Here is a 144,179-nt window from a genome sequence, read left to right as displayed (position 1 = left end):
GAGCGATGTGTTCCTGGGGCGTTGTGGACCAGATAATTACATCGTCAACGTATACTCGCACCCCTTCGATGCCCTCCATCATCTGCTCCATGATGCGGTGAAATAATTCGGAGGCAGATATGATCCCAAAAGGCATCCAGTTGGAGCAGAAGCAACCGAACGGGGTGTTGAACGTGCACAACTTGCGACTGGACACACCCAGCTGTATTTGCCAAAAACCCTTGGAGGCGTCCAGCTTAGTAAAGATTTTGGCATGAGCCATCTCACTGGTCAACTCTTCACGTTTTGGTATCGGGTAATGCTTCCGCATGATGTTGCTGTTTAGATCCTTAGGGTCAATGCAAATGCGAAGCTCCCCTGACGACTTCTTTATGCAGACCCATGGAGCTGACCCAATCTGTTTGCTCTGTGACCTTCGATATGATGCCCTGGTCTTGGAGGTCCTGTAATTGCTTCTTCAGACGATCCTTGAGGGGTGCCGGCACCCGGCGTGGTGCATGAATTACCGGGGTGCCGTTCGGCTTGAGCAGGATTTTATATTGGTATGGGAACGTGCCCATTCCATCAAATACACTGTGGTACTGCGTGATAATGTCATCTATGTCGGCTTGCAAGTTTCCATCAGGCGAGGCCGTCGCCGGTGATGATGACATGGTGTGGACTCACTGAACCAAGTTCAGGAGCTTGCGGGCACGAGCACCGAGCAGGGACGCTCTGTCAGGCCCGACGATTTCAAACCGCAGTGTTGCCTTGTTGGATACCCCTAGTTGACAGGAGTCACTGGCAGCTATGGCATTGCCATTGTAATCAAGGAGCTGGCAGGCCGGTGGAAGAATGCTTGGTCTGGTGTCGAGGTTGGATTTTGAGATGAGGTTCGCTGATGTGTGGTGTCGTTTAAATCGGATGCGAGCCTTGTTAACTGTGAGGACAGCACACCACTCGTCGTCGGGATCCACACTGAGGATCGAGAGGCGTTTCGCCGTTGTGGTGGAAGGCAGCGCATGTGTAGTTATGATGCCCACCTGGTATGGGCATCAGGGTCTGTTGGGCTGTCGGGATCGGAATCTGGCATGCCTTGTTGTATTGAGCGGACACTTCTGCGCCGCAGCTGGGATCGCTGGCTGCTGAGCAATGGAGCAGATCTGCAAAGGGCTGCGTAGTGGCCAAGCTTTCCACAGTGTAGACACCGGCATCCTTTTGCCGGACATTGCCGCTTTAAATGGGCGGAGCCACAATTCTGACATGTCATGACGCCGACGTCAGCGTGTTCCGTGCACCATCGCGCATGCGCAGTGCGGTCGGTCGACGTACGCACCTGCGCAGTCGGTTATCGGCCTCGTCATCCACTCAGTCGTGACGCGCATGCGCAGGGACCCGTGAAAAGCGCGCGAAACGGCAACTCTCCTCAATGCTCAGACCGTGCATTTATGCAATGGCCTGCATCTGTTCCGCCTTGTGGGAGGCCAGCTTTTGCAGTTTCTGCCGCCCTGATGTGGGAGTAACGATTCTTAGAATGCTCATGGGCAACGCACGTCTCGATAGCGACAGAGAGGGTCAACTGTTTCACTTTCAGGAGCTGCTGCCGAAGGGAGTCGGAGTGGACCCCGAAAACGATCTGATCCCGGATCATGGAATCAGCCATCGAGTCACAGTTACATGACTGCGCTAGGACGCAGAGATGGGTGACAAAGGACTGAAAAGGTTCATCCTTACCCTGAAGCCTCTGCTGGAAAACGTACCGTTCAAAACTCTCATTCACCTCAATGTTGCAGTGGCTGTCAAACTTCAGCAGGATTGTTTTGAATTTTGTTTTGTCTTCGCCGATGCGAACGTAAGGGAGTTGTAGATGTGGATGGCGTGGTCCCCCGCGGTGGAGAGAAATAGCGCGATCTTCCAATGCTGCTTCGAGGTCGGAGGCCTCGATGTACAAGAGGAACTTTTGCTTGAAGATCTTCCAATTGGCGCCGAGGTTGCCAGAGATGCGGAGCTGCGGAGGAGGCTGGATGATTTCCATTTCACCGGATGGCTGCTTGCTGGTCAATGCTGATTCACTCGAGGTAGGTCCGTCAAGATCAGTATCACTCCGGTACCATGATGTGTTCGGCAGGTAGGTTCGATGTGGACTGCACTTGATGCAGGGAAGCTAGAAACAGACGTCTAACATTGGAGAAGATCCAACACTGTTTATTCAACAATAGAACTAATATACATATTCAGCTGTGGGTCGACACTATACTGAACTGACTGGAGACCTTGTAGTAGCCTGACCAGACTTACTAGCTACCGCATGGTGTTTGTGCTTGCTAGCTCGTGGACTCTGACTGTCTCAGTGGCTGGGTCCAGAGAGAGAGCGGGAAACCTAGTGCCCTCTGGCTTTATAGTGGGAGTGTCCTGTCTGGTGATTGGCTGCACTGTGTTGTGTGCTTACTGGTCATCCTGTGTGTCAATCACTGCCTGTCTGCATCTCATTATATACATGAGTGGATATTATGACAAACCCTACCCAAATCCACACCTCCACCCTATCCCCACACCGTCACCCTATCCCTGTAACCCCACCTAACCTTTTTGCAGACACGCAGGGCAATTTATCATGGCCAATCTACCTAACCTGCTCATCTTTGGACAGTGGGAGAAAACCGGGGCACCCGGAGGAAACCCATGCAGACACGGGGAGAACATGCAGATTCCGCACAGTTACCCAAGCCAGGAATCGAACCTGGGACCCTGGAGCTGTGAAGCAATTGTGCTAACCACTGTACTACCGTGATGCCAGGAATATAACTACGCCGATGGATAGAACTTCAAGACTCTTCTAATCATTATATTGCACAACATCACATGTAAAATATCACTATGTCACTGATCATTGATGTCAGGTCTTTATTATTTATTCTTTATGTAATGGATAATGGTAATTCTTCATGTTTGGTTCACTATAATTTAGCGTTCCTGTTAGTTAAATCGAGGTCTTATGTTGCTGTGGGGGACATCTCTGTCCTTGAGACCAAACTCTGTGTTCAGGACTTGGTGGCCAAGGAAGGCGCATTCACAACGTGGCTAAACAGGTTCAGTATCAACCTGTAAATCCTTCCAACACACTCCAAGGGCAGGCAGCAAGAGTGGGAGAGATTCCTGGCCAGCCGTGTGATGGATCCACTTTCATGTGATGGAGAGAAGGTTGGAACCTCCACCATCACTATCCATATCCTCAGACAATAACACACATGCAAAGGTTGACACAGCATCTCAGACTCCCGGAATGAATTGGAACACATGACCACAACCAGTTAGTTAAAGAGATAAATAAAATACTGCGGACGCTGAAAATCTGAAATTTAAAAAAAAGAGAAAAGCTGGGGAAAATCCTCAGCACGACTGGCATCAGCTGTGGAGAGAGAAGAGAGAAGCAGAGTTAATGTTTTAACCCCAATATGATCCATAAAATTATAGAATTCCTACAGTGCAGAAGGAGGCCATTCGACCCATCAGGTCTGCACCGACCCACTGAAAAAGCTCTACCCAGGCCCCCCCCTCCCCCACCCTATCCAACCCTCACATCTTTGGACACTTGGGGGCAATTTAGCACGGCGGCCAATCCACCTAACCTGCACATCATTGGAGTAACTGGAGCACCTGGATGAAACACATGCAGACACGGGGAGAATGTGCAAACTCCACACAGACAGTCACCCTAGGCCAGAATTTAACCTTGGTCCCTGGTACCATGAGACAGCAGTGCTTACCACCGCGCCACCGTGTTGCCCCTTCTTTGGACTGGAAACCTTAACTCTCTTTCTATCTCCACAGATGCTGCCAGGCCTGCTGAGTTCTTCCAGTTAACCTCCCTTTGCTTCAGTGTATTTGCAATTGCAGCTTTCTATCTGGTTTGGCCTGTTCTCGTTGGAGTTTAGAAGAATGAGAGGTGGTCTTATTTCAGCACAGCCAATCCTGAGGGGAGTTGATTGGGTGGATGCTGGGAGGAAGTTTCCACAGTGTGGGGGACAGTTTAAATTAGGAAGCCTCCCTCTGAAGATGGGAATGAGGAAAATGTTTATTTTCTTTCTCAGATGGTCATTAGTGCAAGGAATTCTCTTCCCAAGAAAACAGTCTCTAATCTGCTCCTCCCGAATTGAGTGACTGAACCCCAGCCTGAGTTGAACTTATTTGTGTTTCTCACATACAAGTCCTCTCCGGTGTATCCAAAGCACTGAAGACCCTGGTAATTCTTGGCTGTCTGAGCATTCACCTCCAATATCTCCCTCGGAGGTAAGGCCACCAGGTTCACGTTTATGTTAACCTGTTGTAAATGACGCCAGCGTGACGTCACACCAGCACCCGGTGAATATTCAGTGAGGGGGGGGGGGAGCTCAAAATCACCTCCATTACTTTTGGAGAGCGTGCACCATAGATTTACCAGCTCAATACCTGGATTCCAAGAGATAAATTAACCTTTTTTGGACACTAATGGCAATTTAGCATGGCCAATCCACCTAACCCGCACATCTTTGGACTGTGGGAGGAACCTGGAGCACACGGAGGAAACCCACGCACACACTGGGAGAACATGCAGACTCCGCACAGACAGTGACCGAAGCCGGGAATCGAACCTGGGACCCTGGAGCTGTGAAGCAACTGTGCTAACCACTATGCTGCTGTGCTGCCCAAATGTTGGCAGAAGTTTAGAACCCACCTCCACAAATGATAATTGATGCTCTATCAATTATTAGTCTTAAAACTGATATTAATAAATGTGTTGAAGTATTAAGGGATTATGGGGCACAGGTGGATATAGGGAGGTTGGCCACAGATTAGCCATGATTTTGCAGAATTGTGGAACAGGCTCAACAAGCTAACCAGCTTATTCTTGTTCCTATGGTGACTGTACTGTATTACAACTACTTGTTAAATAATTTTGCAGTACTTATTTTTAAACTCTCCAATAGCATTTCCAGGGACATGTAAAATGTCGCTTAACTCGCTGACCGTTATTAAAACTCCACATTAAGTGTCACGCAGTAATGTCCTGCTGGGTATATGTTGCATGACCTTTTGTTGCTGTAATATAGGAACTGCCATGCCCTACTTTAAATCTCCACTAAGCTCAGTCAATCATATTTTAAAAGGCTAAAATAAGGCAAAATGTTGACCTTCAGTTGATTTAAATAATATGGGAATACGTTATTGTGTTCAATACCATCCTTCATCCAAAAGGTCGGAAAGAGCTTTGAAAACAAATCTCTGGTTATCCTGTTTTCTAACAGTGTTTCAGCCTTGGCTCAGGAGTCAAACTTGGATCATGGGTAACTCTTGGATCATGGGTAGAACTTGACTCATGGGTAGCTTTTGTTTTATGGGTAGCAATGGACTCATGGGTAGATCTTGGCTGATGGGTAGCACTTGGATCATGGGAAGCACTTGGCTCATGGGTAGCACTTGGTTCATGGGTAGCAGCTGTCCCTTGGGTGGCTCTTGGCTCATGGATAGAACTTGGCTCATGGGTAGCTGTTGTCTCATGGATAGCTCGTGTCTCATGGATAGCTCTTGGCTCATGGGTAGAACTTGGCTCATGGGTAGAAATTGGCTCATGGGTAGAACTTGACTCATGGGTAGCTGTTGTCATGGGTATCTCTTGGCTCATGGGTTGCAGTTGGCTCATGGATACCTCTTGGATCATGGGCAACTCTTGGATCATGGGTAACTTGGATCATGGTAACTCTTGGCTCATGGGTAACTCTTGAATCATGGGTAACTCTTGGCTCATGGGTAGCATTTGGCTCATGGGTAATATTTTGCTCGTGGGTAGCAGTCGGGCCATTATGATCACAAGTAGGCTTTCATTAACACTGCAATGAAGTTACTGTGAAAATCCCCTAGTCAAAACACTCCGGTGCTTGTTCATAGGTAGCTCTCAGCTCATGGGTTGCTGTTGGCTCATGGGTAGCTCTTGGATCATTGGTAGCAGTTGTCTCAGAGGTAGCACTTGGCTCATGGGTCGCACTTGGCTCATGGGTAGCACTTGGCTCATGGGTAGCACTTGGATCATGGCTAGCACTTGGATCATGGCTAGCACTTGGCTCATGGGTAGCAGTTTACTCATGGGTAGCTCTTGGCTCATGGGTAGCACTTGGATCATGGGTAGCACTTGGCTCATGGGTAGCAGTTGTCTCTTGGGTAGCTCTTGGCTCATGGGCAGAACTTGGCCCATGAGTAGCAGTTGTCATGGATAGCTCTTGGCTCATAGGTTGCAGTTGGCTCATGAGTAGCTCTTGGCTTATGGGTAGCTCTTGGATCATGGGTAACTCTTGGCTCATGGGTAACTCTTGGATCATGGGTAGCACTTGGCCCATGGGTAGAACTTGGCTCATGGGTAACTGTTGTCTCAGGATAGCTCTTGTCTCATGGATAGCTCTTGGCTCATGGGTAGAACTTGGCTCATGGATAGAACTTGGCTCATGGGTAGCAGTTGTCATGGATATCCCTTGGCTCATGGGTAGAACTTGGCTCATGGGTAGAACTTGGCTCATGGGTAGCTCTTGTCTCATGGATAGCTCTTGTCTCATGGATAGCTCTTGGCTCATGGGTAGAACCTGGCTCCTGGGTATAACTTGGCTCATGGGTAGCAGTTGTCATGGATATCCCTTGGCTCATGGGTAGAACTTGGCTCATGGGTAGCTGTTGTCCCATGGATAGCTGTTGTCTCATCGATAGCTCTTGGCTCATGGGTAGAACTTGGCTCATGGGTAGAAATTGGCTCATGGGTAGAACTTGAATCATGGGTAGCTGTTGTCATGGGTATCTCTTGGCTCATGGGTTGCAGTTGGCTCATGGATACCTCTTGGATCATGGGCAACCTTGGATCATGGGTAACTTGGATCATGGTAACTCTTGGCTCATGGGTAACTCTTGAATCATGGGTAACTCTTGGCTCATGGGTAGCATTTGGCTCCTGGGTAGTAGTCAGGCCATAATAATAATCTTTATTATGATCACAAGTAGGCTTTCATTAACACTGCAATGAAGTTACTGTGAAAATCCCCTAGTCGAAACACTCCGGTGCTTGTTCATAGATAGCTCTCGGCTCATGGATTGCTGTTGGCTCATAGGTAGCTCTTGTATCATTGGTAGCAGTTGTCTCATAGGTAGCACTTGGCTCATGGGTCGCACTTGGCTCATGGGTAGCACTTGGATCATGGCTAGCACTTGGATCATGGCTAGCACTTGAATCATGTGTAGCACTTGGATCATGGGTAGCTCATGGCTCATGGGTAGCACTTGAATCATGGGTAACACTTGGGTCATGGGGAGCACTTGGATCATGGGTAGCTCTTGGGTCATGGGTAGAAGTTGTCTCATGGGTAGTATTTGACTCATAGGTAGCACTGGGATCATGGGTAGCACTCCCATCTCTGAATCAGTCATTTGTGCGATCATTAAGCACTTCAAAGACTTGAAAGCACTTATACTAGACTGACAGTTCAGGGAAAAATTGAAGGACTGTGGCAGCGTTGGAGGGGCTCCCTTGTGAATGAAGCACTAAACTGAGATGTCAGCTGCCCATTCAAAGAAGAACAGAAAGCTGCTGACAAATCTTGGTCAACATTTGTCCTTCTAAAAGCAAAATGTGAATCATTTTAGTCTTGTGCGTCATTGACTGCTGCATTTGCATCCCAAATATTGGTCAGTGTATTTAAAAGTAATTAATTGGCTGTGATACTTTGAGACATCCCGTGGGCTTGATAAGGCATTATATAAATGTGTGATTTATCACAAAAGTTGAAAAACATTTCCCTTGATAAACATTGGCACTCTCTATAAAAGGTTAAATAGCGTGACGGGCTACTTGCTGCATTAAAATATTTTAAATCATTCTATTTATAATATACACAAAAGCTAATATTCTAAGAATTGTTTAATGTGCATCATTTTTAAATACAACAAAAGTGTCAGTTGTCCACACAATGGCATTGCACAGGGTGTAGGAATGCTTGCAGCTCTTATCTTCCTTTATTCATTCAGTTATTTTTCCTTTAAACCTGCCCAATTGAAACTGTAGTAAATTAGAATCATCCATATTTGGAGTAACAGTTTTACAAAAACATGAACGTACCTTATTTACTTTGGCACTGGCAAAATCTGATAAAAGACAAATCAATTATATTCATCTTTGTGACAGCCTGTTATTGCATTCCACTTCAATTTCTCCCTTCCATTACTGTAATCCTTCATTTTGTTTCGATTTTCTTTTGGAGTGGCTTCGAAGGATTGGCTTCTATTAAGTCTAAATCCAGAAAGTCACCAGTCCATAAAACCTGATCATCAAATTCAACACTGTGCTTCCCTGGAGCAATAACGTACCATTTATTGAAAGCACTATTTGTTCTGTCCCTTTTTAATATGTTTTGTTTTCTCCTATTCTCTCTGCCTCCCCGTTGGCTGCACGCTATTCCTTCTGAAAAAGTGGCCAGGCAACAGACTCCGAAGGTTTTACTTATAATGAAATTGACTTTGTTAGTGAAGCAAAAATAGACCAGCATGATTGGTCTGGTAATTTTCTATCTATCATGTTAAGTTAAATACATGGGGCTGGACTCTCCGTACCCCGACGCCGAAATTGCGTCCGGCGCCACGGCGGAGAATCCAGTTCCACGGATGGAATCAGGACCGGCGCCGGTTCCTCGATTCTCCGGCCCCCGAAAAGTGGTGCACTCGGGGAGTACGCCGCACCGCGTGTCCCCCACCTGCAGCCATTGCCAGAGGCCCGTCACGCTATTATCCAACCCCAACCGGCCAAAGTCCTGATGGCGTGGATCTAATCTGGGTCTGCCGTTCGGGATGCTCGCATGGCGGCTGCGGACTCAGTCCGCGGCCGCCATGGTCGGGGGCGGGCCTCATACAGGAACGGGGTATTTGTGAGCGGGCGGTCCAGGTTGGGCGCACGGCCGATATTTCCTCCTTGGGGCACGGCGCAGATGCCGGAGGCCGCCGCCATGCGCCTGCGCGGCCTCCGACCCGGAGGTGCGGGGGGCCGTACCTGCAGCTGGAGCTGCGAGCTTCATGACGGCGTCCTGCTAGCCCCCTGCAGGACTGTGAATATGTGGCCTTTTGACGCCAGTTTTTCTGAAAGGCCACAGTTTTCAGTTCACCATGTGGACATAGTCCCTGAAACGGAGAATCCAGCCCATGATCTCCATTTGGTAAATTCCATTGGTGGTTAAGGTGTGTTCGGATAATGGGCCAGGCCCCAACATTCACTAGGATACCAGACAAGAGCTCCAGACATTTTTTTAAAATTTGTAAAACTGTGAGGAAAGGATACTTCACTCTAGGAGTGATTACTCTAATCAATGCGTATCTTTTATGTTAAAACAAACTTTAATTTAAATTAACCACATTAACATTAACCAGAATTATCCACATTAACATTAAAGATAGCTTTAGAATTATCAGTTAAACAGTTCTTGAACACTAGGAACTTACTATGTATACCTGCTACTCACTCCAATTAAGCAACCCAATACAGTTAAAATGCCACTTATAAATAAAGTTAACAGCCAGATTACTTGCTTAGTTGTGTAGAGATGTTTGGAGAGAGAGACCAATTAAGGAGCAGAACAAATACACTTCTGTTCAACCTATCAGCACTTGGCAAAATTGTTGTTCAGCTAAAAATCTTCTGTCTTGTCGGATTCAAATCCCATGGCCATCTGCAAAACTACAGACAGACCTGGCTCCTCCCATTAATTACATCAGCATTATCCCACTAAGATGTCACATGTCATGCTTAGCTAGTACTAAATACAATCTCTCATAAATTATCTACGCTCCAGAGAATTTCCATAAATTATACTAATCGATATGTAAACAGGTAAATGGTTAAAATCAATCATGACTTCACGTTTACAGCTTCTTAATTACAGCTTTAGCCGGCACATAGTCTGAATGCCTTAACATAGGTTTTTTAATAATATTACAGTGACAGATATAAAATACAATATATATACCAATTTCTTACATTTATGACACGCAATATTAAGAAATCAAAGTTGAGTGCTTCATATAACAGGAACATTCATCTACCTTAGTCCTTTACCATATATGTTTTGGTATGTGTGCCATGTCTGAAGATAGGTCTTTGGACCATTGAGTGCTGATGCTTCATCATTTGGAGCAAAGGTGTGCTGTGCTACTCAATTTAAATATTTTGATTATGCACTTGAATTGGTCCATGAGCCACGAGCCAAACACTACCCATGAATCAACTGCTATTCGTAGAATTACCTCAATAAAATGACAGTGGACAACCCATTTGATTTTCAATCACCAAATTTGGTTTGAAGTCTGGAGGTGAGGAATTTCTTCAGTCACTCCATCGAGTGAAATCGTAAGCTGTACCGTGATTGTTCCAATAAAATATTGGGCAGGATTTCCGATTGGTCTCCCACTACAGAAGATAGAATCATTCCTGGTCTGCGCTGACACTAGGAGCGATGCCTAGGAGCGATTCACTTTCCTTGCCATGCAAATTTATACTTTCAATGAAGTAACAGCAGCTGCTTTCTACACTTCTGTCTGAAGCAGTAGGTGTAAGGGAAGGTAAGTGGAAAAGCAGTGATTTTTCACTGGACTGATCTTTAGCTTCCAGGCAAGGATTACTGATGAGGGGTCTCTTGAAGATACGGACTGGGACTGGGGATGTGGTGTCGGAGCCGGGGAAGATAAATGAGGCATTTAGGGAGTAGTACCAGGGACTTTATGAGGCAGACCCGGGGGGGAGAGGAGGGGGACATGGGGCAGTTTCTGGATGAGCTGGAATTTCCCGAGGTGGGGGAAGCAAAGAGGCAGGCTTTGGGGGAGCTCCTGGGACTGAGGGAGGTGCTGGATAGTATCAGGGGTATGAAGTCGGGGAGGCCCCAGGGCGGATGGGTACCTGGCAGAATTTTCTAAGGAATTTGCGACGGACCTGGCACCACATCTGTTGGGGGAGATTAATGAGGCACTGGAGAAGGAGGAGTTGCTGGAGACGATGACGCAGGCAGTAATCACACTAATCCTGAAAAAGGGGAAGGACCCAGTGGAATGTGGTCATATAGACCCATATCACTATTGAACACGGACGTGAAAGCATTGGCTAAGTTGTTGGCAGAGAAGATGGAGGAGTGTATCCCGGTGTGGTGGCAGAAGATCAAACAGGCTTCGTGAAGGGCAGGCACTCGCGAGTAATATAAGACGGATGTTGAATGTGGTGATGAATCTGTCGGGTGCTCTGGTACAGGAGGTGCTGGTGACCATGGGCACGGAGAAGGCATTTGATCGGATGGAGTGGCAGTACTTGTTCGAGGTTTTGAGAAGGTGTGGGTCTGGGCCGCGATTTGTATGGGTACGGCTGCTGTATGTGGCACCAAGGGCGAGGGTGAGGACGAATGATGTGAGCTCACAAAGTTTTGACTTACACAGGGGTACAATGCAGGGGTGTCCACTGTTGCCGCTGCTGCTTGCACTGGCCATAGAGCCATTGGCGATGCTCTCAGGGGGTTGGCAGAGTGGCGAGGGATTATGAGGGGACAGAAGTAGCATCGGTTGTCGCTTAATGCCGATGACCTCTTGCTGTATGTTTCGGATCCGTTGGAGAGTATGGGAAGGATTCTGAGCATGCTGGGGAGGTTTGGAAGGTCGTCGGGGTACAAGCTGAATGTAGGGAAAGCGAGGTATTCCCAGTAAATGAGCTGGGACAGCGGGCTAATTTAGGGGAGATGCCATTTATGGTAGAGAGGGATAGGTTTAGGTATTTGGGGATTCAGGTAGCAAGGGAATAGACGGGGCTCCATAAGCGGAACTTAATGAAGCTGGTGGAGGAGGCCAGGGAGGATCTTAAGAGGCGGGATACACTGCACTTAACGTTGGCGGGGAGGGTCCAAGTGGTGAAAATGAATATTCTGCCGAGGCTCTTGTTTATCTTTCAAGCTGTCCCGATCTTTACACCAAAGGCCTTTTTTTGGAAAGTGGACACGATCATTTATGACTTTGTATGGGGGGGGCAGGTGCCCATGGTGGGGAGGACCCTGCTACAGAGGCAGAAACAGCAGGGGGGGGTTGGCGTTGCCGAACTTGCTTCATTATTATTGGGCAGCGAATGTGGAAAAGGTGCGGCGGTGGTGGGAAAGAGAAGGGGGAGAGTGGGTTAGGATGGAGGAGGAATCTAAAAAGGGGTCTATTTTGAGGGCTATGGTGATGGCAGCGCTGCCAATGACTCCGAGTAGGTATTCAAGGAGACTGGTAGTGCATTCCACGATGAAGATATGGGGCGAAATTCTCCGTTATCGGCGGAAAGTCCGCCGATCGGCGCAAAAAACGGCGCAAATCCGACTTGCGTCACGTCGGAAAAATGGGTCGATAGTCTCCGGCCCGAAATGGGCTAGCAGCGACGTAACGGGATCCGCGCTTGCGCAGTGGTTCACGCCGTGCAGCGTCAGGCGCGCTGCACGGCGTGACGGCTCATAAGGCCGCGCTGCTTCCCCCCACCCGACCGCAACACCCGACCGCAACACCCGACTGGATGGCTGGCCGTCGCTCAGCCCCGAGGTTCGAGTCACGCGATGTGGAGGCGCTCCTGGACGCAGTGGAGCAGAGGAGGGGCGCCCTGTATCCCGGGCACGGCCGCAGAGTTGCCCCACGCCACAGCCGGCGTCTGTGGAGGGAAGTGGCAGAGGCCGTCACCGCTGTGGCCCTGACACCACGGACAGGAACCCAGTGCCACAAGAAGGTGAACGTCCTCGTCAGAGCAGGCAGTGTGAGCCTCCCCCATATCCCCCTCCCCATATCCCCCCTCCCCCATATCCCCCCTCCCCCATATCCCCCTCCCCCATATCCCCCCTCCCCATATCCCCCCTCCCCCATATCCCCCCCTCCCCCATATCCCCCCCTCCCCCATATCCCCCTCCCCCATATCCCCCCTCCCCCATATCCCCCCTCCCCCATATCCCCCCTGCCCCATATCCCCCCTCCCCATATCCCCCCCTCCCCCATATCCCCCCTCCCCCATATCCCGCCCTCCCCATATCCTCCCCTCCCCCATATCCCCCCTCCCCCATATCCCCCTCCCCCATATCCCCCCTCCCCCATATCCCCCATATCCCCCCTCCCCCATATCCCCCTCCCCATATCCCCCCTCCCCCATATCCCCCATATCCCCCCTCCCCCATATCCCCCCCTCCCCCATATCCCCCATATCCCCCCTCCCCCATATCCCCCCCTCCCCCATATCCCCCATATCCCCAAGTGAATCCAGCCCTAACCTTAACGTCTGCAATGCACGCGCAACCGATGGCGTGCATTCATATACCTGCCGAACACTGTTGCCTTTTACCCCTGCCCCCCCCCACAAGAGAAGCGCGCACACAACAATAGGGAGCATGTGAGGACTGGAGGAGGGCCCGCTGATGAGAGGCCACTGACCGTACACGAGGAAAGGGCCCTGGAACTGGCTGGCGGACCTGAGGACCGGGAGGTTGCTGATGCAGAGGTCGGGGGCGTACTAGCGAGTGAGCCACCGACAGCCCGTCCCCATATTCCCCCCTCCCCTATATCCCCCTCCCCCGTATCACCTGATCACTGCCTGATGTCTAACCATGCATGCTTCATTGTGTATCGCAGGACCAAACGTCCAGGCACCCATGCCCGCAGATGCAGACCGCCCGCAGGATGCCCCTCGGAGACCACAGGCGACGGAGAGACCCGCACCCTCCAGCATGCAACGCCCGCAGGATGCCCCTCGGAGACCACGGGAGACGGAGAGACCCGGACCCTCCAGCATGCGACGCCCGCAGGATGCCCCTCGGAGACCACAGGAGATGGAGAGACCCGCACCCTCCAGCATGCGACGCCCGCAGGATGCCCCTCGGAGACCACGGGAGACGGAGAGACCTGGAGCAACAGGGCGACGACACCCCCGTCACGTGCGGGAGCGACCACACAGCGACGAGGGGGGCAGCCACAGGCCCCCGTCACATCCGAGCCAGGACACCACTACCCAGGACACCACTACCCAGGACACCACTACCCAGGACACCACTACCCAGGACACCCCTACCCGGGACAGCACTACCCAGGAAGACGAAATACCGGACAGTGACTCAGAGTGGATGGGTGGAGACGAACCCCCACCCCAAAGTGCCATGGACTCAGAGTGGGACGAAGAGCACGACACAACGCCACTGCTGTCACCAACACCCTCCACCATCGCAGAAACACTCACCACGGTTGGGCACTTTAGTGATGAGGCGTCTGGTACACTCACTGGTGCGCACAACACAGCTGTCCCGGTACAGCTTGTGGAGGTAGGAGCAGCAGAGGGACCGGGCGGTCGGAGGGCAGCCCAGCCCAAGCGAACATCTGCCGCCCAGATCGATCCCGGGTTCCTGCAGTTACCACACCCACACATAGATCCGATGCAACCACCGACCCGGAGACGAGCGAAGAGGGTGACGGGCGGCTTGCGGCGGCTGCGGTCGCAGGTGGAGGAGTCCACCCGCGTCCAGGAGCTGGGAGTGGTGCCGGTCATGCGTGCCACCGAGGCCGACACCGCACGGGTGGCGTCCGCGGTGGAAGCAATGGGTGTGGCGGTGTCAGACATGGGGAACGGTTTGCGAGGCCTGGGGCCTTCCGTGTAGGCGGCGTCTGTGGCCCAGGAAATGGCTGCCCTCTCACAGGAGGCCATGAGCCAGTGCCAGCGCCAGATGGCAGAGGCGCTCAACGCCATAGCCCAGTCTCAGCAGGCCATGGCCCAGTCTCTGCAGGCCATGGCCCAGTCTCAGCAGGCCATGGCCCAGTCTCTGCAGGCCATCGCTGAGGGCATCGGCGCCAGTGGCCATGTGCGAGCCAGCGTCGCACTGTCACAGACAGGGTTTGCCAACCCCCTGGGCTCCATGGCTGCAAACCTGCAGACCCCTGTCGATACCAGCACTGGCCTCCAGGTGTCGGGGGGCGTCGGATGGCCAGTCCGTTCGCATCCCCCACCCATGTAGAGGCCTGGGGGCCATCGGGCACCCCAAGGGAGGAGGAGGTGGTGTGGTCCGTCCCGGCTCCCTCTGTAGGGGATATCCCGGTACACCGCGACACCTCGGACTCCCCCCCGCTTCCGTCCCAGGTGCATCGGGTGGGCAACGGGCAGGACAGGCTGGCAGCTCGCCATCCCAGTCGCCCGGGCCGCAGCCTGGCCCATCTAGGCCAGGACGCCCCAGGAAACGGCCGCCAAAGGGATCCAGTGTCAGAGGGCAGGAATCACAGGAGTCCACCTCCAGTTCTGCTGTACCGTCTGGGGAACCACGTAGACGTAGTCAAAGGGCCCGTAAGGCCAAACAATTAGACACTGAGTAAGTTGGCACGGGTGCAGGGCACAGATGAGTTTTAGGGGCTAGGGCACGTGCATGAACTCCTTTGGTTATTAAAGTCAATGTTACACCTACCGAAGCTGCCTTTGTGCTCTGTCCAAAGTGTGCGGGGGTGTCATGTACGTTGAGCGCAAGTGTGTGTGTGAGGGGTGGTCTTACCTCAGCCCCAGGTGAGTCTGCCCCCTTCCCCCTGGGCCGCCATCAACATCCCCCGGGCAGAGGACGGGACCGTGCGCTGCAGTGTCACAGCCGCATGCAGGGATGGTCCGGGTGGATGGTGGTACTGTGGCCATGGATCAGACATAGTCCAACGATGTAGAGCCAGGAGCTCATCGCAGGGCGGGTTGTCATCATCCTCCATGGCCTGCGATAGACACGCGTCCACCTGCAACTGTGTGAGCCCGGCCCGTTGTGCCGCAGGTGGATCGGCAATGGGGGGGGGGGGTGTGCATGCGGGTGGGGTGGGTGGGGTTGGGGAGGGGGGGTGAGGGTGCTGGGTGGGTGGATGGGTGGGGGGTGTGGGTGGTCGGCTGTTGCCATGGTGTGCGGTCTGTGGCCATACTACACGATTCCCACGCCCATCTAGTCAGTGAAGCGGGCGTCTATCAGTCTGTCCCGTGCCCGCTGGGCCAGCCGGTAACGGTGGATAGCCACCCGCCTGTGTCTACCCCGTCTGCCCTGACCATTGCCCCCATCCCCCTCATCTGGGGAGGACTGGGCCTCTTCCTGCTGCTCCTCCACTCCGCCCTCCTCTGCCTGCGGCACATCGCCCCTCTGCTGGGCTATGTTGTGCAGGACGCAGCACACCACAATGATGCGGCCGACCCTATCTGACCGATACTGGAGGGCACCCCCAGAGAGGTCCAGGCACCTGAAATGCATCTTCAGCACGCCAAAGCACCTCTCGATCACTCCCCTTGTCGCTACATGGGCATCATTGTAGCGGTTCTCCGCCTCATTGCGTGGCCTCCGTATAGGCGTCATCAGCCACGATCGCAATGGGTAGCCCCTGTCGCCCAGCAACCAGCCCCTCAGCCGGGGATGGCGTCCCTCGTACATGCCGGGGATGGATGACCGCGACAACACGAATGAGTCGTGTACACTGCCTGGGTGACGGGCGCAGACGTGCAGGATCACCATGCGGTGGTCGCAGACCACCTGTACGTTCATCGAATAGGTCCCCTTCCTATTAGTGAACACGGCCCTGTTATCTGCAGGTGGCCGCACGGCGACGTGCATCCCATCGATCGCGCCCTGGACCATGGGGAACCCGGCCACGGCAGAGAAGCCCACGGCCCGGGCATCTTGGCTGGCCCGGTCCACGGGGAAGCGGATGTAGCGGTGCGCCATGGCATATAGGGCATCTGTCACTGCCCGGATGCACCGGTGCACCGATGTCTGCGATATGCCGGACAGGTCCCCACTCGGTGCCTGGAATGACCCCATTGCATAAAGGTTCAGGGCCACCGTAACCTTGACGGACACGGGGAGAGGGTGTCCCCCGCCAGTGCCACGCGGTGACAGGTGTGCCAGCAGGTGGCAGATGTGTGCCACGGTTTCCCGGCTCATCCGGAGTCTCCTCCTGCATTCCCGGTCCGTGAGGTCCTGGTATGACTGCCGGGGCCGGTACACACGGGGCGCCCTCGGGTGCCTCCGTTGCCGTGGGGCCGCGACGTCCTCCTCCCCCTCCTCGTCCTGTCGGTCAGGTGTCCCTCCAGCCTGGGCGGCTGCCGCCTGCCCCTCTGCGGCAGCCTGCGCCGCCTCTCTGGCACTCTCCTCCTCCTCCTCCTCCTCATCCAGGGCAACATAGACATGAGCGGCTGCCACCACGGCGGCCAACATCGCTGGATGATCTGAAAACATGACGGCCTGGTGGGGGGGAGGGGAACGACGACATGTCATCATTGCCCATATCCCCTCCTCCCCCCAGCCAAGTGGCATGGACCGCATGGGTCCAACTGTTGGAGGCTGGCACCTGGCCAGGTGGACCAACTCACTTGCCCTCCCATCCCCCTCCTCGGCATGGACCCCCCCCCCCAACCCCCAACCTCCACCCCGGCACGGCACGGACCCCCCCCCAACCTCCACCCCAGCACGGACCCCCCCCCCCAACCTCCACCCCAGCACGGACCCCCCCAACCCCCAACCTCCACCCCGGCACGGCACGGACCCCCCCCCAACCTCCACCACGGCACGGACCCCCCCCCAACCTCCACCCCAGCACGGACCCCCCCCCAACCTCCACCCCGGCACGGACCCCCCCCCCCCAACCTCCACCCCAGCACGGACCCCCCCCCAACCTCCACCCCAGCACGGACCCCCCCCCAACCTCCACCCCAGCACGGACCCAACCCCCAACCTCCACCCCGGCACGGCACGGACCCCCCCCCCAACCTCCACCCCAGCACGGACCCCCCCCCAACCTCCACCCCGGCACGGACCCACCCCCCCAACCTCCACCCCAGCACGGACCCCCCCCCAACCTCCACCCCAGCACGGACCCCCCCCAACCTCCACCCCAGCACGGACCCCCCCCAACCCCCAACCTCCACCCCAGCACGGACCCCCCCCCAACCTCCACTCCAGCACGGACCCCCCCCAACCCCCAACCTCCACCCCGGCACGGCATGGACCCCCCCCAACCTCCACCCCAGCACGGACCCCCCCCCAACCTCCACCCCGGCACGGCACGGACCCCCTCCCAACCTCCACCCCAGCACGGACCCCCCCCAACCTCCACCCCAGCACGGACCCCCCCCCAGCCCCCAATCTCCACCCCGGCACGGACCCCCTCCCGGCACTCCCCCAGAGCCCAGCCTACTCTAACCACCCACCCCCCCCCGCCCCCCGCCGCACACACACACACACAACCCGAGACACAGCTCTCCTCACGCAATCAGACTGCGGCCACGCCATTGCCTGCCCAGAGCCAACCCCCCAGGCCGTCACTCACCTCCACGCTGGTCGGCGTGAGCCTGGAGCACCGGGTCACGCCGATGAAAAGGAGGTTTGATTCACGTCGACGTGAACGGTCATCACGTCGACGGGACTTCGGCCCATCCGGAAGGGAGAATATCGGCAGGCCGAAAATCGGCTGCCTTGCGCAGACCCGTGACATTCTCCGCGGCAGCGGCGCCATTAACGCCCCGCCGACTTTTCTCCCTTCGGAGACTTTGGCAACCGGCGGGGGCGGGATTCACGGCGGCCAACGGCCATTCTCCGACCCTCTGGGGGGTCGGAGAATGCTGCCCATGGAATCAGTTGAGGAGGCATTTTAGGGTGGAAGGGATGTCGGTGCTAACGTCGCTGTGCGAGTATCATGGGTTTAGCCGGGGAGGGGATGGATAGTGTACACAGGAGATGAAGGGAAGTGGGGCTGGTCAGGCTGAGGGATCGGTATTTGGAGGAAGGGTTCGCCAGTCTGGAGGAGCTACGGGAGAGGATAGAGCTGCCGAGGGGGAGTGAGTACAGGTATCTGCAGGTTCGGGGCTTTGCACAAAAGGTCTGGAGGGGGTTCCCTAGATTGCCGGGATACACCCTGCTGGAGCGACTGCTGCTTCCAGATGTGGAAGGGGAGGGAAGAATTGGGGATACATATAAGTAGCTGGGGGAGCAGGGAGGCAAGCAGGTGGTGAAGATTAAGGAGAAATGGGAAGTGGAGTTGGGAGGAGAGATCAATTGGGGAGTATGGAGTGAGGCACAGTGTAGGATAAACGGGACCTCCTCTTGTGCAAGGATGAGCCTGATACAGTTTAAGGTGGTGCACAGGGTGCATACGACTTGGGCCAGAATGAGTGGGTTCTTTCAGGGGGTAGCAGATGAGTGTGAGAGGTGTGGGCGGGGGCCAGCGAACCACGCGCACATGTTTTGGGGTTGCAAAAATTTGGGAAGATTCTGGACGGGAGTGTTCGCAGTCTTAGCCAGGACAGTGGAGGAGGAGGTGGACCCAGACCCAGTGGTGGTGATATTTGGGGTTTCATGGAGCTCATGGAGAGGAGGAAGGCCGATGTTGTGGCCTTCGCCTCTCTGATTGCACAGCGACAAATTTTGCTGGAGTGACGGTCGGCATCGCCACCAGGGGTAGCAGCATGGTTGGGTGACCTGTCCGGCTCCCTGCGGTTATGAAAATAAAGTGTGAGTTAAGGGGCTCTTTAGGGGGGTTTGAGGAATTGTGGGGGATGTTTGTGACCGTGTTTGTGGGGCTGTTCGTCGGGGGAGGGGGGAAGTGGGGGAGGGTGAAAAAGGGGGAAAATTTGTACAGACTGTATAGTTGATTGCTGGGAAGTATGTTTCCCGGGGTGTTTATTCACTGGAACCTGTTTTGATACTGTGGCGCACAAAGACTCCGTGAGACGAATAGAGTGAAGTCGATGAGGTTTTATTAAGCGTGTCTGTTCCCCAGCAGCCCGATAAGAAACTGGCCTGCGGGGGAAGGCACCGGCTTCTTATACTTCGCCTTCAGGGCGGAGTATGAGGTCAACGGCCAACCAGGACCCGGGATCTGTCAGCCAATGACATTAGGGCTTCCAGTCCCACATGACCCCCAATACATACTACCACAGATACATGTTTGTTGTAAAGTACATTTTTATTAAAAGATCCCTGGCACCGCTTTTGTGCATCTATTCAAGACAAAATCTCTGATGCCTTCTTAAAATGTGGCTTGCAGAACTGGACGTAATATCCTAAGTCAGACCAGTGCTTTATACACGTTTAACATAACTTCTATGCTTCTGTGCTCTATGGCCATATTGATAAAGCCAAGGATACTGTAACCACTCTGTTCAATCTGCATATACCATCCAGGTCCCTCTGCTCTTTCATCCCCTTTACAATTGCAGCCTTTGTTTTATATTGGGCAGAATCATCCCAGAATTGCACTAAGTAGCAGATGGGGGAAATATAGATTTACCCACCCAACCTAATATCAGCTTTCCGTGCCGTATCGTTCTCTTACCTACATGAGCCGCCTCATTAAATTAATAATGTATTTGTGGTAAAGTTGCCAGCGGATTGGCTCGGAGTTTGCCGCCTCAGATCTTCCTCGCTCTCGCTGCCAAGTTTGAAGCGCACCAGGTGAAGCCTCCTTCACGTGTACAGACCAGAGGCCTGCTCCAGGTGACTGGCGCACCCAGAAGCAGAGTCACCAAGCTGGCCTGGGAGTTGGTGGCAGCAGCAGGCATTCATAAACTGAGACTATAATCACTGTCACTGCCTAGCGTGTGAAGCTGTCTAGCGCGATTCAGCGATCGCGTGGCACCCGGCACGGAGGGCAAAATCGAGATTCGTGCCTGGCAGGAATCATTTTGTGATTCTCGCGACCCACTCCCAATGGCATGTTCCGGATCGCGCCCAAAAGTGGCGAGAATCTCATTCATCCCTAATTTGCACTCATCTCAGTCTCATTAGCAAGATTTAAGTCGAATGCAGCAGCCTCCCAAGAATGACCCAACTCCCCAGTGAGAAGTCACGAGGGCAGAACCTCGATTTTGCCCTCCATGCCGAGCGCCACACGGTCACTGAATCGCGCCCGACAACTTCACACGAGCCTCCTGCAGGCATTCCTGGGTGTTCATCTGTCACATTTATCTCACTGTCCCCCAGCATTTCCAATGTGACCTGTTGGGCTTCTCTTCAGGTTGCCCATCTTAACGGATCCACATTTCCCCCCCACCCACTCACATGCAGGAACTTTGTCCACATCCAACACCTGACCCCGCTCACTTTCGATTTCAGAAAGATGGTCGTCATCACGTACAGCATCAGCTCTCTCCTCCTTTCCCCTCTTCCCATCACTGTTATACTCCCCTTGACATCACCTTCAAACTCCCCACTCTTACCTTTTCGCTTCAACCCATCGCCTTGACCAATTTCCAGGTGAAGGTGCATGTTCCTTACCTTCCCAAACTTCCCACTCCCATCCACATTGACTTTCCCGACATCCTTCCTAGCCATATCCATATCTGCCTCCATTTCCCCACCAACCACCCTCTCCACCCCTCCTACCGCGACCACCATCCCTTCCCCTCCTTTATCTACCACGGCAACAGAATGTCATAAGTTGGGCCTGTAACCAGGTTAACTGAGGACAACTGTGTGGATCTCTTCAATTGGGATTGAATCAGACTCACTGAAGGCAATAAGCTCAGCAGCTTCAGCAGTGAAGAACATGAACAAGGTCCGGAGTCAAAAGAATATTTTTTAAATTCCCTCAAAAAACCCGTGTCTTTCTGATACTCTTGTCTGGAACTGGAACATGCATGTGCAAAAAGCATTGGATGTACATAGTCAGAGGCAGCTGCTGGCAATTTGATGATTCAACTCAACATTGTACTTTTTTATAAATAATATTTTGTGAAGGTATTTGAAATTTTTTATAACAGTAACATAAACAATGACATCAACATGGGAAAATAAACATTTCTCCCCCCCCCCAGCCCAATCTTCACACACCTCAACCATACAACAACAATCCGCTCCGCACCGCCCCCCCCCCCCCCCCGCCCTTGGAATACTGCATCTGCTGACATTCTAATACTCCCCGAGAAAGTCGACGAACGGCTGCCACCTCCAGATGAACCCGACCATTGACCTTCTTAAGGCGAACTTTATTTTCTCGAGACTGAGAAACCCAGCCATGTCACTAACCCAGGTCTCTGCACTCGGGGGCTTCGAGTCCCTCCACATTAACAAGATCCGTCTCCGGGCTACCAGGGAGGCAAAGGCCAAAACGTCGTCCTCTTTCGCCCCCTGAACTCCCAGATCTTCCGACACTCCAAAGATCGCTACCTCTGGATTCGGCACCACCCGTGTTTTTAGCACCGTGGACTTTGCCTGAGCAAAATCCTGCCAAAACCCTCTAAGCTTCGTCATGCCCATGTGGACATGATTTGCTGGGCTTCCCACGCACCTCACACACCTGTCCTCTACCCCAAAAAACTTACTCATCCTAACCACTGTCATGTGTGCCCGGTGGACGACCTTAAATTATATCAGGCTAAGCCTGGTGCATGATGAGGAGGTATTAACCCTGGTTAAGGCATCCGCCCATAGCCCCACCTCTATCTCTCCTCCTAGCTCGTTCTCCCACTTGCCCTTAAGCTCCTCCACTGGAGTTTCCTCCGCCTCCGAAAGCTCCTGGTAAATATCCGATACCTTTCCCTCTCCCACCCAGGTACTGGAGACTACTCGATCCTGTATCCCCCGTGGCAGCAGCAGCAGAAAGGACGGCACCTGTATTCTCAGGATGTCTCGCACCTGCAAATACCTAAAACCCATTCCCTGCTGGCAATTTAAATTTATCCTCCAAAGCTTTCAAGCTGGGAAAGCTCCCGTCTATAAATAGATCCCCCATCCTTCTAATTCCTGTCCTCTGCCAACTCCGGAATCTGCCATCTAGCCTACCCGGTACAAACCTGTGGTTATTATAAATCGGGGTCCAAATTGATGCTCCCTCCACTCTCTTATATCTCTTCCATTGCCTCCAGATCCACAGAGCCGCCACTACCACCGGACTTGTGTAGTATCGGGCCAGCGAGAACAGCAGGGGCCTTTACCAATGATCCCAGACTGGTGTCTTTGCATGACGCTGCCTCCATCTGCTCCCATGCCGACCCCTCCCCCACAACCCACTTCCTGATCATGTCTATATTAGCCGCCCAGTAGTAATTGCAGAAGTTCGGCAGCGCCAACCCACCCTCTCCCCGACTGCGCTCCAGCAACACTTTCTTCACTCGCGGGGTTTTACTCGCCCACACAAAGCCCAAAATAATCTTATTCACCAGCTTTAAAAAGGCCTTAGGGATGAAGATGGGGAGGCACAGAAAGACAAACAGAAATCTGTGGAGGACCGTCATTTTCACAGTCTGTACCCTCCCCGCCAGTGATAGCGGGAGCATGTCCCATCTCTTAAAGTCCCCTTCCATTTGTTCTACCAACCGGGATAGAACATAGAACATAGAACATAGAAAATACAGCACAGAACAGGCCCTTCGGCCCACGATGTTGTGCCGAACCTTTGTCCTAGATTAATCATAGATTATCATTGAATTTACAGTGCAGAAGGAGGCCATTCGGCCCTTTGAGTCTGCACCGGCTCTTGGAAAGAGCACCCTACCCAAACTCAACACCTCCACCCAACACCAAGGGCAATTTGGACATTAAGGGCAATTTATCATTGGCCAATTCACCTAACCCGCACATCTTTGGACTGTGGGAGGAAACCAGAGCACCCGGAGGAAACCCACGCAGACACGGGGAGGACGTGCAGACTCCGCACAGACAATGACCCAAGCCGGAATCGAACCTGGGACCATGGAGCTGTGAAGCAATTGTGCTATGCACAATGCTACCGTGCTGCCCTTAAGAACAAATAAATCTACACTATATCATTTTACCGTAATCCATGTACCTATCCAATAGCTGCTTGAAGGTCCCTAATGTTTCCGACTCAACTACTTCCACAGGCAGTGCATTCCATGCCCCCACTACTCTCTGGGTAAAGAACCTACCTCTGATATCCCTCCCATATCTTCCACCTTTCACCTTAAATTTATGTCCCCTTGTAATGGTGTGTTCCACCCGGGGAAAAAGTCTCTGACTGTCTACTCTATCTATTCCCCTGATCATCTTATAAACCTCTATCAAGTCGCCCCTCATCCTTCTCCGCTCTAATGAGAAAAGGCCTAGCACCCTCAACCTTTCCTCGTAAGACCTACTCTCCATTCCAGGCAACATCCTGGTAAATCTTCTTTGCACCTTTTCCAGAGCTTCCACATCCTTCTTAAAATGAGGCGACCAGAACTGTACACAGTACTCCAAATGTGGCCTTACCAAAGTTTTGTACAGCTGCATCATCACCTCACGGCTCTTGAATTCAATCCCTCTGTTAATGAACGCGAGCACACCATAGGCCTTCTTCACAGCTCTATCCACTTGAGTGGCAACTTTCAAAGATGTATGAACATAGACCCCAAGATCTCTCTGCTCCTCCACATTGCCAAGAACTCTACCGTTAACCCTGTATTCCGCATTCATATTTGTCCTTCCAAAATGGACAACCTCACACTTTTCAGGGTTAAACTCCATCTGCCACTTCTCAGCCCAGCTCTGCATCCTATCTATGTCTCTTTGCAGCCGACAACAGCCCTCCTTACTGTCCACAACTCCACCAATCTTTGGATCGTCTGCAAATTTACTGACCCACCCTTCAACTCCCGCATCCAAGTCATTAATGAAAATCACAAACAGCAGAGGACAGAGGATAGGTTTAACTTGTGTAGTACCTCCCATCCTCGGGCCACCTGGATTCCCAGATATCGAAAGCTCTTCCCTACCATTCCAAGCGTCAGTTCTCCCAGTCTCTTCTCCTGTCCTCTTGCCTGGATCACAGACATCTCGCTTTACCCCATGTTCAATTTATACCCCGAAGAAATTGCTAAATTCCCCCAAGATTCGCATTACTTCCCCCATCCCCTCCAACGGGTCTGAAATACACAAGAGCAGGTCATCTGCATAGAGCGAGACCCAGTGCTCCACCCCTCGCCCCCCCCCCCGCCCCCCCCCCCCCCCCCCCCACCCCGAACCAGCCCTTTCCAGTTCCTGGAGGCTCTTAACGCCATGGCCAATGGCTCTATGGCCAGAGCAAACAATAACGGGTAGAGGGGGCACCCTTGCCTCGTCGCTCAGTGTAGTTTACGCTCGGTGTAGTTTAAAATACCCCGACCTCAGCCGGTTCGTATGCACACTCGCTGGGTGCCTGATAGAGCAACCGGGCCCAGTCAATAAAGCCCTCACCAAAGCTAAACCTTCCCAGCGCCACCCACAGGTGACTCCACTCCACCCGATCAAAAGCCTTCTCCGCATCCATCGCGGCCACCACCTCCACCACCACCTCCGCTTCCTCTCCTTCTGAGGCATCATAATAACATTTAGAAGCCTTTGAACATTGGCCTTGAGTTGCCTGCCCTTAACAAATCCCGTCTGGTCTGCCCCTATCACCCCTGGGGCACAGTCCTCTATCCTTGTGGCCAGTATCTTAGCCAGCAGTTTGGCATCCATATTCAGTAGAGAAATTGACCTGGATGACCCGCATTGCTCTGGATCCTTCTCCCGTTTCAGGATCAATGAAATCGAGGCCTGCAACATTTTTGGGGGGAGGACTCTCTTCTCTCTTGCTTTGTTAAATGGCCTCGCCCGCAGTGGGCTCTATACCTCTGAAAACTTCTTATAGAATTCCACCGGGTAGCCGTCAGGCCCCGGGGCCTTGCTCGACTGCATGCCCTCCAGCCCCTTGATTATTTCCGCAATTTCAATTGGGGCACCCTGCCCCTCCACCAGGTTCACCTCCATCCTCGGGAACCTCAACTGATCCAGAAATTGCCTCATCCCCTCCACCCCAGCCGGGGGTTCCGACTCATATAATTTACTGTAAAAGTCCTTAAACACCTCATTCACCCCCGCTGGGTCAGTGAACAGGGCAGTATTCCCATCTCTACTCTTTACTTTACCTATCTCCCTGGCCGCCTCTCTTTTCCTGAGCTGGTGCGCTAACATTCTGCTTGCCTTTTCCCCGTACTCATTGATCCCCCCCCCCCCTTGCCTTCCTCAACTGTTCCACTGCTTTCCCTGTGGTCAACAGCCCAAACTCTACCTGTAACCGCTCCCTCAGTAGCCCCGTGTCCGGGGCCTCCGAGTATCTCCTGTCCACCTGGCATATCTCCTCCACTAATCCATCCCTCTCAGCCCGTTCCACCTTTTCTCTGTGGGCCCGTATCGAGATTAATTCCCCTCTGACTACTGCCTTCAAAGCTTCCCAGACCGTCGTTGCAGAGACCTCCCCCGTATCATTTGTTTCCAGGTCGTTCTGGATGGACTTGTTAACCCCCCACAGATCGCTTCATCCGTGAGCAACCCCACATCCAGTCTCCAGAGCGGGCATTGCCCTCTCTCCACACTAACCCGTAGATCCACCCAGTGCGGGGCATGATCCGGCACTGCAATTGCCGAATACTCAGGTATTAGCGCCCTGCTCAGAACAAAAAAGCCGATGCAAGAGTATACCTTGAGGACATGCGAAAAAAAGGAAAACTCCTTCGTCCTCGGCCGTGCAAACCTCCATGGGTCCACTCCCCCCATCTGTTCCATAAAACCCTTCAATTCCTTTGCCGCAGCCGGCCTCCTCCCTGTCCTGGATTTTGACCGGTCCAATTCCGGACCAATGACTGTGTTGAAGTCCCCTCCCATGATCAGGTTATGTGACTCTACACCTGGGATCTTACCGAACACCCGCCTCATAAATTCCACGTTGTCCCAATTCAGAGCATATATGTTCACAAGTACCACTCGCACCCCCTCCAGCTTCCCACTCACCATTATGTACCTACCCCCCCCCTTGTCTGACACGATTCTCCCTGCCTCGAATGCCACTCGTTTGCTGATCAAGATCCTGAGTGGAACACTTGGTTAACCCACCCCTTCCTCAATCTTGTCTGCCTGTAACCTTAAGGTGTCGATTTCAGCGGGAGCGGTGCGCAAGTGATTTCTGGGAGGTAAGTTTATCCTTTAAAAACACTTACCTTCACAGGTACAGGCCAGTCGATTTCAGCGGGAGCGGTGCGCAAGTGATTTCTGGGAGGTAAGTTTATCCTTTAAAAACACTTACCTTCACAGGAACAGGCCAGTCGATTTCAGCGGGAGTGGTGCGCAAGTGATTCTGGGAGGTAAGTTTATCCTTTAAAAACACTTACCTTCACAGGAGCAGGCCAGTCGATTTCAGCGGGAGCGGTGCGCACGTGATTTCTGGGAGGTAAGTTTATCCTTTAAAAACACTTACCTTCACAGGAGCAGGCCAGTCGATTTCAGCGGGAGCGGGGCACAAGTGATTTCTGGGAGGTAAGTTTATCCTTTAAAAACACTTACCTTCACAGGTACAGGCTAGTCGATTTCAGCGGGAGCGGTGCGCAAGTGATTTCTGGGAGGTAAGTTTATCCTTTAAAAACACTTACATTCACAGGAACAGGCCAGTCGATTTCAGCGGGAGCGGTGCGCAAGTTATTTCTGGGAGGTAAGTTTATCCTTTAAAAACACTTACCTTCACAGGAACAGGCCAGTCGATTTCAGCGGGAGTGGTGCGCAAGTGATTTCTGGGAGGTAAGTTTATCCTTTAAAAACACTTACCTTCACAGGAACAGGCCAGTCGATTTCAGCGGGAGCGGTGCGCAAGTGATTTGTGGGAGGTAAGTTTATCCTTTTAAAAAAACACTTCCTTTCTGTTTTTTTTTTTTCGACCCGCGGACTTCTGGGAAGAACCCCCCCCCCCCCCCCCCCGCCCCCAACCAATAAATTCTGGTGGAGAGGAAACCCGAGACACTACATGTGTAGTGTCTCCCACCCGCCCTCCTCCCTAACCTAATAATAAGACCCATTGGTGTGAGGTAAGTGCCATATTATATGATTATTATATTATATTATTAGCATTGTGCAGGTCAAGGTTCGGAGGTGGAGGAGCAGTCTCTGTCAGGGAGAGAACCTGAGAACATCTAAGACACTCAGAAGGTAAGAAGGTAAGTAAGTGATTTTTACACATTTTTACTTTTATACCTTTTTCAAATTGTGTGTGTCGGGGGGAAACTGAAGTGACATCACAGAAAAGTTGTGGCCTGAGTGGCTGGTTGGGAATCTACACTAAATTTTAAAAATTAAGCATTGGTAACTAATTAAACATAATTACTTAATTATAATTTAGAGGGGTATCTGAGCCAGAAATCGGAGAGTACTATATTTAGCTTTCACATTTCTATTAGAAATCTAGTGCTAGGAAACAGATAGTTAACAGTAACTTTGAAATTTTTTTAAAAATATATATATTTTTTTAAATTTTAATTTAAATTTTAATTAATTGATGCAATGTCAGTTAGAGGGGTGCAGTGCTCTGACTGTGAGATGTGGCAGGTCCGGGAGGCTTCCAGCGTCCCGGATGGCTTCATCTGCAGAAAGTGCACCCAACTGGAGCTCCTCACAGACCGCATGGTTCGGTTGGAGCAGCAATTGGATGCACTTAGGAGCATACAGGTGGCGGAAAGCGTCATAGATCACAGTTATGTAAATGTGGTCACACCCAAGGTGCAGGCAGAGAAATGGGTGACCACCAGAAAGGGCAGGCAGTCAGTGCAGGAATCCCCTGTGGTTGTCCCCCTCTCGAACAGGTATACCCCTTTAGATACTGTCGGGGGGGATAGCCTATCAGGGGAAAACAGCAGCAGCCAGAGCAGTGGCACCACGGCTGGCTCTGATGTTCAGAAGGGAGGGTCAAAGCGCAGAAGAGCAATAGTAATAGGGGACTCTATAGTCAGGGGCACAGATAGGCGCTTCTGTGGACGTGAAAGAGACTCCAGGATGGTATGTTGCCTCCCTGGTGCCAGGGTCCAGGATGTCTCCGAACGGGTAGAGGGCATCCTGAAGGGGGAGGGCAAACAGGCAGAGGTCGTTGTACATATTGGTACTAATGACATAGGCAGGAAGGGGCATGAGGTCCAGCAGCAGGAGTTCAGGGAGCTAGGCAGAAAGTTAAAAGACAGGACCTCTAGGGTTGTAATCTCGGGATTACTCCCTGTGCCACGTGCCAGTGAGGCTAGAAATAGGAAGATAGAGCAGCTAAACACGTGGCTAAACAGCTGGTGTAGGAGGGAGGGTTTCCATTATCTGGACCACTGGGAGCTCTTCCGGGGCAGGTGTGACCTATATAAGAAGGACGGGTTGCATCTAAACCGGAGAGGCATAAATATACTGGCCGCAAGGTTTGCTAGTGTCACACGGGAGGGTTTAAACTAGTATGGCAGGGGGGTGGGCACGGGAGCAATAGGTCAGAAGGTGAGAGCATTGAGGGAGAACTAGGGAATAGGGACAGTGGGGCTCTGAGGCAGAGCAGACAGGGAGAAGTTGCTGAACACAGCGGGTCTGGTGGCCTGAAGTGCATATGTTTTAATGCAAGGAGCATTACGGGTAGGGCAGGTGAACTTAGAGCTTGGATTAGTACTTGGAACTATGATGTTGTTGCCATTACAGAGACCTGGTTGAGGGAAGGGCAGGACAGGCAGCTAAACGTTCCAGGATTTAGATGTTTCAGGCGGGATAGAGGGGGATGTAAAAGGGGATGCGGAGTTGCGCTACTGGTTCGGGAGAATATCACAGCTGTACTGCGAGAGGACACCTCAGAGGGCAGTGAAGCTATATGGGTAGAGATCAGGAATAAGAAGGGTGCAGTCACAATGTTGGGGGTTTACTACAGGCCTCCCAACAGCCAGCGGGAGATAGAGGAGCAGATAGGTAGACAGATTTTGGAAAAGAGTAAAAACAACAGGGTTGTGGTGGTGGGAAACTTCAACTTCCCCAATATTGACTGGGACTCACTTTAGAGAGGGTGCAGAAGAGATTTACCAGAATGTTGCCTGGTATGGAGGGCATTAGCTATGAGGAGCGGTTGAATAAACTCGGTTTGTTCTCACTGGAACGAAGGAGGCTGAGGGGAGACCTGATAGAGGTCTACAAAATTATGAGGGGCATAGACAGAGTGGATAGTCAGAGGCTTTTCCCCAGGGTAGAGGGGTCAATTACTAGGGGGCATAGGTTTAAGGTGAGAGGGGCAAGGTTTAGAGTAGATGTACGAGGCAAGTTTTTTACGCAGAGGGTAGTGGGTGTCTGGAACTCGCTACCGGAGGAGGTGGTGGAAGCAGGGACGATAGTGACATTTAAGGGGCATCTTGACAAATACATGAATAGGATGGGAATAGAGGGATACGGACCCAGGAAGTGTAGAAGATTGTAGTTTAGTCGGGCATCATGGTCGGCACGGGCTTGGAGGGCCGAAGGGCCTGTTCTTGTGCTGTACATTTCTTTGTTCTTTGTTGTGTGTCTCTTGTAGCATTGTCACATCCGCCTTCAGTTCCCTCAAATGCGCGAACACAGGAGCCCTCTTGACCGGCCCATTCAGTTCTGTCATGTTCCATGTGATCAGCCTAGACAGGGGGGCTTACATCCCCCCCACCCCCCCCCCCCCCCCACCCTGCCCCCTGCTGACTAGCCCCTTTTTAGGCCAGCCTCGAGCTCGCGTCCTCCACTTCCTCGAGTTCCCGCTCGGGCTGTCTCCGTTCCCGACCTCCCATTTGTCTCCTAATAACAGTTCCTTCCCTGTCAGCAAAGCAGCTCCTCCCCCCCCCCCCCACCCCCACCCCCCCCTAGCAACAGCACTAGAAACCCAATCCCCCAAGTCAAGCTACAGCTTAACACCTGCCAACCACCACCACGCTTCCGAGAGTCAGCTGACCCATGCTGACTCGATAGCTCCCGCCCCTGGCACTATGAAGTCTGTCTCCCTATTGTACCCTCCTCTCCCCACCACATGAATAAACATTTTAAAAGCATCACATTCCCCAGTAAACAAACAACAGTAGAAACAGTGAAGAAACAGTAAATTTAGAAAAATAGTCACCCAAAAAGCAGAACTAAATTCGAAGCCCATCCCCCCCCAACAAGGTCCCTGCAAGACAGATCAACCTTTAACCATCCACAAAGCCCATTATTTCACATAGAGCTACTTAAATTTATACAATCCAGCACCACAAATCGCTGCCACAGTACTTCTCCAAGGCTTAAGTGTCTTTTAATTCGCCTCCAGCTTAATTTCTTTAATAAAAGTCCATACTTCGTCTGGCGTTTCAAAGCAGAAGCCCCGTCCCTCATGTGTGACCCACAGACGGGCTGGGCACAGCATCCCGAACTTCACCCCCTTCTTAAAGAGGGTTGTTTTTGCCCGATTGAACCCAGCTCGCCTCTTGGCCAAATCCGCTCCCAGGTCCTGATAGATGCGCAACTCACTGTTCTCCCACTTGCTGCTCCGTTCTTTCTTGGCCCACCGCAAAACGTGTTCCTTGTCCATGTAACGGTGAAAACGTACCACCATGGCCCTCGGCGGCTCATTCGCTCTGGACTTCCTCGCGAGGGCTCTGTGCACTCTGTCCAATTCCAGGGCCGCGGAAACGCCACAGCCATCAACTTCTCCAACATGTCCGTCACATAGGCCCTCGCATCCGATCCCTCACTGCCTTCAGGGAGGTCAACAATTCTGAGATTCTGCCTCCTGGACCTATTCTCCAGGTCCTCCAGCTTCTCCTGCATTCTTTTCTGGCGGTCGTTCATCATCCCCACCTTGCTTTCCAGCACAGTGATATACTCCTCGTGCTCGGACAACTTTTGTTCGACTCCTGGATCACTCTCCCGTGGGTTTCCTGATTCTGGACCACTTGATCAATCGAAGCCTTAATCAGGTCCAGCGTGTCCTTCTTCAGCTTGGCGAAGCAATCCTCAAAAAACTTCACCAGCTGCTCCGTCGACCACTGTGCTGTTTCCCCACGTGCTGCCCTTGCCCTCCGCCATGCTGTCCGTGTTACCAGCTCTGCTTGCGTTTCCCTTATAGGACTTTGTCTTCTCACACGGCCACTTCTGGTCCAATTCTCCATTCACCGGAGGGGGATTTCTCCTTACTGTCTCACTCTTCACTGATTTATCCCATAAAATCCAAACAAAAGGGGGAAAAAGTTCCAGAAGACCGTTACAGGCGGGAGCTATCAAATGTGCGACCTACTCCTCCATGGCCGCCACCGGAAGTCTCAACATTGTACTCTAACAATGGAGATCAGTCATGAATAGATTGAAGCCATCAGTCATTATTGCTGTTAGGCGCCCTTTGGATGTGTCACCTCAGAGTCTAAGCCCCTGTCAACGGGCCACTGACGGTCAGAATTGAGACGAAAAGGGGACTCTGACCTTCTCCAGATTGAAGAGGTCCACGCAGTTGTCCTTAGTTAACCTGGTTACAAACTCTTTTGAATAGAACAAATGATCAATAAAATAAACAAATTGAAGAGGGTGACAAAAACTGCAACAAAAACTTAGAAGGAAACTTAACTGACTGAACCAAAAGGTCATTTCCAGGACACGAGGACAGGCACTAGGAATAGAGTCTTACACTGTGGCCAGGAATTACATCCTTCATCGGGCTGAGCATCATTGCCGTCTCGCTCACATTCTTGCATAATCTTTATGTGTTTTCTTGCCCCTTTCTCTCTTCGGGAGGTGGAGGTTTGTGCCGGTCTAGGATTCCATAGACAAAGGGCGGAATCCTCCGTTGCCCAACCCTGATATCGTAATCGGCGATCGGGCGGAGAATCCCTGTTTACAACCGAGTCGGGGACGGCGCCTGTTTTCGGATGCTCCGCCCCCTCCAAAACGGCATCACCGGGAAGTACGCCGCAGGCCGTTGGGACGGCCTCAGGCCGTTACCTGAAGGCCTCCCCCCCCCCATGCTCCGCCCCCGATGGGCCGAGTTCCCGACGGCGCGGGACACGTGTGCTGTTAATTTTCATGACCCCGGCGTGGCGGCTGCGAACTGTGTCCAGCGCCACCACAGGCAGGGCGGGGGGGCAGCCATGCTGCTGGCCAGGGGGGCTTCGGCGAGGGCTGGGGGGACTGGTGGGGGTGGCCCGGGGGTGGCGAGAGGGTGTCCAGGTCGGGTCCACGCGCGGCCGGCGCCATGTTGTACGCCGTGACCGCTGCAGGTTGTCGCCGTGCGCGGCCACTGACCCGGCAATTCTCCAGACGTTTATATCGGGAAGGTCGTGCGTTTTACGTTGCACCGCTGCTAGCCCCTCACTGGTCGGAGGATCGGTTCTGGGGCCTCGCCGATTTTTGCGTCGTAAAACCAGACACTTCCTCCGGACATAGCCTCAAAATGGGAGAATCCAGCCCAACATCTTTTCACCAGCTCCCCAAGTGGTCATTTGTGCATTTAGGTACTGGGATCTGGTGGGTTAATTCAATTCGGTCACATTTACAATTGAGGCTGATCATGTCCTCGGCCAGCTTCTGTTCATGTCTTTCCCAGCAAAGGCCATTGGACAGTAATCAAGAGTGGGATCTTCAGATTCTTATTTGTCTCTCTAGGCGGAAACCAGTTATTTGCAACCCTATCATCAGGCCAGCTGAGGTTAGCCTACAGAACATACCGTGCAGGAACCAAACTTTCCCAGTCTGAAAAGGTCAGTTGTAGATTGGAGGTATTTTGAAGTTAAAACCAGTTGAAGACATTCCATAAACTTTAGTCCTCCAATGCCATCTGTAAAGTTTGAGCGTTTAGTTTCATAATAATATATTTTAAAGTCCTTGCTTTTATAATACTTCCTAAAAACACATTTAGGACTGAGATGTGAACAGAAAGTGCTGGAAATTCTCAGGATGTCAGGAACATAGCTCTGAGAACGAAGGTCATCATTCGGAAACACTGGTCGGAATGTAACCAGCGCGCTGCATGTTCCGATGTCAGAACCAATGGTGAGTCCTGGGCTGTACGGGCAGACAACAGGGTTGCGGTGGCAATTTTACCGGCAGTGACCATTAAAGAGGCTGCAGCCAGGTTGATTGGCCAATTAAGGATGATGCTCTGCCTCTCCGAGCTGTCACCCAATCAGAAGACCGGCAGCGCTGCAGCCTTGATAATGCCACTGGTAACGGTAGCTGCTGCTGAGACTGCAAGTGGAAACCCTCATGCTCAGACACTCTCAAAGGACTGGTCAGAAATGTGGTGATATATCTGAGCCAGGCAGGCAATTGAACAGGTGAATTCGCCAGCGGCAGCGTCAGAGCTACAGGGGTAACATCGCCACCAGAGGCTCTGCATGGCACATTGATGCCCTGGAAAGGATGGCCTCCACCTCCGTGCCACCGCCCCCACCCCCACCCCCACTCCCCGGGATGCAGTTAGCAGAATCCATAAGACATAGGAACAGAATTCAGCCATTCAGCCCATCGAGTCTGCTCTGCCATTAAATCATGGCTGATATGTTTCCCATTCTCATTCTCCTGCCTTCTCCCCCTATCCCCGTGTCCCCTTATTAATCAAGAACCTATCTATCTCTGTCTTAAAGACACTCGGTGACTTGGCCTCCACAGCCTTCTGCGGCAAAAAGTTCCACAGATTCACCTCCGTCTGGCTGAAGAAATCCCTCCTCATCTCAGTTTTAAAGGATCGTCCCTTTAGTCTGAGGCTGTGCCCTCGGGTCCTAGTTTCTCCTACGAGTGGAAACATCTTCTCCATGTGCACTCTATCTAGGCCTCTCTGTATTCTGTAATGTATTCAATGAGATTCTCTTCCCCCCCCCCCCCCCCCCCCCCGCCCCCCCCCCCCCCCACACTCATCCTTCTAAACTCCATCGAGTACAGACCCAGAGTCCTCAATTGCTTCAGGAGCTGGTTTAGCACATCGGGCTAAATCGCTGGCTTTTAAAGCAGGCCAGCAGCACGGTTCAATTCCTGTACCAGCCTCCCTGAACAGGCGCCGGAATGTGGCGACTAGGGGCTTTTCACAGTAACTTCATTGAAGCCTACTTGTGACAACAAACGATTTTCATTTTCATTTCGCATGACAAACCCTTCATTCCCGGGATCATTCTTGTGAACCTCCTCTGGACCCCCTGAAATGCAATACATTGCATTTGCCCTCCAATACTGCAGTGGCCCTTTGCTGGAATATTTGGGCTGCCTGATGAAGTGATTGTCAATGGGTCAATTCATTAGATTAATTGGTCAGCCCCTTTCTTACCTTTGATAATATCTCCCCAGTGGCAGAAATACATCAGACGTCCCTCCCCATGGCTTTTGCCACCATTGTCCCACCCATCTCACCACCCGGGTCATCTCCAAAGGGCCGATAAAATTCTAGCTGTTAATTATTTCTCCACAGACGCTGCCGTATATGCTGCTGTTTTCAGCCTTTTCTGTTTTTATTGTAGCCTAGGACCGAGATCTTTTGGTGCAAACGGCATCAGCCTGGATACGTCAATACTACACTTTAATCAGCTGCGTAGACATCTTTGTGCATTATTTTGTTTCATCTAAGTTCATTTCTCATATATATGGCTCGCCACTTTCCAGCTTGAACTACTTTAGGAATTTTTTTAAAGCCTGCATTTACCCCATTCATCTTCCCAGAGTGGCTACGCCTGTTATGAATTAGGCATTCCCTGTGAACAATAAACATTATGTGGTTTGCTTTTAAGACACTGAGAGTCGTTTCTGCATATTTGTGGAATGGACACTAAGTTGAATAAGTTTTAGTCTGTCAAGTGTCATAAAATGCTGCAAAAGTGGATAAATCCTAAAACCAAACCTATTTCACACAAAATAGACTTGATGACAGAGAAACCATGGGCAGAATTATACATGCCCCCACCGGCGGAGCTGCAGGCAGAGAAAGCCCATAAAATTCCTCAGAAGGCCTTCTGCGATTTTACTGTGGGGCGGGCGAGGACTAGGCCAGTCCTTGCCCCAGCTGAGGCCTTTAGTGGCCAACTTGTAACATCTCAAGGCCCATTGCCCACCCGGCCTCAAGTTTCAGGCTGATTTGTAGAGTTCAGGGGTGGAGCCGGGAAAGCGATCCTTCTCAGGCCTCAGGCAGGTAATAGGGACGGGGACTTCCATCAACAGCCCCTCGCCTCTCCGCCCCCCCCCCCCCCCCCCCAAAGGCATTTCCCAGGTATTCCCTTCCACCTGGTCTCTCCTCCAGCACCCCCACCCTGCTCACACTTTGGGCCTCACCCCCAGTCTCCGATCTGACCTGGCCCTGGATTCTGTCTCCAGGGTGTCAGGCTAGCAGTGCCAGGGTGCCCAGGTGGCACTAGCAGTGCCAGGTGCCACCTTGCCCCAGGGCAAGCACCTGGGGGCCACCCATCCTGGGAGACCCCCACGAGTGTCATTCCATCTGGTCCCCCTTTGTGATGACCAGCACTGAACAGCACTCGCCCGAGATCTCCAAGGCCTGAGGTAGATCATGGGGGAGCATACTTGGGTGAGACTAGCTGTCTCACTCTAATATGTAGGTTTGCAAATTAGTGATCCCGTCCACAATAGGCGGGATTCAGATCGCAATGTCTTGCGGGATTGCGCTAGATTTGGAGTTGGTCTTGGATTCATTATTACATGTACCGAGGTACAGTGAGAAGTATTGTTCTGCCTCCAGTCCAGGCAGATCGTTCCGTACATGAAAAACATAGGACATACGATAAATACACAATTTAAATACAGAGACACAGACAGCGGGTGAAGCATACGGAGTGTAGTACTACTCACTAGAGAAGATGTGTGGAAAGATCTGTTCAGTTCACTCCATAAGAGGGTCATTCAGGAGCCTGGTAACAGTGGGGAAGAAGCTGTTTTTGAATCTCGAAAGGCGGGGCGGGGCGGGTAGATCGTGGAAGAGGAATCTCCCAGCCACACCGCGCTGCCTTCCAGGCACAACGTGGCTGGTAGATCGTGGAAGAGGAATCTCCCAGCCACACCGCGCTGCCTTCCAGGCACAACGTGGCTGGTAGATCGTGCCCATAATCTACAGCATAAACAAAGCATTTAAATAGTTCAAAGAAAAAATATGAATTCTATTCGCTGCAGGGAATATAAAGAGTGAATAAGCTATACTTCGAAAATTAATAAAAGCAAAATACTGCAGGTGCTGTAGATCTGAAATAAAAACAGAAAGTTCTGGAAAAACCCAGAGTTCGTGTTTCAAGTCCAATATTTGCTCTCTGGTTTAGCACAGGGTTAAATCGCTGGCTTTGAAAGCAGTCCAAGGCAGGCCAGCAGCACGGTTCAATTCCTGTACCAGCCTCCCCGAACAGGCGCCGGAATGTGGCGACTAGGGGCTTTTTACAGTAACTTCATTTGAAGCCTACTTGTGACAATAAGCCATTTTCATTTCTAAGGAACTTGTCTGTAAGCAATTGAATGTCTGCTGCCTGATTGTGCTGATGGTAAATTCTACACATGGGGCTTTTGTATAAACCAGACTGTAGCAGATGAAAAGCGAGGCAAGAAATGAAAGAAGAAGTGACAGATGAATGAAATGCAATTTATTGGTTCATGGAAAGTATAGAAGCTGGCAGGATATAAGTCAGGCAGCCCGTGCAATGCTGCCTCTTCTCCACAGGGACAGGTTAGATTGAAACGGTCCCCGACGAGTTGTGTGCGAAAATGGCATGAGCGTATTTGTGCAGCTCACTGAGGTGAGGGGAGCGTGACTGCCCTCGACATCATTTGGGCGGGATTTGACCAAGTGCGACGCCAGCAGCCGAGTAAAATGGATGTTGTCAATAGGGGTGAGAGCAAAAGCCTGTCATGGCTGAAATCTTACCTGGAACAAAAAAGATGCTTGTCATTGTTCTCTGACATCCTTCAGCTGTAATCCCTGTGGGTGCACCGGCCATCTTGGACGGTGGGATTGTGCAGTTAGCCCTCACGTGTGACAGTCAGACAGGTGAATTAATTTATTTGATCATTTAAAAGGTCAAAAGACTGTTGATGCCTGTGAATGCCTGCGTGTCAGGATTCGACAATACCTTCAGCATTATTGCTGTTTTCTATCCTGCCACTGCTGGCTTTATTTATTCATTTGTTTAACAGGATGTGGATGTCATTGACTAGGCCAGAATTTGTTGCCCAATCCTAGTTGCCCTTGAGAAGGTGGTGGCGTGCTGCCTTATTAAACCGCTGCAGTCCCTGAGATGTAGGTACACCCACAGCGCTATTAGGGAGGGAATTCCAGGATTTTGTCCCAGTGACAGTGAAGGGACGGCGATATATTTACAATTCAGGATGGTGAGTGACTTGGAGGGGAACCTCCTGGTGGTGGTGTTTCCATGTATCTGCTGCCCTTGTCCTTATAGATGGTAGTGGTCATGGGTTTGGAAGATGCTGTCTGAGGAACTTTGGTGAGTTACTGCACTGCATCTTGTAGATGGTATACATGGCTGCTACTGTGCATCAGTGGCAGAGGGACTGAATGCTTTGTGGAAGGAATGCCAATCAAACAGGTTGCTTTGTCCTGGATGGTGTCGAGCTTCTTGTGTGTTGTTGAAGCTGCATTCACCCAGGCACGTAGGGAGTATTCCATCACACTCGTGAGTTATGCCTTGTAGGTGGTGGACAAGCTTTGGAGAGTCAGGAGGTGAGTTATTTGCCACAGGATTCCTAGACTTTGACCTGCTCTGGTAGCCACAGTATTTATAGGGCTAGTTAAACTCAGTTAGTGGTCAATGGTAACCACCAGAATGTTGATAGTATGAGGATTCAGTGATGGTAATGCCATTGAATGTCAAGGGGCGATCTTAGTGGATATGGTCATTGGCTGGCACTTGTGTGGTGCGAATGTTACTTGCCACTTGTCAGCCCAAGCCTGGATAATGTCCAGGTCTTTCTGCATTTGAACAAGAACTGCCTGAAGAGTCGCGAATGGTGCTGAGCATTGTGCAATTATCAGCGAACATCCCCACATCTCACCTTATGGAAGGAAGGTCATTGATGAAGCAGCTGAATATAGTTAGGCCGAAGACACTTCCCCGAGGAACGCCTGCAGTGATGACCTGGAACTGAGATGATTGACCTCCAACCACCACAACCATCTTCCTTTGTGCCTGGTTTGAATCCAACCAGTGGAGAGATTTCCCCCTGATTCCCATTGACTCCAGTTTTGCTAGGTTGATGCCATACACGATCAAATGCTGCCTTGATGTCAAGGGCAGTCACTCTCACCTCACCTCTGGAGTTCAGCTCTTTTGTCCATGTTTGAAGCAAGGCTGTAATGAGGTCAGGAGCTGTGTGACCCTGAGCGTCAGTGAGCAGGTAATTGCTAAGTAAGTGCCTCTTGATAACTGTTGATGACCCCTTCCATCACTGTACCGATGATCGAGAGTAGACTGATGGGGACAGTAATTGGCCGGGTTGGATTTGTCCTGCTTTTTGTGTACAGGACATACTTGGGCAATTTTCCACATTGTTGTAGCTGTCCCACATTGTTGCCAGTGTTGTCGCTTTACCGGCTCGGGATACAGAACGTTCTGGAGCACAAGTCTTGGGGTACTTGTGGTAAACCACGTTATTGTGTTTATTGTATTATATTCACTGTGCTGCATTGTACATGCCTGGGCTTGTCCAGGCTGGCTCCGCCTCTGGCTCCTCCCCTCGGGGCTTCTGTGTTCCGGCTCGGGGGGCAGAACGTTCTGGAGCACAAGTCTTGGGATACTATTGCCAGAATATTTTTGATTTGCCCCCAGCATTTAACCCTCATTATTCTAATGTGTCCAGAATAGTTCATCCAATTCAACCACAACTTGGATTCAGATCTTTCTTCTACTATCCCCACCAAATACACCTGAACTGCACTTTGGCTGAATCCTACGATTCCAAACAACTGTTTTTTTAAGAAAACTGACATTTTAAATGTAAACGTCACTATTTATTATAGTCAGTGTTGATTTAGTGCCACCTTGACAAGATAATTTTACTTGTAAGAAAATAGATCTTCCAGTGTTGATTTGACGTTGTTTGGTTGCTAACATCTTCTCTGGGGCTGACAACTCATGTATTCCCAATCCCCAAATCTTAATTTTTGATATGTCAGCACCATCTAGTGGAAATAAGCTTTCATTACAACCTCAACGATTCGACAAGGTTGCCTGAACACCACTTAAGGTGAGCGCATGCGTCACGTATCTGGACACTCTGAATGAATGCCGTAGCAATTTTAATTGCTCAATTCACGAGATTAACCCTGCAGCATTGCGAGACCGCCAATCAATGGCCCATAACTTCCAATCTCTGGGGCACCGTACCTGAGGGATGACCCAAAGATATGCTTGGGGGACCCCCTTCCCCTGGACGGATTGCATCGCACGGCCATCACCAAAGGGTGGGGGGGGAGGGGGGGGGGGGGTTCAGACTTCCACTGAGCACTGGGATCCATCTGACACTATGATGGTTCCGACGGTCTTACTTACACAGAAAAAGTTAGAAATAAAAATACTTCTAAGTCCTGGGTGGGTAACGCAGTACTGATCATCCCCCCCACACCCCGGCTTCTCCCAATATCCTGACATCCCATGAGACTGCCAAATTATCTCAAACCTCCCTCCTGAGTGCCCTCACCACTCTCCAACTACCCCCTAATCCCTGACTACACTCACCGAGCACCCCATCTACTGTTCATTCCCGTCTACTGACCACCCTGCTCCACCCACTGGCCAACCCTCCCCCTCATTAACCACCCTCCGCTGTCAAAACGACCCTGCCCACCGACCTACCCCAATTGACCCCTGACACCCACTCTCCTCTTCTTACCCACTTACATAACACACTTCCCCTCTCCTTGGCGACTCAAAGCTGGACCTCTAAACCTACCTGTCTTACAGCAGCTAATGCCAAAGGGACACGTCTTCCTTCACTCTCACCCCCCCCCCCCCCCCCCCCCCCCCCCGCCCCCCATCTCTGCACTCAACATGCCTCGGGAATCCACCGCACTGCATCTTTCTCACCAGCCCGAGTCAGAATGTCAAGTGGGAACAATGCAACTTAATTTCCTTGTTAGCAATTAGGGGCCGGGGGTGGAGGGGAGGGGGGGGGGGGTTGCCATGCGGCTGTGTTTACCAGTCTACCGCGGTTATGGCCCAATAGCATTAGGTAGCTGAGCAAGTAGGTAGGTAGGTTGGTTAGTTGGCAGGCAATCAGAAATTATTAATAATGCCAGCAGCATGATTAAGATAAAAGAAAAAGATGAAAGTAAATACGTTTGTTCTCACTACTGCCCCCTCCTCCCTCCTCCCCACCACATGCGACACAATCAGAAAACGTCACATTCTGTGCGGGATTTAGTGCAGCTTGCCGGGACTGGCATGCTGGCAAGTGGCGCCAGGAGAATCAGACTGGAGTATCCGTGCCCAATTCCCAGCATCAGGAAAACTGTAGCCAATTAAGTTGGGGGGGGTAGCAGAGCCCCCACGAGAGATGCCCGGCAGCAGACTACTGCCAATTAGGTTTATTAATGACCACTCAATTATCCCCGAGCCCACCAGAGGTGGCTCCGAGATTTACCGGGACTCACAGATGTCTCTCATGGCTTCCAAAGGATTCCCAGCAAACACTGTCAGGTTTGGCTGCAGCCTCACAGCGGGGTTCCCTTCATGGCAGGCACCTGCGTGCCTGATCAGGGGCCAAGGTGTCGGGAAGAGTGCGCCGCTGAAAGCCACACCCTGCCCTTGCCCCTCCCATCCTTCATCCCCCTCCATCAACCCATCCCTCTAATCCCCATCTTGCCCCACTCAACTGTGTCCAGAAATCAAGTGGGAATCATCTGAGTAGTCCTCAAGTGTTACAATCTCAAAGACTACAGTCTTTCCAGTAGTCTTATTATTGAACTGAATGTAAAATGGCTGACTGCAGGGCATAGGTCAGGTGACTACAGTACGCCAGATAGGACAGTCGTACATCTTCTATTTCCAAACCCAGATACCTCTTTTTCATAATGAAAGAACGGCACAAACGCCACCCTTTTCATAATGCTGCGACACATTGTAAATCTCTGTTGGCATGTTAAGTGTGGAAGTATTGGGTTCCAATAACTGGCAACCAGGGACTAGCAACAATAGATGTTTACTAACAGTAACTATGCAGCTCTTGCATGCTGTGTCTCTGCCCGCGGAACTCCACACTCCCGGTACGTGACCCCTCTTGTGTCTGTATCATGCCAACATCCATGTGACCACCCGATCTACACCTTCCCCTTTTAAGTTGGGTCACCGGTAGTACTGCGATGTAACAGTGCAGGAGAACACTCACACTGTTTAAACTATTTGCACATGTAAAATTAAGCAGGGCTAACAATACATAACCTTTTCGAAAGTGCAAATACTGATTGGGCTATGACCCGTGATTCATTGGTGCCAGGGTCCAGGATGTCTCCGAACGGGTAGAGGGAATCCTCAAGGGGGAGGGCAAACAGGCAGAGGTCGTTGTACATATTGGTACTAATGACATAGGCAGGAAGGGGCATGAGGTCCAGCAGCAGGAGTTCAGGGAGCTAGGCAGAAAGTTAAAAGACAGGACCTCGAGGGTTGTAATCTCGGGATTACTCCCTGTGCCACGTGCCAGTGAGGCTAGAAATAGGAAGATAGAGCAGATAAACACGTGGCTAAACAGCTGGTGTAGGAGGGAGGGTTTCCATTATCTGGACCACTGGGAGCTCTTCCGGGGCAGGTGTGACCTGTATAAGAAGGACGGGTTGCATCTAAACCGGAGAGGCATAAATATCCTGGCCGCGAGGTTTGCTAGTGTCACACGGGAGGGTTTAAACTAGTATGGCAGGGGGGTGGGCACGGCAGCAATAGGTCAGAAGGTGAGAGCATTGAGGGAGAACTAGGGAATAGCGACAGTGTGGCTCTGAGGCAGAGCAGACGGGGAGAAGTTGCTGAACACAGCGGGTCTGGTGGCCTGAAGTGCATATGTTTTAATGCAAGGAGCATTACGGGTAAGGCAGATGAACTTAGAGCTTGGATTATTACTTGGAACTATGATGTTGTTGCCATTACAGAGACCTGGTTGAGGGAAGGGCAGGATTGGCAGCTAAACGTTCCAGGATTTAGATGTTTCAGGCGGGATAGAGGGGGATGTAAAAGGGGAGGTGGAGTTGCGCTACTTGTTCGGGAGAATATCACAGCTATACTGCGAGAGGACACCTCAGAGGGCAGTGAGGCTATATGGGTAGAGATCAGGAATAAGAAGGGTGCAGTCACAATGTTGGGGGTATACTACAGGCCTCCCAACAGCCAGCGGGAGATAGAGGAGCAGATAGGTAGACAGATTTTGGAAAAGAGTAAAAACAACAGGGTTGTGGTGATGGGAGACTTCAACTTCCCCAATATTGACTGGGACTCACTTAGTGCCAGGGGCTTAGACGGGGCGGAGTTTGTAAGGAGCATCCAGGAGGGCTTCTTAAAACAATATGTAAACAGTCCAACTAGGGAAGGGGCGGTACTGGACCTGGTATTGGGGAATGAGCCCGGCCAGGTGGTAGATGTTTCAGTAGGGGAGCATTTCGGGTACAGTGACCACAATTCAGTAAGTTTTAAAGTACTGGTGGACAAGGATAAGAGTGGTCCGAGGATGAATGTGCTAAGTTGGGGGAAGGCTAATTATAACAATATTAGGCGGGAACTGAAGAACATAGATTGGGGGCGGATGTTTGAGGGCAAATCAACATCTGACATGTGGGAGGCTTTCAAGTGTCAGTTGAAAGGAATACAGGACCGGCATGTTCCTGTGAGGAAGAAAGATAAATACGGCAATTTTCGGGAACCTTGGATGACGAGTGATATTGTAGGCCTCGTCAAAAAGAAAAAGGAGGCATTTGTCAGGGCTAAAAGGCTGGGAACAGACAAAGCCTGTGTGGCATATAAGGAAAGTAGGAAGGAACTTAAGCAAGGAGTCAGGAGGGCTAGAAGGGGTCACAAAAAGTCATTAGCAAATAGGGTTAAGGAAAATCCCAAGGCTTTTTACACGTACATAAAAAGCAAGAGGGTAGCCAGGGAAAGGGTTGGCCCACTGAAGGATAGGCAAGGGAATCTATGTGTGGAGCCAGAGGAAATGGGCGAGGTACTAAATGAATACTTTGCATCAGTATTCACCAAAGAGAAGGAATTGGTAGATGTTGAGTCTGGAGAAGGGGGTGTAGATAGCCTAGGTCACATTGTGATCCAAAAAGACGAGGTGTTGGGTGTCTTAAAAAATATTAAGGTAGATAAGTCCCCAGGGCCTGATTGGATCTACCCCAGAATACTGAAGGAGGCTGGAGAGGAAATTGCTGAGGCCTTGACAGAAATCTTTGGATCCTCGCTGTCTTCAGGGGATGTCCCGGAGGACTGGAGAATAGCCAATGTTGTTCCTCTGTTTAAGAAGGGTAGCAAGGATAATCCCGGGAACTACAGGCCGGTGAGCCTTACGTCAGTGGTAGGGAAATTACTGGAGAGAATTCTTAGAGACAGGATCTACTCCCATTTGGAAGCAAATGGACGTATTAGTGAGAGGCAGCACGGTTTTGTGAAGGGGAGGTCGTGTCTCACTAACTTGATAGAGTTTTTCGAGGAGGTCACTAAGATGATTGATGCAGGTAGGGCAGTAGATGTTGTCTATATGGACTTCAGCAAGGCCTTTGACAAGGTCCCTCATGGTAGACTAGTACAAATGGTGAAGTCACACGGGATCAGGGGTGAACTAGCAAGGTGGATACAGAACTGGCTAGGCCATAGAAGGCAGAGGGTAGCAATGGAGGGATGCTTTTCTAATTGGAGGGCTGTGACCAGTGGTGTTCCACAGGGATCAGTGCTGGGACCTTTGCTCTTTGTAGTATATATAAATGATTTGGAGGAAAATGTAACTGGTCTGATTAGTAAGTTTGCAGACGACACAAAGGTTGGTGGAATTGCGGATAGCGATGAGGACTGTCTGAGGATACAGCAGGATTTAGATTGTCTGGAGACTTGGGCGGAGAGATGGCAGATGGAGTTTAATCCGGACAAATGTGAGGTAATGCATTTTGGAAGGTCTAATGCAGGTAGGGAATATACACTGAATGGTAGAACCCTCAAGAGTATTGAAAGTCAAAGAGATCTAGGAGTACAGGTCCACAGGTCATTGAAAGGGGCAACACAGGTGGAGAAGGTAGTCAAGAAGGCATACGGCATGCTTGCCTTCATTGGCCGGGGCATTGAGTATCAGAATTGGCAAGTCATGTTGCAGCTGTATAGAACCTTAGTTAGGCCACACTTGGAGTATAGTGTTCAATTCTGGTCGCCACACTACCAGAAGGATGTGGAGGCTTTAGAGAGGGTGCAGAAGAGATTTACCAGAATGTTGCCTGGTATGGAGGGCATAAGCTATGAGGAGCGGTTGAATAAACTCGGTTTGTTCTCACTGGAACGAAGGAGGTTGAGGGGCGACCTGATAGAGGTATACAAAATTATGAGGGGCATAGACAGAGTGGATAGTCAGAGACTTTTCCCCAGGGTAGAGGGGTCAATTACTAGGGGGCATAGGTTTAACGTGAGAGGGGCAAGGTTTAGAGTAGATATACGAGGCAAGTTTTTTACGCAGAGGGTAGTGGGTACCTGGAACTCGCTACCGGAGGAGGTAGTGGAAGCAGGGACGATAGGGACATTTAAGGGGCATCTTGACAAATATATGAATAGGATGGGAATAGAAGGATACGGACCCAGGAAGTGTAGAAGATTGTAGTTTAGTCAGGCAGTATGGTCGGCACGGGCTTGGAGGGCCGAAGGGCCTGTTCCTGTGCTGTACATTTCTTTGTTCTTTGTTTTTGTTCTTTGCCTCCCGCTGTTGAGAACACTCCGTTCTCAGACGTAACAGACGTAAAATCCCCCTACATGTTAGATTAAGAGTGACATTTTATTTTATGCTGGATTTAAATGCAATTTATGTAGAGTGGCTTAAACCTCTGCTTAACATAAATTGTATTCACTGGAAATTTCCTCACGCAGTATGTCCAGTGTTTCTGCTGGTGAGTCAGAGAGCACCCCGAGGGAATTCCCAGTGATTACATTTTGACATCGTGCAGGTCCGATATCATTCGAGACACATTGCACTGTATTTCACGAGCCCCCGGCAGACGGGTTTCCTGCAAGACAGGGCAAATGAAAGAGGGTGTGAGCCCATCCTCCCACCTTCCCCCACCGCCCCACCTTCCCTCCCATGCTCAGCTCACTGTAATAATAGTTGTACCTTGATGATGGTCTTTCCAGAGCCTTCCGACTCACCAGTGTCCAGGCAGATTATGAGGAAGACATTGACATCATGGCCATACAGGTCCTCTCATCTCATTGAATCGAGGAAACTAAGGATGCCTTACAAGTAAATCTCATATGCAGGCAACTCCACAACATCATTATGAAAGGTTGCATCAAGTCCTCTAAGGAGCTTCCCCACGAGCTCCGCACATTCTTCTCCATGCGTGAGGATCTAACCGTACAAGACGGGTTGATACTGCGTGGTCAGCGATTCATCACCCCTACGTCATTGGAGAGGTACTACACCCAGCAACTCCAACAGGATTGGAGGCAGCCAGGTACAGGGCAAAGGAATCCCTATACTAGTCATTGATGTATGTAAACATGGAGAGAGAAGTATTTAGGTGTGCGGCATGCAATGCACTCAATCCGAAATGGCATCAAACCAAGAAAGCACTGCACCTACATGAAGTCCCAGATCTCCCATGGTCATTCACGATGGCTGATACTTTCAAATGGAGCAGTAAGCAGCACTTAGAACATGGAACAGAGAAAAATACAGCACAGAACAGGCCCTTTGGCCCACGATGTTGTACCAAACCTTTGTCCTAGATTAATCATAGTATTTATAGTGCAGAAGGAGGCCATTCGGCCCATTGAGTCTGCACCGGCTCTTGGAAAGAGCACCCTACCCAAGGTCAACACCTCCACCCAACACTAAGGGCAATTTTGGACACTAAGGGCAATTTAGCATGGCCGATCCACCTAACCCGCACATCTTTGGGCTGTGGGAGGAAACCAGAGCACCCGGAGGAAACCCACGAACACACGGGGAGAACATGCAGACTCCGCACAGACAGTGACCCAAGCCGGGAATCGAACCTGGGACCCTGGAGCTGTGAAGCAACTGTGCTAACCACTATGCTACCGTGCTGGGATAGCGGTGCTATGACTGAAATTCTCACACATTTGCCCTCTAGAACCTGCTCAACTGGTCAGGATCCTGACCACATGTGGCCACGACAAATTGGCAGCGGTACATGGCTATGCCCCACAGCCAAACAGCTATGTGATCTTCTCGGACAATGCCCAGTGTGTACGAACCTGGCGTCACCTGCTGCAGGTAACTGAACCACCACCATCAGTCAACACTATAACCCATGCATCCAGCCTGCAATCTAGGCCCACCACATCAATGGAAATGGAGGCCCCTCTTGGTGTATCCCAGGGGCGGTGAAGGAGACAGGATGAGCAATGAACAAAAGAACAAAGAACAAAGAAAGAACAAAGAAATGTACAGCACAGGAACAGGCCCTTCAGCCCTCCAAGCCCGTGCCGACCATACTGCCCGACTAAACTACAATCTTCTACACTTCCTGGGTCCGTATCCTTCTATTCCCATCCTATTCATATATTTGTCAAGATGCCCCTTAAATGTCCCTATCGTCCCTGCTTCCACTACCTCCTCCGGTAGCGAGTTCCAGGTACCCACTACCCTCTGCGTAAAAAACTTGCCTCGTATATCTACTCTAAACCTTGCCCCTCTCACCTTAAACCTATGCCCCCTAGTAATTGACCCCTCTACCTGGGGAAAAGCCTCTGACTATCCACTCTGTCTATGCCCCTCATAATTTTGTATACCTCTATCAGGTCGCCCCTCAACCTCCTTCGTTCCAGTGAGAACAAACCGAGTTTATTCAACCGCTCCTCATAGCTTATGCCCTCCATACCAGGCAACATTCTGGTAAATCTCTTCTGCACCCTCTCTAAAGCCTCCACATCCTTCTGGTAGTGTGGCGACCAGAATTGAACACTATACTCCAAGTGTGGCCTAACTAAGGTTCTATACAGCTGCGACATGACTTGCCAATTCTTATACTCAATGCCCCGGCCAATGAAGGCAAGCATGCCGTATGCCTTCTTGACTACCTTCTCCACCTGTGTTGCCCCTTACAATGACCTGTGGACCTGTACTCCTAGATCTCTTTGACTTTCAATACTCTTGAGGGTTCTACCATTCAGTGTATATTCCCTACCTGCATTAGACCTTCCAAAATGCATTACCTCACATTTGTCCGGATTAAACTCCATCTGCCATCTCTCCGCCCAAGTCTCCAGACAATCTAAATCCTGCTGTATCCTCAGACAGTCCTCATCGCTATCCGCAATTCCACCAACCTTTGTGTCGTCTGCAAACTTACTAATCAGACCAGTTACATTTTCCTCCAAATCATTTATATATACTACAAAGAGCAAAGGTCCCAGCACTGATTCCTGTGGAACACCACTGGTCACAGCCCTCCAATTAGAAAAGCATCCCTCCATTGCTACCCTCTGCCTTCTATGGCCTAGCCAGTTCTGTATCCACCTTGCCAGTTCACCCCTGATCCCGTGTAACTTCACCTTTTGTACTAGTCTACCATGAGGGACCTTGTCAAAGGCCTTGCTGAAGTCCATATAGACAACATCTACTGCCCTACCTGCATCAATCATCTTAGTGACCTCCTCGAAAAACTCTATCAAGTTAGTGAGACACGACCTCCCCTTCACAAAACCGTGCTGCCTCTCACTAATACGTCCATTTGCTTCCAAATGGGAGTAGATCCTGTCTCTAAGAATTCTCTCCAGTAATTTCCCTACCACTGACGTAAGGCTCACCGGCCTGTAGTTCCCGGGATTATCCTTGCTACCCTTCTTAAACAGAGGAACAACATTGGCTATTCTCCAGTCCTCCGGGACATCCCCTGAAGACAGCGAGGATCCAAAGATTTCTGTCAAGGCCTCAGCAATTTCCTCTCCAGCCTCCTTCAGTATTCTGGGGTAGATCCCATCAGGCCCTGGGGACCTATCTACCTTAATATTTTTTAAGACACCCAACACCTCGTCTTTTTGGATCACAATGTGACCCAGGCTATCTACACCCCCTTCTCCAGACTCAACATCTACCAATTCCTTCTCTTTGGTGAATACTGATGCAAAGTATTCATTTAGTACCTCGCCCATTTCCTCTGGCTCCACACATAGATTCCCTTGCCTATCCTTCAGTGGGCCAACCCTTTCCCTGGCTACCCTCTTGCTTTTTATGTACGTGTAAAAAGCCTTGGGATTTTCCTTAACCCTATTTGCAAATGACTTTTTGTGACCCCTTCTAGCCCTCCTGACTCCTTGCTTAAGTTCCTTCCTACTTTCCTTATATGCCACACAGGCTTTGTCTGTTCCCAGCCTTTTAGCCCTGACAAATGCCTCCTTTGTCTTTTTGACGAGGCCTACAATATCACTCGTCATCCAAGGTTCCCGAAAATTGCCGTATTTATCTTTCTTCCTCACAGGAACATGCCGGTCCTGTATTCCTTTCAACTGACACTTGAAAGCCTCCCACATGTCAGATGTTGATTTGCCCTCAAACATCCGCCCCCAATCTATGTTCTTCAGTTCCCGCCTAATATTGTTATAATTAGCCTTCCCCCAACTTAGCACATTCATCCTCGGACCACTCTTATCCTTGTCCACCAGTACTTTAAAACTTACTGAATTGTGGTCACTGTACCCGAAATGCTCCCCTACTGAAACATCTACCACCTGGCCGGGCTCATTCCCCAATACAAGGTCCAGTACCGCCCCTTCCCTAGTTGGACTGTTTACATATTGTTTTAAGAAGCCCTCCTGGATGCTCCTTACAAACTCCGCCCCGTCTAAGCCCCTGGCACTAAGTGAGTCCCAGTCAATATTGGGGAAGTTGAAGTCTCCCATCACCACAACCCTGTTGTTTTTACTCTTTTCCAAAATCTGTCTACCTATCTGCTCCTCTATCTCCCGCTGGCTGTTGGGAGGCCTGTAGTATACCCCCAACATTGTGACTGCACCCTTCTTATTCCTGATCTCTACCCATATAGCCTCACTGCCCTCTGAGGTGTCCTCTCGCAGTATAGCTGTGATATTCTCCCGAACAAGTAGCGCAACTCCACCTCCCCTTTTACATCCCCCTCTATCCCGCCTGAAACATCTAAATCCTGGAACGTTTAGCTGCCAATCCTGCCCTTCCCTCAACCAGGTCTCTGTAATGGCAACAACATCATAGTTCCAAGTAGTAATCCAAGCTCTAAGTTCATCTGCCTTACCCGTATTGCTCCTTGCATTAAAACATATGCACTTCAGGCCACCAGACCCGCTGTGTTCAGCAACTTCTCCCCGTCTGCTCTGCCTCAGAGCCACACTGTCCCTATTCCCTAGTTCTCCCTCAATGCTCTCACCTTCTGACCTATTGCTCCCGTGCCCACCCCCCATAAAATCTTTTTATTGTCACAAGTAGACTTACATTAACACTGCAATGAAGTTACTGTGAAAAGCCCCAAGTCGCCACATTTCGGCCCACCGTTGGCTGGTGCGGGATCTTATGGTCACGCCGCTGGCAATGGGATTTCCCATTGAATCTACCCCACGCCTCCGAGAAACCTCAGGCGGGGGTGCACCATTGGCAGGGCGGGAAGATCTCACTGGTCAGAACAGCTGGAAAATCCCCCCTACAGATTATCAAATTTATCTTATTATGGAATTTACCCCATATCATTAACACAGAATAAAGTTGAGGAGGGGGAAAGGCTATTTAGGCCATTGAAGGACAGAACTACAGGGCAGGCAGTGGTGTAGTAGCATTGTCACTGGCCTAGTAATCCGAAGAGCCAGGGTAATTATCAGTGGATCCCGGTTCGAATCCCACTATGGCAGATGATGATATTTGAATTCAATAAAAAAAACTGGAATCAAAAGTCTAATAAACCATTGTTAATTATTGTAAAAACTCATCTGGTTTGGCACTCTAATGTCCTTCACTAATAACTTCCCACCATCATGTGGGCTGGTCTACCTATGCCTCCAGACACAAAACCATGCCCTCTGAAATAGCCTAACAAGGCCAATTAGGGATGGGCAACAAATGCTGGCTTTACCAGCGACATCCACAGCCCATCAAATATAGATTTTTAAATGTACAATCACAGGGGTACGGCCGACAAAAATAAACCAACCGGGCAGGGCTCTGATTGTTGCCCTTTTATAAACCAATCAGGCAGGGCTCCGATTGTTAATGCCCCTTTATAAACCAATCAGGCAGGGCTCCGATTGTTAATGCCCCTTTATAAACCAATCAGGCAGGGCTCCGATTGTTAATGCCCCTTTATAAACCAATCAGGCAGGGCTCCGATTGTTAATGCCCCTTTATAAACCAATCAGGCAGGGCTCCGATTGTTAATGCCCCTTTATAAACCAATCAGGCAGGGCTCCGATTGTTAATGCGCCTTTATAAACCAATCAGGCAGGGCTCCGATTGTTAATGCCCCGTTATAAACCAATCAGGCAGGGCTCCGATTGTTAATGCCCTTTATAAACCAATCAGGCAGGGCTCCGATTGTTAATGCCCCTTTATAAACCAATCAGGCAGGGCTCCGATTGTTAATGCCCCTTTATAAACCAATCAGGCAGGGCTCCGATTGTTAATGCCCCTTTATAAACCAATCAGGCAGGGCTCCGATTGTTAATGCGCCTTTATAAACCAATCAGGCAGGGCTCCGATTGTTAATGCCCCGTTATAAACCAATCAGGCAGGGCTCCGATTGTTAATGCCCTTTATAAACCAATCAGGCAGGGCTCCGATTGTTAATGCCCCTTTATAAACCAATCAGGCAGGGCTCTGATTGTTAATGCCCCTTTATAAACCAATCAGGCAGGGCCCCGATTGTTAATGCCCCTTTATAAACCAATCAGGCAGGGCTCCGATTGTTAATGCCCCTTTATAAACCAATCAGGCAGGGCTCTGATTGTTAATGCCCCTTTATAAACCAATCAGGCAGGGCTCCGATTGTTAATGCCCCTTTATAAACCAATCAGGCAGGGCTCCGATTCTTAATACCCTTTATAAACCAATCAGGCAGGGCTCCGATTGTTAATGCCCCTTTATAAACCAATCAGGCAGGGCTCCGATTGTTAATACCCTTTTTCCTGCTCGCCGAACAGAAAAATAAAATTGAGCAAAATAACCATAAGCGGATGTGTAACTTATCAGAAATCGATCTCTCTATAATCTCTTTAAACATGTTTGCTTTCGTATGGGCAGGATGATATCATTAGGACACAATGTCTCCAATTGTGTGTCAAAGGAAACTGATATCCATAAGTTTTAAGAAAATAGCCTTGGGACTGGTTTGACAGTTTTAGAAATATCTTAAGTGATAACATTGATGTGATGCAAGGGAAACAAAGAGAAGTTTCAGTTCGAGCAAGATAACCAATTGTCACGTGATAGTGATAGGAGAAGGTATTAAAGATGATATTTAGATAAGGAACTTGAATTCAGTCTTGAAACAGGGACTCCTCACAGCAACTTTCTCATTCCTCAGGCTGAACTTTGACTCTGGCATTGCTTTAGATTTAGATTTAATTGTGACGTGTACCGAGATACCAGTGAAAAGTATTTGACAAAGAGTCATCGGACTCGAAGCTGTGGTGTTGGGTAGTGAATATCATGACAGAAGCTTTAGCTCTTTTCTCTCCCTACAGATGCTGCCAGACCTGCTGAGATTTTCCAGCATTTTCTCTTTCGTTTCAGATTCCAGCATCCGCAGTAATTTGCTTTTACCTAGGATCATTCAGGAGTCTGGTAACAGCAGGGAAGAAGCTGTTTTTGAATCTGTTGGTGCGTGTTCTCAGACTTTTCTATATTCTGCCCGATGGAAGAGGTTGGAAGAGAGAATAACCCGGGTGGGAGGGGTCTTTGATTATGCTGCCCGCTTTCCCAAGGCAGCAGGAGGTGTAGACAGAATCAATGGATGGGAGGCGGGGTCGCGTGATGGACTGAGCGGTGTTCACGACTCTCTATAGTTCCTTACGATCTTGGGCAAAGCAGCTTCCATACCAAACTGTGATGCAGCCATGTAGGATGCTTTTCTATGGTGCACCTGTAAAAGTTGGTAAGAGTCAATGTGAACATGCCGAATTTCCTTAGTTTCCTGAGGAAGTATAGGCACTTTTGTGCTTTCTTGGTCGTAGCGCCAAAGTGGGTGGACCAGGACAGATTATTGGTGATGTGCACACCTAGGAATTTGAAGCTGTCAACCATCTCCACCTCGGCACCACTGATGCAGACAGGGGCGTGGACAATACTTTGCTCCTTGAAGTCAATAACCAGCTCTTAGTTTTGCTGACATTGAGGTTGAGATTGTTGTCGTTGCACCATGCCACGAGGTTCTCCATCTCCCTCTTGTACTCTGACTCATCAATAACCTATATCTCTGTGAATACATTTGTTTTTGGAGATCTTGAATTACCAAGGAATGAAAGGCCATTTCTGCAACAAACCTTGCATATCTGACATGCTTGGTAGATTCTGCGAGATGTTTAGTACCCTTAAATAAAATAATATTTTTGATTTACAGTTAGCACAATTGCGAGTGTATGGTTCAGTGTATGAGAACAGTTTTGGTTTGTTTCCCATTAGAGTTGAGGTATACTTGGGACCTGCCTTTCTATGGTTCACCAATCCTGGCAGCTTGAGCACTGCCTGTTTTAATCATTCCATTCTTGGTGAATTTGCTTACAGCTGCCAAGACCCGAAGCGTTTGGAATTTCTACACTCCTCGACCTTTCTTTCTTCCTTTAAGCCACTTCTTAAAACCTATCTATTTGACCAACATTTTAGTCACTGTCGTGTTGGGTGTTCCGATACACAAACGAACCAACACGGTTGTGGATGGCACAACTCTGTTTTATTATTCTGTACAATAATAACTATTAACTTCTGGCTGTGGTTCGTACTTCACCAGCTAACCTGTGGACCCAGCCCTAGCACTATCTTTGTGAGGCACTCAGCACATGGTGTATGTCTGAGTGGCACGCTGTGAGCTATGTGCTCTGAGTTATCACCTGGCAGAATGAGCGGGAACTGTGGTGGTCCCTGTTTTATAGTGCATGTGCTCTCAGTGGTGATTGGCTGTGATGTGTGTGTGTTGGTTGGTCCATCTACCTGTCCATCAGTGTGTGTGTGTGATTGCACCATGATATGTTAAGATGCATATCATGACATCCCCCCTTTACACAAAGATATGTGCCTACATGGTAATAAATATTGGTGTGTACTGAGTGCATCTGAGTATGTGTGTGCAATATTTACAACATGTACATAAGGTTAAACTATATACATAGGAAGGTGTCAGGTGCAACAGAGAAACGAGGTTGTACCATAAACAAAACAAGTGCAATCATCAAATATCGAAAGAGAACTCCTGGAACGACAAGAAAGAAACACGTTAATATTATTGCACAACAAGTCAGTGAGTCCAATGTGCAAACAGGCTCATAAGTTCAGTCTATTAGGTAGGCGACGTATTCGGGTTGACCGTTAGGGTGGCACACCATTCATCACCCGGATTAATGCTGTGCACCGGCATCGGCTGGTGGGTCCTACTTGGGGACATCCGGTTCCTGTCTATTACCGCAACGCGGAAGGGTTCCCGGTGGCCGGTATCACCGGTCTGCACGCGTCAGGGTATGACTCGGTGTATGGGGGCTGAATGGCCCGCATGTCCCTGTGAGGCTGGCGGAATTGCGAAGAGTTGGCAGGTTGAGCTGCTCGACAGCAGGCAGCGTAGTGTCCCATCCTGCCGCAGCGGAGGCATTGTCACATTTTGGCTGGACATTGCCGCTTTAAGTGTCCGGATCCACAGTTGCCGCACGTCGTGACGTCATGGCGTTCGTTGCGCCACTGCGCATGCACGGTGCGGTCCTGCATATAGCGCGTCTGCGCATCACGTCCCTCTGCGTCGACGTCCCCTCTTTTGGCGCGTACAAGCGCGGGACGCCTCAAAAAGCGCGCGAAATGGCCGCCCTCGTCCGGGCCACGGGCCAGGAGGAACTCAATCGACTGGACCCGTTCGGCCTCATAGGGCCCCTGCCGTGCCGATTCGGCCGCCTGGAATTGGGAGTACCGGCTGGTCGCGTTTTTGTGGAGGACGCAGGTTTCGATGGCAGTGGCTAGGGTGAGGCGCTTTATTTTGAGGAGCTGCTGGCGTAGGGTGTCTGAGGTGACCCCAAAAACTATCTGATCCCGAATCATGGAGTAGGAGGTGGCCTCATAGCCGCAGGACTGCGCGAGGATACGGAGGTGTGTCAAATAAGATTGAAAAGGCTCATCCTTACCCTGCAGGCGCTGCTGGAAGAGGTACCTCTCAAAACTCTCATTAACTTCCACGCTGAAGTGTTCCTCAAATTCTAGAAGGACCGTCTTGTACTTTGTCTTGTCCTCGCCTTCCGCGAATGCCAGGGAGTTGTAGATGTGGATGGCGTGTTGCCCCGCCGTGGAGAGGAGGAGGGCGATCTTCCTGGAGTCCGATGCATTCTCCCTGTCTGTGGCTTCTCGGAAGAGCTGGAAGCGCTGTTTAAACAGCTTCCAGTTGACGCCGAGATTTCCAGCGATTTGGAGCGGCTGCGGCGGGCTGATGGTGTCCATGGCGCAGGATGGCGGATCTCTGAAGAGGTGCAGGCGAGTTTCCAGTCCTGGTATCATGTCCTGTTGGGTGTTCCGATACACAAATGAACCAACACGGTTGTAGATGGTACAACTCTGTTTTATTGTTCTGTACAATAATAACTATTAACTTCTGGCTGTGGTTCGTACTTCACCAACTAACCTGTGGACCCAGCCCTAGCACTATCTTGGTGAGGTACTCAGCACATGGTGCATGTCTGAGTGGCACGCTGTGAGCTCTGTGCTCTGAGCTATCTCCTGGTAGAATGAGCGGGAACTGTGGTGTTCCCTGTTTTATAGTGCGTGTGCTCTCACTGGTGATTGGCTGTGATGTGTGTGTGTTGGTTGGTCCATCTACGTGTCCATCAGTGTGTGTGTGTGATTGCACCATGATATGTTAATATGGATATCATGACAGTCACTTGACCTGTTGTATATTCAGTAGGCTCATAAAGAGGTTCTGAGTCTTGTATGGGTGAACAGTATTTATTGATAACACATAACTATGTACTGATATACAAAATATAGCCCAAGCTAGGGGCTAACTCCATGCTGACTTCTACACAGGTCTCCGTCCAGTCCACAACTGTCTCTAGTCTTAGTCATGTGCCTCTTTACATCACCCTGTGGGAGGTGCTATGCACAGTCTCACATTAACCCTTTCTATTCCAGAAGCCCTTATACCACATGATCTAATGCCACTTTTAACCCATCTAAGACACACCCACTGATGCTATTATTTGGTAACGTTTGCAAAACACCTTGGGGTATTTTATTACAGTTAAAATCACAATGTAAATGCACATTGTCCTTGTTGCTCTCTATACCTGAAGGGCTTGACCAATATTATATCCAATTTGTCAACTGTGGTTTTGACAGTGTATTATAAAGTCTAAACATAGCATTTGTTGATTTATACTTTTATTAAGGCCAAATATCTCAATGTTCCATTTTCCATTTTAACCCATATTGTCTGACATTGAAAATAAGAATGCTGTTGTTACTCCCAAGTGCCGGTCTAAATCTTCCGAGGCTAATTATATTTTCTATATTGTACACTGGTATTGCCAATTCCTAATTTAATACTTGAAAGTCACCCATATTGAATTTCATTTCCCATTTGCCTGCCGCGTTTCATATCTGGGATATTCTTTATGCCAGTGCTTATTTCAGTGCTACCCACACATTGAACAAGTTTACAAATATTTCTGCGCCTGAAATGGTTTCCTCAATGCTATCTTCCATTCTGCCATTACACTCCCTGAAGTGCATTATCCAGTTATTATTCAACTTCTTTTCCCCAATTCGATCCTTGATGTTGATGGTCATTCAAAACGAGGGATGTGAGTCTATCGTGGGTGGTGACCCAAAGCGGGCAAGAGCGGATCGAAAGATTCTTTCGCACCACGGCCAATTGCTTTTCCCAATTGTATTGCGCAGAGTGTAAAACTGTTGGCTGATATACTATTGCCTCTTTTGCATGATGGCCCAGTTCAGATCTCACCCCAAGAATGAGCAAGAATCTTTCTCTCAATTCAGTTCTAACAGCAAATTACTCGCTTGACACACCTTTCTCAAATGTTTTTTCATTCTTTCGCGGAATGTTAGTTTCATGGCTAGGTCAGTAATTTGATACTCACCCTGATTGTCCTTGAGAAGGTGGTAGTGAGCTGCCCTCTGGAGCCGCTGCTGTCCATCTGCCGTAGGTACACCCAATGTGACTTTTCTGTAGCCGTTTGGCACAAATGAGTGGCAATCGTTAGGCCATTTCAGAGGGTGGTTAAGAGTAAACCAAGTTTGCTGTGGAATCACATGTAAACCAGGCCAGGTAAGGACAGCAACGTTTCCACGAAGGACATTTGTGAACCAAATTTTCATTTGATGAAAATCCTATCGTTTCATGGGCCTGCGTTTGCCACGAGCGCATCCGCCGATGTGGGTGCAAAATATTGGAAAATGGGAATCTCGCCAGCAAGACCTGATTTTCCAATTCTCCCTGCCCTCGCTAGTGATGTGGGAAGGTCGCAAACTTCATTTCCATCCATTAACATATAATCAGCGGGTTCGCCGTCTTATCGTGGCCCACATTTGGAATTCCCCCCTCGTCACCATGACGTCACGGTGGTGAACTTTACAATTGCTTTCTAAAAACGTGAAACAGGCGAAGGGTGCCTGCAGGGGGCGCCAAAGTAAGTCTAGCCCCTGGGAGAGAGGGACATGCCGGGGCAGTGCCCTGGCTCTATCCTAGGGCTGCCCCCAGCACCCTGGCACTGCCCCTGGCATCTTGACACTGCCCCCTGACATTGCTCCGGCAGTGATCATGGCAGTACCTCCGGCACTGTGATAGTGCCGGATAGTGCCAAGGGTGCCCTCTGGCGAGCTCCATGGGTGGGGGGCCCCCTTATTAGTTGAGGGGTGCATCTGGGAGGGTTTCCCCTTGTGCGTGTGTGTGTGGGGGGGGGGGGGATGTTTCCGTATCTGCATGGGGGGGGGGAGGGTCTCCTTATGCATGTGGGTGGGGGGTTTCCTGCTTTTTCTATTGGAGATCGGGATGTCCTTTGAAAACGGCAGCCCGATCTGAAATTCCAGCTGCCGGCTTTTCCCAGCGTCGCCCTGCCAGTGTGACAGCGGCACATACCCCAGACAGCTATCCACAGATATTTATGAGGCTGAAGCCATTTAAGCACATGGGACACGATGTTTGTTTTGTGAGCAATGAGAATTTAATGGTGACAACAATCACATAACACAGTATCCAGCTGGATAATCAACAGAAAATGCTGAGAGGGAAATAAATCCAACCATCAGTTGACTTTCATTAACATTTTCAGATGCTACGTCTATTTTCCCCCCACCCCCACCCTCACTGTTAGTGGCATGAGAGGCTGACATGATGCCATGTTGGCGCAGCTGACCTTGGCCAAAAGTCAAGGTTGACGGGGCCTGAGCAGGCTCCACCTTGGAGGGTGCACCCAGCGTCTTAGCTGGGCCTCCTCAGTCGCCGCAAGCACGGAGGATGGCGCGGTGATTGTCAGAGATGCAGAGGAGATGCTGCCATCGTCTAGGGCACTGTGCGATGAAACCGCAGAGATGACAGCCAGTTCATCTGTCATTGTGAAGTGTGTCTGGATGTTCCTGCTCGCCAATGAAAGATGGACACCTATCAGAGAAATTGGGTGCTGCACCGTTCTCTCACAAGAGCAGTAACATCCTGAGGTCAGTGCTGTGTGAGGGCTTGTAGATCCGAAGGCAACCCCTGGAATGCCTCATTCCAAACCTGGAGCTATGTCTCCATGAAAGTTGTCACTCTCTCAATTGATGAGGCTGTACGCATGGAGCTAAGGGTCAATGCCATGCTCGTGCTCTTCAGGCACACCTCCATGACAGAGAACATGTACTCAAACCCTCAGGAATCTCCCATCAGATCTCGCCAAGCATCCCGCTCGATTTCCAAGATTTGCTGCCTTATTGACGACTCCAGAGGCTAATTATCTTCCTCAGGCACAGCAGAGTCCGGATCTAAAACAGTCCTCCGACTGCCAACGCCCTGGACACTCCCTTCGTCCACAATCTGCACAAACGAGTGTGATGCGCACTCACTGCTGTGCATTACCAACATCCCCAAAATGGTCATGCCCTCCAATGTGCCAGTATCTGTGTGGGTGCTGGGTGCTGAGAGAGGCTCTGTGTGCCATAGGTCTGTCCAGCGAGCTGTCACAGTCCGGTGTGGCCCAATATGGCCGCGATCCACACCGGCTGCCACTTAAGTGGCCAGCTGGCATAATATCACAATTCTCAATTGACCTCAGGCAGGATTGGAAATGGTGGCTGCTTCCAGTTCTGCCTGCCGATTGCGCAAATCACACATGAAATTCTGCCCTTTGTGTGTTTAGTATTTTTGCCACAATAAAAGGAATGCCTTCTTTTCAGGGTCAAAAAAGATAATTGCTTAAATAGAATTTTTTTTGAAATGTGTTACGCATTTAGAAAACAAAAAGTAGACAAATCTCTTGAAAATTTAGAAGACTCGTGCTCACCCTTAGTGATGGCAATAGTTACTTTGCTATTATACTTTTTATTGCATCAAACAAATCAATTGTTTCCGATAATCCAAACCTTCTGGGGCATAAGACTGGCGTTTGGATTACAAATGATTTTATCAACATCTTGCACTTTTGATATTTGGCAAAGATTTCACCCTCATAAAATTGTCATTTGGCATCAAAGTATATTAATGGGCTATCTTGTCTAGTGTCTGGATCTGGGAAGCAAGAGAACTCCAGATCTAACTTTGCCCCAGGGCTAAGGAAGGTTTGGGAAAATGCAATGACCCATTCACATTCAACTGACAGGATTTACTGTGGATAATAATGTGTTTATACTGTTTCCATAGTTCCCACAGAAACAAAACAAAGCCCAGAGCAACTAATGCTGTAAGCTCGCTCAGAATTGGCTTTGTTTTCTTCTCGAGACATCAAACAAAAAAAAAGGTGATTTTTATCTGTCTGGCCATTTTATTTTTAAAGTTCTGATAGTTAAAGCATTTCTATTTACCGTATTGCATGCAGAGTTGGAGAGTCTTATTATAGGAAGGACATTACAATCATGTAAAGGGTACAAAGTGATTCATGAGCCCTTGTCTCAGGTGGGACCTTCCGGTCCCGCCGATGGCACAGCCCGTCGGCAGAGGTTGCAGGGTACGCAAAACGCCGTCGACATAAGAGGGGCCGGAAAATTCCACCGCCTCCATTACCAGCAGAAGTGCCACAGTGAGGAGTGTAAAATTCCACCCAACGTCAAAGTTTATCAACCCTCCCCGCTGGCGGGATCTTTTGGTCCTGTCAATGCCGACCCCCGCGCATTCCCCAAAAGCAGTACACAAAACCGAAGGCATTGGAGGGACCGGAAGATCCGCTTCTGTCGCCGGAAAAAATGTCATGGTGGGGGGCGGGGGGGGGCGGGGGGGGGGGGGGGGGGCTTTGTGGGGAGGAGGAGTTCTGCCCTCATTACTCCAGAAATTTACACTTGAATCCCAATGACAAAATTGAATGCAATAACTGTTCTCAACATTCGGAAATAGTTTTGAGGGTAAACAGCGGAGACTGTTTCAGCTGGCTGGAAAATCGGTAACAGGAAGGTATAGATTTTAGATCATCATCAGAATAATGAAAAGGGAAGTCAAATTATTTCTTTTCAGCCAGAGGGTTATTAAAGTTTGGGAGGCTATGGTTAATGAGGTAGAGACTGTAATATCACTTCAATAATGGGGTCTGGTTTAGCACACTGGGCTAAATCGCTGGCTTTTAAAGCAGACCAAGGCAGGCCAGCAGCACGGTTCGATTCCTGTACCAGCCTCCCCGAACAGGTGCCGGAATGTGGCGACTAGGGGCTTTTCACAGTAACTTCATTTGTAGCCTACTTGTGACAATAAGCGATTTTCATTTCATTTCATTTCATTTTTCATTTCATTTTCATTTCATTTTTCAATAATAATAATGTTTATTAGTGTCACATGTCGGCTTGCATGAGGCAGTGAAGTGAAAATCCCCAAGTCGTCACTCCGGTGCCTGTTCGTGTAAATGGAGGGAGAATTCAGAATGTCCAATTCACCTAACAAGCACGTCTTTCGGGACTTGTGGGAGGAAACCAGAGCACCTGACGGAAACCCACACAGACACGGGGAGAACGTGCAGACTCTGCACAGGCAGTGACCCAAGTGGGAATCGAACTTAGGACCCTGGAGCTGTGAAGCAACAGTGCGAACCACCGTGCTACCGTGAAGCTGGTTAAATGTTTGTAGAGGCAGAATATATACTAATAATATAATAATCATTATTGTCACAAGTAGGCTTACATTAACACTGCAATGAAGTCATAAAAATGAGACGGAAAGAGTAAGGAAGTGGGACTGGAGTGGAAAGCTCCAGTTGAAGGAAAGAGCTTCCACAGACATAATGGTCTGCTCTCTTCCTGTGCTGTATGTTCCATGATCTCCTGGTCTTCTGGTATTACAGAACTTCTCTGTGTAATGTTCCTGTAAGTGTGGTGAATGTATTATGCCAATAATCCACCATTGTATCTGTATCTGTGCTATGCTGTTGCCCTTGTGGGCTCCTCCTATGGGCCATTGTATGGCATTATCCATAGGGGAACATGTTGGGGCCTGTATGGGCTCCGCCCATGGCACCTCCCTTTGAAGAGAGGTATAAAGAGCAGTCGACCTGTAGGCGGTTCTCAGTATTGGATCAGTCGCAGCCAGGCACTGTTCTAAGTTGATTAAAGCCACGGTTTACTTCTACTCTTGTCACGAGTGAATTGATGGTCGCATCAGTAAGTTTTCTATCCTTCCACCTTTTTTTGGAAAGAGGATCATGTTCTTAAGCAAATAAACCTATTACTGCCGTGTTCTAGGAGGCTCATCTTTCTGCCAAATCCCTTCATGGCAGAGCCGCTAGTGAACTTAGGCAGGATAATTAACATTGCCAATAGCTGAATGTGCGAAGATACATGCAAAATGCTACATGTTCATTTTGAATGTAGAGTAAATCCTTTTCTTGCTGAATAAAATGGAACTGCATTTAACAGATGGATTAAACTCTGTTTCAATCACAGAGAGTAAATGTATTTCTATACAAATGAAAAGGAGATTATTGTGCACATGTTAAGCCCAGTAAGGTGTGCTGCACACTAAATAAATGACAGAATTTGTTGTTATGCAACAAATTCAATAGAATATGTGCTGTTCTATTTCCTCTTAATGAACCTACATTAAAATCTTATGGCCCAATACATTGGAACTCTGTTCATGAAAAGAGATACAACTTAAACGTTTTTACTTACACAACACCTTTGATCAAATGTCCCAAGACACATCCACAGAAACATTCAGAAGCAAAATCAAAGTGATTTGCAGGAGATATGCTAACAGATGACCAAATGGGCGGGCAAAAAGAGAAGTTTAAAGGAGCTTGTTAGAGCAGGGGTGACGGGTAAGAGAGATGGTGAGGTTCAAAGGGAAAATTCCCGAGTTGGGAGCCTCAGCAGATGAGGGCAAGTCAGCCAATGGTGGAGCAAATGAAATCAGAGACGCTCAAGTTAGGCCAGAATTAAGGGAGCACAGATAACCCAAAAACTCACGGAGCTGGAGCAGATTACAGAGGCAGGAAATGGTGAGGTCATGGAGGGATTTGAAAACAGGGATGAGAATTCTAAAATCTGGCTATTCCTTAACTGGGAGACGATGTAGGTGAGCGATCATCGGGGCTGCAGGGGAAGAGGACTTGGTGTGAGTTAAGACATGGGCAGCAGAGTTTTTGATGCCATTTATGGAGGGGTAGTCTGTGGGAAGCCAGCTAGGGACGCGCTGGAACAGTCTGGAGGTAATAAAAGCATGAATGAGGGCTTGGGCAGCAGATGAGTGGATGCAGGGGTGGAGCTGGAAAGTGGAAATAGGAGGTGAAAATCGGCAATCTCAGTGATGGTGCAGATATGTGGTCAAGTGTGGGAGTAAGGCTGTGAACAGACTGGTTCGGCCTCTGCAAAGTGTCAGCTAGAGGTATGGAGTGAGTGGCTAGGAAATGGAGACTACACATGGGGAGAAGACAATCGCTTCAGTCTTCCCAATATTAATTGGAGGAGCTTTCTGCTCATCCAGTACTAGATATGGATAAGCAGTTCCACAATTTAGATACTGTGTCATAGAATGATAAAGAACAGAAGCAGGTCCTTCAGCCTGTCATGATATGCAGGCACACACACACACATGATGATATACAGGCAAGCAGCTAATGGACACAGAGAACAGGACATGACCAATAAGCAGGCAGGACACTCAGGGGTGGGATCTGACTGTAAAAGACACGAGGCACTCACACTCCGCCTCTTTCCACTGATGAACATCTAGAGAGTCAGTCAAGGGTGTTGTTACAATCTCACACCTCCACCACGTGGCTAAGAGCTAGTCTGGTTCAGTCAGAGTAACAACACTTAAGTTAGCAGAGAGTCGAACTCACAGAGAACTGTGCTAACTGTGCTATTAGCTCAAAAAAACCTGATTGAACTAACCTCAAGGTCTGGAGTATCTTTCTGATCTAAGCTGCATCCTGTTGCAGCCAGTGTTAGAACAGTGTACATAACACGACACAGCCCACCATATCAGTGCTGACCATCAAATACCAATTTCATTTACCAGCACTTGGTCCATGGCCTACTAAGCCTTGGCGATTTAAGTGCTAGTCCAGATGCTTCTTGAATGTTGTGAGAGTTCCTGCCTCCACCGCCCTCTCAGGCAGCGAGCTCAATATTTCCACCACCCTCGGGGTGATAAAACGTTTCCTCAGGTTCCCTCCAAACCCCTCACCTTAAACCTATGCCCTCCGGTCTTTGCAGAGGTCAGGAGAGATGGTGCTGAGGTGGAGCTGGGTATCACGGTAGCATTGCGGATAGCACAATTGCTTCACAGCTCCAGGGTCCCAGGTTCGATTCCGGCTTGGGTCACTGTCTGTGTGGAGTCTGCACATCCTCCCCGTGTGTGCGTGGGTTTCCTCCGGGTGCTCCGGTTTCCTCCCACAGTCCAAAGATGTGCAGGTTAGGTGGACTGGCCATGATAAATTGCCCTTAGTGTCCAAAATTGCCCGTAGTGTTGGGTGGGCTTGCTGGGTTATGGGGAGAGGGTGGAGGTGTTGACCTTGGGTAGGGTGCTCTTTCCAGGAGCTGGTGCAGACTCGATGGGCCGAATGGCCTACATCTGCACTGTAAATTCTATGATATCTATATCATCAGCATGCATGTGGAAACTGATGTCGCTGAGGGGCAGCATGTGGTGGAAAAATTAGAGGAGGCCAAGAATACATCCTTGGAGTCCTTTTGGGTGATTTGAAGGCTTTAATTATGATGATCTTCGATGAGGAACACCATTTGGCCAACCATACCTACCCTGAACATATTGTCCAACTGTTTTCAGATGATTCCAGAAGCTGTTTTTCCATGACCTCACCCAGCTATCCAGGCCATTCATTGATTCTTCCTGACCCAGTCTGAAATTTGACTTTCAGCAGTTTGAACTTTTGCCTTCTTGTCTTTTTCTGTCATGACAGTGCTCCAGATTACCTCCTTCTATGCAGTTGACTATATCTAACATGATCTCTCAATTCCCTCCTTTCGACCAATTACTCCGTTTGTAGCCCCCTAACCAGAAGGTTGTGGTGTCAAGCATCACGCTGGAACCTAGAGGATGAAATCTAGCTTGACACTCCAGTACCCCCTCCCTCTTGACACACCCCCTCCCTCTTCTCGCTTTTGTTAATTGTCCAATGCTTTTGCAATTTTCCTCGTAAATTTGAGTCGACCACTTGACTAGCAATTTCAGGGGCCCACTGGCATTGATTAAAAACAAACTGAAAAGTAAGTGGTGGACTAACTTTGAGCGGGAGGCAAGCTCTGAGGTATCTTTCAAATCCGATTTATTTAACCAATGGACAAATACTGGCAATCATTTCATTTAGATTCAGACTTGTTTATCTGCAAAGATTAATTCTGACACATAGAAGCAATTTCTAAATTTTGACTACTTTGCAAATGTCCAATGGAACTTGGGCATTGCACAGCCTTTCCATTGGCTGAGCTATAATTTCCTCTGTTCACCAGTGGAATTCATGAATTTTGTTGCCTGGTGTTGTGTTGCCATAATCCTCCATGTGGATTTTGTGGGCCCCTTCCAAGGGGAAATGTACCTACTGATAGCAGATGCACATACTAAATGGTTGGATGTACACAGAATGAGGACGACCACGTCACGTGCCACCACTGACTGACTCCTGCAGACCATTAGGGTTCATGGACTCCAGGAGGTCTTAGTGCCGGACTACGGCACTGCCTTCACTAGTTCAGAGTTTGTGGATTTTAAGAAGCAAAATGGAGTCCATCATGTCTGCACTGCGTCCTATCACCCGTCCTTGAATGGATTGGCAGAACATGCCGCACAGACTTTCAAACTGGGGATGAGAAAAGAGACCACGCGCTCACCAGAAACCCACCTCGTCCGCTTCCTGTTCTACCACAGGACCACGCTACACCGGGGTGACTCCAGCAGAGCTCTTGGTGGGTCGCCACTTGCGCACACAGTTGAGCCTCATTTGGCCGGACATCAGGAATAAGGGGCGTCATTCTCCGACCCCCCGCCGGGTCAGAGAATGGCCGTTGGCCGCCGTGAATCCCGCCCCCGCCGAAGTCTCCGGTAACGGAGATTGGGGGCGCGGGTATCGGGCCGCGCCGGTTGGCGGGACCCCCCGCTCAATTCTCCGGCCCGGATGGGCGAAGTCCCGCCCAGAAATTGCCTGTTCCGCCGGCGTAAATCAAACCTGGTATTTACCGGCGGGACCAGGCGGCGTGCGCGGGCTCCGGGGTCCTGGGGGGGCGCGGGGCGATCTGACCCCGGGGGGTGCCCCCACGGTGGCCTGGCCCGTGATCGGGGCCCACCGATCCGCGGGCGGGCCTGTGCCGTGGGGGCACTCTTTCCCTTCCACCTCCGCCACGGCCTCCACCATGGCGGAGGCGGAAGAGACTCTCCCCACTGCGCATGCGCGGAAAACTGTCGGCGCCCGCTGACGCTCCCGCGCATGCGCCGGGAAACTGTCAGCGGCCGCTGACGCTCCCGCGCATGCGCCGCATTTCCGCGCCAGCTGGCGGGGCGGAAATCCCTCCGGCGTCGGCCTAGCCCCTCAGTGTTGGGGCTAGGCCACCAAAGATGCGGAGCATTCCGCACCTTTGGGCCGGCGCGATGCCCGTCTGGCGCCGTTTTTGGCATCAGTCAGCGGACATCGCGCCGTTTGGGGAGAATTTCGCCCAAGGCCCGTGACCAGCAGGAACAGACTGAAGCACAGCGAGCCAGGCCCGTGAGAGAATTTGCCGCTGGTGACTCAGAATTTTACCGTCAGGGCGTTATGGATTCCATAACAGTCTTACAACACAACGGGCCGGTCTCATATTCGGCTCGGGAAAGACTCAAATCGGCAAGTGGACCATCTCCGGTGCCGGGTGGAACAGATACCTGAGGCCCGACCACGGATCACGAGACCGGTGGTGTCCCTCCTTCCGGAGCAGTTACCGGTGGTACCCAGAAAAGCGGCTGGGCTCGGTGACTCGGAAATGCGGGAGATCAACTAGTCCAGCCAGGACATGGAGTTTTTGCCGACGGACATCGACGCACGTCCAGGGGTGACCACTGCACGACAGGCAGTAGAACCTCCCACCGATCAACCAGGAAGCGACGCTCCCCAGTCAGTTATATTCATCCGGGCCCGGATTTCCCTCCATCAACAAGGACGACGTTTTGGACTTGGTGGGGGGTGGGGGGGATGTTGTAACCCGACAAGAGACCCTGGCATCTGCAACATCAGAGTGTCTGTGGCCTCTCTTGAATATGATCTAGCCAGCTGAGGGAGTGGTAGGTTAGCCGCTCTGTTCAAAGGACTGCTGGGTACCCCGGCCCAGGTGCAGAGACCTTTTGGGGAGTAGGAGGACCGTATAATAACCTGAATAAAACCAAATTCTTGCTGCAGACATTGCTTCCCAGGGGTCTCCTGCTTGAGACTTTACAGATATTCAAACCAAGAGCTTAGACTCAGAGGCAGGGATACTGCCCACTGAGCTATAAGACCTCCCCATTAGCCCCATCACAGCTCCAAGAATAGATTACGTAGACTGTGATTTAGGATATGATGTAATTCAGCTCACAAAGCTAAGGCTTGAATTTTCACGCAGATGGGTACAAGGGAAGGACTCACACTCTCTTGTCACGATTCTCCGGCCTCGTTGCGCTCTCACTCAAACAAAACGAGTCCAGTGAATAGCGGGTGAGGCCAAAACCGAGGACCGCGCTAGGCGCAAACTAGTTTGCGATGCAACAGGCCCACTTACTTGGAAAAAAATCGAGATCTCGTCGTAGCGTGGCGAGAAACCAATTATCACCATTTAATCCCTATTTCCATACAATTAACAGGAGCCACCCCATAATCCAACTGCCTCCCATCATTTATTGGCCTCCCCAGCAAGTGCTCACCCTGGCGCCGATTAGTACTCCCTTTTTAAAAACGTGAACCTGGCGGAAGGGCTTCTGTGGGGCGCCGAGGACGTGAGTAGCCATCTTTGCTCACAGCCAGAGCCCAAGGGTTTGCTGCCCATGTGCTCGATGGGCGGCGGGGGTGAGACCCTCCGCAGGGGTGGGTTGCCATGGAAGGGTGGGAGGGGATGCACTGGGGGGTCAACCGGAGGGGCAACCACTTGCAGCACCACCATGCCAATCCCTGGATCGCATGTACCCATTCCAGGGGCAACCTTTGTCCCTGATTGATTGGCCTACCGACCACCCATAACCCCCCTGACTGCCTAGGCCTCTGGCAATGTGGCTGAAGGCTATCGTGAACAAGGAATTGGCATCGTGGTTAAGTGAGCACTTCACACATCCCAAGTTGATCTCCATGGGTGGACAGGCCATGTAGCATGTGAGGCTCATTGCCTAGCATCCAATCACACCTTGATGCATGGACACCGTGCTTGGGCACTGCGGGAGGCAGCACCACCCAACATTCGAACACTCAGGGGATGGGACACAGCTCCGGGTTCATGTCCACGGCCGGAGGGTGGGTGGGTGCCACGGTGAGGGGGAGATGCTTGGAGAGATGAACTAACGGTGCAGAGGATAGCCTGCATTGCGGAAGAAAGTGACAGTTGTCATAATGGGTGTGCACAGGTGTGTTTAATGTGTAAGACAATTCCCCACTCTCCCGATGGTGCCGTCCCCACCCTCCCACCCACCCTCCTCTCATCCCCTACCTACACCCTGTACCCCCTCCCCCGGTGCCCTCAGTGTTCCTCGATGTGCTTGGCCTTCGTAACTCTACCGCTATGTCTAGGTGTGACCCAGGATGCACATCAGAGATTGAGACAGCCAGCTGCTTACCGCGTCCCGAGGCCTTTGATGCCCCAGGTGGGCTTCCTCTGGGGGGGGGGGGGAGGGTCTGAGGCCAGAGGGCCCTGGCGCACTTGTCAGTGGGACATGCACAGCCGTGCCACCCTGCCCCGTGTGGTGACTGTGAGACGTGACCTCATCAGAAGGATGGAGCTTGGGGGAGCTGATGGCCACCATCCCTCCATGGGGCGGGTGCGGGTTGGCATTCAGCACCCCCTCCTCCCGGTTGGTGCCCATTGGGACTGGGGCACACTGGATGGCCCTTTGAAAGAGCCAGCATAGACTTACTTGGCAGAATAGCTGCCTGCTGTATTGTACAATTCTGTGATCTTACGACTTCACGTCGTTGCACAGCCACCTAATTAAAAGGTTGGCCAGTCAAATTGAAAGAATTTAACATAAAATGCTAATCATACGTGAAATAACACTGCTGACACAAAGGGCAGGATTCTCAGGTCCCCCAGGTCAATTCCCACTGCAGGCAGGACCAGGAAGATCCCACCCGAAGTTCTGGATAATGAAGTATCTATTGAACTTTACTTTTGTTACTCAACAGATGAAACCTCCGAAAGCACTTTGGAGATAAAAGTCAAGATGAGTCATTGTAGTTATGCCGGGTGTTGGGTGTAACCCACACATGATGTTACGGAGCTCCTCACTTGCCGCTGCCATATGGTATTTACTGCCATGAAAGGCAGGTGTGGGCGGAGGTATGAGGCATTTGTGGGTTGTATAATTTCATTCCAGTTTGGGGAAGTTGAGCTGATGTTCATCAGCCATCCTTTTAAGCGGATCTTCACACCCACACTGTTTATCCCATTGGGAATAGTGGGGAAGTGGTGGAAGGATTCTAGAGCTCATTATAAGACCATTAAAGAGTCACAGACTTTTTACAGCACAAACCGTGTCATGAGCACTCCTCCCATATACAGCAGGGTCTGCCTTTGAACTTAAACCTGGAGCATCTGGTCCCGAGGTTCGGGGTGCTACCACAGTGCCAAAGACCTCCACGTGACCCATGGTGACAATTGGTGACCCTTGAAAACTGCAAAGCACCAAGATGGACAGCAGAAGAATAAATGAATACATTTCAAGGCCGAGAAGCCTATGCAATAGGTTACAGGGTAAGCGAAGAGGGAATTATGCCTGAGCGATCTCCAGCTTCTCCTGCTGATATGCAAGCATCTTTCGTTTCAAGGACAAACCAGATGGAGAGCGCAAATAGGATAAAAATACATGTGCTCAAAGAGCTCTATTCATAGAATTTACAGTGCAGAAGGAGGCCATTCGGCCCATCGAGTCTGCACCGGCTCTTGGAAAGAGCACCCTATCCAAGGTCAACACCTCCACCCTATCCCTTTAACCCAGTAACCCCACCCAATACTAAGGACAATTTTGGACACTAAGGGCAATTTATCACGGTCAATCCACCTAACCTGCACATCTTTGGACTGTGGGAGGAAACCGGAGCACCCGGAGGAAACCCACGCACACACGGGGAGGATGTGCAGACTCCGCACAGACAGTGACCCAAGCCGGAATCGAACCTGGGACCCTGGAGCTGTGAAGCAATTGTGCTATCCACAATGCTACCGTGCTGCCCTAAGTTTGCCCTCTATTTAAGTTTGAACAAAGCTCTTTAGAAACAAACACAACCACCAAAATAAAGCACACAAATGTAGTCCCAAGCATCATCACTGGGTGTTTAATTTCACATTAAATAAAACAAAGGACTACAGATCTCCAGAAGAACTCAATATCCTAAACCTTCCTCTGCAGGAAAAGTAAAGTGGTCCCTTTACTACAAGGAAACCAACTTAACAAAATTAACGAAGAATTTCATCAAAGGCCTTATCAGTGCTGAAAAAAGCTTTTTTTTGCATCAAAATGTTCAAACAAATCCAGACAAATATACATATTTACACTTTGCAATATGCAATATAAATATATAGCTTGTTCACTAGATATTCTAAACCACAATAAATATCTAAAATAATTAGGCACCAAATTAACTGTATTGATCAGTTTGATAACAGAGTCAGTTCTGACTCTTGAAAATAGGACTTTACCTCTTCAAATTAATAGCAAACACTTTACACAAAATATACAGCCAGTTTAAAAATTACAGCTCCCTCTAGCTATCTGTAGCTCATGCCAGCCACTCACTTGTGGTCACACAGCAGAGAAGCACATAATCTCCATGTTACATACAACTGTTAAAGGGTAGATGCTGTTATCAGTTTTTCGAGGGGGAAATTCCTCTCCTCAGAAAAAAATCAATGGGTGGATGGATGCCTGCTTTTCATCAGAATTAACACACCAACTAAAATAAATTATGGCCATGCATGGTAATGACACATGTAACTTTTGAGAATATTTTGTTCTGTCACCAATTATGAAGCATTAGAGGAATTCTTAGGAAAAAATTCCATGATTCTGTCCCTCCCCAACAAGAGGCTGCAAAGTGGATGGCCCAGAAATCTGACCTCCCCAAATACTGGACCGTGAGCCGCGTTGGAACAGGTGTCTGACAAAGTGTAGTGAATGACTAGGATGCTGCTATAGTGCTCGTGACAAGTGGGTCCAGAGGCATGGGACGGGGGGGGGGGGGGGGGGGGGGTCCCAAATCTGGCTGGGATAGGTGCTGGAACATAGGGACAAGGATTTCAGCCTGGACTGGTGACAATGTTGGGGATTGTGGCTGAGTGTCTGGATTGAGAGTAGTGATGATTTGTAGAGAAGGGAGGGGTTCATTATAATGAAGCCTGCTCCTACCAACTCCACAATCAAGCTGCTCTACTTACACTCTTTGCTGCAGACAATTCCCTCGGACTGGTTTCCCCCAGTGCAGCCCGCAGTGTCGTGGCTGACTCAGAATAAACCGATCTTGGAAAGCTGACCTCAATAGGTGCTGAGAGGCCTTTTGCAGCCAAAAGCTCCAGCGCCTGTTTCTTAATCATTTGTGGGATGTCAGCATCCTTTGTGAAATCAGCATTTATTGCCCATTCCTAATAGTACTTAAGAAAGTGATGGTGACCTGTCACCTTGAATTTCTGCAGCTCATGTGGGGTAGGCACACCCCCAGTGCTGTCAGGAAGGCAGACACCTCTTGAAAATCCTTCACCAGTCCAGCAGCCAAAATAAACTGCACATGCTTGCTGCCCACCAAACTGGGCTTTCGCGGTCCGAGTGACAGCCAAAAATGGGAGCTGCATGGATTAATTGCTGGGCTTATAGTGTCCGAGAATTGGGATCAGTATACTGTAGTCAAAAAGACACAAGTCTGCCTTAGTGCCTCACGAGGTGCAGGAAGAGAATTGGAATGGAATACTGTAGTATCAGTACTCGTCCATGCCCCCTGTGAATAGGACTGAGAAATTACCCCTAACATGGGGCAAAAGTGTTCCCGCTAAGTGGCCTTTCTTTTTTTCATTAAAATTCTGAAAACGCACTGTGGTTTGATAAGCTACTAAATAATTTAGGATAATATCAGTTTGTATATTGATTCCGTGTTCAAACCCATTTTAAATATTTGCATAAGTTACAGAAAACTGGAGGAATGAGAAACTCAAATTGACTAATCTCAGTGACATGGTAAGAAAGAATACTCTCTGATCAGGAAGCAAATCGGAAACAACAATTTTTTTCCTCAGAGGATCACTGAATAAAATGTGTCGTCAGATGCAGAAAAGCATAATGTTCAGTTTTGCTCACAGCTACTTATAGGCAACAGTATTTCAGACAGTATCATTAATATGGAAAAATATAGTCTATCTACAGGATATACATGATACATGTGCCACGTTAGTACTTTGCGTGCTTTTAAGTGGCAATTCTGCTCAATGTAGCAACATACATATAGACGGGAGAAGCTTGCTCATAAGCTACAAGTCTGATTCAGGCATGTCAGCCATTAAGTACCCAATGCCATAACGGCCATTTGGAGCAGTATCTGCTTCTGGAGTGGGCGATCCATTTTGTTTTCGGTAGATGCTTTTTCCAGCCACTGGGGAGTGCATCTCACTTGGGGTCTTGCTGTGTAGAAGGCTGGTGTCGTCTTCCTCCAGGTTGGAGTTCTCCTTCAGAATCCGCCCTTTCTTGTATGAGACCGAGGCCAGAGAGTTGGAGCCATCATCGATTATGTTAAAGTAGCGGATGATAAAGACGATTGGGACAGGCAGGATTGCCACTAACACGAGGCAGATACAGACAGCCATGCCCCACGGTGGGTAACGCAGAAACCTTTCATCACCCTAGGAAAATGGAGAGAAGAATTCTGTCACAGAGTCACTTGAATAATCTGTAATTTGCTTCTATTGAGGGTTCAGCCATTCCTGGGCCCGAATTTTACCCTCCCTGTCAGCGGGTTATGAGGCGAGGGGGTGGGGGTAGCGTGAAATTGCATGGAGGGGATTCTGGTAGTGATTTTACATTTGGTCGGCAGGGCCTCAGATGAGAAGCCTGCCCTTGCCCCTGTTAAGGCCCTTTAGTGACCACTTAATAAGAGCTTTTCCTTCCGAACCTCAATTATTAGGGTTGTGGGTGGATGACAGCTCACGGCAGGAAATCCATAATTCCAGGGTTGGAATTGGGAAGACACTTCCATCAGAAGCCAACCTTCTGACTGTGGGCGCCTTTCCTTTAGTGTCCAGTGATCCCCGGACCTCCCTAACCTCCCCGCACCCCCCCCCCCCTTACCCAAGCCGATCCGCATGACTCTGATTGCCACCCTCCAATGCACTCCCAGTCGGACTTCCATCTACCCCCTCCATTATCTTAACGTCCTCCAAAACTGCAGTCTGAATCCGAACTTGTATCAAGTCCCATTCACCCAATACCCCCAGTGCTTGCTGACCTAACTTATGTCCGGGAGGGGCAATGCATAGATTTTTAAAATGCTCATTCTTGTTTTCAAATCAGTCTATGACTTGCTCCTACAGTCATCCAAAATATCTGTGCTCCTCCAGTTCTGCCCCATTGCGCATCCCCGATTTTAATCACCACCAGTAGCTGGGCCTACGGCAGTCAAGGATCCAAGAATTCCTTCCCTACGGCTCTTCACTTTTCTACCTCCCTTTCTTTCTTTAAGACACTCATTAAAACCTACCTCAGAACAAGCTTTTGTCACCTACTTGGGACGTTTTACTGTCTTAAAGACACTATACAAATACAAGTTGTTGGTTATTACGGAGAGTAAGCCACTCGCTGAAAGCTTTAAAAGAGATGCGTATCCTGAACACCATTGTTTTCCAAGTTTTTTATATCAATCTGGTGCCCTCTCCTGCTTAAATTCAAACTATTTTTGCTTCATGTTGGAATATTATGAATTGATGCGACAGGTAAATGTACTTCTCTAAAACCCTATTCAAATAATTGGATGAAATTAATTGAATCCTGATTTTAATGCAGAGAGGGAAGAGAGTAGAAAACCACAGGTGAGCATACTGTACCCCCGCCCATTTTAATGCCTGAGCCTTATCGGTTGCCTCGGCATTGACTTCTTTTTTTTAAGTTAATATACTCAATTCTTTATTTTTCTAATTAAAGCGCAATTTAGCGTGGCCAAGGCACCTACCCCACACATCTTTTTGGGTTGAGGGGTGAGACCCACGCAGACACGGGGAGAACGTGCAAACTCCACACGGACAGTGACTCGGGGCCGGGTTCGAACTCGGGTCCTTGGTGCCATCAGGCAGCAGTGCTAACCACGGCACCACCATGCTGCCGGCCCCCGCATTGGCTTCTGATAGAGACGCTGGCCACGATGTCAGGCAGAAGTAGAAATTTTCAGAGAGTCCAGCTGCCACTGAGGACCCGCAGAAACAATTTCCAAGAGGACATGGGCATGAGGGGGGAAATGAACATGGAGAGTTTAGGGGTGGGGCAAAGACAGAGGCAAGGGAGGCCACTTCTGGGGTTAAAAGCAGAGTTCCTGCTCCACTTGGCCAAAAGGGGATCTGCAAAAAGCCAAAAGGATAAATTTGCCTGGGCATCCTGCGGCCAGGATCTTGCCTGTTGCCAGCTTTAGTTCACAGGTCAGAGACCGCGACCCTTGCTCAGCCTAGAGTTAAGCTGGTGTAAGTGGCCTGGTGACATCATCAAGATGCAATTTTCCCATTTTCAATTCAGCGATGCTCCTTTATGGCAGGTTGATTTCAGACAAATTCGGAATGTGGGGGTGATGTGGGAGCACATTTCCAAAATTGGTATATTAATACCTGCTCAGTTTTCCCACTTAAGCATTCCTTTTGAATTCCAACTTTGAGCACAAATACAGTATTTCCTTTGTAGATCTATAACTAGCTGTCATTTCTTTAATGCTATGACCCTGGGAGGAATACACTCAAATTGACGAAGGGCACGATCTTCGCAAAAGGTAACAAATGCCCAAGCGAGCACGTTTAGCCGTGTGTTTTCCGGCACTCACAGTGCCGAGAACACATGACTTTCAATACGATTTGCTTTGACTAAGGGGCCTAAATGGGAAACGCACGGCCGCCGCTGCACATAGGGAACTGCTCATTTTAGCGAGAGATTGGGATGCCATTTTTAAATGCCGTCCCAATCTCCGAGGCCCACAAAAAAATCCCCGCCCTACCCCCAGCCTGAACGCAACATGGGAGGATCCCTGGCATCCCTTCCCCCCCCGCCCCAACACCCACGCTGGGCAAACCGGCCGATCACGCTTGAGCACAAAATGCCAGCTTGGTACTTTGGTAGTGCCAACCTGGCACCCAGACAGCACCCCTGTCAGTTGGCAGTGCCACCTTGGCACTGCCAGGCTGGTACCCAGGTGGCACTGCCAGGATGGCAGGCAGTCAGTGCCAGGGTGCCAGAAAGGGCATGCAGCTGGAGGATCCAGTTCCCTTGGAGACCCCCATGAGTACCGTTCCATCTGGTCCCCGTTTGTGGGGACCAGCACCAAGCGACGTTCGTCCGAGGTCCCCTAGGCAAAGGGATTGAATCCCAAAGCCTCAGGTATCTTGGGAATCTGCACATTAGAGTAAGGCTTACTGCCTCGCTCTAATATGCTCATTTGCCGAAACTGATCCCGCCCATTATTGGTGGGATTCCCCTTGCAATGTTTTGCAAGATTGGTTTAATCTCGCTAGGCGTTGCAAGCCAGGTAGAACCCGGAGCAGAGTCTCCCAGCTTTTCCCGCGCAGCATGGCCTCAAGAGTGCGCCCTAAGTGTTATTTCGGTGCAAATCATGTCGGCTGTTCCGGGGATCCTGCACTTAGTAATTTCTTTGGAGGGGGGCGTGATTTACACCAGCACAGAGAGGGACAAGATCTAAATACACCAGTAAGCCTGCCTTCATAAAAATCTGGGCGCTATTTCTAAAGGGCACCGCAATCTTTCTCAAAGTGGCAGTAAAGGCACCCCCTCCCTCCACCCAGCCCCCCAACATCACCGGCATCAGGGCTTCAGTGCCCCCCCCCCCTCCCACACCATCCTCACTGGCATCAACCACCGTCCAAAACATCACTGGCATCGGGGGCTTCCCAATTGATCTCCCTTCAGACACCCCCCACCAGCATCAGGCGCTCCCGCCAATCAGCGGTACCAGCCAGTATCCCCCCCCCCAATCCAGATGAGCGACACCACGCTATGCGGTTGCGAAATAACCCTCCCTCAGGCCCCAACCTGTGGCAGTGCCAACCTTACACTGCCCCTGGCACCATCAACCTGGCATTGCCCTCTGACACCCTGGCAGTATCAATCTCGCCAGAGTTCCAGGGTCATGCCCCCCACCGCCCGGCGGCTCCAATGTTCTTGGCGCCTCCCGGTGTGGTCATCCCATCTGGTCTCCGGTGGTGGAGACCAGTCGTGATTCCCACCGGCTTCACGCTGCTCTGGCTGGGAGAAGAACGCTGGGAACGAGGGGAATTCGGCTTCAAATGGAGATTTAAATATGCTAATCTGGCTCAAGCCCAGCGACGGTGTGAAGCAGATTACCTCAGCTGCAGCAGGCTGGGAGCATCGCACACTGTTCGCCGCCCGGTGCAAACCCTGTTTAGGGGTTCTCCCGCTATTCTCCCGACATAGTGAGATTTGCGCCAGGCGTAAGGCAACCTGAGAATCGTCCCCCATTGTCAATGTTGTTCCATATCTGCATGTATAAAACCCAAGAACAAACCCATCCTGACAGATTTTCCTCCTGCAATGATAAGTTCTGAAGTGTTGGGAGCGCAGAAGGCTAAACAATAGTTATGACTGGGATTCAAATTTATTGCTTTTGGAGATCCCTATCATTAGCAAACAAGGTTAGAACCCTGAATAGCACATCTGCATGTGTACGCCCACACAATTCTCCCCTGGACTCACAGGCAGAATTACAATGCAACAGAAGATTATGAATGGGTTTAAACAGAACTCACCAATTCACTAATCCAGGCTTGGTAGCCTGGTGGACTCAAACACATCTGGACAATGCTTGCCCCAAGCAAAGCAATCAAAATAAATGGGGAAACGTATTTCCATGTGTAATAGTAATATCGGAAAGGAGTGAATCCAAGCATATCCTTCAAGTCCTCCATGAACCTAAGAAATGTCAACACAAAATCAAATGGTGCTTTTATTTGGTTACTCTTAGCAGCCTATGAGAAAATGTTCCCAAAGGTAGGGAATCTTATTGTGTTAATTTGTTGTGGCATATTCATTTGTGATGTAATTCTCCACAGGGCGAGATGGGATGATTTGTAAAATGCTGAGTGGAGATAAAATTCTTCCCTTCAAGAGGGGGGTGATGTAAATCTGAGAATGGGTTCACCAAGGCAATTCATGTCCAGCGCCTAGCAACAATCTAGAAAATGAAATTGTCAGTGATGCTGCCAGGACAAATGTATTTGTATAAAGTGGAACAATAGAATAAGCAATAGCTAAATTTTGATGGGTCTAAAAATTGATTTGTTCAGGTTGCTCTAATGATGTGGCCTTTGTTGTGATATTTCTTTAAGGGCAAGCAGCATGACATCACTGGAAGGGAAGTGTGTCACGTAATTCAATCTTAGTTTCCCTTTGGCTGTGCGCAGGACACCTCTCTGCTGCCGACTTTGTCAAGCTTTCCGTCCATGTATATCTGTTCTCATGTGTGTAGTCTAAATAAATGAACCCACAACGTGTTTACACAATCCGTTATGAGTGATTTGCACTTTTAATATCATTAACACAACATGGCATGACACATGTTCCTTCTACTGATGTCATGCCGCTCTCCCTTAAAGGGATGTTGCAATGGCCTTGAGCTTGAATTCAGAAAGACCAAGCATAAGTATTAGTCTTCCCTCTGATGAACTCCAAGTTGTCCTATAAGAGTGACTGTTACTGGTTCTAGATGGGACAGTGCAGAATTACAAGAAACCCCTACTGTAGGTCATAAAGAATAACCATTGCCTGTGCCTGCAATAAAACTGGGATGTAACTAGTGGAAAAAGCAAAATTAGCAGAACCAATATGTTTCAGTCACTTTCTGCTACACATTTTACCAAAATATAGATGAATCATAGGATTATGTTAGACCGCTTGACAGCTCTGGAGCTGCGGATGGACTCACTTTGGAGCATCCGCGATGCTGAGGACATCATGGACAGCACGTTTAGCGAGTTGGTCACACCGCAGGTGAAAGGTACTGAGGGACATAGAAAATGGGTGACCAAAAGACAGAGCAAGAGTAGGAAGGCAGTGCAGGTGTCCTCTGCGGTCATCTCCCTGCAAAACAGATATACCACTTTGGATACTGTTGAGGGAGATGGCTCACCAGGGGAAGGAAGCAGCAGCCAGGTTCATGGCACCGTGGCTGGCTCTGCTGCGCAGCTGGGCAGGAAGAAGAATGGCAGGGCTATAGTGATAGGGGCTCAATCGTAAGGGGAATAGACAGGCGGTTCTGCGGACGCAATCGAGACTCCAGATTGGTTTGTTGCCCTTCCCTGGTGCAAGGGTCAAGGATGTCTCGGAGCGGCTGCAAGATATTCTGGGGGGGGAAGGGTGAACAGCCAGCTCTCGTGGTGCACATAGGCACCAACGATACAGGTAAAAAACGGGACAAGGTCCTACGAGCTGAATTCACGGAGTTAGGAGTTAAACTAAAAAGTAGGACCTCAAAGGTAGTAATCTCAGGATTGCTACCAGTGCCACGAGCTAGTCAGAGTAGGAATGCCAGGATAGATAGAATGAATGCGTGGCTCTAGAGATGGTGCAAAAGGGAGGGATTCAAATTCCTGGGGCATTGGAACCGGTTCTGGGGGAGGTGGGACCAGTACAAACCGGACGGTCTGCACCTGGGCAGGACTGGAACCAATGTCCTGGGGGGGGGGGGGTTGTTAGAGCTGTTGGGGAGAGTTTAAACTAATGTGGCAGGGGGGTGGGAACCGATGCAGGAAGTTGGAAGGTAGTAAAACAGGGACAGAAACAAAAGGCAGTAAGGGGGAAGAGTGTAAGGCAGAGAAGCTACAGTCAAAAGTCAAAAAGGGCGACAGTACAAGGTACAGTGACTGAGGGGAGCTCAGTGAATAGGACCAGTAATACTAAAAGGAATAAAACAGGAAGTAAAAACATTTATGGTAAGCAACACGGCAGGTTGTTACATGAAGATATGGGTTCAACGACAAGGAAAATTAGGAGAAACGTGAAGAGGAAATATAACTTGGGAGAGGTAACTGATCGAGGTGTTAAGACTCAGAACAGAGGTAAAAAAGCCAACATAAGTGTACTTTACCTGAATGCTCGTAGTATTCGGAATAAGGTAAATGAGTTGATGGCGCAAAGATTTAGTGGCCATGACTGAAACATGGTTAAAGGATGGTCTTGACTGGGAGTTAAATATCCATGTGTATCAAACTATTCGGAAGGACAGAGTGGATGGTAAGGGAAGTGGTGTAGCTCTGTCATCCGGGCAATAGTAAGGGATGACATCGGTGCTATGGAGGATAAGGTTGAATCAATTTGGGTGGAAATCAGGAATAGTAAGGCGAAAAAGTCACTGATAGGAGTAGTCTATAGGCCACCAAATAGTAACATTATGGTGGGGCAGGCAATAGAAAGAAATAACGGATGCATGTAGAAATGGTACAGCAGTTATCATGGGGGATTTTAATATACATGTCGATTGGTTTAATCAGGTCGGTCAAGGCAGCCTTGAGGAGGAGTTTATAGAATGTATCTGCGATAGTTTCCTAGAACAGTATGTAATGGAACCTACGAGGGAACAAGCGGTCCTGTGTAATGAGACAGGATTGATTCATGATCTCATAGTTAGGGATCCTCTCAGAAGGAGCGATCACAATATGGTGGAATTTAAAATACAGATGGAGGGTGAGAAGGTAAAATCAAACACTAGTGTTTTGTGCTTAAACAAAGGAGGTTACAATGTGATGAGGCAAGAACTAGCTAAGGTATACTGAGAGCAAAAACTTTATGGTGAAACAGTTGAGGAACAGTGGAGAACCTTCCAAGCGATTTTTCACAGTGCTCAGCAAAGGTTTATACCAACAAAAAGGAAGGACGGTAGAAAGAGGGAAAATCGACCGTGGATATCGAAGGAAATAAGGGAGAGTATCAAATTGAAGGAAAAAGCATACAAAGTAGCAAAGATTAGTGGCAGACGAGAGGACTGGGAAATCTTTAGGGGGCAACAGAAAGCTACTAAAAAAGCTATAAAGAAGAGTAAGATAGATTATGAGAGTAAACTTGCTCAGAATATAAAAACAGATAGTAAAAGTTTCTACAAATATATAAAACAAAAAAGAGTTGCTACGGTAAATATTGGTCCGTTATAGGATGAGAAGGTGGATTTATAATGGGAGATGAGGAAATGGCTGAGGAACTGAACAGGTTTTTTGGGTCGGTCTTCACAGTGGAAGACATAAATAACATGCCAGTGACTGATGGAAATGAGGCTATGACAGGTGAGGACCTTGAGAGGATTGTCATCACTAAGGAGGTAGTGATGGGCAAGCTAATGGGGCTAAAGGTAGACAAGTATCCAGGCCCTGATGGAATGCATCCCAGGGTGCTAAAAGAGATGGCCAGGGAAATTGCAAATGCACTAGTGATAATTTACCAAAATTCATTAGACTCTGGGGTGGCCCCGGCGGATTGGAAATTAGCAAACGGGACGCCACTGTTTAAAAAAGGAGGTAGGCAGAAAGCGGGTAATTATAGGCCAGTGAGCTTAACTTCGGTAGTAGGGAAGATGCTGGAATCTATCATCAAGGAAGAAATAGCGAGGCATCTGGATGGAAATTGTCCCATTGGGCAGACACAGCATGGGTTCATAAAGGGCAGGTCAAGCCTAACTAATTCAGTGGAATTTTTTGAGGACATTACTAGTGCGGTAGATAACGGGGAGCCAATGGATGTGGTATATCTGGATTTCCAGAAAGCCTTTGACAAGGTGCCACACAAAAGGTTGCTGCATAAGATAAAGATGCATGGCATTAAGGGGAAAGTAGTAGCATGGATAGAGGATTGGCTAATTAATAGAAAGCAAACAGTGGGGATTAATGGGTGTTTCTCTGGTTGGCAATCAGTAGCTAGTGGTGTCCCTCAGGGATCAGTGTTGGGCCCACAATTGTTCACAATTTATATCGATGATTTGGAGTTGGGGACCAAGGGCAATGTGTCCAAGTTTGCAGACGACACTAAGATGAGTGGTAAAGCAAAAAGTGCAGAGGATACTGGAAGTCTGCAGAGGGATTTGGATAGGCTAAGTGAATGGGCTAGGGTCTGGCAGATGGAACACAATGTTGACAAATATGAGGTTATCCATTTTGGTAGGAATAACAGCAAAAGGGATTATTATTTAAATGATAAAATATTAAAACATGCTGCTGTGCAGAGAGACCTGGGTGTGCTAGTGCATGAGTCACAAAAAGTTGGTTTACAGGTGCAACAGGTGATTAAGAAGGCAAATGGAATTTTGTCCTTCATTGCTAGAGGGATGGAGTTTAAGACTAGGAAGGCTATGCTGCAATTGGATAAGGTGTTTGTGAGGCCACACCTGGAGTATTGTGTTCAGTTTTGGTCTCCTTACTTGAGAAAGGACGTACTGGCACTGGAGGGTGCGCAGAGGAGATTTACTAGGATAATCCCAGAGCTGAAGGGGTTGGATTACGAGGAGAGGTTGAGTAGACTGGGACTGTACTCGTTTCCAATTTTGAAGGGTGAGGGGGGATCTTATAGAAACATATAAAATTATGAAGGGAATAGATAGGATAGATGCGGGCAGGTTGTTTCCACTGGCAGGTGAAAGCAGAACTAGGGGTCATAGCCTCAAAATAAGGGGAAGTAGATTTAGGACTGAGTTCAGGAGGAACTTCTTCAGCCAAAGGGTTGTGAATCTATGGAATTCCTTGCCCAGTGAAGCAGTAGAGGCTCCTTCATTAAATGTTTTTCAGATAAAGATAGATAGTTTTTGACGAATAAAGGGATTAAAGGTTATGGCGTTCGGGCCGGAAAGTGCAGCTGAGTCCACAAAAGATCAGCCATGATCTCATTGAATGGCGGAGCAGGCTCGAGGGGCCAGATGGCCTACTGCTGCTCCTAGTTCTTATGTTCTTATGATTGCTGGTACGTACTTATCTGTGCCATAAACCCAAGCGATAACGACATTCTCCAGGATAACCACAATTAGTAGGGGAAGTGTGGCTGAGTAATCATCAAACATGGTTACAAAGTAGTTTCCTGAACGCTGCACAAAAAGGAGGCCTACGCTGAAAGCCATGAGGCAACAGCCAACTGGAGCAAAGGAAAATATATATTACAGACCTGACAGATGGCCAAAGTACATTGCAAATCACCTACAAATAAGCTGACTGTAATTCTGTAATCGCTAGCAGAGTAAGCTTGAAAAGGAAGTAGAATTTAAAAATCGTAAGACTTTTTCCACACAGTGCGAGACTACAAGCAATGTTCGTTGAATAAAGGCACCAGTGTTCCTGGTCCAAAGCCTTTCACCGGTCTACATTGAAAATAAAATTTATACATTGTCCGCTGTGAGAGTTTCAGTATTTATTTCATTCACGTACAAAGTCAGAGACAGAGAGCTCACTTGTTGGCCGATTTTGAATTTGAAAAATTGCCCTGAAGTCAAAGCTAGACAATGAGATACTGAATCTTTAATATAATTCCCATGGAAGATCGAGCCACTGGATCAAAAGAAAGGTATACTAAGCAAGCAAACTTTCTGTTAGCTCATTCGTGACTCTTTACAAATTTTCAATTAACAAAGGTGGGGGGGGGAATCCTGTTAGATTTACCATAATTTTCCAAGTTGCTGATAGTAATCAGCAGTCAGCAAGTGTAGCTGAGTGAGGGCAGGGTGCCTGAGAGTTCCCATTAGAGAGCGTGGGGAAGGGGAGGGGGGTACAGCCGGTGATGTATTCACTGTACGAGTAATTCAGAAGGTAATGCTCGAATCCCATCATGGCAGGTGATGAAATTTGAAATCAATAAGAATCTGGAATTACATGAAACCATTGTTGATACCCCTTCAGGGAAGGAAATTTGCTCTCCTTACCTGGTCTGGCCTACAGGTGACTTCAGACATACAGCAATGTGGTTGACACTGAAAGGTCCTCTGAAATGGCCCAACAAGTCACTCAGTTCAACGGCAATCAGAGATGGGCAATAAATGCAGGCCCAGCCAACGCTGTCCACATCTCATTAATGAATAAAAAAGTGATGTGTTCTGGTGGAGCTTAGCTTCAATATATGAAAGCATTGAAGCACAAGCCATAGAGAAATCAGAGAGCCAGTATTAAGCATGTGATGATGCTTTAAGTTTTTGAATAAAATCAGGCAAGATTCATTTCTATTATAAATTCAAATCGGGTTGGTAACATGTGGGAATCGATTTACCCAACCAAAGGACCGTGATAAACTAATTTTCTGTATAAATGTGACTTGCTATTTGACAACCTTAGGTGTCCAGTAACATATTATAAGAAAAACAGTCGATGAAAACACGTCCTCTAAATCCTGCACACTTACATTCAACCAACGCCCGTTGCATGTATACCACAGTTAGACTAGGTAACAAATACAACTTATTTTGGAACAATGCTGAAGGTTGCACATCGTAACGGTGCCACTTACTGGTGAGAATTTCTTTGCGCACTTTGAATGTATCTACGAGAGGCGTGAGTATTCCTTCAATAGTGCCAAACATGCTGCCCAGGCCCAGATTCACTAACATCAGGAAGAACAACACTGACCAGAAGGGGGATGCAGGGAAGTGAGTCATAGCCTCCGTGAAGGCAATAAAAGCTAAACCAGTTCCTTGCACAGCCTACAAAACATAATGCAAGAGTCTGTTAATCTTCATCTTGACTGCATACAGTAAATGTAACTGCATTGAAGCACCTCAGAATGCAACATTATCTATGTATATAATTTGAACAGCATTTCCCTGCAACAAAAATACTGAAGTGTTTGTAATGTTCTCATTTCTGTATTGAAGTACCTCAGAATGCACCTTGATCTCTGTAGAGAAGGTTTGCACTTTCCCAGTATGGCAACTTGAAATGTTTTGTTAATGTTTATTTCAGCTATTTTATGAATGAAGTATTTCTTTTTGCAATAAAGAAAGTGGAGAGTCCGTTAAGAGTAAGATGGTGGGACACTTCATTTGCTTCTAAAACATTGCAGTGGAGTTATCATGCTCATGATTCCTCCAACATCTCTTGGACCCACAGGGAAATTAGACATTTTGCAGCCGTTCTGGGGAATCGAATGTTTGGAGCTGGACATGTAAAAAGCACCTTCAGATGCTGAACAATTTATGTATAGATGTCTGAATTGCAACTAATTGTGTGAGTCCAGAATGTATCAGTTACTACCACCCTGATCATTTGTGACAGTCACAAATATTGGACATGTCAGTCTCAGGTGATGGACTGTGCCTGGGTGTATGTGCACTGTCTGCTGTGCCTACAGGGGCCAACACATGGATGGCAAGCACAAATATTCAGGCACAGACACTGTTTCGCCCATGACAGGTGGAAATGAAGATTATAATCAATCCTGCAATTGTCCCATCATTTCCATACATCGGCTGGGAGCAGAGTAAACGGGAGGAATCTTCTGGATCTTCCGTTTCACCCCACCCCTATCCGGGGATTGGAAATACCCACCCAAGGTCAATGCACCTTTCAATAGTCCATTAAATTGTATATCCCACCCACGGTGATTCCCGCGGTGGGCAAGATCGGAAAATTTACCCTCGCACTTCTGGCATCTGCCCCCGTTCCAGCAGGATTTTTCACAGATGTTAAACCGGTTCAGCATCCTTGATCCAAATTCCCCCCTTACCCAAGGACAGTGTCATCCTTGCTGGGAAAAACAGGCGGAACTTCAGGACTCTATTCTTTTAACAATCTGTTTTATTATAGACTGACCTGGTTAAGTTCATCCTCCAATTGACATGGATCCAGACCTAATTTTAGAAATTCCTCTTCCTTCACCTCTTTTATAATGTTGTACATCTGATGGTAATCTGTTGCCGAAACATCTGACAGGTTAACATGATGAGGGATCAGATCATGACTGACTGCACCTATTTTTAGCATTTCCAGGATCTTGTCTGCGTTTCTGCGATGTAGCACATGGAGTTAAATCAGCATGAGAAGCAACATGCAAACAATGAGCAGAACAGATTGCAGAGACCGAATCAGCACCCACCTAGCAATGCATTTTTCATTGATAATATTTGCCTTAAAGCCCAAGACGGCAAACACTACAAGTGTCGCTAAGACGGACGTGAAGAAATTGATGAAGGACACAAGGACTGCATCGAAATGGCAGTTGTTGTCTCGTTTATTGTAGCTGGAGAAAGCAATCACACCACCGAATCCTAGACCCAGCGCAAAGAATACTTGGGTTGCAGCCCCTCTCCAGACCTGAGGGTCCAACATGATCTCCAGCTGTAAGGTTTGAAAAGAGCTTGTGATTAGCGCATTGTGTAAGCTCAGTCCTTACAAAGGCAAGCCGCAAAAACATTCTTGAATCAAAACTGATTTTATTTTAAAAATCAGTCAAATCAGGAATGTTGAGTTGAGGTTACAATCAAATCGGCCATGATCTAACTTAATGGCAGAGAAGGCAAATGGCCTACTTCAGCTCCTAATTCGTATGTTCATATTTAAAATTGGTATGAGGTAACAAGCAAATAATAATTAGAATTAGTGGCACTCTTGCAATACAGCAAATTATTGTCAAAAAGAGGCACATCCTTGAGATTTGCTATTGCAATCTCCACTGGCAGGACAGTACTAACCTTTCAGCCTTGGCATGGCCATTGTCAGTTCGCGCTCTATGCAAATTTCAGACAGCTGTTGATTGTCACAGAAGGTTCCCGATGAACCTGTACTCATTAATTACTTTTCCTTACGAATCGCCCCCCTTGTCACTCTCAATGTACTGGGAATGATTTCTGGGGTTTCCTTGGAGATTTCCTGTTACAAAAGGTGCGTTTGCCTCTTTGGAAATACAACTACAGTTTGCGTATCCTTTATCCGAAACACTTAGTGCTGACTGTGTTTCAGACCATTTCAGTTTTCTGATACCCTTGATAGGACTAGGCTTTTTACATTATAATAGCCGAAGCCTAACCTAGCGGTAGTCTAAAGTAAATAAAGTGGCGAGAAAAGTAAGAAGTATCACTGAAATTTATTTTTGAAAAGTTCACCACATCAATCACAAGGTAAACAGTGCAGACAAAAGTCCAAAGATGTGCAGGTTCGGTGGATTAGTGTCCAAAGGTTAGGTGGGGTTATGGGGATAGTGTGAAGATGTGGGTCTAGGTAGGATGCTCTTTCAGGGTGTCGGTGCAGACTCGATGGGCCGAATGGCCACCTTCTGCACTGTCGTGGTTCTATAATTCTATGAAATAACTCGACTTCCCACAATAAAGGTTGATGAGGCTCAAAAAAATCACGTACATCTTTTGGAAATGTCTGGTTTTCGGATTTATGTTTCACGGATACTGAACTTGTACCATCTTCAAACTACCATAACAGGAAGGGTTACAACAGCAAAGTGTAACAAGCTGCTTCCTTGAATAAGTGAATTAAGTAGCAGGTGCTCGGCATCATTTTTTAAAAACGCACAATTATTCAGAGTTTGAAACATGGGCAATTTTTTCACCATGGTCTGTTTAATTAGATTGTGTCTCGGGCCTGCGGTTATGAGCCAGATTGGGGGGTGGGGGGGCTAAAGTTGCATGATGGGATTGTCTTTGTGATCCCACCTGCCCCAATTTTATTGCGGGACGTACAGTGCCTTGGTGAGAAGCCTGCCCATGCCTCCATTAAGGACCTCAAGTGGCCATTTAATGGCCACTTTAGGGCCTTTTCCCACCCAGCCTCAATTTTTAGGCCGGCGGGTGGGAAACTGAAAAGGTTTTCACTCTTGATCTCGGGTGGGAAGCGAGGGTGGCACCTCACCGCAATTGGAAGGCCTCTTCCAGCTGGGGGGCGCCCTCCCCTCTGGGACTTGGGAGCTCAGGCCCTCCCTTCCCCTCTGCTCCTCCACCCCGGCCCACTCCCCAACACCAGTATCTCCCTTCCATCCCCACCCATCTTACCCTCCCCTCCACAGGACCCTCGGTACTTACCTGAAGTGTGGTCCCAGCACTTCGGTTCAGGCACAGCACTGCAGTACCTCTTCCAGCCACTGCAGCGCTGTGCCAGGAGGGCTCTCAGCCAATCATATTGGACAACAGTTCTCCAAAGCAAGACTTCCTGCCTGCTGCCAATCAACACTTAATATTGCATAAAATAGTACTGGGTCTGTCAAGAGTTGGCGGGGATATATTCCCCACCGACTCAAAGAATGGCGGTGCCGCACACTTGCCATCATGAAAATTCAGGCCTTTAACAATGTATGTAACTAACTAATTACATTACAATATAAATTATGATAATGGTATATAGCTATGTCTGATATACAATACAGAAATATGTCATTCGGCCCAACCAGTTATTACTGGTGTTTATGCTCCCCACGAACCTCCTCCCACCTTAATAAAAGCATATCCATATGTTCCTTTCTCCTTCATTTGCTGATCCAAGCCTCCCCTTACAGACACCAAGGCTATTCACGTAGTCAGATGTTCTACATTCCAACTACTCCCTTGGTAAATAAGTTTCTCCTGAATTCTTTACACATTTAGTATCGTAGAATTTATAGTGCAGAAGGAGGCCTTTCAACCCATCGAGTCTGCACCAGCCCGACAGTTTAAGGTTATTCACAGAGTGCATATGACAGGGGCGAGGCTGAGTATGTTCTTTGGGGTGGAGGACAGATGTGGGAGGTGCTCAGGAAGCCCGGCGAATCACGCCCATATGTTCTGGTCGTGCCCGGCACTGGATGGGTTCTGGAGGGGTTTCGCGAGGACTATGTCTAAGGTGGTGAAAGTCCAGGTCAAGCCAAGTTGGGGGCTGGCACTATTTGGGGTGGCGGACGAGCCGGGAGTGCAGGAGGCGAAAGAGGCCGGTATTCTGGCCTTTGCATCCCTGGTAGCCCAGCGGAGGATCTTGCTATTATGGAAAGACGCAAAGTCCCCCAGTGTGGAAGCCTGGATAAATGACATGGCAGGGTTCATAAAGCTGGAGAGGATAAAGTTTGCCTTGAGAGGGTCTGCGCAGGGGTTCTTCAGACGGTGGCAACCGTTCCTAGACTATCTCGTGGAGCGTTAGAAGGAGGTCGGTCAGCAGCAGCAACCCAGGGGGGGGGGGGGGGGGGGGGGGGAGAGAGGTGGGGGGGGCGGTGTCTCTTTCGGGGGGGGGGGGTATATGGGTGGGCGGGGAAGAAGGTTTTCCTGGGGGCACTTCTGTATTATGTTGGATTGACATGTTTATGTTTTGGTCTGTTCCTTCCCTTTTTCTTTTCTGTTACGGGGGGGTTTAATTGGTTGAAAATTTTTGTTGGAAAAACTTTGAATAAACATTTTTTTTTTAAAGTCTGCACCAGCCCTTGAAAGAGCACCCTACTTAAGCCCCCGCCCCCACCCTATCCCCGTAACCCAGTAACCCCACCAAAGCTTTTGGACACTAAGGGGTAATTTAGCATGGCCAATCCACTTAACCTGCACATCTTTGGACTGTGGGAGGAAACCGGAGCACCCGGAGGAAACCCATGCAGACACGGGGTGATGTTTCAAACGCCACATAGTCACCTGAGATCAGATTTAAACGCAGGTCCCTGGCGCTGTGAGGCAGCAGTGCTAACCACTGTGCCACCGTGCCGCCCAGACACTAAGGCTATCTATATATATTTATATAAGAGATGTTTGCCTCTTGTAACTGTTATAACCATTCATGTTTGTCCATTGCACCATTTGCTGATGTAGTTTTAATCCTTTCCACAATATATGTGGCACCTGTTATTGAACCTGTGATCTAAAACAATCATTAACAAATTGACAGATAGACACATTATTTATAGTTTTTTCTGAGCAACACCAGGCTTGGTGATGATGAAATGAAATGAAAATCGCTTATTGTCACAAGTTATCTGCAAATGAAGTTACAGTGAAAAGCCCCTAGTCGCCACATTCCGGCGCCTGTTCGAGGAGGCTGGTACGGGAATTGAACCTGCTTTAAAAGCCAGCTATTTAGCCCTGTGCTAAACCAGCCCCTATATTCTGCTGATATCTGTCATAAAATTCAGTTGTGAGGAAAGAAATCAAAATCTTAGATCCTTTTGTTATTTTTGTCTCAGCTTTTATGCATAGTTTGATCTGACTGAATTTAGTCCAGTAACAGAATTAACTGGGCTGTGTTCAACATCATATAGATACGAGTACACTGTACCACTAGGTGGCATGCGCTGTAACAATCATGAGCATTTATGTGAAATCCCACCACCAGATTGTGCTGACAGAGTCAGTAAAAGAAGCATTTCCACATTTACAATGAAACCGAGCCAAGCGTACCTTTGGGGTAAACATGTACCGGATGCCATCCAAAGAACCTTTCAGAAGAAGAACTCGAACCAGAAAGCAGATAAGTACAACATAGGGAAACAGAGAACTGAAATACATCACCTGAAAAAAAATGGATTGAGGGGTCAATTATTTTGGCAAACAAATAACACCTTTACATCTAAACGATAGGTGAACGCTGAACAATTCGATAACTGCATTTCAACCAAGTCTGCATGGTTGAAACTTGGCATCATGACTAGTGCCATTCCCCTGCCTTTTCCTCATCCTCCTGCACATTGTTTCTATTGAAGTAATCATCTTGAATGTCTCGGCTGAGCATGTCCCTACCATTCTTCCAGGTAGCGAATTCCAGACCCAAACCATTCACTGTGTGGAAAAGGTTTTTTCATAGTATCTTCTGCAATTTTAATACAGCTGGGCATTAGGAAGTAGCCAGAAAACATCAACATTGTCTACATTAAAGATGCACTGAATGTACAAGATGATCAGCAACCAGACCTTCCTTTATTTCGTCCTTAACAATGTTCTCCCTCCCCGCTGTTACCAGACTCCTAAACGACCCTCTTATGGACTGACAATATTAATACTACACTCCTGTATGCTTCACCCGATGCCAGTGTCTATGTATTTACATTGTGTACCTTGTGTTGCCCTATTATGTATTTTCTTTTCTTTTAATGTACTAAATGGTCTCGCAGAAAAATACTTTTCACTGTGCCTCGGTACACGTGACAATAAACAAATCCAATGAATCTCCTGAAGGCACAGGCTCTCTAACTGGTGTACAGTGGCACAAATGCCAGTCACTCTCTGGCATGTCACCCGAGTGGCTATTCTTCACATTGAGTTTCACCAGAAAACATTCCTGTGTGGGGTCATCACTCTGGTGTCAGATATCCGGACGACGACAAAAATGTGAATTTGTGTACTTCTTTGAAAGACCATCAACTTTTCCGGTCTGGAATGCTTGGAAGCAAGTCATTTCTCGATCTTGGGGTTTTCTGGATTATAGAGTGGTCTTAGAATGCAGGCAAGTCAAAAATTGATTGCATCAATTTTGCCTGCTTTGGGATCAGGGCAGACATTTACCATTACATCGATCTTAATTTAGAAAAATGGGTAAACTGTAGGAACTCTGATATTTAAAATGGAGCATATTGAAAAAACCTTTAGTGGCTTAGGGCCACTATCTACTATGGATTACAAGCCTTGTATTGTATGAACATAACTTTTTGAGTTATGGTTAACATTTACATAGTGTATTTGATATCTGCTCTGCTTGCTCCAAACCTGTACTTCCAATAATATTGCACCCACAGTAAGGAGGGATTAAGTGTTCATGTTCTTTACTGAACCCATTCTCAATTTGGTGCAGCACCCAAACAGTCAAGTGATTAGTCTGCAAATTGCTTGGGTTTGGTCAATCGACTCCTTGACAACTGGTGTTTCCTACAATACATCTCCAGACTGAAGAGATTACAATGTATCGGGAAATGTTTTAATGTTATTTACAGGGGCTTAATAGGAAAGTAATGGACACTAGGCAAAAAAAGATGTTAAGAGGGTAACCGAAAGCTAAGCCAGAGATGGGTTTTACGGAGGATGTTAAAGAGGATGTCCATCAATTAGGACCTACTAGGCTGAAGATATAGCCGCCAATGGTAAGGCAAAGATATCTTGAGATGCACAGTGGTTAGATTTGGAATGAATGCAGAATTATAAAAAGTTTGAACGGTTGGTGAAGGTTGCAGGGATAGGGAGGGAACAGGGCGTTAACTGGGCTTCAGCGAGAATAGGCTAATGGGGGAATGGGACTTGGTTCTCATCAGGACACAAGCAGTGTCAAAGTCTGGATAAGCTAAAGGTTTAAGGAGGATGGAAAGCTGGTCAAGAGACCTCAAAATGGTAAAGTTTGGAGGGGACCACAGGTACGGATGAAGATTTTACAGCAGTTAAGCTTAGGATGGAACAGGGACATGTGATGCTTTGGAGGTGGAGGTAGATGGAGAAGACATGGGTTTGGAGCTCTGTTAGCAGACAAACAGAATGTCATAGTTGAGAACAGCTCAAGCTGAGGCAGTGACTGAGAAAAGTGATGGAATCAGTGCACAGAGTATAAACTTTGAGGGAGGACAATAACTGTTGTCTCGCTGTTGCGTAACTGTAGGAAAATGCAGATTGTTCTAACGTACATGGCATACCATTAGTCCCACAGTAGACAGGGAAAGAGTTGAGATGGGTGGTTCTCAGTGTAGTCCACGCATGTGTCAAACATAAAACCCATGTCTTTGGATGCAGTTACCACAAGGCCATATGTAGATTAGAATGAGAAGAAGGACGAAGTTAGATCCCTGGGGAAATCCAGATGTAAAAATCTGTGGATTGGATGAGAAACCAGTGCTTATGATGACTTGTCAGAGTTGGATAATGAAGAATGCAGTCCCTCACGAATTCACTGGGGCATCAGCTTCAATTATGGGCTCACGTCACATTTTGGGAGCGGGTGGGTTTAGGAAAAGAGATATTTTCTAGGATTGGAAGATGAAACTTTGGTGGAAATGCACCTTAGTGTGAAGAGGAAGTTGGTAATGGAAGGAATTATCTTTGTATCCCACGATCATCCTGGTATGTTAGAGGTTGTGACAGACTATGAGGGAATAAGAGGAGCTGGAAGCAACGGTGTCTTGGTCGGAATAAGATGCACACATGAATGGACAGACTGGAAGGCATGGCAAAGATCAGGCAAAGATCAGGCAAAGAGATGTGCCCTGGTTGTAAACAGACGAGAGAGAACAGAACCTGAGTTTAAAAGCGGAGGTCTTGTGGTAGGATGAAGGTGGTTTTAGACGGAGTAAAGTTGGCTTGGAGCATCAATGCAGGTTAGGATACCGTTGTGAGCACACACAGGCTTTTATGAGAGTTTACTTGATCGTGATAAGAGGAGGCAAAAATGGCTGCTCTCTGCAACCCCCCCCCCCCCCCCCCCCCCCCCCGCCCCCCCCCCTTCGCCATGCTGGGGCCCTGAGGATAACTCAAGCTTCTTTCAGGCTGAGCCCAGACTGGAAGGTCAAAGCTTGGGGCATTTCACCTCTGCATAGCCAACTCTTCTATGGATACATTTCTTCCATTGTTACATCAAAATTGTTTTGACCTCTAAATTTCCACCAATTTGTGGTGAATAAATAATATTTATCAACACTTCATTTTTAAACGCCACAAGTTCTTACAAAAGACATTTATATTGGATCGCTGTCACAGCTTCACATCAAATAAACATAACACTAGAATGGTTCAGAGCTATCAGATCAGTTATTTACTTTGGTGAACAGCAGGCTCTGCAATAATCCTCCCTATCCTGTATATTTCACTTGCTTTTGGTGACCAAAGCTTTTGAATTGCTCTGACTAAATTACTAGAAAATCCAAAAATATCTACTCAGCCTCCAGACACTAGAGTCAATTCAGCGTCGATTGAATCAGCCTATTTTATTAATTTTGCTGAATGGGAAGGTTTGAATAATTAGCATAATTTACAAGTGCACGTTGCACCGACTGGGCACTTCTCTAAGATAGAGGAGCTTGTCTTTGAGCTCATTTCATCCTATAAATGAGGATCGCAGGCATCCCAAGGGCCTGTTTTTTAAAAATTCAGTGCTCCTAAAATACCTTGGGGAGGGGGAGGTGTGCCTGTGAATATGCTCTATGATTTCTAATCTGAAATTAAGTAAGGATAACTATACAAGATATGGGAGCGATCAAGCCACTTTTAGAAATGGGCCTGCACAAATGCGGCCTAAGGTTCTTGTGTTTTCTGACCCGACAATCCTTTCAGGGCCACCAAAATGGATGAACTACTCATTCATCCCATTGGACATTCCTAACTACTCCAAAACAAAAGTCAGCGCTCTCCAAATGTCATTACTTGTGACGTGACGAAACGCCACCACAAATGTCTTTCTAAAATCGTGTACAATGGGCGAGATTTTCACTCCCTCACCCCCGTCGCGTATTTCCCGGCGGCGTGGCGGCCTGCTATTGGCCGGCCACGGGCTCTTCCGGTCCCACTGATGTCCATGGGGTTCTGTGTGTTCCGCACTCTCTGCCGCCAGGGAATGCGCTGCGGGGGTGTCACCATCAACAGGACTAGAGTAACCCACATGCACGAACGGCTGGAAAATTTTGGCTGACATTTTTTGCAGCTCCATAAATTAAGTTACTGATTATTTTCCACTCTAGAATTGTCTGGTTCTTCATTAAAAATAGTATTGTTGTCCAGAATGAATGCAACAATGAATTAGAGATACACCCCACCAAGTGGACAATAGATAATGGGTCTTCTTTGTATGGTACAGCAAAATTGTTGTGACAGCAATGAAGAAAGATGTAAGTAACAACATGTTAATGTAATCTTTCTTTGATTGTTGAACTGACTTATTCTAAACAAGACATACGTGGCTACTGCACTCTGAAGTGGGATCGAGGTAATGGAAGGGTCGGCTATGCTTGGGGTGGATAAGGCACCTGGTCCTGATGACTTGTATCCTGGGTTCCTGAAGGAAGCGTGGATGGAGATCGTGGCAAGTTTGCCTTAATTTTTCACTCTTCCCTAGATATGGGGGAGGTGTCCGCAGAGTGGCAAATGTGACTCCTTTATTCAAAAAAGGGTGTCAGGACATTCCAGCAACTAGTCAGCTAGTTTAACGTCAGTGACGGCAAAGAGTTTGGAATTCTTAATCAAGGAAAAAATTAACAGGAACTGTGGGAGGTTTGAGTTAATTAATAGGGGCAAGCACAGGTTTTTAAAGGCATACTTGATTAATCTAACCAACCTTTTTAAGAAGTAACAGAGGGTTGATCAAGGGAATGTTGCCTATTTGGCATTTAAGAAAGCATCTGACAAAGTACTGCATAAACAACTGGGTAACAAAATTGAGACACATGGAATAGAAGGGTCAGTATCCAAATGGATAAAAGAAATAAATGGCTTAAAGACAATAATCAGCAAATCATGTTGGATGGTTGTGTTTCAAACTGGAGGGTGGGAGACAGTGGTGTTCTCCAAGGATCAGTATAAGGTCCACTGTTTTTTTGTTATATGTAAATGACTTGGAATATTTCAAATTTTCCAACGATATCAAACTTGGAAGAGTGGCAAACAGTGAGGAAGATGGCAATCGCCTGCAAGCGGAGAGAGAGAGGTTGGCAGACAGTCTGCAGATGAAATTAAATACAAAGAAGCATGAGGTGATGGATTTTGGCAGAAGGGATAGGGGGCGGGATTCTGTGATCCTGAGGCTAAGTGTTGGCGTTGTCGGAAACACCGTCGCGTTTGCCGACGGCGTCAACACGGCCTCAGGATCAGCAATTGTGGTCCTTACAGGGGGCCAGCACAACGCTGGAGCGGTTCGCGCCCCTCCAGCTGCCGATCCCAGCGCGAACTGTGCGCCGCGGGATCCGCGCATGCGCAGTTGCGCCAGCACCTACGCGCACATGCACAGTGGCCTCCTTCAATGCGCTGGCCCCGACGCAACATGGCGCAGGACTACAGGGGTTGGCGCGTAGGAAAGGAGACCCCCCAGCCACAGAGGCCAGCCCGCCGATCGGTGGGCCCCGATATCGTGGGCCAGGCCACATCGGAGGCCCCCCCCCCCCCCCCCGAGGTCGGACCCCTCCTCGTCCCCCCACAGGCCGCCACCTGACCCTTCAACGCCGAGCTCCCGCTGGCCCAGAGCAGATTAGAACGGCGCCAGCAGGACTCGGCTCTTTTCATACGGCCGCTCGGCCCATACGGGTCAGAGAATTGGCGGGCCGACCAACCATGTCGGCGCCAATGGCACCGATTCTCCGCAGAGCAGAGAATCGCGTGCCGGCGTCGGGGCGGCGTGGCCCGTGCACGGGAGAATCCCGCCCGTGAGATTTTGTGCTTTATAAATAGTACAAATTGAGTACAAAAGCAGGAAAGATATGTTGAGCCAGTCTAATGCTCTGTGGGGGGCGGGGCGTTTTCTGCAGCCCTCACGCCGGGCTTTGCGACAGCGAAGGTGGCCCAACGTTGGCCAGAGATAGGATCTTCTGGTACCGTTGTAGTCAACGGAGTTTCCCGCTGCATGGACTGCCCGCCATCGGGAAACCGGCGGTGGGCGTTCAGCATTGGCAGAATCGGAAGAACCCTATTGCAGAAACGGACGGAAAATTCCAGCCCTGGTTCGGCCCCAACTGGAGAATTGCATCTAGTTCTGGTCACCATGCTTTTGTAGAAAGGTGAAGGTTACTGAGAGGGTACAGAGGAGGTTTACCATAATTGTTCCAGGGATAAGAGAGTTCATTTACAAGGTTTGGTGGGAAAGTCTGGGGTTGTTCACCTTGGAGTAATGAAGATGAATGGGAGATTTGACAGAGGTGTTCACCTTGGAGTAATGAAGATGAATGGGAGATTTGACAGAGGTGTTCACCTTGGAGTAATGAAGATGAATGGGAGATTTGATAGAGGTGTATAAGACTATGACAGGTTTAGTCAGGTGGACAGGGAATTACTGTTCCCCATTAGATGATGGTACAAGGATTTAAAATTTTGGGAAAGAGATGCAGATGGAATGTAAGGAAGAACCTTTTTACACAGTGAGTAGTAATGCCCTAGAACTCACTGACCATGAAGCGGGTGGAAACAAAAAAAAAAATCAAAAAAAGAAACTGAAAGAGCACTTGAAGGAAATAATCTTGCAGGGCTATGTAGATTGATTTGGGGAGTGCAGGGAGTCAGCATGGACTCAATGAGCAGAATGGCTTCCCGGAAATGACTCTAAACAGGGCAGAAATGAATGGGTGAGGCAGTGGGCCTGTCCACTGGCCGCAGAGCTGGCGGCAACCTAGTGGTTACATGACCAGTATACCCCTATAGTTATGAATGGGTTACTGAGGATAAATCTACATCCATACCAATTATAACTTGAATGCAAGGAAGGGTGTTTTGTCAATGTAATGAATCTCCCTCAGCAAGCCGAGAAGAGATTAATTAATTCTGCACGTAATTGAATAGTCCAATCTGATGAATAACGCACACGTTGATGTGAAATCGAGGAGGAGTAAATAAAGAAGCACACTCTTATTATTAATATCTGCGTTAAGGGTAGCTGTGCTGGTGGTCACATGACTTTAAATGACCCGAAAAAAGTTTGACCTAGCAGTGAATGCAAAACCAACCATTACCCATATGTTTCCCCTGAGCAAGTAATTCAGCTCGAGGTTAATGAAGTCAGAACCCAAAGGACAAACAGGAAAGCCCACATGAAAGGAAGTTCCAGAAATTATATACAGAAGTGCCGTGCTATAGCGTTCTTTTTAAAGGATTAATTTGTGTCCGAGATGAGATTGGCCAACTGGTATGCGGATAGAAAAAAGATGATACAAATAACTTATTTTTTAAATTATGAATTAAAAAGTCTCCTTTACATTGATCAAGTCACAAACTGCTCATTATGGATGACGTTGTGCTCTCAGATTAAACGAGCATCATTAGTGTGGTTCAGGTTAACTGGGAAGATGGAATCATTAAAAAGTCTGTGTCGACAGCGATCGCACACCCACACTTTTGAGCCAATCGCATTTAAATCTAACCTTCTTCACTGTGGGCACTTTCACAATAATAATAATAATCTTTTATTGTCACAAGTAAGCTTACATTAACACTGCAATGAAGTTACTGTGAAAAGCCCCGAGTCGCCTGCTCGGGTAATAGCCAGTACGGGAATTGAACCCGCACTACTGGCCTTGTTCTGCATTACAAGCCAGCTGTCTAGCCCAATGAGCCAAACAGGTGGCTCAGGAAGGTCCCTGACTGGAATGGCAACAAACAAGTACTATCAGGATTGTCGCTTCAGCAGGAGGAGGGGGCGGGCGGAACATGAACAACATCGGACCCCAGAACTCCTGATAATGGAATTAAACAGAAAATGGTGGAAATTACCCAGCAGGCCTGGCAACATCCACAGCAAGAGAAACAAGTAGTTATGAGCCGGAATTATCCGGCCTTTGGGATTCTCTTTTCCCGCCGGCAGTGCACCCCCTCCCGAGTGGGGCGGCTCCAATGGGAAATCCCACTGACAAGCAACAGAAGTAGAGACTCCCGCTGCCAGCGAACAGCATAGCCCCGGGAAACATGAGGCTGGGGGGATTATAGAGATACCCAGCCATCATTTCAGATTTGTGACTCAGTTGCTGCCTGACCCGCTGAGTATTTGCAGCATTTTTCGTCTTTTTATTTCTGATTTCCAGCATCTGCAGTTTTTTTGCCTTTGAGAATGGAATATGAGGATCTTCCGTGTGAATTCATATTTAGCCTTTGTCTGCTCAGGGAGAGAGAGTCTGATATTATCCAAGTTATATCACAGAAGCGGACAAGGAGCCAAACATAATAACGTGCTTCTGTAAAATGTAATTTCTGCATTTTAACAAAGGCATTAAGCAAGCAGTTTAATGTTTTTCTTGAAATCGCAGGCAATGGACTTCCGTAAGAACACACGTCCTTTCCTCATATTGGGAAACATGATATCAACGGCCTGGTATTCCATATTACAAATAATGTTTGGTTTACCACAGCGGCAGTTTTTATAAGGCAGGACACAGTCCATACCACTGATAGAATCAGTGGAAATGTAAAGTTCTGCTCATTCTGTGAATACGCATCCCAAATCATCAAAAACGTGTTTATTTTTTTCTGATAGTACATCCTGGGAATTACGCTGGAAAACAAAACTCCTTCACAGTTGGATTATGATTTCTTGTGGTTGGCATGTGTGATCATGTTGTCAGTTCCTGATAAGTCACGAGTGTCATGTCTCTCTGTCAATTTGCCTCTTCAAAGCGTCTGAGTATTCTTTTTTTGTTATATATTTATCAAACATATTGCACAAAACAATTCTCCCTAATGTCTCATCCTCTAGCCAACCATATTCAAGGGAAAATAACTGAAACATTTGACATGACAGTTCCTCAACCCCATGCAACTCCCCATCCCCCAACACATTCCCTCAAAACAAGTTGAATATAATATATTTATATAAATCGTATACATATTCATTAACCCCCAGCTTCAATTCTTCCCTCCTCATGATATTCAAGTGCAGCCGTCTCACCCACACCTCATAATCACCTGCTGTTCAACACTGAGAGACTCCAACATAAACAGACAAAATGTATTTTCACAGTGAAGACTACAATTCCTTTGAACTATTGCATGGGTCAGGTTCAAACCCAGAAAAAAAAAGGGTTGCTTTTTTTTTCTTTTGACACAGACTCCCTGAGGCATGCAGGCTCAGGGATTCTGTCTCCAGTGAATAAGCTCCTGAGTTTAATCCAGTAGGGCTGCGGCCTAGTAGTCAGAGAAACAAACACATAGGGGGTAAATTTTCATCTTCGCTGCCAGGGTGATAATCTGGTGAGGCCAAACTCCTGCGCCTTTGTGAATAAAAACCGCCCTGGTCTTCATTTCCTGACTGCCCTTCAGGTGGCGAAAATGAAAAATTCTCCCAGAATGTTGAGAGAAGGGAAAGGGAGAAATCGAACTCGGGGTAGATGGGAGATGAAGAGAAAGCCTCGAGGGGGAAAGAGGTACAGGGGGGAGTTAAAACAGAGCAGCAGATTTCAACAGCAAATCCGATGAGCACACACACAGTGGCAAAGAGTTGGACCTTGCCTTTGAGGCTTAGAAATCTCAAGGGACTGAAGAAAACATGTGTCAAACCTGCTTTCAGCTTCTCTTGACTACCTTTAAATAGTGTCACAGTCGTCTTCTTCTGACTTGCATTACCTATGGTCTGTGGGCACGTTAAGAACCGCAGTGTGAATTAACACATATCTGCCATTGGGAGTCCTCACAATGTCACTTGACTCCTGCTGGAATATTTTAATTATTCATAGCAACATTGAAAATAGGAGCAGGAGAAGGCTATTCGGCCCTTCGAGATAGCACCGCCATTCATTACGATCGTGGCTGGTCATCCTACTCAATAGCCTGATTCCGGCTTCCCCCCCCCATACCTTTTGATCACCTTCGCCCCAAGTGCTATATCCAACTACATATTTCATAGAAATTTCATAGAATTTACAGTGCAGAAGGAGGCCATTCAGCCCATCGAGTCTGTACCGGCTCTTGAAAAGAGCACCCGACCCAAGCCCACACCTCCACCCTATCCCCATAACCCAGTAATCCCACCCAACACTAAGGGCAATTTTGGACACTAAGGGAACTTTAGCATGGCCAATCCACCTAACCTGCACATCTTTGGACTGTGGGAGGAAACCGGAGCACCCGGAGGAAACCCACGCACACACGGGGAGAACGCGCAGACTCCGCACACAGTCACCCAAGCCAGGAATCGAACCTGGGACCCTGGAGCTGTGAAGCAATTGTTCTAACCACTATGCTACCGTGCTTGAAACAATCCAGTTTTGTCCTCAACTGCTTTCTATGGTAGCGAATTCCACAGGCCGACGACCACTCTCTGGGTGAAGAAACTTCTCCTCATCTCAGTCCTAAATGGTCTACTTCATATCGTCAAAACTGTGACCCCCTGCTCCTGGACACTTCCACCATCGGGAACATCCTTCCTGCACCTACCCTGTCTAGTCCTGTTAGAATTTAATAAGTTTCTACGAAATCCCCTCTCATTCTTCTGAACTCCAGCGAATACAATCCTAACCGACTCAATCTCTCCTCATATGTCAGTCCTGCCATCCCAGGAATCAGTCTGGTAAATCTTCTCTGCACTCCCTCTATATCAAGAACATCTGTCACATGATTGCATTTACAATTGTAAATGTTGGGATGCTGAGACAAAAATTGGCCCCACTTTCTCGGAGGCTAGAAAAATACTGTTGGCAGATGGAAGGAAGAAAAGAAAGGTGCACTATCTTGAAGGGAACAAGAAGAGAGGAGGTGATGCCATGTAAAGTGAGCTGGGTACAGTAACACTGCCTGCAAGTGGGAGGAGATAACGGCAATGATTAGACCTGGGCGAGCCAGAAATATTAAAGCAGGATTATATCTTGCCCCCAAGAGCCAAAACTGCAACTGAGCTATTCTAATTGAAAAAAAACACATTACAAGCACCAATTTTTACCAGCAATCTCTAGGGCAATGAGATAGTGGTCAAATTTACATACATTTACTCTCATTCTGAGTGAAAGGATCTGTGACCTAGTGAAGAGGTGAATTCTGTACCCTGGGGGGTTGTGGTTACTCCACCACTGAATGCATTTAATGTTGGAACAGAGTTTCGGTCTCTCAGGGAATTAAGGGATGTGGGGAGTGGGCAGGAAAGTGAAGTTGAAGCCCAAGATCATCCACAATTGCATTGAATGGCACAGCAGGCTCAATGGGCCATGTGGTCTTCTGCTCCCATCTCTTATGTTCTTATGTTCTAAGTGACTGCAACATTGCTAAGCGGGTAAGGGAGTGTAACTGGAAGGGTACAAACATCACGTTGATTCAATTCATTTTAATTTCTCTACCAATTCTTTGGTGGCTGCTGTAGTGTTTCAATTAAATGAACCCCAATATGATTTGACTCAAATTCAAATCAAGGACGTACCATAAATTAGCTGAAGCACAAATTTGTGAAATTTACCCGAACCACTTATATCAATAAAAGCAGAGTAAGCTTTACTTATGGCTTGGCTAGATCTAGTTAAGGGTACATCAGATCAAAGTGAAAGGGTTGATTTTGGAATATATTTTGTATACCTTTCTCGGAAATCTGGAAGCATTCTTGTCCCTGTATTTTAAATCGCTAACCAGGTTGGCAATTCTTCATGTTAAATGAGCACTCGGTTACCAGAATATTGAAATTAATTATCAAGACATAGATAGTGCTATGAATCAAGCACTGATCTCCATATTTAATCATCCAATCTGTTCTTCCACTGGGCAGGTTTCAACATTTTCATTACCATAACTTCTACTTCATAATATTCTACATAATAATAACTAAATAGTCATTCATATCTTCAGTGGTGAATAAGAAAGGAATTGTTTGTCTCGCTAGTAAACAGGTATACTAAACACGAATTAAAGATGGAAAGCTTAATATTAGCGTTCAAGAAAGGCACTCACCTTTCCTGACGATTGAATGCCTTTGATCATGGCAAGACAGACCATAAGCCAGGCTATGAACAGGCAGATAGTCATCTTCCAATTCAGACCCCCACTCTCTGAGATGGAGTTAGATATATCCAGCGCTTCCCGGTACCAGAAATAGGTGGTGGCAGAACTTTTTTCACATTCAGGTACAACAACTGAAAGGAACGGGAAAACATCACATCGTTCACATGGCTGAACACACAATGGTATCATGTAGCAACAGGGTATCACCGTCAAGATACTCACAGGTCTTAGTGCCATTTTTCTCCAGGGGACACTGATCCCAAGGTAATGGATGCTGAAAGGACTTGGACAAATAAAAGAAGCTCCAGCCAATAATGACATTGTAGTACAGAGCTACAAAGAAACACACCTACAATCAAAACAGCAAGACATATTTTATAATCCTTTCATCGGGATGAATACAAGATACCCCATTGATTTTTTTTCTGATGAACAATATTTTAAAATAAAATCCTTTCATTTAGAACAATTATAATCTGCAAATTATCTTGTGCAATATTAGTACTTAAATGTAGACATGTTTCTTACCACAGTTAACACTGTTAGGGATTTGATACAAATGCACAAAATTAAAGCATTCTATATTTTTTCAACTTTTTAGATCAATCATTTGTGCCTGTCAATTCATCAGAGTCATGATCACCAAAAATGGTCGAGTTTATTATCGACAATGTGGTTTTCAATGAATGAGAAACATATAAAGTTTATTCCTTTTACTATAGTCGCTGATGAAAGCCTGACAGCAATTTTATTCAGATCTGATCTGATCCCCACATATTTAGGTGTAAAAAAACAATAAGCGCTCTTTGTTTTGCACTTTGATTAAATGTGAAGGCCTTTGAATAAGTCAGTGGGGGAATATGAAAGTAAAGCAAGGTTGTGTCAAACTGGGAGGAAATCGGCAACGTGCACTGTCGATATGAAAGGCAATTGAGAGATTGAATAAGCAATACAGGAACCTGCATTGTGGTTATATAGCTTTGTATTTGTATCTCTCTCATTTCTAAAAGTTTTGGGGCACATTCCTTACTGTGAAATTCTATCAAACATGCAAATTTCCACCTCACACTTAAAAACAATAATTATTTATTTCCCCACGAACAAAAAACACTTTCGAATTTCAGGATTTCAGGATTAGCAGTTTGATAAGTACAGAACAACAAAAACCAATCGGGTCTGTAAATGGCTTAAAGACCGGTATCATACAATTAATTTATAATTGAGCTATAAAGTACCAAGAACCAGCGGCATTTTGTTTGCCTTAAAAGCGCACACTAAGGTCTTGATGTTTACTTGGGGCTGGGAGGTCGTACAGGTTGCGGGGTGGTAGGGTTTGACTTTTCAGACAAGGAACCCAGAATATGGGTTGTGCTGCAGAAGTTAACAGGGCATTTAAAAAATATTTTTTCCACGGGTTTTTCCATCTAAATGCCAGCCTATTTTAGAATTCAGCGGCCATTCGGGGAATCATAGATTATCATAGAATTTACAGTGCAGAAGGGCCATTCGGCCCATCGAGTCTGCACCGGCTCTTGGAAAGAGCACCCTACCCAAGGTCAACACCTCCACCCCATCCCCATAACCCAGTAACCCCCACCCAACACTATGGGCAATTTTGGACACTAAGGGCAATTTATCATGGCCAATCCACCTAACCTGCACATCTTTGGACTGTGGGGGGGAACCGGAGCACCCGGAGGAAACCCACGCACACACGGGGAGGATGTGCAGACTCCGCACAGACAGTGACCCAAGCCGGAATTGAACCTGGGACCCTGGAGCTGTGAAGCAATTGTGCTATCCACAAGGCTACCGTGCTGCCCTGGAAGGAAATGAATGTCGGGTAAGCCTGAGATGTGTTTGGGACCAGACCGGACAGGAGGATGGTGGGGGTGGGCAGATGGTGGTGGCATTTTGGATACCATGGCGCGCATGGACATTATGGGCATCGAATCGGGCGGGTTGGCCGATTACATGACGGTAAATGTGCTGGGATTGAGGGTAACACTCCTGCTTCTCCTGCAGCCGGCAGTTCAATGAAGATACTTGCCGCAGGCATCTGGTTTTCCTTGCCTCCTTTAACAATTCTTGAGATTCAGGATTCACGGCTCCATGTGTTGAAAATTAAAGCCCAGATGGAACTGAGTCACATGCAATGGCGGGGCAGCCTCGCAACGGAGAATCCCGGCCCTGCTGTTTTATTTCAAAGAATGCAGAAATGTGCCAGGATCACCAATTTATGGTGATGATATCGGTCAAACTGGGTTTTTTTCATTGCATTCTATTGTGGAAGATTTTCCAATTTGTTTGGATAGGTCCATATTTTCCTCAACTTGGACGTCTGTGAGTCTTGATCATTATTTTGAACAGATTAATCATTGGTCATTATGGCTGTTCAGCTATGCCCTGATTTTTTGGGGGGCTTCATGCTTCTAAAATGCAGAATACATTGGAACATGATAGAGTACGTGTCCCAGATGATTGATGGGTAGAGGTGATAATAGGAGAGTAGTTTCAGAGTCTGAAACCCCTGGGAGAGGGGTATGAGAGGATCAGAGGGTTGTTGAGTTTTGGAAACATTACAGGGAGGGGGGTGGGTCCAGAGTATGGGATGAGTAGAAGGAGAATCTGGAAGCAGTGGGAGGGGGTTGATAAGGCTGGGCTGTGTTGGGAACTGGGTATTTGGACCGAGGAGCATTGGAATTGGGTGTGGAGCCATGGGGGATCACAGGAGTTAGAATTCTGGGAAACAGGATGTGAACATTGACAGGAAAACCTCAGGAAGTTTTCCAGGGTCTGGGATCGATAGGATGTGTGTAATGAACTTTATGTCAACAAATATAGTAACAAATATGTATCATCAGCAAAGGCTTTAAATGCCAAGAAAACCTTTGTGGTAATCTGCTCACCAGTGATAGGCCCTATTGCCAAGTACCCAGTCATGCCCTGGCGAGCTTGAAATACTTAAAGCACAGAAGGTGCTTTTACTATCTCGGTCAAAAAAATTGCAACAAACGGCTTGAAGAAATTGATGCTGGATCCCAGTTCACAGCTGAGAAAGTGGAAATATGCTCCTCCTTGGAGTGGGGGCAAAATGGCAGCAAGGAGCAGTGGCAGTTGGGGGGAGGGGGAGAGGGGAGGTGGGGGTAAGAGATTAACCTCCGGCCATTCGTTGAGGCAGATTGGAAGCAGAGAGCAGAGGGGCAGTAACAATTCTCAGAGAGGAAGGAATATTAGCTCGCAGCAGCAAGAGACAGCAAGGTTTCAAATCAGGAGCCTGATCTTCATATGCCTCAGGCAAACGGAACTATTGAAAACATTGCAACCTGCAGCTGGGGGAACTAAGGTTCAAGTGAGTCACACGGGAAAATTAAACCAATCATGAGCAGCTAAAAGAAATGCAGCTATAAATAGAAAGTTTAAGCAAGAAAGCTGGAGCGTTATTGTGTGTTCCTTTTGTTCCTACATTTGTCATATATGCCATCTTTGGTACTCCACTACAAATAGTCAGGGATAAGTCCCATAATGGCACAACAAAACTGATTGATGTTTATATTGAACGTAAAGAATTAATTCACTGATAAAGGACAAATTATGCTTTGTTTCAGATATAATTGTGCAACAATCCTGATGAACTGGAGGGTATTGCCCAATGCTGGGCAAAAAAGAGGCAGAACTGTATATATTTTACATATACATATATATATATATATATATAAAGTATATATAATAAATATATATACCTACGGCAAAGCATGGAAGGTTCAGGGGAGAGAGGGAGAGGAAATGGGAAGCGCTGTTCCAGATACTGACTAGTATCATGGGTACCAGTTATTATTAAATGCACTCAGGTCTGTCCACCAGTCCTTTGGGAATGGGTTATTAAACAGGACACCTGGCAAAATGGCCTTCGTCTTCCCACTACCACACCATCCTTCCAATGGAGGAAAAGGTGACATCCGGACTACCCACCGAAGCCCAACTGAGCCACTTAAGTGAACACTTAACGGCCGCTTTCCTCCTCTGCTGGCGTTTCACCAACACTTGGGGGTCCCTGGTACACCCCGACAGTCTCACCGTAGGCTCTGGGGAGCACTCTTTGGCCCACGGAGGCATCCAATCCACCCACCCGCACCCTCAGCCCCCGGGACAATGGCCAACCCATTGGAAAAGCATTGTCGATGCTCAGCAACCTCACCACCAACCCCATCCACTCCCCATTTTCTGGAGCCTGCCTGACTGGCGTCAACGCCGTCAGACCCTGTGGTAGTATGCATTAGGGGTCATGTGGGACTGTGAAGCCGTGATGCCATTGACTGACAGATCCCGGGTCCTGGTTGGCTGTTGATCTCTAGCTCCGCCCTGAAGGCGGAGTATAAGAACCAGGAGTTCTCCCCGCAGCTCCAGTCTGTTGCTGAACTGCGATCGACTTCATCTCTATTCGTCTCTCGTAAGTCATTGTGCGCTACAATTTATTAAGCGTGCTTAAAGGACTATGGAGCTCAGGATCGCCCCGGAATGCCTGCGGATCAGCCCCCACGCAGTGAACTCAGCAGCAGTTTTTAAACACTGGCAAGCTTGTTTCGAAGGCTACCTCCGAACGGCCCCCGGCCGGATCACAGAAGACCAGAAACTGCAGGTCCTGCATTCGAGGGTAAGCCCGGAAGTTTACCCTCTCATAGAAGACGCAGAGGATTTCCAGACGGCGTTCGCAGCACTAAAGAGCGTCTACGTTCGCTCAGTGAACCAGGTCTACGCACGCTACCAACTCGCAACGAGACGGCAAAGTCCCGGAGAATCGCTAGACGAATTCTACACCGCGCTGCTAATTTTGGGACGGGCCTGCAGCTGCCCGCCGGTAAACACGGCTGAACACACGGACATGTTAATTCGCGATGCGTTTGTGGCAGGTATGAACTCTCCCCAAATCCGCCAAAGACTGTTAGAAAAAGAGTCGCTAGGACTCTCAGAGGCATGGGCCCTTGCAGCTTCCCTAGATGTGGCCGCGCAAAACGCCCGCGCGTACGGCCCCGACCGCGCGGCAGCCCCTTGGGCTCCGTGGACCCCCGTCGCGACAAACCCCCCCCCCCACCCTCACAGGCTTGCGCGGTTCAGACGCCAGGTCATCCCAGGGGGGCCCGCTGCTATTTCTGCGGGCAGGCGAAACACCCCCGGCAGCGCTGCCCGGCCCGCGCAGCGATTTGCAAGAGCTGCGGCAAAAAGGGCCATTTCGCGGCTGTGTGCCGGTCCCGGGGGGTCGCCGCTGTCCCCGGAGAAGAAAGAGTCCAGCGCATCCCAAACGCTCCTCAACCCCCCCAGCGCCCCATGTGCGACCCGCAGGCGCCGCCATTTTGGGTCCCGGTCACCACGAGGGGAGGATGGGCGCCGCCATCTTGTGACCCCCCAGCCATGTGCGATGCATGGGGGCGGCCATTTTGTCCACCCCCGCCGCCATCTTGGGACCCCCCAGCCATGTGCGATGCATGGGGGCAACCTCCAAAAATTCCTCCAGACCGCTAAAGCCTTGAACCTCACATACAAAGAGGACAAGTGCGTGTTTAGCACAAACCGGCTAGCCATCTTGGGATATGTAGTGCGCAATGGGATAATAGGCCCCGACCCCAAACGCATGGAATTTCCCCTCCCCCACTGCTCCAAAGCCCTGAAACGCTGCCTGGGGTTCTTTTCATATTACGCCCAGTGGGTCCCCCAGTACGCAGACAAGGCCCGCCCCCTAATACAGACCACTACCTTCCCCCTGTCGACAGAGGCTCGCCAGGCCTTCAGCCGCATCAAAGCGGATATCGCAAAGGCCACGATGCGCGCCATCGACGAGTCCCTCCCCTTCCAGGTCGAGAGCGACGCCTCCGACGTAGCTCTGGCGGCCACCCTTAACCAAGCGGGCAGACCCGTGGCCTTTTTCTCCCGAACCCTCCACGCCTCAGAAATCCGCCACTCCTCAGTGGAAAAGGAAGCCCAAGCCATAGTGGAAGCTGTGCGACATTGGAGCCATTACCTGGCCGGCAGGAGATTCACTCTCCTCACTGACCAACGGTCGGTAGCTTTCATGTTCGATAATGCACAGCGGGGCAAAATTAAAAATGACAAGATCTTAAGGTGGAGGATCGAGCTCTCCACCTTCAACTACGAGATCTTGTACCGTCCCGGAAAGCTGAACGAGCCGTCCGATGCCCTATCCCACGGCACATGTGCCAACGCACAAATAGACCGTCTCCAAACCCTCCACGAGGACCTCTGCCACCCGGGGGTCACTCGGTTCTACCATTTTATAAAGTCCCGCAACCTCCCCTACTCCGTGGAGGAGGTCCGTACAGTCACCAGGAACTGCCACATCTGCGCAGAGTGCAAACCACACTTTTTCAGGCCGGATAGAGCGCACCTAATCAAGGCTTCCCGTCCCTTTGAACGCCTCAGTCTGGATTTCAAAGGGCCCCTCCCCTCCACCGACCGCAACACATACTTCCTGAACGTGGTGGACGAGTACTCTTGTTTCCCTTATGCCATCCCCTGCCCCGACATGACAGCGGCCACAGTTATTAAAGCCCTTAGCACCATATTCACACTGTTCGGTTGCCCCGCATATATCCATAGCGACAGGGGTCCTCCTTCATGAGTGACGAGCTGCGCCAGTTCCTGCTCAGCAAGGGTATAGCCTCGAGCAGGACGACCAGCTACAACCCCCGGGGGAACGGGCAAGTAGAGAGGGAGAACGGCACGGTCTGGAAGACCGTCCTACTGGCCCTACGGTCCAGGGATCGCCCAGTATCACGGTGGCAGGAGGTCCTCCCGGACGCTCTCCACTCCATCCGGTCGCTGCTGTGTACCACCACTAATCAAACGCCTCATGAGCACCTCCTTGTCTTCCCCAGGAAGTCCTCCTCCGGAACGTCGCTGCCAACCTGGCTGGCGGCCCCAGGACCCATCTTGCTCCGGAAACATGTGCGGGCGCACAAGTCGGACCCGTTGGTCGAGAGGGTTCACCTCCTCCACGCGAACCCGCAGTACGCCTACGTGGCGTACCCCGACGGCCGACAGGACACGGTCTCCCTGCGAGACCTGGCGCCCGCCGGCAACACGCACACCCCCCCGACACCGATCACCCCCTCCCTGCCACCGGCGCACCCCGCGACCGCCCCTTCCCGGGAGGATCGGTCCTCCTCCCATGTCCGACCAGGAGTGAAGCAGAAGCAGACACCGTAAAGCTCCCGGAGACGACAACGCTGGAACAAGCACCTGCACCACCACCGGGGCTGAGGCGATCGACAAGGAAGACCAGACCGCCCGCTCGACTCGTGGCATCGGTGTAACACAAGAATGTTGTGGGACTATAACGAGAAGGTTCTGTTCCTCTTACGAATATTGTAAATAGTTCACAAACCCTGTACATAGCTCAGTGTAGGGCAAAGTGTAGGGCACTGTAATGACATGCAAAAAGTTTTTTTTCCTCCCAGGACCAGCCTTGTAAACCCCTACCACCATGCGAAGCACCAGCCCGCCGGGTTCATTTTTAACAAGGGGTGAATGTGGTAGTATGCATTAGGGGTCATGTGGGACTGTGAAGCCGTGATGCCATTGGCTGACAGATCCCGGGTCCTGGTTGGCTGTTGATCTATAGCTCCGCCCTGAAGGCGGAGTATAAGAACCAGGAGTTCTCCCCGCAGCTCCAGTCTGTTGCTGAATTGCGGGGAACAAGTCACGCTTAATAAAGCCTCATCGACTTCATCTCTATTCGTCTCTCGTAAGTCATTGTGCGCTACAGACCCTACCTACCTGGATTTTAGGGCGTACAGCCATTGATGCACCACTCATCCTGCAAGTGCAGCCCCAGCAATGTACACTGCATGGGAGCCGCTGAGGTTGATGAGCCATCGGCCCTCCGACAGGGTGGTAGCCCACCATCCTTCATGGGAACAGAGGCCATTAATTGGCTGTTGCCCATCTCCACCCCTCCACCCTCACCTTCCCAACTGAGGGCCAGGCCCTCACTCCAACCAGCCCCCAACCCCACCATCCCCACCCCTCCACCCTCACCTTCCCAACTGAGGGCTAGGCTCCCACTACAACCACCCCCCACCACCCTCACCTTCCCAACTGAGGGCCAGGCCCTCACTCCAACCAGCCCCCAACCCCATCCCCACCCCTCCACCCTCACCTTCCCAACTGAGGCCCAAGCACAATGACCTTCCAGGTTTTATCCCTGCCAGCTTCGCAATTGAGGCCAATAATTTACCACTTAAGGGCCTCAATTGGGACCAGGGTGGATGGAGAGCCCTGGGCCTCACCCCCTGCCCCCCCCCCCCCCATAAAATTGCACACAGGTCAGAAACAAGCAGGAGGGCAGGAGGAAGGCCACCTGAGGAACTTTACAGGCATCCCCGCCTGCAAACCCACTAGCAGGGGATTGTAAGATTCTGCCCATAGAGTCATCGCCATTTATTTGTTTTCTTCAAAAAAGGTAACCTTCGTGAAACATCAAATAATGATTATATGATATAAGCACATTAGGAACCGTACACCGCAGGTGTTGAGAGGGAGGCAGCGAGCGAGAGTGGGGAAGAGTCAGTGAGTGGCAGCGGGAAGACTGAGGAAAGACGTGTGATGGCCTCAGGTGGTTCACAGGGTGCATAATGAATATTGTGGCTTTAAACCGTCTCACTTGCAACTTTTATTTTGCTGCAGTAACTCTGATGTTGCTGCAAAAAAACACTGTGGGTGGAATTTTGCAGCCCTGTCGCAGCAGCCGCCAAACGCGGCGAGCCTTCAAAGGTCCATTGACTTCGGCTGGACTGGAAAATCCTGCCGACTGGAGGGGTCATAAAGCTCCGTCCCGTAAATCCCATCAGGATAGGTGTTAACGGATGGCCAAATATAGAATCCCTACAGTGCAGAAGGAGGCCATTCGAAAGAACATCCTACCTCAGCCCACCCCCACCCTATCCCCACCTAACTTGTACATCCCTGGATACAAAGGGCCAATCCACCTAAGCTGCACATCCATGGACTGTGGGAGGAGACTGGAGCACCCGGAGAAAACCCACGCAGACACGGGGAGGAAGTGCAAACTCCACACAGTCACCTAAGGCCGGAATTGAATCCGGGAACCTGGTGCTGTGAGGCAGCAGTGCTAGCCACTGTGCCATTGAGCCGATGTACTGAGGTTTCATGCCAGTTTTTAAACAGCCTGGCCCCCAAATAACTGCATGCAATCGCCTCAGCACATTTCGAACAATTTTGCCAAACGAGCCAGCCATTAATTCAGAGCATATAATTACACATAGAGTGAGTTTTAATTACAATTGTGACAGACCTGTAATATTAAAACAACTGCAAGCAATGTTGAATATTTTTGTTCCTCTGAAGTAACTCAAAGGGGTGGGGCCATAAATGCTGGCCTAGCCAGCAAACTTACATCCCATGAATAAATAAAAAGAAAAGCGGAAGGTACAAGGTGGGATTCTCCTCGTCAAAAACGGCGCAAACCAGGCCGGCGTCAGGCCAACCGGAAGTAGCAGAATTCTCCGCACTACCGGGGGCTAGACCGGCGCCGGAGGGGTTGGCCCCACGCCAGCCGGCGCCAAAGGGACTGCGCGAGTTAGCGCATGCGCAGAACCGCCGGCGTGGTTCCACGCATGCGCAGACCGGCCGGCGTACACTGGCACACGCGCAGGGGAGTGTCTTCTTCACGCCGGCCATGGCGGAGACCTCCAGGGGCCGGCGCGGAAGGAAGAAGTGCCCCACACGGCACAGGCCCGCCCGCCGATCGGTGGGCTCGATCGCGGGCCAGGCCACCGTGGGGGACCCTCCCAGGGTCGGATCGCACTGCGCCCCCCCCCTGATGACCGCACCAGCCAACTTACCTGCCAGGTCCTGCCATGTGGGACCATGCCCAATCCATGCCGGCGGGACTGGCTAAAAACGGGCGGCCGCTCGGCCCATCGGGGCCCGGAGAATTGCCGGGGGGGGCCGCTGCCAATGGCCCCCGACCGGTGTGGCGTGAATCCTGCCCCCGCCCGAAAACCAGCGCCGGAGAATACGGCAGCCGGCGTTGGGGCGGGATTCATGCCGTCCCCCGGGGATTTTCCGACCCGGCGGGGGAACGGAGAATCCCGCCCACTGTGTCTGTGTACTTCCAAATACTCCAATATATGATGGTATGGTTTAAAACACTGGGATTTACAAAGAACAAAGAAAAGTACAGCACAGAAACAGGCCATTTGGCCCCCCCAAGCCTGCGCCGACCATGCTGCCTGTCGAAACTAAAATTTTTGACACTTCCGGGGTCCGTATCCCTCTACTCCCATTCTATTCATGTATTTGTCATGATGCCCCTTAAACATCACTATTGTCCCTGCTTCCACCACCTCCTCCCGCAGCGAGTTCCAGGCACCCACTACCCACTACTATTTGAAGCATATACTACTCAAATAATTGTCAGGAAGAAATAACTTTTTCTGCCCTTTCAGAGCGAATTGGGATTGGGGGAAAATCAAATCTTTGACAGAGGCACTATTCACTATTGCTCTGAAGGAGAGTCATACAGACTCGAAATGTTGGGCAGGATTTACCAGCTGTTTATGTCGGCGGGATATTCTGGTTCCACGCCGGCTCACGGGTTTCCCAGCGACGAGGATTGCAGTCACGGGAAATCTCGTTGACAGCGGTCGGACCAGTAAATCATGCTGACGGGCCTCCCCCACTGCCAAAAAAGACGCGAAGGTTTGGTCAATAAATCCCGCCCGTTAATTCCGCTTCTCTCTCCACAGACACTGCCAGACCTGCAGAGCTTTTCCAGCATTTTCTGCTTTTAGCTCAGATTGTCAGCATCTGCGGTACTTTGCCTTTATTCACTTATGCTTTGTGAACTTTCACGGACGAAACAAAAGCAAAACTTTTTTTTTAAAAATCAACCTACAATGCAGCTTGAAAATCCTATTCCTCCGAGTCTTGGGCTGATAAAATTCCATACACCAATGCTGCCTCGTCTTATCCTCTGACCCACCGCAAGCTCCAAGAAAAACAGTGGAATCCCAATAACAAGCAGCAAAAGCAAATAAGGCACGAGATAGGCACCTGAAGAAGAAAAAACATGGTTAGAACCTGCCATCACCATCTCAGAGTAAATCTTTGTGCTGTTTGGTGTGAACAAATATTTGATTTACCAAAAGAGCCTTATGGACCTGCAACGTAATATTTTCATGAAACACGTTGACTTCTAATCCCCAGTTTTGTGACATAATTTTCTAATTGTTAGAGGTTAATTTGTTTTTAAATTTTCCAATTAAGTTGGGTTGTGGAGTTGAGACCCATGCAGGCATGGGGAGAATGTGCAAACTCCACATGGACAGTGAACCAGGGCCGGGGTCGAACCCGGGTCCTGGGCACCGAGTAGAGGTTAATTATAACATCAGATTGTCATACCCTTGTTTCATGGGGATATATTTTCACCAATGTTAAACAATTATTTGAATTTCATACACAGCCGTTCAAAATTAGATGCTTTCATTCAATCTGACTTTTTTTTTTAAACTATGTGTATAACATTTCATAAATGCGCAAGAGAAACATTTTTTTTTCCCCAAACAGAATTAAAACTGAAATTCCTATGTCACTATACAATAAGTGGGGCGCGTGGCACACTTCTTTGACTTGGAAGTGACCACATAAACACTAGGTCCAATTAAATCATTCGAAACGGCTGCACATAATTTGAGACTAGAATGCAGATTATAATCCTCCCAATCATAAGGAAGTAGACTTACTTATAAGATAACACAGTGAGATTTCTAAATTTTAAACAGAGCACCCAGTGGTCACAGTAGGCTTTGAAAACTACACACAACTATTTCACACAAACTAAACCATGTCAGCATTAAGGAGACCACTATTTTATTGCTTAATGTATTTATTAGATCTAAGGTCGACCATTCTGTTTGGTTAACACTTACCTCCACCATTTTTTTGACATAAATATGGAAATCTCCAGACATTGCCTAAACCAACCGAGAATCCAACCTGTGCCAGGATGTACTGAAGTTTGCTATTCCAGGCAGGCCTCTCATCTTCAGTGTCAGATCCTTCTTCAATGTCCACATCTTTGTCAGTCTGGGAATCATCTACATACAATGCACTCTTCTTAAACTGATCGTCATTCATGTCCTCATTGGAAAGAAGATCCTTGACAGACTCTGTGACATCTTCATCCAGTTCCTTCTTCGCAACTTTGCTATTTTTAGGCATTGGAAACACTAGATCACTGATTCAGTAACACGCTACAAAAGGTCTAGCAGCGATACTTTCAGTCAAATGTAACTTGATGCAAGCGGGCGAGGGACAATACCGATAGACAAACAGAAGGCAGTTGCTGAAGATCTGAGGTGTTGTGAGTCTGTGCTTCAAAATCTGCAGGAGAAAACATTTACAGTTTGGTCACCAGAACAACAAATATTAGAAGCGGTAGTTGATCCAACAATTTAAAGATTTGTCATAACTTGTGTCCTTCATATTATTCTTGAAGGTCAGCTGCAAAGTCATAGCTTTGCCTCTGTATAACAGCTAGCATAAGGTTTCAGGTGCTGAATGAGGCAGGCATTACACAGTGGCAGGAGAAATTAAAGAAATGGACCATAAGCAGAATTGGAGAGCAAGTGGGGATTTGGATGATATCCCTAAGGAAAACTGAAGCATCTATCCCAAATGACAGAATGGGGCAAAGGAGTCAGAGGAATGGAAGATGGGTGGTAGGTCACATAGTCAGAAGACACTGGTCAGCTTGAGAGGTGTACGTTTATGGGGAGATCTGAATATGAGGGGCTGGATTTTTCCGGTGGCTGAAGTGGCTTATCATTGTCTGCCGGTGAGACCTTCCGGTCCGCCAATGTCTCCGGCATTTTGCTTGGCTCGCCCATCACGTCGCCGGGGAACCCACCTCAGGAGGTCACCTTCATCAGAACCAGAAAATTCCATCCCGAGGTCCTTGAAAATAATATTCTCGGGGGGCTAGTGAAGCAGTTGAATTTTATTGGGATGGACATAAGTAATAGGGCATCCTATGCCACTGAAATCTGATTAATTGGTGTTTTTTTTTATCAGTAAGAGGGGGAGGCTGGTCAGTGGTTGATGCTTGTTGTAAGGGAGGAGGGGAAATCCAGAAACAGGGACGTGCAGTCTACAAAATAGTAAATGTAAGCTGGATATTTCATTGGTAAACTGCTCCCGTTCCCACTCTGCATAATGATTGTGGCTGCCTGGCGAGACTAACTGATCAATGGAACTCTTGAATTAATTAGATTAAACCAGCTATGTGCCAGCTATTCCCAATCAAGGAACACCACATATGCTGCGCTTGCACAAAAAGATGGCAAAACCATGCAGCGAAAGGATGTATAATATTGGGCAATATAACTACTAAATGAAGAGAGTCGGTAAGTCTCTGCAATTCCTGTATTGAGAGCTGTGAGATGACAAACCTCAGAGCAAGCTGTTCTTTTTAGTCACTAAAAGGTACCTTGTAAAATTGGTAAGAAATGAAGGGCATAAAATAGTAGTGTTATCCAAAATTACAGGGTAAAAAAACTCTTAAGCCAATGAGATCAAAGGTTCAACACATTAAAAAATCTTGCAGGATCTATAAATTATTAAAACAGCTCTTGTGGTTTCAAATGCTGTGTTAGTAGGCAACACATGACATTTGAAGAATGAGATTATAATAATAATTCCATTAAGTCAAACGTTCATGTGGTAGCGTAATAGAGGCTCCTCGTGCCAAAACATTGCTGTCCTTCACTGTAACATTAACAAGCTATGGACTAACTAAGTAATCACTTCAACGTGTAAGAGGTGTATTCGCCAAAGTTATGGAATTGGTTTGAAATAAATGTGAATTTTCTTACATTGCAAAAAATATTTAACCTGGTTGATTTTGCCAATGGTTAATGTTTGCCCTGTGTTCCTGATAAAAATTGAAAACTGTTTTCCATCCGAACTATACCTGCCATTTTTTGTATTCATTTACGGGATGTGGGCGTCACTGGTTAGGCCTGCATTTATTGCCCATCGCTAGTTGCACTTCAGAAGGTGGTGGTGAGTTGCGTTCTTGAACCGCTGCGATTCTTGAGGTGTAGGTACACCCACTGTGCTGTTAGAGAGGGAGTTCCACAATGTTGCTCCAGCGGCAGTGAAGGAATGACGATATATTTCCAAGTCAGGGTGGTAAGTGACTTGAGAGGGGAACCTCCAGGTGGTGGGGTTCCCAGGTATCTGCTGCTCTTGCACTTCTAGATGGTAGTGGTCATGAGTTTGGAAGGTACCGTCTAAGGAGCCTTGGTGAGTTACTGCAGTGCATCTTGTAGATGTACACACGGCTGCCACTATTCGTGGCTGGTGGAGGGTTTGAATGTGGATGGAAGGAGGAGCAATCAAGTGGGCTGCTTTGTCCTGGATGAATGTGAGCTTGAGTGTTGTTGGAGCTGCACTCATCCAGGCAAGTGGAAAGTATTCCATTACACTCCTGACTTGTGCCTTGTAGATGGTGGACAGGCTTTGCGGGGGTCAGAAGGTGAGTTACTCGCCGGAGGATTCCCAGCCTCTGACCTGCCCTGGTAGCCACAGTATTAATGTGGCTAGTCCAGTTCAGTTTCTGATCAGTGGTAACCCCCCAGGATGTTGATTGTGGGGGATTCCGCGATGATAATTCCATTGAATGTCAAGGGGCGGTGGTTAGATCCTCTCTTGTAAGAGATGGTCATTGCCTGGCACTTGTGTAGTTCGAGTGTAATTTGCCACTTGTCAGCCCAAGACTGGATATTGTCTAAGCCTTGCTGCATTTGGACATGGACTGCCTCATTTGCGGAGTCGCAAATCGTGCTGAACATTCTGCAGTCATCTGCAAACATCCCCACTTCTGACCTTATGGTGGAAGGCAAGTCATTAATGAAGCAGCTGAAGATGGTTGGGCCTAGGACACTACCCTTAGAAACACCTGCAGTGATATCCTGGAGCTGAGATGATTGGCCTCCAACCACCTCAACCATTTTCCTTTGTACCAGGTATGACTCCTGATTCCTGTTGATTCCAGTTTAGCTAGGGCTCCCTGGTACCATACTCAGTCAAATGCTGCTTTATATCAAGGGCAGCCCTCTCACCTCACCTCGAGCATTCAGCTTTTGTGTCCATGTTTGAACCAAGGCTGTAATGAGGTCTGGAGCTGAGTTACCCTGGAAGGACCCAAACTGAGCGTCCGTGAGCAGACTATTGCTGAGTAAATGCTGCTTGATAGCACTGTTGATGACTCCTTCCATCACTTTGCTGATGATGGAGAGTAGACTGTTGGGGCGGTAATTAGCTGGGTTGGATTTGTCCTGTTTCTTGTGGACAGGACACACCTGGGCAGTTTTTCTCATTGCCGAGTAGATGCCGGTGTTATAGCTGTACTGGAACAGCTTGGCTAGGGGTGCGGCAAGTTCTGGAGCACAAGTCTTCAGCAATATTGCTGGGATATTGTCAGGGCCCACTTTGCAGTATCCAGTGCCTTCAGCCATTTCTTGCTATCACGTGGAGTGAATTGTATTGGCTGAAGACTGACATCTGTGTTGCTGGAGACCCCCAGAGGAGACTGTGATGGATCATCCACTCGGCACGACTGGCTGAGGATTGTTACAAATGCCTCAGCCTTGTCTTTTGCACTGATGTGCTGGGCTGCACCATCATTGAGAATGGGGATATTTGTGGATCCTCCTCCTCCAGTGAGTTAATTGTCCACCACTGACGAATGTGATATAAAATAGTTACTTTAGAGATATTAGTTACTGTAATGTAGAGATAGGCCAGTCTCATTCTGGTGAGTTCACAAAGGATTTCAGACCGCATGGCAAAGCAAGGAGGAGGTGTGTCCACCAAAGGAAGTGAAAAGGATGCTGGGTAATAAGGGGGCCAGAGGAAGGGATGAGAAGTGAGCCAATCAGAATGTATGACCAGGTCAGGAGGGGTATAGGATGACCTATGGGAATCATGTATGTGAAACTTGATACCATTTGAATGTATTTGCAGAAATCCCTTTGTCTCCTTGTTCATTCGCTTTTCCGGGGTGTAGGAGACTAGATGTGCCCTATGCCTCTGTGAAATGAATCAGGCTTGCAAGTCAAATAAAATAACTAATGCTGTACCTGCATATCCATCTCGACTTTTATTGAGGCCAGACTGACGGGTAAAGACATTTTGTTTTGTCATTTATCCAAGCAATTCCCCATAATCTCAACTAGTCCTCAGAACTGTGTTTATCGCCACTACAGTCCAAGGGTACAATTGTAGCTTAATCAACTATAGATTTAAAACACTCACACATGGAATTGAATCATCTTCAGATTTAAAAACACTCATTGAACTGAACCTTCATCTGCTGAAGTCCCATCAGTCTTTAAAACACTTACTTAACTGAACCTTCATCTGCTGAAGTCCCATCAGTCTTTAAAACTTACTTAACTGAACCTTCATCTGCTGAAGTCACATCAGTCTATCAACAACACAATTAACCCAAAACTGAACTATCAATTATGATATCCCATCAGTTTAATTTTCTAATCCCCAGACTGACCTTTGATTTCGTCGAGACGATCTTTCCGTACCAACCGCGAGTGACCAGACTAATCAGATGATAAGAGGGGAAAAAGCAATGCGCGGTCATTTTCCAGCTATACATTGTGGGCCCCTTCTTCCCACTCTCCCTGTTCATAATCAGTCTAATTATAATTTCGCGGTTGGTCAGAACCGTCTTGAGAAATCCCGGGTTTCCGGCACCAAATGACAAAACAAAACTTCTTTACCCGTCAGTCTGGCCTCAATAAAAGTCAAGATGGATTTGCAGGTACAGCATTAGTTATTTTATTTGACTTGCAAGCCTGATTCATTTCACAGAGGCATAGGGCACATCTAGTCTCCTACACCCCGGAAAAGCGAATGAACAAGGAGACAAAGGGATTTCTGCAAATACATTCAAATGGTATCAAGTTTCACATACACAATTCCCATAGGTCATCCTATACCCCTCCTGACCTGGTCATACATTCTGATTGGCTCACTTCTCATCCCTTCCTCTGGCCCCCTTAATACCCAGCATCCTTTTCTCCTCCTTTGGTGGACACACCGCCTCCTTGCTTTGCCATGCGGTCTGAAATCCTTTGTCTGTGAACTCACCAGAATGAGACTGGCCTATCTCTACATTACAGTAACTAATATCTCTAAAGTAACTATTTTATATCACATTCGTCACCACCATTCAAGGCTAGATGTGGCAGGACTGCAGAGTTTACATTTGATGTGTTTGTTGTGGAATCGCTTAGCTCTATTACTTGCTGCTTATGCTGTTTGGCGCACAAGTAGTCCTGTGTTGTAGCTTCTCTCGGTTGACACCTCATTTTTCGGTATGCCCGGTGTTGGTCCTGGCTTAAAAGCAAATTAATGCGGATCCTGGAATCTGAAACGAAAGAGAAAATGCTGGAAAATCTCAGCAGGTCTGGCAACATCTGTAGGGAGAGAAAATAGCTAATGTTTCGAGTCCGATGACTCTTTGTCAAAGCTGACTAAGAGCCATCGGACTCGAAACATTCGCTCTTTTCTCTGCCTACAGATGCTGCCAGACCTGCTGAGATTTTCCATCATTTTTTCTTTTGTTGCTCCTGGCATGCTCTCCTGCACTCTTTATTGAACCAGGGTTGCTCCCGTGGCTTGGTGGTGATGGTAGAGTGGGGGATATGCTGAGCCATGAGGTTCAATACAATTCTGCTATGCTGATGGCCCTCAGCGCCTCATGAATGCCCAGTCTTGAGTTGCTAGATCTGTTCGAAGTCTAAAGTCTATCCCATTTAGCACGGTGGTAGTGCCACACAACATAATGGAGGGTATCCTCAATATGAAGATGGAACTTTGTCTCCACAAAGGCCATGCAGTGGTCACTTCTACTGATAATGTCATGGGCAGATGGATCTGCAGCAGGCAGATTGGTGTGGATGAGTATGTTTTTCCCTCTTGTTGGTTCCCTCACTGCCTTCTGCAGTCCCAGTCTAGCGTCTATGTCCTTTAGGACACGGCCAACTCGGTCTGTGATAGTACTACCGAGCGACTCTTGGTGATGGACATTGAAGTCCCCAGCCCAGAATATATTTTGAGCCCTTTGCCACCCTCAGTGCTTCCTCGAAGTGGTGTTCAACATGGAAGAGTACTGATTCATCAGCTGATGGTGGCCGTTACGTGGTAATTAGCAGGAGGTTTCCTCGCCCATGTTTAACCTGAAGCCATGAGACTTCATGGGTTCCAGAGTCGATGTTGAGGACTCACAGGGCAACTTCCTCCCGACTGTAGGCCACTGTGTCGCCACCTCTGCTGGGTCTGTCCTGCCGATGAGACAGGAATGGTGATAGTGGTGTCTGGGACATTGTTTGTTACGGTATGATACTGTGAGTATGACTTTGTCAGGCTGTTGCTTAACTAGTCTGTGAGACAGCTCTCCCAACTTTGGCACAAGCCCCCAGATGTTAGTAAGGTGGACTTTGCAGTGTCGGTAGGGCTGGGTTTGCCAGTGTCGTTTTTGTTGCCTGATTCAATGCCGGGTGGCCTGTCCGGTTTCATTTCTTTTTTTGTGTTTTCGTAGCGGATGAATACAACTGAGCTTCTTGCTAGGCCATGTCAGAGGGAATTTAAGAGTCAACCACATTGCTGTGGGTCTGGAGTCACATGTAGGTCAGATCAGGTAAGGATGGTAGATTTCCTTCCTAAAGGACATTAGTGAACCAGATGGGTTTTTATGACAATCGACCATGGTTTCATGGGGCAAAATTCTCCGGTATCGGCGCGATGTCCGCCGACCGGCGCCAAAAACGGCGCAAATCAGTCGGGCATCGCGCGGGGGATCGGAGAATCTCGCCCCTGGTCACCATTAGACTTTTAATTCCAGATATTTCATTGAGTTCTTATCCTGCATCATCTAAGAAACTGTCATTCTTTATCTAACAGACAGCTAGTAAGGAGTGATGAAAAGGAAGTTTTTAAGCCCAAAGAAGCTAGTGCTGTTAAATATTCTGAAATGATTTGTTTGTGGAATACACTAAATTAGAAGGCCATAAATCGAATGGTATTGTAAAGAGGAAATAGATACTTGCTTGGAAACAAGGGTATTAAAGAATATAAATAAAGGATGGATACTTGCAATTTGAAAGATAAAGTCCTGTCCTTGCAAACAAAATGGTGGACCAGGTTCAAAATGTTGAAATATAACCCTGTTCCTTTGTTCCTAAATTTGATGATGGTGCAAAAACATGACTGTAAGTGTTCAAAACATAGCTTTTTGAAGCAATAGGCGTAGTTTGGTGTCCAATCTGAACAATTGTTTTGTTTATTTAACAGCGTGTATGGAAAGGGGTTATGCAAAGAGTTTATAAACCTAGACAAGTATTTGTGACCAATAACAGGTGTCATTTTTTAAATCATATAATTCCATCAATGTACCTCAAACGTGAGTTAAACAATTAACTCCTTCAGCATAAGCATGAGGTTTATCACTATCAATATTCTTAAATGTTTAAACTTACAGAGCTCTTAATATGAGGGGGTTAAGAGGAGATCTGAAAAAGCCCACTTAAGAGGGGTTTTGATAAAATTAATAGAACGCAAACTATCTCTTCTGATTGTGAGGCAATAATCAGAGGGCTTGAATTTCAGATTGTCAACAAAATAAAGGTTACATTTTTTTTTAATGCACAGGTTCATTAAGACATAAGCATGTGAGAATATGGAAAAATTAAGATTTTAGTGGAAAAGGGAGGGGATTGGGCCTGAATAAAAACTCTTTCAAGCTCAATGGCTGAATTGTGTCTTCTATGCTATAAAATGACATGGGCGGGAGTGCTCACGCCATCGTGAACGCCGTCGAGGTTCACGATGGCACGAAACGGCACCTATCCCGACCGATTCAGGGCCCGATAATGGGCTAGGAGCGGCGCCGCGTCATTTACGCGTGCCAGGCCTTGGCGCCGCATAAAGGCGGCACCGCATACATAACGCGGCCGGCGCCGCATAACTGGCGTAATCCGCGCATGCGTGGTTGCCGTCATCTCCGAGTCCGCCCCGCAAGAAGATGTCTGACGGATCTTGCGGGGCTGCGGAAGAAAGGAGGTCCTCCTTCAGAGAGGCCAGCCCGACGATCGGTGGGCACCGATCGTGGGTCAGACCCCATTTGAGGCCCCCCCCCCCCCCCCCCCCCCCCCGGTGCAGGATCCCCCCTCGCTCCCCCGCAGGCCGCCCCCCCCAGCGTTCCCGCACTGTTCCCGCCGGCAGCGACCAGGTGTGGACGGTGCCGGGGGAAACCCGCCATTTTGGGCAGGCCGCTCAGCCAATCCGGCACTGAGAATCGCGGGGGTACCGGTGAAATGCCATTTTGGCTGTCTCGGGCGATTCACTGGACCGCGCCGCGCAAAACGCGACTGTGACGATCTGGCCGCTTCCGTGAATCGCGAGAGGGCGTCGGACCGGCATGGCGGGAAAATTTGGCGACCCAGGCGATTCTCCAAACCGACGCGGGAGCGGAGAATCGCGCCCCATATCTCTGATCACCAGGGGAATAAAGACTTTAGCCACCAGCACACCTTCAAAGACAATACCAGATACAACGAATGGCCTTCCAAATTGAACCACAATTTAATAATTTGGGTCGAGCCGTTGTCAGGTTCTTTGACAATAACATTATTAAGACTGGCTCTTTCTGTTGCGTTTTAAAATTACAATCATTTGTGTTTCTTTGTCAGGAGTGTGTCTTTTCCATCAGCTTCTCATGGAAAATACCAATCAAAATATGTTTTTTTTCCCAATGTGTTACCTTTTCACTTATTGTGGTTAAATATTGATGTTGTCCTATATCAGAGCTTGCTGTCAACTCCTTGAAAATAACTTCAGAGAAATGAATTAGTGTCCTGCTACTGCCTCCAAAGCTAAGTGACCAATATGCAAAGCCTTCTTTGTCTCGCATATTGGAAGTGCCTTGGGATGTTACACTACATTAAAGATGCTATATAAATGCAAGTTGTGTTGTTTTAATTGCTTTCCGACATATATTATCCTCATTACTGATACATAACTAGCACCATATGACCTTCATGGCTTTAAATCAGGAAGATGGGAGTAATCTTTGTAGATACTGCTCCTTGTCAATCAACAAGATATATCCTTTGAATGAAGCAACTGAAAGCTGTTGGTCTCTTCAATTCCTCAGATGTTCAGGTTTTTCCAATCAGATGCAAAGCCACTTCCAACCGCCTTGAAAAAACTTACATAGAAATGGTACATTTTAGAAGGAGTGCAGGAACAGAGAGAGGCACTTGAGGACTTATGTGCACAAATCTTTGATGGTGGTTGGTCAAAAAGCATACAGGATCCCTGGCTTTTTAAACAAAAGTATATAATGAATAACAAACAAGGAATTATGGTAGGCAATCATTAATCACTGATTAGGCCATAGCTAGAATATTGGGTGCGATTTTCCACCTCTGGAGAAATTCCCACCCAAAGTGAATGGACCTTTTGCGAGTCCATCAAATATTCAGTCCCACCCGTAACAATTCCCATTACACGTTGGACTGGAAAATCTTACCAATTGTGTACAATTCCAGGCATCTCACTGTAGGAAGGATGTCATGATGTTGGAGAGGATACCGAGGAGATTTACCAGACTGGTCCGAGGGAAAAGGGACTTCAGTTATGTGGAAAAGGGCGGGTTATTTTCCTTAAAGCGGCGACAGTTAAGGGGAATGTGATGTATGTGTCCAAATTTATGGGTGGGGACAGCAATTCAATAGTAGATTCAATAGTAAATTTCAAAAGGGAACTGGATGGATCCTTGAAAAGGAGAACTTTGCAGGTCTGCGAGCCAACAAGAAGGGAGTGGTAATAACTAGTTGGCTCTTACAATAAGCTAGCACAGACACGGTTGGCTGCATGGTCTGTGCACCATGGTCATGTGACCTCTGTACAGTGCTAATGGTCACAGCCTTCAAACAGTTCACTGGGAAAATATGCTCCCTCAATACGTCATCGAACAACATCATGTATCCATTTTTAAAAAACAGGTATACCATTCAGTCAGGAACTCACAGAAACCCCAGCCCAGCTGGTATCCCAATACAGCAGAAGTGCGGGACCCAAAACATGACCTGAATATTAGCATTATTTAATGATAGTTCTGGAACGTTCCCATGCAAAACATCAAAATCTTCAGCAACATTAGATCTAAACAACAACTTCATTTGTAGATGGGGTTTAATTCCCAAATAATATCATTTATGCAAAGATTTGATTACTTCAGGCATGCTTGAGGTCAAGATGTAAACATTAGGGAGGAGTCATTGATCTGCAGGACAGACATTTAACCACACCCATCATCTGTTTAAAAATGCCTAAAATACACAGGTTACACCTACAAGTCTGAAGCAGAAAGTGCTGCTGACGTTCAGGGGTGGCACGGCGGTGCAGTGCTTAGCACTGCTCCCTCACGGCACTGAGGGTTCAACCCCAGCCCCAGGTCACTGTCTGTGTGGAGTTTGCACATTCTCCCCGTGTCTGCGTGGGTCTCACCCAAAAAAACCCAAAAATGTGCCTGGTAGGTGAATTGACCACCCTAAAAAATGTCCCTGAATTGGAAAAACAAAGAATTGGGTACTCTAAATTTATTTTTAAAAAACGTTTGGCAGGAATCTTAATGGAGTTTTTTCTCAACATAAAATATGGAAAGCCACCAACTAACGTGTTAAACACATTCACTCCCTTTCTGTCAATTGAATTGCAGCATGTGATTAACATAAACCGGGCACATGATGTGCATGAGCATTTTTACCATTTTTTTAGAACAAGTAACCAGCATACCGCTGTCAAATCATCTTTCCCAATTCAATAACAAATGAAACCTCCAAGCCATGGGGTGGTCGGTCTCAGGATGATATAATCGGGATTGCCCTTGTGGCATGTGAAACCTTGCTGAAACACCCAGTGTCTGACAACGGACCAGGGCGATGGAAAAATTGTGACTGGCCGTTCGAGGAGGCGGAACGTGGCTCAAAAGCAGAAGCTTATAGTTGAATGTTTTCAGCCCGTCGCTCCTTCAATCGGGAATCATAACATCGGGAAAGGTGATGCCGTCATTCCCAGATGAAATGCATTTTTTTGACATCAGCTGCATTGGCAGGGAGCGATCAGACAGGCTGCTCTTCATTGTCTGCCGAGTTGTCCCCATGAAATGAGAAGCCTCTGACAGTGCAATGCGATTGAAGGCAGCCAAGCCACTACCGCATGACACAGGCTGACTGACAAATCATTTTGTGGAATTACAATGAAATGCGCTGCAGAAAACATGCACACAGTCATAAAGGCAGGTGTCAGAGTGAGAGACCCCTGCACATCGCCCTGACACATCCAGGAATTAATCATTTTATTGAATAAGCCAGTTACGAAAGTGAAGCTCGCTGCTCCGTCATGGGATGTTGAACCAGGCGAAGGGGCAGCAGCATTGTGTCCTTCACACCCCTGGCCAACAAAGCTGCATCTGTACCAACTGCCCTCTCAGTCCCCCTCTATAAACACACACTAAAATCTGTCTGACATCCTCATCATTGACATGGGGGGGGGATTTTCAATCCTCCAGACCCCACGTTTAACCACAGAAAGACCATCGGCTCTGGGGAACCAGCGTCTTTGACAATTACATCCTCCTCCCCCCCCCGTGATCATCGAATACCAAACAGGGGGGAAAGCTGACGTGAGACCATTTTAGATCTTAAGCAAATCAGGTCACCGCTCAATCTCGGCGAGCGAGGGGCAAACAAATGAAAGTGGGTGGCAGGGGGCACTGACCCTGGATGGTAACCGGCAGAATACAACCCCCCCTCCCCCCCCTCAACTCCACTCCCTGAACCCCCACCCACCCCGTCAATGCAGATCAAAAGCAGCGCACACTGCAGAGACAGAGTATGATGGAGGGGAATAAAAACAATGTAAGTGCTGGGCGTGTGTGTGGATTGACTGCCTGGGTCTGTGAGAATGTAACAGTCAGACACATGTATGTCTATGTATTTGAGTGTGTGTCTGCATTGGTGATTGCTTGTACCTCAGTGTGTGTGGTGGGGGGGGGGGGGGTTATGTTTGTGTGTGGGTGGGTGTGAGTGAGTGTGTGTGGGGTTGTGAGTGTGTGTGGGTTGTGTGAGTGGGTGTGTGGATGGCTGTGTGTGTATGGGTGTGTGTGGGGTTGGGGATGTGAGTGTGTGTGGGTGTGTATGTGTGTGTGGGTGTGTGTATGGGTGGTGTGTGTGGGGAGGGGGGACTGGTGAGCATGTGTGGGGAGGGTATGTGTGCAGGGGGGGGGCGTATGAGTATGTGGGTGCGTGTGCGGGTATGTGGGTGTGTGTGTGTGGGTGGGGTGTGTGTGTGAGTGTGTGTGTGGGGGGGGTTGTGGGGTGAGTTTGTGTGGGGGGTTGCGTGTGTGTATGTGTGTGGGTGTGTGTGTGGGTGGGATGGGGGGGTGAGTGTGTGTGTGTGGGGGGGTGGGGGTGAGTGTGTGTGTGGGGGGGGGTGTGGGGGTGGGGTGTGAGTGTGTGGGTGGGGTGGGGGTGTGTGTGTGTGGTTATGTGTGGGGGTGAGTGGGGGTGTGTGGGTGGGATGTGTGGGTGGGGTGGGGGTGAGTGTGTGTGGGTGGGGTGTGAGTGTGTGTGTGTGGGGGGGTGAGGGTGTGTGTGTGTGGGTGGGGGGTGCGTGTGTGTGGGGGTGGGGGGTGAGTGTGTGTGTGTGGGGGTAGGTATGTGGGGTGAGTGTATGTGGTTGTGTGTGTGGGGGGGTGAGTGTGGGGGGGGTGGGGGTGTGACTGTGTGGGTATGTGTGTGTGGGGGTGGGGGATGAGTGTGTGTGGGGTGGGGGGTGGGATGGGTGTGTGTGTGGGGTTGGGGGATGGGTGTGTGGGGGTGGGGGGTGAGTGTGTGTGGGTGGGTGTGTGGGGTGACTGTGTGTGGGAGTGTGGGTGGGTGTGTGTGCAGGTGTGTGTGTGGGTGGGTGTGTGGGGGTGGGGGTGTGTGTGGGGTGTGTGTGTGTGGGAGTGTGGGTGTGTGGGGGTGGTGTGGGGGTGGGAGTGTGGGTGTGTGGGGGTGGGGTTGGGAGTGTGTGTGGGGGGGTGAGGTTTGTGTGGGAGTGTGTGTGGGTGGGGGGATGTGGGTGAATGTGTGTGGGGGTGGGGAGGTGAGTGTGTGTGACTGTGTGGGGGTGTGTGTGGGGGGGTGAGTGTGTGGGGGGTGTGGGGTGAGTGTGTGTGGGGGGTGAGTGTGTGTGTGTGGGGGCGTGGGTGTGTGGGGGGGTGAGTGTGTGGGGGGTTGAGTGTGTGGGTGTGTGTGTAGGGGTGGGGGGGTGAGTGGGGGGGTATGGGTGGGTGGGGGGTGAGTGTGTGTGGGAATGTGGGTGGGTGTGTGGGGGTGGGGTGTGTGTGTGGGGGGGGTAAGTGTGTGGGGGTGTGGGGGTGTGGGAATGTGGGTGGGTGTGTGGGGGGTTGGGGGTGTGGGGATGTGTGGGAGTGTGGGTTGGGGGGGTGGGGATGGGTGTGTGGGAGTGTGGGTGGGGTGGTGGGGGGGGTGTGTGTGTGGGGAGGGTAAGTGTGTGTGTGTGTGTGTGGGAGTGTGGGTGGGGGTGGTGTGTGTGTGGGGGGGGTAAGTGTGTGTGTGTGGGGGAGTGTGGGTGAGTGGGTGTGGGGGTGGGGTGTGTGTGTGTTTGAGTGTGTGTATATGGGTGCTGGATGTAGTGTTGGGGAGAAGTGCAGACGCAGTGGGCTGTGCAGACAGAACCGCTTCAGGAAATTTGCATACAAACCCAAACACTCACACACACCCTCACCTCTCCCGTACCGAGCATCCGCCCAATTTACCAACCGAGCCAGGGCCACATTAAATAAAAATAACGGGATTCGCCCCCGTCAAGAACGCCGTCTGCTTCCTTCGATGCGATAAAGATTATTATTAAATGCAGACAGGGCTGCAGCATGAATGAAAAGGCGATGGTGCCGACCCAGCGCCTCCGCGCACTCGCTCACAACGATTGCATTTTTCTTCCCCATGTTGAGCAGCTATTCCAGTAGACGCACTCTGCCTCCCTGTGCCCCTGCAACACATCCAGCCGCATCGCACTCCGTTGCAAATTCAGATTTTTTTTTTGCTGCAAATTACAACTGCGCTCTTTACAGATGATTTATTCGTTGGCTACGATTTACACATTTGCGCATCATCTTACCTCTTTGTAAGGATGATGGAATGAGTCGAAATCCGGGTGCAGGATGTTGGTGTGTGCTCAGGGACTGAAGCAGGAGCTTTCACATGATAAGAGGCTCAGTGTGTCTAACAGGGAGCCACACCTTCACCGAACTCCAACCACCCCCCCCCCCCCCCCCCCCGCAGAGTGACGACAGGCAACAACACAACCCATTCACTTAAAGGGAAATGTTCCAAATCGACATCCAGCATCATCAACTCCTCCAATGATTTCACATTCCGTGTAAACAAGCGAGTTTTTTTTTAAAATAAAGTAATTTATACTCCCTTAGGTTAGTGCCGTCCTATTCTAAGGATCGACAACCAAGGACCTGATAAAGGAGAGGGGGATAAGAGAGGGTTAAGATTGCATTGCAACAGTTTCCAACTTGCTGTGTCATCCACTTTGGTTCAAATATCAGAACCAATTCATCCCCCAAAGTAGAGATGCCAAGCATCAGGTTTCAGATACCCCCTAATCTCAGCAAAACTCTTTTATTTTGAATGTGCAAATTATCTGTACACCCTATAATACATTTTTTAAACTTACAGTTCGACTACTTCAGTCGCTCTGAAGGGTTGCTGTCTTGGAAATTGGTCATCGGGATTGGGGATTTCCCAATGGGAAATGCATTACACCTTGATATTTATGCTGAAGATAAAGCTGTCTGAGATTAATCAGGAAGGACCGGGAATAACGAGGTCTTGTGGTGCAATAGGCAGTATTCCCAGCTTTGAGCCAGGAATGCCACGTTCACTCCCACACCAAGGCTGCGAATAATGCAGCCAAACAAGTTGAGTCTTAATCTGCAAATCCTTACAACATATGCCAAGGGTGAGAGAGATTCCTGGTCACAAAAGTAATGGAGAGAAATTGAAACCTCTATCATCACCATTCGTAGCTCTGGACTACAACAGCATGCATGTGAAGTGTGTGCGGCCACAGCAACCCAGACTGCTTACAAGACCAGTTGGCTGGTTGACTGGTGTGGACCAGATTGGTGCCAACAGCACAGGTTTCAATCCCTGTTCTGGCTGGAGGTGGTGGATGTGAGACCTGCATCCTTGCCCTACTCATGATAAAAGTCATGGCGCTATGTGTTGGATCTGCCTTTGGGCAGAGAGCTGAAGATCAGGAGTACGTCAGGCCATCACAGCACTATCCATCCAGCAGGGTCAACAGACCCAGGCACATTTTTCAGTTCCTGTCCCAGCCGCTGTTTCTCAGGAACTTTACTTACTAAGCTTTAGAAAAGTTCAGTTGTAATAATAATCTTTATTAGTGTTACAAGTAGGCTTACATTAACCCTGCAATGAAATTAATGTGAACAACAGCCGTAACTTCTCCAATTTATCTCTGTGATTGAATTTTCTCAACCCTGAAGCCACTCTTATGAATCTTTTCTGCGCTCTTTAGGACTTTACATCCTTCCTAAAGTACAGTACCCAGAAATGGATGCAGTACTCCAGCTGAGGTCGAACTATTTCTTATTGGGCTTATACTCTATGCCCACATTAAGAAAGCCTAGGATACTGTATAATGTATGATCCGCACTCTCAACCTGTCCTGGCACCTTCAATGACTTATGCAGACATACACCCAGGTCCCTCAGCTCCTTTACAGTTGTACCCTTTATTTTATATTTTCTCTCCATGTTCTTCCAAAATAAATCACTTCACATTTCTTCGCATTGAACTTCATCAGCCACCTGTCCACCTATTCCACCAGCTTGTCTCAGCTCATTTGACATTATCCACCATCCTCCTCAAAGTTCACAGTGCTTCCAAGTTTTGCATCATGTGAACATTTTGAAATTATACAATGTACCCTGAGGTCCAGGTCATTAATATATATTAGCAAAAACAAGAGTCCCAACACAAGAGTTCCTCCAGCCGAAAAAACATTCATCAACCACTATTCTCTGTTTTCTGTCACTCGACCAATTTTCTATCTCTGTTGCAAATGGCCCTTTTATTTATTCCAAAAGCTATAGCTTTGTTCACACTTGCAACACTGTATCAGATGCCTGTTAGAAGTCTATGTACACCACGTCAACCAGATTTCCCTCGTCGACCCTCATTTTTTTTTATTCGTTTATGGATATGGGCATCACTAGCTAGGCCAGCATTTGTTGCCCATCTCTAATTTCCCTTGTTCAAAGGGCATTTAAGGCCATAGGACATAGGAGCAGAATTAGACCACTCGGCCCATCGAGTTTGCTCCCCCAATCAATCATGGCTGATATTTTTCTCATCCCATTCTCCTGCCTTCTCCCCATAACCCCTAATCCCCTTATTAATAAAGAACCTATCTTTCTCTGTCTTAAAGACACTCAATGATTTGGCCTCCACAGGCTTCTGCGGCAAAGAGTTCCACAGATGCGCCACCATCTGGCTGAAGAAATTCCTCCTTATCTCTGTTTTAAAGGATCATCCCTTTAGTCTGAGATTGTGTCCTCTGCTTCTAGTTTTTCTTACAAGTGGAAATATCCTCTCCACGTCCACTCTATCCAGGCCTCACAGTATCCTGTTAGTTCCAATAATACCCCCCCTCATCCTTCTAAACTCCAATGAGTACAGACCCCGAGTCCTCAGCCGTTCCTCATACCACAAGTTCTTCATTCCAAGGATCATTCTTGGTAACCTCCTCTAGACCCTTTCCAAGGCCAGCACATCCTTCCTTAGATATGGGGCCCAAATCTGCTCACAATACTCCAAATGGGTTTTGACCAGAGCCCCATACAGCCTGAGAAATACATCCCTGGTCTTGTATTCTAGCCCTCTTGGCATAAATGCTAACATTGCATTTGCCTTCCTAACTACCGACTGAATCTGCAAGTTAACCCTAAAAGAATCGTGAACAAGTACTCCCAAGTCCATTTGTGCTTCTGATTTCCTGGTGAATAATCCACCTTCAGATCCTTCAGTTTCCCCAGAACCTCTCCTTAGTGATGGCCACTGCACTCATCTCTGCCCCCGATTCTCCCGGAGCTCTGGCATCCCACTGGTGTACTCCACCATGAAGGCTGATGCAAAGTAACTATTCAGTTCCTCTGTCATTTCCTTATTTCCTACTATTACTTCTCCAGCCACATTTTTCAGTGGTCCAATGTCTATTTTTGCCTCTCTCTTACATTTTATATATTGAAAATAACTCTTCCTATCTTCTTTTATTTTACTAGCTAGGTTTCACTCATATTTCATCTTCTCTCCCCTTATTGTTTTTTTAGTTGTCCTCTGCTCACTTTTAATGGATTCCCAATCCTCTGTCTTCCCACTAATCCTCGCGAATTTGTATGCTTTTTTTTTGCTTTTATGGTGTCCTTGACTTCCCTCGTCAACCATGGATGCCTTGTCCTCCCCTTAGCATGTTTCCTCCTCCTTGGGATGAATTTCTGTTGTGCCTCGCGAATAACCCTCAGAAACTCCTGTCATTGCTGTTCCACTGTCTTCCGTGCAAGGCTCCTTTTCCAATCAACTCTGGCCAGCTCCTCCCTCAGGTCTTTGTAGTTACCCTTATTTTATTGTAATACCGTTACACCTGTTCCAGCTTCTCCCTCTCAAACTGCAGGATAAATTCTATCATATTGTTGTCACTGCTCCCTCAGGGTTCCTTCACCTTAAGTTCCCTAATCAAGTCTGCCTCATTACACATCACCAAATCCAGAATTGCCTGTTTCCTAGTAGGCTCTGTCACAAGCTGCTCCAAAAAAACATCTCTTAGACGTTCCACAAGACATTCCTTTTTTTGGGAATCCACTACCAGCCTGATAGGACATTGCTGGGGGTCTGGAGTCACATGCAAGTCAGACCAGGTAAGGACGGCAGATTTTCTACCCTAAAGGACGTTAGTGAACCAGATGAGTTTTTATGACGATCACTACACATTTCACTTCTAGATTTTTACTGAATTCAAATTTCACCATCTGCCATGGTGGGATTTGAACCCAGGTCCCCAGATTATTACCCTGGCTCTCTGGATTACTAGTCCATTGACAATATCACGACACCACTACCTGCTCTTCAACATTTAAAGTTACCTCTTCAAAAAACACTAGCAAGTTAATTAAACATGTTTTTTCTCTTAAGAAACCCATGCTTGCTTTCCTTAGTTAACCTGTATTTGTCAATGTGTCTATTAACTTTTGTTTCTGGAATTATTTAATCTAAAAGTTTCCCCACTAGCAAAGTTAAGATGACTGGCCTGTCTTTATCAAGGCGGCTCAAATTTATACCATTTGACAGCATCCTAATCCTGAGTATATTACCTGTCCACCATTGTCATTCAAGAAAACCAAACACCACACAGCCTTTGCATTCAATAATCCAATGATTTATTGTAACTACATTGAAAACAGTTGATCCTGATTTGTAATCTAAATCGCCCAGGAGAAACAAGATGGGTTCACATAAAAAAACATTTTCCACCCTGTCTGATGTTCTTTTGAAAACATTGAATTCCAGCGCATTGAACTAACTGGTTTGTCTGGATGAGAAGTTTTGAAAATGCTCCTGCAGCTGCCACTTTCTCCAGATTGTCTTGCAATGTGTCGGGCCCTTTTCAGGTATTGGAACACAGGACCCCATCATTAATCCAACCAGGTGCGGCACGGTGGCACAGTGGTTAGCACTGCTGCCTCACCGTGCCAGGGAGCCGAGTTCAATTCCGACCTTGGGTGACTGTCTGTGTGGAGTTTGCACATTCTCTTTGTGGCTGCGTGGATTTCCTCCGGTCTCCCCCCCGCCACAGTCAAAAGATGTGCAGGTTAGGTGGATTGGCCATGCTAAATTTCCCTTTAGTGCAGGTTAGGTTACGAGGGTGGGGTGGCTGGGTGAGTGGACCTGGGCAGAGTGCTCTTTCGGAGGGGTGGTGCAGACTCGATGGGCCGAATTGCCTCCTTCTGCACTGTAGAGATTCTATGATTCATTTGTCGCATATCGTGAGCGAGATGATTCAGAGACTCCGTGCATGTCTGAAGCTTTTCTAGCAACATTCTCCTCATGGCAAATTTTTTTGCTCCCCAGCCAGGAGTTACATGTCTTCTGTTTTCTCTCAGTTACGTCAGCCACCTTTTCCACATCGGAAACCTTTGGTCTTATCATATTTTAATTCCTTATATCCACGAACTGCACTATATCAATTGATGTCTCTGAATAGTTATATAAGGAAGAGGGTGGATGACAAGGTGCGTGAACGGTTGGCGATGTTGCCAGAAGTAGGTGGGATGGTAAAGTCATATTCAGCAATGTTCTCCACCGTCTTGTGACGTGCAACCTCAGAAGAAAAAAGCAGTTCAGTTAACATTGATGCGCTTGATTGTGATTCTATCTTTCTCAGTTGCTAAGTGGATTTCTTACAACAAAAGCAGGAGCTGGCGAAGAGATTGAAGAGTGCATACAAATATTTTAAAGAAATTAGACTTTCTCCCGAACTCACTGAAAGGACATCTCGATCCTGAACTGTCAGCCAAGAGTGGGTACAATTTATGGCCATGACTTCCTCGTCATGTGGTGTCACAAGCCAGATGGTGGTGCATTATGCGCTGCCTTCTGAACAAGGAATGGGCAGTGTTAATTGGCTGCTGCTGTCTCTGGATTGTACACGTCTGAGAAATCAGAATTGATGGAATGGGCGGTGTCAGGGAGAAATAAGTTAGGTTTCGCTCACATGTGTAGCAGGATGTGAAGCAATGAATGTTGTCAAGTGACCTTGTTTCTAGGACAAGGAGCCTGGTGTCATGTGATACCTTAAAACATAATCCTTGTCTACTGTGATTATTGAATACCATTGCGCTTCACTGCAATTTAGTTAACTCCCTTGGTATTCATCTTTAAATATTCTTGCTTCTGCTGACCTATGAAGCTATTAAACATCTTCCACCCCCACTGCACGGGAGTCACCTGGGGTTCCAGGCTGCCAACTCACTGCCACATCCATTTCCTGGTATTGCAACAAGGAACTCCAGCTTGTTGAGCCCCTTTTCGAAGAACTGTCTCAGCCATTTAACACCGCGAAGACCTTGAAATACAAAAGTTCTGGCCTTATTAGCTGACCCCAAAATTTCTGACAGTTTCTCCAATCCCTCTTATGCAGTCAACATTTGACTTTCAACTAATATCACACTAAAGCAGATTAACTGGTCACTTATTATTTTTCGTGGGACCTTGCTGTGAACAAATTTGCTGAGGTATTTCTCTACAGCAGTGACAATATTTCAAAGTTAATTTCATGAAATGTGTTATATAAATTATAAGTTCCTTCTTTACTACTGAATTATTAATTATACTTTCCGCATTCACCTTGTTATTCCAATCTGTGTTCTTTGGGGATCCTTGCAGCTAGGTGTCTTGTCGAATTAAACAGTAATTTTTTTTTTCTGGCACTGTAATCAATTCCTGTTGGATTCACATTCGGAGGTTTTACTGTGCAGTTTGCCATGCTGCCTGTCTCTTGTGAGCAATCTCGTGGCTCATTCTTACCCTTTTTCTTCTCACTGCCAGTCTGATGCTACCTACTTCTAACCATCCTACTTAGTCACGCTCGTCGCAAGATCCTGTCAGTCACACTGATTCACTGATCAATTTTCTGCTCGGGAGTCATGCTCTTAGTGTGCACTTTTTCCATAATGGCGGCGTGTGGATCGGATTTATCCTGCAGTTTCTTGCAGACGGTGTGACTCTCGTCCATCAGCTTCTCACCAGCAATGATTCACTAATCAATTTCATCTCCCAGATTCCCATTAATAACAGCATTTTCTACTGTTGGTTCCAGAAACCCCACAGATGAGAGTGAAATCGATGATTGCCAATGATGGAGAAACCAGGATGAGAAGGGAAATGAGTGAGAAACTGGGTTGAGTCAAATCAGGAACTTTCAAGTCTGCCATGGAACTACCAATCAGTGCTAGGCTGGTAGCAAAATAAAACTGTATGATGTTGGTCAAATCAACAATAAAGAGCTTGTTGATTGCACAGATGTTGTGATTGTTGTGGGTATTGGTTACGTCTCGGCAAGCTTGATGGTCTTTGTTGACTTTAGCAGGTTAACTGTAAGTCTTTATTAACCACTAGAACTATTTATTAATACACAAAAAATTGTACAAGCTAGGAGCTGTCTCCATGCTTAGGTCCGCACGCAGCTCTGCACAACATCACACTGGCCCAGAGTCTCTTACACCACTGTGTAGGCAGTACTGTACTCAGTCCCACATTTAGGACACTTATACTACTCCTCCCTGCAAGTCTATATCCAATGCATTTGGAATTATACTTATTTAGTTTATGTCTTACATTATTACCACTATTACCACATAATCACTACCCCCATCTCCCCCTTTTAAATCCATGAATTTAAATGTTCAGGTGGTCTGGAAGCCTTATAACCCTTCCCTCTCTCATTCACACTTGTGTTGGAGTAATGGTAGACTCGGGCGATTTAACTAAATGGGAACAAAGTCCCATAGCAAATGCGATTGGCTGAGTGTTTCCAGGTGCATGCAGCACCGCGAAACAGAATGCTATCGAACACCACTCAAGTTAGAAAGGGGGCCTCAGCGGGGAACACGTGGCCGAGGCCGCACATTGCCCCATTTTCCGCACTGAGGAGCCCCGCTCGCTGGAACTCCTCAGTGTCGCGAGAGATCGGGACGCCATTTAAATTCAGCGTCCCAAGCTTTGGAGCCCCAATACCCCCAGCCACAACTCACTATGAGGGGGTCCTTAGAACCCCGCAATCCCCTCCAACACCCGTGCAAGAAACCCCGGCCTGATCGCCGCTACGTGAAAAATGCCAGCTTGGCACCTTGGCAGTGCCAATCTGGTACCCTGGCAGTGCCATCTGGGCATTTTGGCAGTGCCAGCCTGGTACCCAGGTGGCGGTGGGTCTGGATCAGGGGTTTTGATATAAGTGATCTCAAATGGGTCAGTAGAATCGTGCTCAGATTCACTGGGAGTGGGGCCTGATGCAAGTGTGTAGTCGTATTGTGGTCTGCTGTGGCTGTCGTCATTGTGATCGCTATCACTGTCACTGTCGCTGCTGGTTGAGGTAAGGGAGACGCGGAGTCGTGCCTCTGGGGGCGGAGTTGAAGTCATGTCTGAGGACGGGCTGGAGTGGTTGGGGGAGGGTAGGAATACATCATCTGTGGGCGGGGCATGCTCATCTGCTGCTGCGAGCAGGATGTGGTGTATGTGGTTATTCTGTGAGCCATAAGCCTTGAGCTGGTTTATATGAAACCACGCAGACTTACCATTGGGATAGGTTATTTTGCATACTGAGGGGCTGACTTTGTCCGAAATGGAGTACGGTCCGGAAAATTTTGGGGAGAGGAATGAACTGGGGTTGTAAAGGGAAAGCATAACTTGTTGCCCTACTGTAAACTCAGTGGCGTGTACTGTTTTGTCGAAACAAGCCTTGCTCTGTTTCTTCCTGGTTCCAAGTCTCACTGCTGCGGCGAGTTGGGCTGCCTTTATGTTCTGTACTAGTTGTGTGACCGCGTTTTCATGTGTGAGAACTGTAACTGCAGGGCTGGCCAAATCCAGTCCTAGTAAATACTCAGTGCCTTTCATGGGGTGTCCCGTCATGAGGGTGTGGGGGGTGTATCCTGTGGATGTAGATACTGCGTTTCTTAAAAACATCAAAGCAAATGGAAGTACTGAATTTTGCTATTATTTTGCTGTACCATTTTCCCGAGGGTGGCTTTCAATGTCCTATTCATTCGTTCTACAATACCACTTGACTGGGGGTGGTATGCGATATGGAACTTTTGTGTAGTTCCGAAAATCGTGAGGACGTTTTTCATTACACGTCTGGTGAAATGGGAGCCATGATCGGGCTCTATACTGCGTGGGATCCATCTTGTAAAGATGTGGTGTGTTAATGTTTTAGCCGTCGTCTTGGCCGTATTAGTTCTTGACGGAAATGCTTCCACCCATTTTGTGAAGGTGTCTATGACCACCAACACATACTTGTAACCATTTCTGCATGGGGGTAGGGGTCCTATGTAATCTATCTGGAGATTTGTCCAGTGTCCATTAACGCGGCGGGTATGGCTAAGTTGAGCCTTTTTCGTATATCTGTCCGGATTGCTCTGGGCACAGATTAAACAATTCTGTACGTAGTGTGTGACATCGGTTTTTAAATCAGGCCACCAGCAAAGCGGTCTGAGGTGGGCTAGGGTGGGTTCAATTCCTTGGTGCCCATGATTGTCATGGAACTGACAATCGGGGGGGGTTCCAGAAATAACCATGCCTGGAGCCTGCTTTCGCTAGGGCGTCTGCTTTAACGTTTCCAGGGGGGGGAAGAACGGTGATGACTGCGAACCTTAATTATACCGTATTTCCTATCCTTCACTGTCTCTAAGATATGGCGGAGTAATGGGGCTGAGGGTAGGGGTTTACCGTCCGCGGAAACAAATCCCCTTGTTTCCCAGAGTGGTAGGAACTCTGTCAAACTATTGCAGACATACAAGCTGTCTGAGTAGATGTCTGCTGGGGTCGGGAACGAGTCGGGGTGGTCTACAATATACGCAATTGCTGCCAGCTCTGCTGCCTACGAGCCTAAGTGTCCTGGCAACTTCAAGGAAATTTGATCTAGGGCGCGTCCCTGCGCGTCCTCCACATATATACCGCAACCGGTAATTCTCTTTCCATTTAACACTGTGGATGAGCCATCTACATATATCTTCAGGGGTGTGCACGTGTCTGTGGGCTGAGGTCTCTGGGGTGTACTACCTGTTTTCCTGGGGGGTGTTTTGGGAATAAATGGGCCTGTGTTGTGTTTAGTGGTGATGATCTCACATTCGTGAGGGGTGCCTGCATATTGCAAATTATCGGCAAGGAATGTGTGGGTCTTGGTTCTCTTTACCGTGATGTCCCGTCCCTGTAAAAGAAGGGTCCAACGGGCTGCGCGGATTTGGCTGACTGTGCCATCTTTAAGTCGACCATCTAACAATAGCTGTGTCGGTGTGTGTTCTGTGAGGATGGTGATGGGGTTGAGTCCTGTAATGTATGCAAATTATTGTACTGCCCAAAAAACTGCGAGCAGGTGCCTTTCACGGGCAGAAAATCCTTGCTCTACGTGGTCTAACATGCGTGAGACGTATGTAACTGGTCGTGGCGTTCCTGGAGGAGCATGGCCGAAAGGGTTCGGTCGGTGCTTGCTACCTCTATAGCGTACGGGGAATGGGGATCTGGGACCTGTAGTGCGGGGGCTGTGCTGAGGGTTCTTTTTAAAGCGTCCACGGCATCTGTATGCTGTGGAAGCCATTCCCAAGATTCTTGGTTCTTGAGAAGTTCGGAAAGCGGCGCTGCTTTAGTGGCAAAACCGTCAATATGGTTTCGGCAGGAACCAACCAGCCCTAAAAATGACCGGAGGGCTGAGGCATTGTGGGGAAGGGGCAATTTGACGATCGAGTCAATTCTCTTTTGCTCGATCTCGCGTTTACCATGAGTGATCACTGATCCTAAGTAAATCATTTTTTCTTTCAGAATCTGGGCCTTCTTGGGATTGACTTTACAACCAACTTCTTTTAGGAGTGCTCGGAGCTCGGCGAGAAGCAAAATGTGCTCTCCATTTGTGTCTGTCTGTAGTAACAAGCCGTCTACATACTGGACCAGACAATCGGGGCGGGAAAATCTTGCTAATCCATTTGCCAGCTGTCGGGGGAAAATGGAGAGGGAGTTGTGCAAGCCTTGTGGAAGTAATGTCCACGTGTATTGTTGCCCTTGGAATGTAAAGGCGAATTTGTACTGGCACGCTTTAGCCAATGGAATGGACCAGAAGCCATTACTAATGTCCAAAATCGAAATAAATCTTGACTGGAGTCCCTGTTTGAGCATGGTCTCGTGGCTACGGTGGGGGCTGCTGCTGGGGTTACTTTGTTCAGTTCCCGGTAATCAATGGTCAGTCACCATGATCCATCCGGTTTCCTGACGGGCCAAATTGGTGCGTTGTTTGTGGAGGCTACTGATCTGAGTACGCCTTGATCCAGCAAACTCTCTATTACTTTGGAGATTTCTCCCTCTGCTTCCTGGGGAAATCCGTACTGCTTCTGGGGTTTCGGGTCGGGACCTGTAACGTTCACAAAGCCAGCCAAATTGCCACAGTCGTGCTTGTGCTGTGCAAATGCTGCTTTGTGTTCCTGCAGGACTGCCCTAACCTGTATGTCTGCACTAATGGCTCGAGGGTGGAACCAGAAATCTCCTACTGAGCTAATCCTATTTACTTATTCTCCTCCTGTGAGCGTGGCGGGGGCTCATGCTGCCTTTGCCATTTTCCATACACACTTGTTCACTGGGTCGAAAGAAAGGTTATGGGCGCTCATGAAATCGATCCCAAGGATATGTTCTGCTGTCTGGGGCAGATCAACTAAAACTACGGGGTGCTTGGTTGCGACATTCCCTATCTGTATCGCTACAGGGGCTGTGATGTGACCCTGTTGTAAATGGCCTGTAAAGCCGCTGAGTGTAATGGTGTCTGTTGTGGGCCACGTGTCTCGTTGGAACATCGTGGAGGAATTGAGTGTGGTGACCCTCCTGTGTCCCAAAGAAATTCCACGGGTTGTCCCCGAACTTTGCCTGCTACTACCGGTCTACCGGACATGTCCCAAAGGGTGTCGCAGACCCAAGTTGGGGAGCCCGAACACCGTCAGTCGGTGCCGTTCATGTCTGTACTCTCTGAACGGGTGCTAACGCGATGGATCGGCTTTGCCCTATTCTTGTTTAGGGTGCCTGTCTGTTGGTTTCTCTGCTGCTTCTGGGGTGCGTTGCACTCTCGTGCAAAGTGTCCTTGCTGTCCACAATTATAACATTCCTGAGCTTTGGACTGGGGTTGGCTCTTCCTGCCCTCATTTACCCATGCAGGGTTCTGGTGTGCCTTAATTGGGTTCATTTCTACCTGCTCTTCATCGGGTGTTACAAATGCGGTTTTGCCTGCAACTGATTGCTCCCAAGCGCGGGACAATCTCTTCAAAACCCATTTTTCATTGTGGGCCTCATCTGAGGGGTCATAATTTGCGCAAGCTTTTCATCCTGCTTCTGTGGCGTGGGAGACTAGAATTCGGGTCCATTTGGCCATATTATCTGGGGACAAATGGACGCGGGCTAACTCTCCAAAAACTGCGGTAAAGTGAATCCACAAACGTCTGGAAAACGTTGTGGGGTGCTGTCTTATTTTGCCTACACTTATTAGGCCTTCTACGGGGTCTCCTCTGTTAAAGCCGATTGCATCAAGGATAGCTGTGTGCATCTCTTGGAGTGTGCCTCCTCCTACATTCCGTGGGTCGGGAAGGGCTGCTACGACTGAAGGGTCGAGGCTTAAAACTGTGAGCTTCACTTGCTCCTTTTCGTCCAGGCCGTACATGGTTGCCTGTTGTCTGACATTCGCGAAAAATTGGTGGGGATCTGATGTGGGAAGGAATGGTGAAATGTTTCCACACGCGTCCCGTAATTGGGTTACAGTTAACGGAGTTGTGTAAAGGAAGTCTGCTTCTCCTTCTCCTGCGGCCCTGCGGTGTGTGGTCACAGGATTCATGGGGGTTGGGAGGCTTTCCTTTTCTGGGGTTTCTCCTGCGTACATGTCCCATGTACGTATCTATGGGCAGTCTCATTCAATTCCTGCCAACCGAGGCAGTTTTCTTGATCTAATTGGGGTCTGAATGTAATCTGAAAGCCATTTTGCACGGACAGCAGAGATTGCAATTCTGCAATTTGCTTCCGGCACTTTGCATGGTCTACGGAGCTCTGCCTTTGTTCCATTGTGGAAGTATGGAGGGCTCGTAGGGCTGCTTTTAAATCATTGCACTGTTTCTGCAATTTCTCAACTTGCTGTTCTGCTTCTTGGCTTACCAAGACCGCACGTTGCGTGACCTGGTAGGCCTTATCGTATTGTGTCTGAAAACTGTTCAAATGCACGATACAAGACTGATGTGCCCACTTGGCATCATCCACCTCTCTGTCCGTTGCTCCTAACTGCTCTTTCAGATAGTTAGAATTTACAGTGCAGAAGGAGGCCATATAGCCCATTGAGTCTGCACCGGCTCTTGCAAAGAGCACCCTACCCAAGGTCAACACCTCCACCCTATCCCCATTACCCAGTAACCCCACCTATTCTTTTTGGACACTAAGGGCAATTTATCATGGCCAATCCACCTAACCTGCACATCTTTGGACTGTGGGAGGAAACCGGAGCACCCGGTGGAAACCCACGCACACACAGGGAGGATGTGCAGACTCCACACAGACAGTGACCCAAGCCGGTATCGAACCTGGGACCCTGGAGCTGTGAAGCAATTGTGCTAACCACTATGCTACCGTGCTGCCCTAAATTCTCTAAGATCTCGATTCTCTTTCTCTACCTCACTCACGTCCACCTCACTGGTTCTGTCTCTCTCCTCTATCTCTCTATGGAGCGTCCTAACGACCTCCTCTGTGCCTCGCAATTGTGCCAAGCTCTTCTTGTGGATCTCTGACAGGTTCTCCCACCAAGTATGTCCTATACTCCTGGGTCCTGTTTCCTCATTATCACAGAATTCACTCCAAAGGGGCCATCCTTTCCCTTTGAGATATTTCCTGATCTCTTCTTCCCGTAACAGCCTCCCCGAACAGGCGCCGGAATGTGGCGACTAGGGGCTTTTCACATTAACTTCATTTGAAGCCTACTTGTGACAATAAGCGATTCTCATTTCATTTCATTTCTACTGCTGATCGCTGCAACCTCGAATTCCTGGGGGTTCATAAGGCATTCCATTGCCTTCATTGCCATTTTCTCTACTAGGATCTCTAACGAATTTGTAACAGGGGGTAATAAAGCGGTGATGTAAACACGGGTACGGCTTACGCTAATTTCCGGCCTACAAAACTCCCGACAGATTTTCACAACAAAATCTCTCAGGTTTTCCTTATATCCCTGTTAGTACGCATGCATTAACACACTTCCGAATCTCAGAGGCTTGATCAGTACTGTTTTGACTCTTGTGGTTTTTCTTTCTGTTCCCAATTGGATTCTCAATTCAAATTTTGGGTTCTCTCGGAGTGGTTAGGCCACTTCTAAATCGAGTCCTGTCAGATGACGCCAGTAAATGTTGCTAACTTTTGGTTGGCTCTTAATTTGGCTCTATTTAATCACGTTTGCTCAAGAGTCGGCAGGAATCTTTCGACACCGCCACAAGGTTCAGAACCGAATACTGATCAATGACTCGATACACCAGTTAGTAAGTTCAAAAGCAATGCTCATTTATTTACACACAGTCAAATCTACTCATGCATAAACTCTACAAACTAAACTACCACTATTACTAAAGCCTTTACTTAGCTACGGGCGCCCACTCAGTCAGAGGAACAATGGCCGTTGCTCGGTTCTGAGGCTGCTGGGTTGAGCTGTTTACAGGGTAGCAACTAGGAGCGTCTATCTTGTAGCGTGCGTTGACTTGGAACTTACTTGGCCTGATGCAGCTGCTAGGCTGGTCTCTCTCTTCGCTGAGAGCCAAAGCCAAAGGAGTAAGATTCTCCCTTGGGTGATACCTCTTATACTGCAAAGGGCTTCACGCTCTTTTGGGCGGGCCTTGAACTTGGCCTCAACTAATTGGGTCTTACCCAATCATCAGTATCGATTTTCCTCCAATAGAGAGGTGGTTCCCTGATCGCTGGGCGTGTCCTGGTTACTGTCAGTCTACTTTGTCTTAGCTTCTTCTGGCGCCGGGGAGTCTGTCCTAACATTGTGTATTTAAATGTTTCCCTTTTGTCCCCAGAGATGGCTCATTAGTATGTAAATCGTTTGGTAGTTTCTGTCCTGTCTGAGCGTTTAAGGTTCTAATCAACAGACAGAGCTTGCACCTGCTTGTTTCTTAGCATTGTCCAATTTTCCCTGCAGTCTTTGCAAGTGTCCATTTTGTAATCGGGACGTGGCCATCCCAGATGGCTACACTATGCTGCTGCAGCCCCCCGCATTGGATCACTAACAGGGCAGCCCCCCCCCCACTCTAATCGCTGGAAAAGTAGTCCTCAGTAGCCCCCGATCACCCCCCCCTCCAAACTCCCCTCAGGCCCCGCCCCTCAGCTGTGCCAACCTGGCACCTTGCACTCTGAAGGGTGGCAAGGATGTGAGCACCCTCCCTACAACTGCCTCCAGGTGCTGATGGCAATCCTTCATGGGAGGTCGGGGTCAGGAGGGATTGTGCTCCGCATTTCCTCGGATGGGGCTCATTTAGCTGCTATTCCTATTTTCAGCCTTTAAACCCTTAAAAGGGGGAGGCAGCGATGTAGTCGCAGAACTAGTATTCCAGAGACACATGGAAATGCCCTGGGGACTGGGTTTGAGACCCGCCATGGCAGATGCTGAAATTTGAATTTGATAAAAATAAAACCTGGTATTAAAAGTCTAATGATGACCACAAAACCATTTTTGATTGTCGTAAAAGTGCTCTGGTTCACTAACGTCCTTTAGGGAAGGAAATCTGTCGTCCTTACCTGGTCTGGCCGATATGTGACTCCAGACCCACAGCAATGTGGTTGACTCTTAAATTCACTCAGGGGTTAACAATATATGCTAGCCCAGCCAACGGTTTCCACATCCCATGAACAAATAAAAAAAGTATCTACAAATTTGTATTTTCTCATAATAAAGTGAAAGTGATCCCATTAATACCGGGAACCCATTAAAGAGTCAGTATCTCAGAACGACACAGCTCTCATAATAAAGTGAACATGATCCCATCTGTACCCTTACACCCTTTAAAAAGTCTGTGAGTATGCCAAGTTTAAAGGTCTGTGGGATGAAGACAAAAGTAATCCCTTTTAAGTGGTCGGAAACTTCGAAGCGGTTATCTCACAGTCAATTTCATTACTCTTTGAAATATGTATATACGTGTGCATTTATTTTATTCGTTCATGGGATGTGGGCGTCGCTGCCTGGGCCAGCATTTATTGCCTATCCATAATTGCCCTTGGAGGGGGCAGTTAAGAGCCAACCACATTGCTGTGGATTTGGAGTCACATGTAGGCCAGAAAAAGGATGGCAGATTTCTTTCCCTAAAAGGACATTAGTCAACCAGATGGGTTTTTACGACAATCGGCAATGGATTCACGGTCATCATCAGACTTTTAATTGCAGGTTCTTATTTCATCATCTGCAATGGTGAGATTCTAGTCCAGTGACAATACCACTATGTCAGCACCTCCCCTATATACATATATAGGTATGTGCGTATGAG

General features: G+C 48.4%; 1 protein-coding gene across 1 annotated transcript; it reads right to left on the bottom strand.

Annotated features, from left to right (window-relative positions):
- Positions 1-70,227: 70,227 nt before the first annotated feature.
- slc6a15 (solute carrier family 6 member 15) lies at positions 70,228-128,108 on the bottom strand. The gene is made up of 12 exons (XM_072485146.1): positions 127,958-128,108; positions 113,611-114,064; positions 112,578-112,735; positions 101,867-101,993; positions 101,594-101,775; positions 89,474-89,584; positions 85,219-85,460; positions 84,936-85,128; positions 83,635-83,827; positions 82,116-82,275; positions 76,920-77,082; positions 70,228-72,791 (listed from the first exon to the last, which is right to left on the bottom strand). The coding sequence occupies exons 2-12, from the start codon at positions 113,900-113,902 to the stop codon at positions 72,423-72,425; spliced, it is 2,190 nt and encodes a 729-aa protein (XP_072341247.1). The 5' UTR covers positions 113,903-114,064; positions 127,958-128,108; the 3' UTR covers positions 70,228-72,422.
- Positions 128,109-144,179: the final 16,071 nt, after the last annotated feature.

This window comes from Scyliorhinus torazame, chromosome 19 (genome assembly GCF_047496885.1).
Source record: "Scyliorhinus torazame isolate Kashiwa2021f chromosome 19, sScyTor2.1, whole genome shotgun sequence".
Taxonomy (NCBI): domain Eukaryota; kingdom Metazoa; phylum Chordata; class Chondrichthyes; order Carcharhiniformes; family Scyliorhinidae; genus Scyliorhinus; species Scyliorhinus torazame.
This window is presented reverse-complemented; position numbering and strand designations above follow the sequence as displayed.

Excerpts from the sequence above, each read along its gene's own strand:
- slc6a15 (XM_072485146.1), bottom strand. The coding sequence starts at position 113,902 with ATGCCTAAAAATAGCAAAGTTGCGAAGAAGGAACTGGATGAAGATGTC. Across the intron at positions 89,585-101,593 it reads GCATTCAATCGTCAGGAAAG|GTGATGTATTTCAGTTCTCT; the intron begins GTGAGTGCCTTT and ends ATTTTTTTTCAG. Across the intron at positions 72,792-76,919 it reads AAGCCTGGATTAGTGAATTG|GGTGATGAAAGGTTTCTGCG; the intron begins GTGAGTTCTGTT and ends CCATTTTCCTAG.